The sequence below is a fragment of the Aythya marila genome (assembly GCF_965140915.1).
Source record: "Aythya marila genome assembly, chromosome: 3".
Classification (NCBI taxonomy): Eukaryota; Metazoa; Chordata; class Aves; order Anseriformes; family Anatidae; genus Aythya; species Aythya marila.
Window position 1 is genome coordinate 35,690,551 of NC_139044.1, and position 144,179 is coordinate 35,834,729.

Below are 144,179 nucleotides of genomic sequence, written 5' to 3' on the forward strand. Positions count from 1 at the left end.
GCAAACCTCAGAAGCACAAGGAGCAGCAGAACAAGTCACCTTTGAGTACAGGAGTGCTACAAAATTCAGGTTATGTGGCAGCTACCCCTGGAAGCCTATTCCACTAGCACCATGTTGGGAGAGCTTTTTGTGTGTCAACCTACTAAATTCTGAAGGTTTATTAGGATGGCGTAAGGTTAATCAGTGACTAAGTATCACTTAATTACAAAGCCTGGGTTTATTGAGTTTTAGGAGCTCGGTAACTTATAAGTCCTGGAATGCATCATTATTGAAGTTTGAGGTCTAAGTTGAAATCCTAACCAAGCAAGTTTATTGCATAAAATGAAAATATCAATCAATCAATCTCAGTTGGATAATTTGCAACAGATGCTTCACACTAATCCTCTGCTATGGGTAGCATCCTCAGCATATGCTCTAAGAAAATAGGAGGTGGGAGAGGTGGGAAGAAAACTACACAGATTTATATTGCGTTGCGATAAGTCAAAGGAAAAATGTATTCAGTTTATAACAACAGAAACAGAAACAAAAACATGTATATGCAAGGATCTGGTCTCTTTTGTCTTAGGTTCATCCGTTAGAAATAAGATTTTTTTCACTAAAAAAAAAAGAAAAAAGACCAAATATTTCCTTCTGCTCATTGTCTGTGGGAATAACAGTGATACCAACAACAGAAAAGCTTACCAAAGAAAAAAAAAAAAAAAAGTTAAGCAAAGGATTCTCTAAATTAGCATTTATAGAACTCAGGGAACACAATCAAATAAAGAAGGGTAGCATCATACCACAGATGGCTGCAATATCAAATACACTATGTCTTTGAGGGCGAGTCAGTCACTGTTCCATTTCTTTGTCCGTGTTACTGAAATTGTGCTAGGGACAAATTACACAGAATCACACACAGAATTTCTAGGTTGGAAGAGACCTCAAGATCATCGAGTCCAACCTCTGACCTAACACTAACAAGTCCTCCACTAAACCATATCCCTAAGCTCTACATCTAAACGTCTTTAGACTTCCAGGGATGGTGACTCCACCACTTCCCTGGGCAGCCTGTTCCAATGTCTAACAACCCTTTCGGTAAAGAAGTTCTTCCTAACGTCCAACCTAAAACTCCCCTGGCACAGCTTTAGCCCATTCCCCCTCGTCCTGTCACCAGGCACCTGGGAGAACAGACCAACCCCCCACCTCACTACAGTCTCCTTTAAGGTACCTGTAGAGAGCAATAAGTATTAGTAGATAGCGATAGTAGAGCGATAGTATTAGGTCACCAGGCACCTGGGAGAACAGACCAACCCCCCACCTCACTACAGTCTCCTTTAAGGTACCTGTAGAGAGCAATAAGTATTAGTAGATAGCGATAGTAGAGCGATAGTATTAGTATTCCTGTTGACAGATTGTTGTAACTTGCTTGGAACTACACATGCCTGGTCCATCTAGAGTAAACAAGAAAAGAGACCCATGCTGAGACACAACTTTGGTTTTCTGTAATCTCAGATGAAGGTTATTCCTAAAGATATACATATGAACAAGCACTAAGAATAGCAAGTATGACCAAACATGCAAATTGTCTCACATGCGTAACAGATAATATTGACTTAAGTTAGAAATATTTTCATTGATTTCAGCGGGAACACAATTTGGCGAACAGTGAGAATGCCAGGAAAAATCCCATAACCAAGGTGCTCTTTCTAAAATAACTTAAAAAGTTCTTAAGAGCCAGCTATCACAGACCGGAGGCATTTACATAGAAGATGAATTTTCAAAGTTCTTCTGTACTCAGAAGACTTATTGTAGGACAGACAGACAGACAGAAATGAAAGAGCTTAGCACCCCATCTGCATTCAGTATGCTGAACACATTTGAAGAAAATGACCTTAAATGATTACCTCTGACAGGCTCAAAATTTTATTTTATTTTATTTTATTTTATTTTTTGAAGGAAATTTGCTAGCTGTCATGTTGGTGAGAAAAGGAAGGGGGAAGAAAAACATAATCACAGTCATTTGAAACTGGCTGTCTAGTGCACCAAAATGTGCCTGAATATTCTTCCCTGTTATTACTGTATTTCAGACTGTTGGTTATACTTATACCAGATAGAGGCATCAAAGAGTGATTTTTGTCTTTGTAGAATCTGTTAGAGGGAGACCAGAATTTTTAATATACATATATATATATATATTTAATATGTATGACTCATCATCTCTCGTTCTGGGTTATGAAAGACCTCACAGCTTGATTAAAATTTGGGAGGAAGATGGGAAGAAAAAAGTTTACTTTGTGGCCATAGAAATGTCTCATTTCCAAATTCTTCATGAGGTATCAGCAGTTTATGAGGATATATATGATAAGACTTAAACAACTAAGCATTTTAACAGGGACTCTCGGGAGCTTTTACATGCTTTGAACCTTCACAAAAATTCAAGAACTGGTATTCATAAGAATTCTAAAACAGAAGTAATGTATTAGTTAAAAGGAGCAGATGTAAGTATCTGTGTTTTAATTTTGAATGACTTTTCTGGTTGATAATTTGTTTAGTTAAGTCTTTTAAAAGAACAGACCAAATTAATTAAGCCTGTCTAGAATATTCTCACATTTCTTAGAGCAATCCTGTCTCACAGGGAGAAGAATGAAAGCATTAATAATAATAATAATAATAATAAATAATAATAATATTAAATAATAATAATAATAACAATAACAATAACAATAACAATAATAATAATAATAATAATAATAATAATAATAATAAATCTTTCTCCACCTTCTGTGTTGCTGGCTTTTATTTTGCCTTTCTTGCTTTGGTCAGCAGGGTTAGACAAGTCAGTTTCTAAAATAGCCATAGTACAGCTGAACAGGGAGCATTAACAGAAAACATTGATTCAGGTTGCTAACTTCTGCTTTTGCTGTGAGATTCAAAATAGGATTTATTCATTTATTTATTAAGTTGCCAGCTCCCGAAGCCATAATTTTTTCTCTTCTTTTTTTTCTTCTCTTCTCCACTCCTCCTTAGTTAAGATTTCCATCATATCTCAGCAAAAAAGGAAAAATATTTTTAAACATGACCCACAATAATTCATAAATTGGAACAGAAAGGAACCTAAAAATACACATCTCTGCAAAGGGAAGATTACTCTATATAAACTTAACTCATTTGATGTTCAGAGGTTTGACTGAAGATTTTTGATTGCTTGGGGTTAACAAGACTTAGTATTTCCTATTGTTCCCTCACAAGCATCTTATAAGCATCTACAAAGTAGAGGGGAATTTGTTTGAAACTTTTTCCCTATATGAGACTGTGCAAGGAGGAACAGAGAAAACAGACAACTGTCATTTTCCTCACAGATACAGGGGGAGCAGGCTACATACATCACTGAGCTGTATAGATGCTCCTTGCCTTAGCACCACAGACAGGCTGCACCCCAGAGCTCACAGCAATTTGTAGCCATGCCAGAAGAAAGTGTTTGAGACCTCTGCCTTAAGGACAAGGTGATGTTCTTTTCTTTGTATACTAGTAATCAAGTTTTTCTTCCACATATATATGCATATACTTATAGGTTTGTAAATATGCAAATTTATCTGGGAAGTATCAATACAAAAGTTGGTGGCTTTTCTTTCAAGTCATGAATACTGTACAGACATGGTATGTAACAGACAATAAGTAGAATTAGGATTAATTAAACTACCTGGATCCAGGTGTTAAAAAACAAGGCCAATAACAGCACCCCCCAGAAGGAAGCTGTCTTTTCAAGGAAAACTCTCCTTGGCCACAGATGGCATCATCCTAACAAATGGGATGGGATGATTTTGCTTAAACAGAAAGGGAGGGAAGATACTTTTAAAATTACAGCAGTAATTCTAAAGCTGAATGGCAGTTTAAGTCTTCATCTTCCCTTGCAGCACATAATTGAGGCAATATCATTACCTCATTACCAGAGGATACTGCTGTAAGCTTTGGAAATGGCCTCTAAAGAGCCACTGACACTGCTTGAAGAGTTTTGAGAAAACACTGTATTTCAGGAAAAAATTAATTATTCATCACATATTTTCTGACTAAAATTAAAGAGCCTTTGCATTTAAGTCATAGGCAGCACACAGCAAGAACTGCCAGAATGATAAAGCAGCAAAATGAGAGCTAAGAAAGCAACATGGACAAGTGAGCCTGATTATTTTATAATGCAGATGTGGCCCCAGGACTGGGACCCAGAAATACCCAAAACATAGTATCATATACATATGCTGTAGTGCCACTAATTCCTGTATCAACTGATACTTTGGGCCTCATTTGATAATATGGACACAGATTCTCTCTTCCTCCTCTCTAACCTCCTTCATACCATTTGTTTTCTTTCAGTTAGCTGTTGCAGTTTCCAAATCTCTTTGCTTGTTTCTAGTGACAATCTTGATACAAATCTATAGGAAAAAACAAAACAAAAGAAAACAAAACAAAAACTTAGTTGAATGCAAATTGCACAGCTCTTGTACTGACAGAGAAACAATACATATGAAGTTCATGTCCTTCCACTAGCTCAATGCCAGAACAAATTTTTGGATTCTTACATGAATGCATTTACAACAACTTGCAATTATTGAAAAGACAGTCTCCCCCTTTTCTCTTCTAGGTGTCTCCTGCTTCCCGTGCTGTCCATCTGGAATACCTCTTCATGGCCAGGTGCAGTCATAAAATGATGCTTCTCAGCCCACTTAATTGTCCTCAAGTGACAGATGGGATTTGACTATAGCTGGTAAGCCATAAGCACATGAAACAGATGAGCAGTTAATTAGCAATGGTCGTGTTTCTGTGCAAATATCTATAGAAACTAGATATAAAAAGATAGCCTTACCAGGCCAGTTCCACTCTCTCTCTCTACAAAGGAAAAAATGTGTTACATGGTACATTTTAAAAGCCTTTTTTTTTTTTTTTCCTAGCTACTTTTACAATCCCAAGTGACAGTTTCCATCAGCTCCCTTGGGAGACCTACTCTACAGCCTAATGAATTTTGCTGTCAGGAAATCTTTTCTGTATGTTCAGCCTAAAACTAGCTCTTGAAAAATTGAGCAGACAAACACAAGAGGGAAAGAAAAAAATAATTAAAGAAAAAAAATCATATCTGATAATTCTATAGAGCAATGTCTGAATACAGATCTGAGTCTTCATGTTTCTTAGGACATGTTGACAGTTCTGTAAATAGCCACATTAGAAAAAGAATCGGTGAAATTTTCTCTTTTGGAACTTGTTTGGATTTATCCTGCCACATTGTGTAACTCTAAAGTTTCTGGTCAAAAAGAAAATCACAATAATAAAAAGGAGAGGAGAGGAGAGGAGAGGAGAGGAGAGGAGAGGAGAGGAGAGGAGAGAGGAGAGAGGAGAGGGGAGAGGGGAGGAGAGGGGAGAGGGGAGAGGGGAGAGGGGAGAGGGGAGAGGGGAGAGGGGAGAGGAGAGGAGAGGAGAGGAGAGGAGAGGAGAGGAGAGGAGAGGAGAGGAGAGGAGAGGAGAGGAGAGGAGAGGAGAGGAGAGGAGAGGAGAGGAGAGGAGAGGAGAGGAGAGGAGAGGAGAGGAGAGGAGAGGAGAGGAGAGGAGAGGAGAGGAGAGGAGAGGAGAGGAGAGGAGAGGAGAGGAGAGGAGAGGAGAGGAGAGGAGAGGAGAGGAGAGGAGAGGAGAGGAGAGGAGAGGAGAGGAGAGGAGAGGAGAGGAGAGGAGAGGAGAGGAGAGGAGAGGAGAGGAGAGGAGAGGAGAGGAGAGGAGAGGAGAGGAGAGGAGAGGAGAGGAGAGGAGAGGAGAGGAGAGGAGAGGAGAGGAGAGGAGAGGAGAGGAGAGGAGAGGAGAGGAGAGGAGAGGAGAGGAGAGGAGAGGAGAGGAGAGGAGAGGAGAGGAGAGGAGAGGAGAGGAGAGGAGAGGAGAGGAGAGGAGAGGAGAGGAGAGGAGAGGAGAGGAGAGGAGAGGAGAGGAGAGGAGAGGAGAGGAGAGGAGAGGAGAGGAGAGGAGAGGAGAGGAGAGGAGAGGAGAGGAGAGGAGAGGAGAGGAGAGGAGAGGAGAGGAGAGGAGAGGAGAGGAGAGGAGAGGAGAGGAGAGGAGAGGAGAGGAGAGGAGAGGAGAGGAGAGGAGAGGAGAGGAGAGGAGAGGAGAGGAGAGGAGAGGAGAGGAGAGGAGAGGAGAGGAGAGGAGAGGAGAGGAGAGGAGAGGAGAGGAGAGGAGAGGAGAGGAGAGGAGAGGAGAGGAGAGGAGAGGAGAGGAGAGGAGAGGAGAGGAGAGGAGAGGAGAGGAGAGGAGAGGAGAGGAGAGGAGAGGAGAGGAGAGGAGAGGAGAGGAGAGGAGAGGAGAGGAGAGGAGAGGAGAGGAGAGGAGAGGAGAGGAGAGGAGAGGAGAGGAGAGGAGAGGAGAGGAGAGGAGAGGAGAGGAGAGGAGAGGAGAGGAGAGGAGAGGAGAGGAGAGGAGAGGAGAGGAGAGGAGAGGAGAGGAGAGGAGAGGAGAGGAGAGGAGAGGAGAGGAGAGGAGAGGAGAGGAGAGGAGAGGAGAGGAGAGGAGAGGAGAGGAGAGGAGAGGAGAGGAGAGGAGAGGAGAGGAGAGGAGAGGAGAGGAGAGGAGAGGAGAGGAGAGGAGAGGAGAGGAGAGGAGAGGAGAGGAGAGGAGAGGAGAGGAGAGGAGAGGAGAGGAGAGGAGAGGAGAGGAGAGGAGAGGAGAGGAGAGGAGAGGAGAGGAGAGGAGAGGAGAGGAGAGGAGAGGAGAGGAGAGGAGAGGAGAGGAGAGGAGAGGAGAGGAGAGGAGAGGAGAGGAGAGGAGAGGAGAGGAGAGGAGAGGAGAGGAGAGGAGAGGAGAGGAGAGGAGAGGAGAGGAGAGGAGAGGAGAGGAGAGGAGAGGAGAGGAGAGGAGAGGAGAGGAGAATATGTTAGAAATTAATGTGGTGATCCCAAGAAAAGGAGCAGTATAATCAGTCACTCTCATATTCCAGGTGAAAATCCACTGGTCAATGTCTGTACAAGCACACAGCCTTTTGACTCATCTTCCTTTATTTCACTAGTATTCAAAGCACACAGAAGAGGCTGGAGAACTTTGATGAAATAAACCCCTTCTGGGGACCAGCTACTTCATAAAATAACTCAGAATTTCCTTAGGCTTTCAGAGTAGCTCAACAATACCCAAAAACTGTTTAAATCTTAGCCTAAGGACATAAGCATTCAATGGAATTATTTGAAATAAAGACATTTCAGTATATTACTTCTACCATGTTTAATACAGTGCTTCCATTACTTTTTATATACACTTGCCAGTCTTCTGATATTCTTATGTACTGAATCTTGAGAAGTCTGTTTATAGCTCATAACTAAAGGAATTTAACAAAACAATATGTGTCAGCCTCAAGAAATGAGCAAACTCCAGCTCCTGAAAACAGTTGCCTTTTTACCAGTCGTTTTTTAGCTTGGCTTGTATTCTTCCCTCTATTTCTTACTGTCTAAGAAGTCTATACCAAGAAGGATCAACCACAAGCATCTTACATGAAACACTATACCAAGATTTTAGGAAGATCTGGGGGGTTCAGAGAAAACTCCTCTGGATATGAAAGGCAGGTGCCAGTGAATTAATCAGTCCATATAAAATTTAGGTCTGTCAGAGAACAAATTCACAATTCATATCACATATTGAAACAGCACAGGCTATTGCTAAAATATCTGTCAATCGTTCAGTTGTCTACCTGGAGGAGTTTGCCCTGTCATACCATTTCCTCCTAATTTGTTACAGGGATAGAGCCCTGTACGTAGAAGCTCAGCTATTAGGAATTGTAGCCTTCCAGGAGACCTCCCTTCTGGCCACACTAAGGCCCCCCTTCACCTATATTTTCATCTTATCACTTCTAGCCTCTCAGGTCAACAGTTCTTCAAGGGAAAATGCAAAATGTTTTTTCTCCTCTCTTCACCTTAAAGAGATCTGTAACACAACTCATCCTTTTATTTCCAAGAAGTAGGTAAAAGCCTACCTACTCCAGCTACCAGCACTCCACAAACAACCTCCTGGCACTCCTACCTATCCAACCAACCACTGAAACAGTCAAGAAGCCCAAAATGGAGATGGAACAATTTTCACTTAACAAGATGTGAAGCACTATAAAGGGTGTCTCAATTACTCCAGCCAGAGACTGCGATTATATCAGCATTGCTACCAAATCAGTGGTGCTAATAATTCAGTGAATTCTGCATTGAAGCTGTCTCAGTGTCCAGACAGAAGATCACTGTTTCTGCCCACACTTGCAAGTTAATTACTTGAGTAATTAACACCTCTTTGCACCCTGCTGAAACACAGACAGGGTACATACAGCTGTGGGCTCACACTGCATGAGGCTGTGACATGGGGACCATAGAAATCAGAGTATCGAAGTCAAATCAGATGTCTGAAATATGTCATTCCAGAGCTGTATCCAGCCTAGGATCTTGTCTGAACTAGGAGTCTATAAGGAAAAACAAAAAAACTTAAAAGCACAGCAAGAGTACAATGACAAATTCCCAGAATACTCTCTTTCTCTGCTTCTTAGCTGCTTGTGGTCTAGCTAACATTGTTAGCTGAAGATACTGTCTTTGCACATGAAAAAAAAAAAAAAAAAAGTAAAGAGGAAAAAAAAAAGCCTTTATTTCATTTACTTCTCCAGTTGATCAATCAATGAAAATATTTAGCATCTCTGCATCCTAGAGGAAAAGGTTTTAAGATTTTCACAATTCCAACTTGAGATGTTTATTTGTTCTGGACCTGTCACTTGCTAGTTTCACCTGTTGTCCTCTAAGACTTGTATTAGAAGAGACAAGGAACAAAAGTATAATTCAATGTCTTTAGATATCTTTATCTTTCCAAGTTAGAGTAAATCCCTTCCTGGCTGTGGAGTAAAAAGACTATTCAATCATTCCGTCATTTCTTGTGCAAAAACTGTTCCATACACACACCCTGGCTGCACCTCTCTGCAGTTTTTCTAGTTTCTTTTCCAGAACCAGAACAATGTAACATCATTGATAAGGGCTGCTGTGGACAAACAAGGTATTGCACTGGGTGACAACCTTTACTGCATGTTTAGCTCTAAACGCAATAGCTGATTTACCATCACTGGACCACCATCTGCTGCACCAACAAAACAGCCAGCCAGAAAAGCTCTCACAGCACTTTTCAGGGATGTCCAGTAGTTCTGTACTGGCTGCACACCATTGAGGTTTATTTCCTGAGCTGGGGGAGTACAGGAAGCAAATCAGATGTTCATGACATTAGTCAAAACCTCTTCCTTTTACAATTCTAGTTCACGTATACAGAAAAGTAAATGAAATCATGAATGAATCATCACCTGAAAGATCTCAGACATTCATAAATCACCCGCTTATTGACAGCATAGGGAGTAAACTATCTATATTTAATGACTACTGTTTTCTTACTTCTCTTGTGGACTACATGTGCTAATCATGATGATTGTCTTTGATTTATTGTCACATTTCACTGCTGCTGTAACTACACATTAACAGCCTTCCAACAAGAAAAAACACCTTAACATGCTGCTGCTGACTGCATGATGAGGGGAGTGAGACCTTAACTGTAACAGCTTTTAACGGGCAGTGCATCTTAATGCATTCCCAACTGAATGTTAAGGGAGACAGAATGTGCTTGAGTAATTAAAGGAATAATCAGTTCAACTAACAGACATGGAGGTCTATGAGCATCTTTTGGGTAACTGAGGTTAAGACATGTTAAGACCAGACAGCAGTCTACAGAATGAGTGAAAAGTTTTGATTCAGCCAGATGATGCCAAATGTGAAACGACCAAATGACAGTTGCACTGCAGAACTTCCTTGTGTTTGTTGGCATTTTTCTATTTGTTTGTCAGTGTAGACTTAAAGGCAGTCCCATACAAAAAAAAAAAAAAAAAAACCTGTGATCAATGGATTTTTTTTTTTCCCCCCTCCTATATAAGCCATCTATGAGCAGTTTGTATTTTTCCCAATCAATAACTGTGCTAGGGATTTTGGGCCAGCTGAGATTTCTGATTTTGCTAGGTTGACCATTTCTACTACCAGAACCTGAGGTTATGTTTACTTGCACAATAAGTACAGAGAGATGTGAAATCCTTTGGTTCTTCATCTAAAATCTGAAGGAATAAGTCAGCTATGAGCTGATATAAATTTCACCCTCTAGAACTTCAGCTGAAATAAGAAGCCCCAAAAATTAAGAGGCCAGATAAATCTTAGGTGAGGCATAATAAATACACAAATGTTGTTCTATGTTATATGATTTTAATCCAACATTGGAGTAAAATACTGATATCAGTAGAATTTCTTGTATGATGAATTTCCTCAGTCTGACAAAAATTCTGTCTGACAATTGTCAGTAATAAGCAGAAATATATGAAGAATATTGGGTTTCACTGGATATATACTTGGAAGATTTTTAGTATCCCTAGATAGGTAGCTAAATATAACTACGTCTGCATTCTTTGGATAATTCCAGATTCCAGTATATCCATTTCCTTCTCAAATAACTATTAAACAAATCTGGCAACAATAAACAGGAAGATATGGAATGTAGTGACTATCTTTTTCAACTATGCTAAAGAATATAAGCAATTGAAAAAATTGCCTTCTACTTCAGCTGATGTTTGCTATTTGAATATTGTTTTTGTAATAGTCTTGCTGAAACAAAAAGCCTAAATGAAACTCTCTAGTGGGCTTACCAGTAGCTGACCCTGCACATTCTGGGTTTGGACCTAGTTTCCATTCCAACACTTTGGTACTACCTCACCGTTGTATAAGCCTCACTGCACAGAAAACCTGTAATGGGCAACCTGATCAACAGCTCTGCTGTGGACACTGCATGTGACTGTAGACTAGTTTAATACAAAATCTGTGCCTTTTTTTTCTCTTAAAAAAAATAGTAACAGTAACCCAATGCACATGGAAAGTGCCAACTATCAATTTATTCATATTTCTCAGAGTCCTTAATGGGAGATGCAGTAAAAGCATATTGAGATTTTATTGCAGTGGCAGCATACAGTCCCCCAAAGCTCTGCACTTTTGGAAGATTTTGACTTAAATCATCAGGAGCTCTTCATTCCCCTTTCCCATGTCTGAGAGATGAGCTTCCTGTAATAATAACTAACCCTGTAATAATCACTAACACATTTAAAAGTGAAATAGTTATAAATTTCATCTTAAAGCATAAAATAACATGAACCACACACCAGTCAAAGGCCTTTCTAGCACAAACAGCACTGAACTGCTGCATGAGGCTGCTCTACCACTGGAAACTTTCTCTATCGCTTGTTTAGCTGTTTACCTTTCAGCTTACAGAAGCATTGGCAGTGAAGTCTTGTGCCTATCCTTTTCAGTTCCTTGCTGAAAGGAACTGAAAAGTTCTCAAAAAAAAAGTTCATCCCACCCAGCACCCTGCTGCATAGCTAAAATACAGCAGTTAATTGTCTCCAGAGATGAGGAAATGTAATGGCCTGCTTTGCCACAGCCCAAATCTTCCACTATGGTACCATGTGTTCATTGCCATTTTACCTTCATACTAACAGCGCTGTGAACCTTAAAGCAAATTCAGTATTTTATAGCCTATTTTATTTGGTGAAATAGTTGCTCCCTTTATGTGTAATCAGCCACAACAAAGAGACCTACCAGGGCAAGAAAACACAAAATGAGAAAGGAAGAAAGAGAAATTCTACAAAGAGAAATGGTACCATTCATATGCCTACCAGTGGTCCTAAAAACGTTAAATGAGTCAAACTTTGTTAGAAACTGAGAGGCAAGTTTCACTTATTTAAATTAGACAAACTTGATTACAATTTAGAAAGGAGAGTTTATGTTCTCTAAAAAATGCAAAAGCTTATTTTCTGTAAAAGTAGGTCATAATGGCATATTAAAGATTTTCACAGGATTAAAAAGTTCAGTTTTATTTTAAAGCAAAATTCACAAACATTCAAGATGAAAATAAATAATAAAATTAAAATAAAATAAAATAAATAAAATAATAAAATAAAATAATAAATAAAATAAAATAAAATAAAATAAAATAAAATAAAATAAAATAAAATAAAATAAAATAAAATAAAATAGTGTAGACATTTTTTGTTTGTTTGTTTGTTCTCAGGTACAAAGCTATCTACTAATGAAAAAGCTGATCGGAAATTCCTCACCAGTTTTCATTAAGCTGTGTCTCTCTTTTAACAAAATAGACTTGGGGAATCCCAGGCATATACTTTATCAGCCAATCCTTTATAAGAATATAATAAACATCAATACGCTTTGTCTTAAGACAGGTTTATGACATACATTATCTTCCATTGCAAAAGCAAAAGTGAAAAGCAAAGCTTGCTTATGACCAAGAATGGATCTAGCCATAGTCAATGGCTAGTATATGAACATACATACACACTGTGTGTTTATAGACTTATACATAATGATTTTGAAAAAAAAAAAAAAAAAAAAGATTTAAAACATATAGCAAGGATTTTTTTCTTTCTTTCTGGCATCATTTGCAATATTTTATTCAAACAGGAAGAAAATACTTTGTTTCAGTTGGACTCATTTAACCTTTCCAAAAATATTTATTGATTCTGAAGTGAAAACATAATTGTGAATTATCAGAGCTTTTCATTTGATATTACCATTTCAATTTCAGAATTTACTTAACTTTTAATATATAAAAAGGGAAAATGTTCCTAAAATTAAACAAATTGTAATCTTGAAGGTTTTCCTCTTGTATTCTTTGCAATGAAACGTGTGTTTTGGTACGTTTTACTAAGTCCTGCATAAACTCTTTCTTGCAAATGTACTTTGACACTAAAGACAAAACCTTCATTATGTTTCCTTCCCAAGTATTTTGTCTGGTTTTGTCCCAAAATAAATGAAAATATATTTATAAATATATATGCCCCAGGGACTAGTACTGACATTCCTTTTCCTTGTGAGATTCCAGGATTTACTGGATATCAGCATTTAAATGCACTTACAGTCTACGTTCTAGTTTAATTAATTTTTAATGACTGTTAGAATTTTTGCTTTCAAGAAAATTCATTCCAATTTAATCCTTACTTTATTTTTTATTTTACACCAATTGTTTCATGCATATTTGGCAAACAATTGCCTCATATTCTAGCCATGTTATTTTCCAGCTTACTAATATTCATGGCTTGATTAATCACTGCTCATATTGTTTTCAGATTATTGGTCATCCAAATCATATATGGTACAGTTGCTGCTGTTTCTCTGAATGATTAAAACACGCAAAAAGATGAACATTTGAGTATCTCATTCGTCATAAAAATCTCAATAAAATTAACAGGAATCACTATAATTCAAGTGACCAATATCACTTAATATCAGCCAAAGCCTAGCATGTCAACAGAAGTACAGAAAGCTATCTTCCTCCTAAGTATCAATTTTCAAATGCTTAGAGACAAGCTCAAATGTCCTTCCTTTATCTGAGATTAGCATGATTGTATCACTTGATGCCCCATAAGGATTCAGTAATATCTGTTACTCTATTGCAAAATTATCATAAAGGAACCATGTATTGGCAAGGTAAATGCTTTTATCTTGTTCCCGATAAGATTATAGAAATAAACAAAACAACAGCAAATCAAAAGGAAAAAGAAAAGGGGGGAGAGGGGATAAAAGAATGAACAATAGAAGGACCCTAATATATGGTATTAAATAAATTTATAGCTACAGGAAATATTTTTTTGAAGCAAAATGGATGACAATCTGAGATCCCATATTAATTCTTCCCAAATAGCTCTCAGATGATGTTTTGTATAAATATCAGAAAAGCTTCAAGAATTCAGTCAGGAATGGATGGAAGAGAAACAGAAGTCCCAAACTGTTTTTTATTCTTAAATGCTTTTGCCACCTGTAACTAAAGATGCTTCAAACATGGAATAATCAGCTTTCAGAATGAACAGAGCCTGGCTTACCATCTTTAAAAACCTTGACTGAAGAAACAGGCCTGTGAAGGCAGACCTGATTTGCTGCAGGACTGAGGTCTTAAGCTGCCATTTGCCTTTTACCAAAGCCAACAAGACAAGACACATTTAAAAACGGCTGGCTGCAGTGTTCATTTTTGTATTCTATATGCTTGTCAGTAGGAGAGGAAAAGAGAATGATTGTGAGAACATGTGAGTGCATCTACATCACACACTAAACTTGGGAGGATTTTCATTTATTTTTTCCCAAAAGATGATTGAGTTCCATAGTCAGAAGGACATTTGAGGAAGAACCGCACTTTATGTATATGCAGTAAGGTCATGACACGTATGTAACTGCATGACATTCATGACATACAATCATGACATTGTATGTAATGATCATACATTCCATGACTGATCATGGAATTTATCAGTTCCATGATAAAACAACATATACTATCAAAAGAAAAAATAATAAAAAAAAAAAAAAAAAAAAAAAAAAAAGAGTTGTAAGCAATTCCTTAAAACACATTTAGACTAACATAAGCTGAGTATAAAGCTCTGGAGGTAGTAGAGACAGCACAGCCTAACAAAAATCTAACTCTCAATTCTTTCTCCAGTGTCTGTCAAGATGATGGTGTGAGGAGCCTATATGATGTCCTGTCCCTGTAACATCTATCCCTACTAGGTCTCAGTTTCAGTTAGGTCACTGCTTGATCTGCCTGTGATTTAACACTAACTACAGCAACACAGAAGTAGCAGGATGTGTCAAATAAGAGACCAGATCAATGAGCCATGCTGGAAAGAACTGCAGTAGCTGTTCCTTGGCCTGAGGGCATTATTTATTTTTTAAATGTAAATCCTATAGTTGAGATAAGATGTCTGTCGTGTAGCTTTGATGTTTCCATTCTGTGGTAGGACACTAATGTAAAGTAGAAGTGACCAGTGCACAGAAATTCACCACATCCTACTTCAGCCTTCTTGCAGGAGAATGAATTTCTTCCTTTTCATGGCATAATTTTAAACACAGGAAAGTTTCCTGACCCACAAATCCACAAGGTTAACATAGACCTTTGTTATGCGATTCACAGAATAATTAAGCAGGTGAAAACTGTGAAAGAGGAAAACAAAACATTAAGGTGGGCATGAACTGCAGCCATTTGATGTCCAGCAGAGAAGAGACAGGTCTCAGTCCATCAGTTGCACTCTGGAAAAGATACCCTATGAAGATAGGCCTGTTACATTTTAGAGGGTCTTGCACTTTAATCTGAAAGCTTGTTGCTATGTTTTATGAAGCGTTGAGGGGAGGGGTTATAACTATTAATGAGTGATTCATCTGCTCAGTGAGAAGAAACTCTTTGTATTTAATGCAAGGGAAAAATAAATAGCATTCTCATCCCAATCACTGATTCAGGGAGATGAAAGGAAGATGGAGAAAATGGAAATGAATGCACAAAGGCTAGAGTAAATTTTCCATGTTCATCAAAAGACTAAAGCAAGTTAGATGTGACAAATAAAGCACCCCACAGTGGCTCAAGAAGGGATCATCTATGCACGGTGTGACTAAAGAGACATGTCATAAGCCCTTCTTTACCTTAATCAGGCACTCTGAGTCTGCAGCAAGAAGGGTCATACAAATATCTAAAGTGACAGAGACATCTCCTTGGCTGTATCACTTCTGATTCTTCTTTCTCTCTTTCCCTTCACCCTACCAAAATTTCTCCAGTCTTTCTTCAGACATGACCCTCTTTGCCCACAATGCATTCCCTTTCAGGAATATCCATTGGGCTGCTCCTTACCTCCTCTGCTTTGACCCTCTGACAGTAAAGCCAGTTCTGTCTAGTTCACATAAAACTACTGACACTCACCCCTAGATCTGCAGGGGAATGTGTTTTAATGAGACACCTGAAACTTCCTTTCCTCCCACTGTCTGGAGAAGCAATAGGGTATGGTGCCAGGAGACCATGGACAAGTGAAAATTCACCTTCTGTGAGACTCCTGGGTCACTATTGTAATTGTGAAGCTCTTCAATAACCTTCTCCCTCACCCCGAGACAATATTCAAAATGCATTTGGGTAGCTGAAAACAAACGATGTAACTGTGGCGACACGGAGAGGTCACACTGTCATTGCAAAGTGTATATGAACTGAAGTGCTCATGGCTTGGTCTGCTACATATTTGTGTAAAATGGGATTAGAAAATACTTCTGTATCTCAGTGGTGTTTCTCAAGCAAACTTAGATTTTTCAGAGTTATCTGCAAGATACTTTAGCCTGTGAAAACCCATGGTCCTCTCCCTTTCATAAAAGTTTCTGGGACTTAAACACATTTTTCTACCAAACATTTCCAGAGGAGATAAGTTATCTGACCTCATAACAGAGAGAAAGTGCAGTCAATAGTATGGAGAGCAAGCAATCGATGTTGTACCCTTATTTAAAAACCAATATACAGTAAATATCTGCCAGTAACAGTAATAACGTTCACTTATACTGGAGATAACTGATACAAAATGCCAATTAGCCATCAGTTTAGGAAACCAACAAAATGGTGTCAGTCCAAATAACTTATGTTCTAACAATACTCTTTGGCTTCTTTTCATTTTTTAGCTCAGTACATTTATTTCACATACAAACCATGCAGTTCTTTCTAAGTATCACGTGTATTTACCTAGGCACAGGAATATTCATAAAAGGAAAGAGATAAAATGATTACAGAAATGACTGGGAAGGTTTTGATTCTTATTTCTGAGGAGACAGACTCTTGTTATTGGCTGCTTTCAAACCAGACAGAGACTGCTGAGCAAGCCATGACAGGCTTTATTATTTTTTTTTCTCTTGACTTTTCCTTTTGCCATTTGACTGCTCATTGTTTTCATTCTGTACTGAAAGGGCAGATACATTTTTTAAGGCTGTTAACAGAAGGATCCAATATACATTCTGGTACAGTCAGTTTTTCCCTTCTAGCGCATGTACAGGTGCTGCCCTTTCACTGATATCACAACCCACTCGTCCTGCCAGTGCAGCTGAGGATGAGACAAGTTTAAGACATTCTCTTTTCCTTTCCCATTTTAATTTTTATCTTTAGGCAGCAACAAAAGAAGGATTACTCATTCTGAATGGCATGTAGACTGAAGCTTTTCTGATGAGCTTAGACATGACTAGAGAATGGCTAGGGACAGTTTGCACCTGGTGTCATTCTGAGTGCCCTCGCTCTTGAGCCTGTCAAAGCAAAATACAACTCTAAAGGCAGAAATATATATAATACTTTTTTTTTTTTTTTAACTTTCTTTCCAGTATATGTATTACTTCCAACATAATACGTGTCTGATCCCCGCAGTCCAGTGGGCTCGACCATATTGAGGTCTCTCAAAATCTGTTTTTCTCCAAGTAAAGTAATCTTGAACTCTACAGTCTTAACTGGACTGTTATGGCAATTTTTCTCAGACCTGCACAGAGACTTTTGCTCAACCCTGACCTGCCTTGTCTGGCTTCAGGGAAAAAGAGTCATACTGATAACTTTCTGCACTAGTGCCATACATGTGTTTTCCAGGGATTTTCAGTGCAACTTTAGTGCTATTAAATTAGACAAGGTGTTTTCTACCATCATGTGCTTTCTATTGATTTCATCCTTAATCCAGCTTTCTGTGCAGCTCAGCACCTACGTTGGTATGCACTGGGATGCACCAGCTTTGCCTCTCACCTTCTGACCAACCAAGGTCCAGGGCCCTGGATTTACTGCTATTCCAGGGCCCTCTCCTTATCTCACCTCTTTTCATAACACCATGTTGATAGCAGAACATCTGCCAGAGAATTAGAGACCAGATCCATCCTGAGGAGCAATTAGCAAAAACATCCTAAATGATCCCTTGTACTGCACATACTATCACTGCAGCCATACTTTCATGGCTACTCTTATTTAGCTAGCATAATCTCTCAGCACATAAATTTTCTGTATCTGGAGGACTGGTTTCAAGAGCAGACACTCAGAGGCCTTGGTACCCCAGAGCAAATGTTGACAAGACATTCCTGGCACAATACCGCTTGAGTAAGTAAATTGACTTCCAGGTAGGGCTTGGCAGGCAAATGTTGTCTGGACCCATGAATGGGAATGAAAGTACTAACAATTGCCTTAGCCCAAACTGAGAAAACAAACAAACAAACAAACAAAACAAAAAACAAAACAAAACAAAAAAAAAACTATGCAAGCCTTTTAATAAACTAGGAATATTTAGTTCCTTTTTGACTGACAGATTTACTTGTAATTTAGCAAAATAGGATTTGAGCACAGCCTCTTTTAAGATCAGGTTTTGTACAAATTGCTTTCAGTTTTGATACAAAATGCACAAACTAGAAAGAAATTATTCAATTTTTCTACCATAAAAAAAAATAAGATGGGGTATACTGTCAATTTTCTCCCTACATTTTTTTTTTCAGCCAAGGAATTCATAAACCTGACCATTTTCCAAATATGTTTCATTCTGATAAATCTATATTGTAATGAGAAAAACAAGAGCATTTTTTTCACTTAAAAATCCCACTCAGCTCTCTTCTAACTGGGTCAACAGGGATTCTGCATAGGACCAGAGCCTAACAGCATATCTCTTCCTTTTCCCCCAAGTTTTCAAATCAGCATTTTTTAATTAAAATATTTTCTGACTTCTGAGAATTTCACTTGCTGCTGCTACTGCTCATTTCATATTCTGAAGTTGGCATCCTGGATTTGTCACGAATGTTATTGCATGAAGATGAGGATATCATCAGAGTCCCAGATCAGGGCAGGACAGAGAAAATGACAGGAAGGAAGAAAAATTTGAAACACTGTCCTGCAAATATTCCAAAGTGTGGAGACAATTGCTGCTCCTAGGGAGGCAGAAAAACTTATAAATTACATGGTTTTTTTTTCCCAGTTTTCCAAGAAGCATCACTGTGCGCCTTTTAATGACATGTTTACATCTGTTAATTTCTTGTGAAATTTTGGTGGCCTACCACAGAGAAGGCAATTTGAGTTCCTAGAAGCAGAAGTACCACTTACCAGCTCCCTTCCCTCCTGTGCACCCTGGGTGGAGGTGGGCTGGGAAGTAAAGTGACAGCAGGCCCTTTGCTGAGGTGCTGCATCATGCTGGGCACATCACACCTGGACACTTCCCTATCTGTTGTCACAAGTTCTACTTGATGGCTGGAAGCTATTTAGCATGTGCACAGCTGGACACTGCTACAGTAAATCCCAGCATTTTTTGTGAGACCCTTAGTCACAACGTTTGGAGACATGGATAACCAAGTGGATAATTGGTTAAGGTAAATAGAGGAAATAATGGAAACAGGAATGGCCCATTTGGTGTTGGGTAATGGATTCCATGGAAATCAGGACTATCTAGAAGGAACCATGGATGGTTTCTTTACACCTTTCACAACAGCATTACTGTTTTTCAGTCCAGCACCTAGAGGACAGTCACTCTCTTCATAAAAATAACATGAGACAGTATACAACCATGAACCCAAAGCAAGCACAGCTGAATGCTCAGGCCAAAAGGAAGACTGAGTGCAAACTTGGAACAAACTACCCTTTTGCTCCTACAGATGATCAAGTCTGTAACGATCGATGATCAAGGCTGCAATGATTTAGCAATTCAAAAAGGGGTGTTTCCTTGGGTGTGGTGGTAAGCAGACACTGATATTATCTCCTCACTTCCCTCCATGCAGGTGGAAAGCAAACACAGCTTTGAGGGTTTTCAGGTTGGAACCCCTCCCCAGGGAGTTAAATTAAATCTAAGCTATCTGAAGTATATTCCCACCTTTGACTACTACCAGTTAAACTTTGATAATTTTGAAACCGCCTCCTGTTTTTTGATTTTGTTTTATCCCCCCACAGGGAGAAAAATTATAATTAAAACAAAATACAATGAAACAAACAATCAGATGAACCTAACAGCACTGCATGGCAAGGTTCAATCAGTGGCCGAAGAGTCCCCTGCAAAGAGAGGGATTGGTGGCACATTGACGGGGACTGGCAGGGAGCTGGCAGCTGTGGTCCAGCTGCGCAGCAGGCAGGCAGAGGCTGCAGGGCAAGGCTACATGTGCCATTTGGCGTTCCCACTGGGAAGAATCAGCAATCATGTGCCAAATATAAATTTAAACAAGGAGTACTAATGCTGTAAGAAGTGGCATGGGGCAGAGGGGGCAGCAGCAAATGGTGCCTCTGGGGACAGGTCACATTTCTCTCTCTGCACAGTGTGCCCAAGGCTGCCTGCTTGTCTCTGTGCCAGTGCCCAGCACAACAAGACATCGAGACATCGGGGGATGCCAGGCACAGATTAGCCCAAAAGGAAGAGCTGTGCTGGGGAGAGGAGGGGACAGACACTGCCTCTGAGACTTAGAGAGAGAGACGGTAGAGGTTTTTGCTGCGATTCATTGGTAAAAGGAAAAAAAAAAAAAAAAAAAAAAAAAGGACTTGGTTGAACATAATGAGTTCTCTCTGTCTCCTAGCATTGTTGTTTATTTTTGATTCCATCCCCTCCCTCCCTGAAAATTAACAGCAGTTTAAGGGAAGGTCTGGTGCTTTGCATTGCTGAGACAAGACAGCAATGAACAGTGCACTCTGAAAGCACTCTGTTGTGCTCAAGTGGCTATCTGTAGGCAATGCAAACTAACCCAGGGCAAGCTGTGAACAATGAAACCCTAACCAGCCTGAAATACAGCAAGAGTAAAAGTAATTAGCTGTCTCTCTTCCCTCTCACTGCAGGCTTGAATTTACTTAAGCACATCCTCTGTGTACAAGGTTCAATAGAAAATTGATGCCCTGCAAGACAGTATTTCCTCCTTCCCAAGGAACAGAAAATACCAGTGACAATTACGTGGCATCTGCTGGATTTACAAAGTGAACATTCTATAACAAAGTTAAGAAGTGTCAATGTAATCAATTGTGACTTTATTAAACTTACGTAATATTTACTCTTTGCCTTTCAAAGACTCACTTCTCATCAGAAGAGTTATTCTGTCCTAGTATTCCCAAAGACGGAATAGGGAAAATAACCCCCACTCTAAATATTGCCATGATACTGCCTTAAAAATAAATTTAAAAACAAACTAACAAACAAACAACAAAACACTAGATAAGCCCTGGCAAAAAAAATATAATAATAATAATAATAACAACAACATATATATGTATTTTTATATATATATATATATATATGCAGCAAAATAATCTTGCTTTAAATCAATGCTATTTGTCTCCTTTGAGTAGGAAAGAGTTACTGTATAAGATCCTTTCTTTGCACACATTACCATAACTGACCACTACGTATTTCCAGTTAATTAATCCATCATACTGGGACTTGTTGACTTAATCACTTATTTCTACTCTTTTATTCAGTCATGCACTTGTTCTGTAATGCAAAGGTGTGCATGTGTCCATGGAAGTCAGGGAGAGACTCAGTTTCAATTTTGCTACTTCTTGTCCTGTGGTGCCATTTAAATGCTTCCCCCCACCCAAATTCTCAGTGCAGAGAGCCTATATGTCTGATGACGTCAGACAGACATGACATGGCATATACCTGTTTGTGTACTCCATCAGCCGCATGTCCACCTTGCCAATTTTGGATGTCCATCATCAGTGTCATCACCTTACCAAAAACACCAACCTCTGTGACGGTGAACACAGAAGTAGCTGCCTGCTGCCCCTCCATCCCCTTCACTCCCTTTCCTTCTCTAGCTTTCTCTGTGCCTTCCATTTCTTCAGATGACATTTGACAAGGTCCCCACTCTTCTCCTGTATGTTTTTATATACAGCAGAGTTGACCTGTCCAGCAAAGTTGTTGCTTAGCTTTACCAGCTGTACAAATTCCAACAGAAAGCTAAAATAACTTTTACAGCTTTCTTCTATCTCCCAGGCTTAGAAAACAAACTATTATCTTTTTCTTTTTCAAATGTCTTTCCATCATTGTTTCAACACTGTCATGAAAAAAAATCCTATTGGCACTTTAAAAATATTCTTTCTGAACTGCCTTTTCATGTCAAGACAGAAGCAGAAGCTGAACTGAGATTCATGTCTCTACGGGAACATTCTTATCAAGGCTAACATTAACAGCAAGTTAAAGTTATACATTTCTCCAATGCTTTTAAAATGTATAGCATATTTTTGCATATTTTCTTGCAATCAGGGAGTTAACTATATAAAAATGTTCCGTGTATGTATTTATGTACAGTTTGTATTATAGCTATATAGTTTATATACACACAAAAGAAGAAAATAACACTTACCTTTGAGAAGTAACATTTATCCCAGGTTTGGTAAAATAGTCTCAGACAGGCACTTAGACCTTCTTTCTATGTCATGCATCCTTTTTTCAGAAGAAGATATAATCAGAAAAATCCTGGTTGGTCTTCAGCTAACCAAAATGCAGACTAGATTGTTTGGCAGATGCAGCCAAGTAAAGTCCAAATGTGTGAATCCCTGAGACTCCTTATTCAGTAATATCCAAAGCACAAAAAAGGGAAATAAAAAAGAAAGAAAGAGGAAAAAAAAAAGTGAATAACTTGTTCTTTTCCTGTTTGGTTTAAAAAAAAAAAAAAAATAGTCCTGTAGGACTAAGCAGCCTGCAGGCTTTTCAAGCAGCCTGATCTTAGTGCATCCCAAGGTAACACATGCATTTTGGTACTGCAAGTCTTCAAGTTCATACTAGCAAGCCCAGCTTCTGCGTATGTGTGTGTGTGTTGGGGAGGGGGGTCGAGTTGTACGGTGAGGGGGAGAGGAAAGACAGGGAGAAACACAGACACACACAGAGATGGAAAAAAGGAAAAACAGCAAACTGGAGTGATCTCACAAAGTGCTCTAGATGGCAGAGCCTGCACAGCTTGTAAGACAAGCAATGTGCACACACACACACACAAAAAAAAAAAAAAAAAAAAAAAAAAAAAAAGAGAGAGAGAGAGAGAAAACAGGAAAGAACTAGCAGGCAGCTTCAGGAATTTCTTCTTACCTCTTCTGACGATGCAACATACAGCAAGTGCTTAGTGCTGTATACGAATCCACGGGCAGGCACAACTCCGTCAGACCCCTCACTTCTGAGATAAACAAATATGAGGTGTAGGAAAGGGAAGAAAATCAGAAACCAGAAGAAAGAAGGGTACAAAAAAAAAAGAAGCTATTAAACAAGTAAGAGTATCAGGGAGGAGGCTTGAGTGGGTGGGAGACAAATAGTTGGTTGGGAAAGAGGCATCCAAACTCCTGGTCCTAATACAGATCGGCTCTGTAATTATGTGGCAAAGCACTGCCTCCTAAGCCATTGCGTAATAATAGAAACCTAAGCTGTGTAGACACAGCCTGACATGCTAAATCCTCAGGAGCTACACTCAACGTTTGTCAGTGGAAAGCGTGTCAGTTCTCTGGGGGCGGGGGAAGCTGGGGAAAAAGAGAAGAGGAGAGAATTTTACTGCAAAATTCATAGGCTGCAGCTGCAAAGAGCTCTCAGGTAGTGCTGATGCCAAAAGTGTTATATAGGGAATTGTATAGAGCTGTATCTGTATAGGGAGAGGTAGACAAATAAAGTAACCCTATCAGTTCCATTCATGCTATTCAGTATTAGAAGAATTCTCCCTTGCTATATTTTAGCAACTTAAATGACAGAAAAGAGCATGTACAAAGGTTTTCTGTGTTAAATACTATTATTCCTTATGCTTGTGGTGAGAAGTAGATTTTGTTTTGTACTGAATGATACTGGAAGGTCTAAATAAAACCAGAATTGAGATAAAAGAACTTGGGAGGTTTGATCAGCCTTTTCCATTTACTGATAATTCCTCTCTCCAACCCTCCAGACACAGAGACACGTACATATTCCTCCACCTCCCTTGGCTGAAGAGGATCCTAGACAGAACCAGGGAAAAGATGAGCATTGACTAAATAAGAGTAGGCAAAAAAAAAGACTCATCAAATTACCACACACCAGTATCAGTACACCAATAAACAGACCAATTCATAACGCCTTTGGAAGGAATCAAAAACCAAGAAAGAAGTACAACTTCGTAGAAAATTTACCTGGAAATTGTGAACCTGGCTCACACATATGGTCCATCTAGTTCAGTGTCCTGCTTCTGGACAGTGATTGGTAGCATACACCTCCGAGAAACCTGGACAAACTCATGCAGCCAGAGCTAGACAGCCAGAGCTAACCTGTTAATGGGCAAAGCTTCTCCTTAATCCCTCTTCTTTAAAGATTAGTTAATGCACTGAAGCATGAGCAGGGGACAGTCTACCTCTGCACATCCAGAATGAATACGTAAGGCATGATTCTGAGGTCCTTTGTGGTTCGCATAAAGTACACCCCATATTGGATACCCTAGATCTAAAGATAAATATCTCAGTGTGAAGAAGAAAAAAAAAAAGAAAAAAAAAAGGATATTAATTCAGAAAGAGATTTCAGTCTGAAGAGTGAGAAGTTTGTCTTTATAGACTAGTATATCCTGGTTACTGTCCTCACTTACTCCTTACTCCAGCTGGAAATACCACATATATTTCAAGATGATATCCAGTGCAGCTAGGAGAACCACATCACTTGTATAGGTATCAAAATTGGCTTCTAGAAAGTCAAAGCAGACTCTATTGAACACTTTGAAGATATTCTTAAGAAAGACTGCATAGAACAACACATACTTATTTTTAGGGGATGATGAAATAGATTTTGCTGCCAACTTCATATCCCTTACTGTAACCAGTCCTGCTTCCTTGCTCTCTGCCTTCTGCGTTCCTGGGTGACTCCCTGTACAATGAGGTGAAGACTGCAGATGTCACACGTAAGGTATCCACACCATGGTAAAACAGAGGAGGAAGGACTACAGACAGAGCAATTACCTTTCTATTTTGCAGCATATCCTGTTTTTCTTGACTTTATAGGGAACAGGGCTGAATGGCTCTTCCTGGGAGGAAGGCTAAGGGTTACAACAATAGGTAACATTATTGGGCACTAAAATACTTGACCTGTTCAAAAGAGTTGAGAAGCAGGTAACTTCTGCACCCGACAGTAAGAATGCTAATAAATAAATAATTAAATAAATAAAATCATTTTTTGAATGACTAAAATGTGAATTTGGGAAGCTAATTTTAATCCTAGCTCCTGGGAATCCTGGGCCAGGCATTTTGGCTAGAAAATCTAATCAAAGTTCCAATCATGTCAGTGTCTATTAAAATAGATGTCAGTACATCACAGACAAAGAAGACATTTCTTAATGACATCAGGAATTAATAATAGACTCTGGGACTAGTGTTTCAGAGTCTGATTTGAAAGAAAATTATTGCTTGCAATGTCAGAAATCAATGAATTCCATCAATACTCTCCAAAAAGTCTTCCAAAAATCTTTCACCAACTACAACTTTGACAGTATTCATTCCCAAAGGAAAAATCAAACAACCTTAGCAAAAAGTATCCCAAAAGAGTCTTTCACGAGGCTGTGGTGTGATGGGTTCTCAGTGTGCGTTCTTTAACTTCCCTTGGTGCCCTTTAGGCTAAAGTCAGAGTCCTCTGGGGTTCACCCTCTGGCTTCTATTCTCCACTAACCATCCCAGATAAATATTTCTTCTCTCCCAAGTAAGGATCTTCTCAGTGAATTCAACCTCTTTCTTTCTTGTTCATTCTCTAAGGAAAGAAGAAATTACTTCCACTGTGCTCCTTTGTTAAGGCCTCTCCTCTCTCTAATCCCTCCTTAGTTCACAGTCAGCCAACACAGTTGCTTTGGCTACATCTGCTCTCATTTCCACCTCCAGGGCTGTCCTACCACCGCCCGAAGAGCTACAAAAGAAATCTTGCTCTGTCTAGGTGCTGATCATCTTACTGTCCCACAACACTCACCTCTAGAAAGAACTGTCAAGGTTCAATGCCCTGTTCCTGACTTAGATCTAGAAAATACACAAGAGACAATGATTACAGATGACTAACTCCATGCTTACTGAACCTTTAAAACTGCTGCATTGCTGAGCTGCAGAATCTTTCAGAGATGCACCAATTCCAGTGCCCCAACAGGGTGCATAATTCCAATATGAAGACATCTCATAAAATCTTACAACCACATTCATACAAGTTCCCACTTACACTGGAAGCTACCCAAAAGAAACAGTTTTACACAGAACCTCTGAGGTCATGCTCTCCTTTAACATACAGTGTTAGGCACAGTACCTGAAACGAAGAAAAATTTAAATTAGCAGTAAGACCAAATGAAATTGAGATGCTTTGACACCCTCGAGGAGAACTTTAACTGCTACGAACATCATTCGCCTGTCCATGTCTGACAGACAGTATGTTAAAGCCTTTGGCCATCTGGTTGACAGTACAATGCAGCATGTACATATAGTCTCCAGAAATTTCTGCTTCCTGCCCACCCCCTTCCAAACTGAAGTAGTCAGCACTGGTCCACATGACTGTTTAATCAATGGTTGCCAATCAATTACACTGATTGAAAGACAGATTTAAAAAAAAAAAAAAAAAAATTGTCTGTGGCTCTACTGATGAAAACTGTTATTGGGAGCTGAACCTACCAGCTTTCAAACATTAGAGATTTGGGGAGAAACTGTATATTTCTTGGGTGTTGTTCAGTTCAGCTCTTTACAAATCACTGAATGGCTGTTTACACACATATATGCCAGTACAAAATATCCTTTTCACATCCTCCACCCACACATCCCTCTGCTTTTAAAAGCAGCTCCAGCCAACAGACAAACTGAATATGTTTTCTTTCTGTTTCCTGTATCTTATCATGGGGAAATCCTATTCTCAAATTTCTAAACTCAGAGATCCAACAGAGAGCAGACATTGATTCACTTTGCAGTGGAATAAAATGTATTCTTGAGATTATTGTGGAGACAAAGGCAACACAGAAGCACCTTCTTGTAATGCACTGTTATAAAAAGCGTAGACCAATATCATATATGAAGTATGAAGATGAACTTCTTTAAAATATGCCAGTTACTCCACAGTAACTTTAACTTGTCCATCCTGAGGCTTAACCAAAAAAAAAAAAAAAAAAAAAAAAAAAAAAAAAAAAACATAAATAAATAAACAAATAAATAAATGAAATATTTGTTTCAGGTCAAAGAATCAATTACACATTCATTTATCTACTCCATTTTAAACATTCACCTCAGCTGGAATAACCAGGATACTTATGTTAACCTTAAGGGGATTCAAAGTAACTTTAAAGATGCTTTGAAAGAAGGATAGTATATTTTTGCCCCAGGTTTACTATTCTTTCCAGGTTCTCCCTTCACAAGCAGGGAAAGACTTGTACTTCTATTTCACATTATCAGAAGTCTAGCTCAGTGAGTAAAATTTTGTGCCCTTTGACTGACAGGTTAAGACCAGAAAGCATCATGGCCATCTCATTTGCCCTTCCATATATTGCCCATTATAGAATTATTTTCTGTGGTTCTTGCATCAATCTTCATACTATTGGCTGATACAGAAAATATATCTTATAAAGACAGTCTCTTGATTCAAAGATTTCAAGTGATGGAGCATTCATTCCCTTCTCCCTTTGTAACTCAGTCCAATCTTTAACTGCTGTCATTGTGAAAAAAGTCCACACCTCATTTTGTTAGTCAGAAGATTCTGGTATTTTATCAAAAGTGTAGAGTGATAATTATGAATTATAGCTGGTATCTCTTGATCAGAAAACACAAAATGAGGAATAGCAGAAGTTTCTTCCAGATAAGTGGATTTATTCCACTGGGTGCTAAAAAATGCTATTTGAGACCAGTGCAATCTATTTACTCAACAAATAAACAAACAAACTTCTTGTTTAGTGGCCATCTGCTTCAGCACAGCATTCATCAGAATAAAGAGACTGTGCTGGCAACACTTCCCCTGTGTTTGTAATTTGACAGAAGGGAAGGTACAACTTCCGGAGTACATCTGGAGGTAGTGATACTCTGCTGCCTGCCCATCAGGAAGCAGCACCTCATCCTGGTGGGTTTGCAACCTTTGGCTTCCATCCTTTTTGTGTACAGAATGCTCTCAGTTGCCACCACAATCCAGGCTGGGAGCAGATGCTCCCCACGCAGTCAGTGCAATAAAGGCATGACACAAGAGGAGTGTGGATAAGAGCCTCGATTTTATATTTTGACTCTTGACACACACAACAAGGGATATTAATCTTTTTCACTACTGAAAGAGGATATATGGGCTTGGTATGCAGCAGGGGGTTCCTGTTTGGAGAGAATGCTGTGATCCTTTTGTTGCGATTCCACGGGCATCAGCAACAGCATAAAGGAGGTCTGGCTCTCTGTCCGGGTGGGGGCTTGCTGCAGCTACTCCCTGTCCAATCCCACGTTTGAATCAGCTGAACCTTTACTTTGGATGCACTGAAATGAGTCTGTGAAATGATAGAGGTCTCGGTTTGCTTAGTAATTGCGACTTAAATAAATAAATACAGTTGTGAGGGATAGAAGTCTGTCTGAGTTTTTTAACCTCCAGGGAGGTGAGAATCATGAGAGATTGTGGACAGGTAAACCTTAGGAAGGATTTGTCATCCAGGGATAATGTTGTGAAACCAGTCTTACATTAATCAGGTGAGAAGACAGGAACTCTAACACAGAGTGGACAAGAGTGCATATCTAGGACAAGGTCACCTGTTTAAGCTGTTTACAAACCATTTCCCTTTCTAGCTGTAAGACACTCACCTGATGCTTTCAAGATTGTATGTTTCAGCCTTTGAAAGGAATGGTAACAGTTTTGTAGAAAAGTACTCTGGAGAGGCTCTTGGCCAGACCCTGATTTTGTAGCAAAACTAGAGCTACCACCATAAATAAAGTCAGTATTTGCTAAGAGTTGCCACATTATAGTGTGAAGGTGGCAAACTGGAATGAATCCATGAATAACCTCAATAATCTGCACTTCAAATTGCTGAAAGAAAGGACCATTCACCCCAGTCACAAAGCACTTAGAAAGCTTCCGTGGTCGCAATTATCTGCAAACTATTATGCTTGCCAAGGATGGGGGCAAGCACTTAATGGGAAACATCTCAGACTTCTGAAAGAAGTTAAGATTGTATCACAGGGTTATCAATGTGCAAGGCAAAGAAACAATACAAGGTGGTATTTTTCTTAGTGAAGAATAAATATGATGGGAAAAGTGTTTTGGTTTTGTTTTCTGTCTTTCTAAACAAACTTTACAGGACTTAACAAATCATTCTGGGTGAAAGAGAAGAAACAATAATCTATGTAGAAAACAGAAACTTTCAGGGCTGTGAAATGTTCAGATACAATTTCAACACTTAGAAGGTGGTGTTTGACCTCTGCCTGCTATGCTGGACCCTAGATCAGGGTGAAGATGGTCTTCATCCCACACACATCAGACTGAGGGCTCAACAGTTCCTTCCTGGCTCTCACTTGAGGCCTTGATAGCCTTTACAAGGTGTGCAACAGTAAAGATCCTGCTCCCATTCATAACCCAGGTGGACACACCCAAAGAAAGAAGGAGAAAATGTTGATGTGCATGATGCATGATTAGCATCATCAGGATAATAAGTGCTTGCAATTGTCCTCTCAGCCTCTGATGATATTTGGTTCCAAAGCAGGAAAAGAAGGAAGGAATGAGTCCTTAACTTCTTACAAGAGGAGTCAAATAGAAAATGGCATCTGTCTTAAAAAACACCAGTGAATGTAAGGCCTAAGACAAATAACCTAAATTTAAGTTGTAATTAGAAAGAGAAACAGCAAGAACCACTTAGCTGTGAGGAGCAACAGGAAACAAAGCAATTTCTGAAGTTTTTATGTTTATCTCAAGCATGGTATGAACAGATTATTATTTTAAGAATGGCCATAATTTGGAATATTTTGTAATGCATTGTTCTGTCATTTGTTTTCTCAATTTCCAAAAGGAAGTGGGACTTGTGCTTCTTCCATGGGACCCTGGGTGTCCAAGACATCTCAGCATGCCACAGCTCTACTGCTGTTCTGCTCAGAAACTCTGGAGAAGAATTTTAGAGCAAGAGCTTCTAAGTAATAAAGATATACAGAAGAAAACTTTTCCCATGTATTAAAAACTTGAGCAACTATTATCAGTTATGTCTGATACAGCTCAGTACTGTAGCACATGAAGTTTTACTTTGGGAATTCAATTTTTACAGTAAGTTTGTTCTATAGATATTAGGAAATCTTTGCATGAGTTTTTCTCTTCCCCACCTTCTTCAATCTCTTATGTTCACAGTAAGAACACATGGAAGACAGTCTGTACTTCCTAGAGCACCAGCGTGAAAAAGGTTGATTACATTTCTGTATTTCCTTATAAAATGTTAAATATTCTTATGTCAAATATGTCAAATTAAATGAGTTTCTTGTGCTGCCATTCTTTTCAGCTCACTGGGTCATCCTCAAATGATACCTTCCCTGCTACTATGTGATCCACCTCTGGAGACTTCACCTTTATCTGACATTGTTCATAGCAAACTCAGCTTTAGATCAGGAGAGAAGTAAAAAATACAGTTTTTAAAAGGACTTCATTACTGACCAACTGCTGTGTCTTTATCTAAGTTCTGTTATGGGAGAGATTAAAAAAGTCTGTGGTTATACAGAGGCATAGGAAAAAACACATAATAGGGCTCAGAGGTTGTTGCAATACAGTACAAATAAATACTCCTGGAATTTAAACATAAAATGATTCTGAAAGACATACAGAAATCTCAAAGAAGCCAAACATATAAGTGTACAAACTAGAATGAGCAATTCTTGTTTTCTTTTTGCCAGCTGCCCCATTTTCTGTCTATAGAATTGAACATGAGGCCACCAGAACTGAAGCTTGAAATATTTCCATGTATTTCTCTTGTACCTGCAAATCATTGCCTATGTGATTGGGGACAGAATAGGGTATTTATAATGTATTGACAATTACTGCAGTGCTGAATGAAAAACTGTGGAAAGAGTAATTTTTTTCACAACATTTAGGGAGTTGAATATAACAAAAGTAGTGGACTCTGGGATGGAAGGTATCACTGGGTATTGTAGGATGAAGTATACTCAAGCAAAACAAAGCCCCAGTAAGTGTAAGAAAAGGTGAAATTATATGATATGTACATACACACAGAGAGATACATGTAAAGCCTGGAATAACTCGACAGCTGCCTCAGAGACTTAGGGGTCCTTCAGAGGCTATGGTACTCCAAAGGTGACCAACAATACTCAGAACAGATCCTTCCACTTCTAAAGAGTTTTAAAGCTAGATGGGATTTCAGACAGACAAATTAATGGATCCTGATGAAGACAATTGGACCCTTTGGACATCATTTTTTCTGAATGTTCTCCTTTGCAGTAGAGTGCCTGCAGAGCTGCAGGATGTGTGATGACCTCAGGTCCCAAAGGGGGCCAAATTCCAGCTATCCTAAGACTGCCCATTAAATGAATGGATGCTGGATTTGGCTTCAAGTTAAGAAAACTTCACACAGAGCATTGCTTTAGACTACATCTCTATCACTAAAGTTTGTAGTGTTTTAACCTAGATGCCTGCCTAGGATCTGGCTAGAGATGCACATATATCTGCTGCAAAAAAATATGCCATTAAGCTAACACCAACCTGCTTTAAAAGGAAGGAAGACGAGGGCTTGAATGCACCCTCATCTCTAAGTCTCACATCTGTCTCATGCTGCATCAGTGTAGATGTAAATCTAAAGAGGGGGAACAGCTTTAACTTGCTCTCCACTACCCCTTCTCAAAATTCAGCAATGAGAGAGGGTACTACAGGATGCAAGAGCCCCAATGTGTTTACTCTTTCCATGCTGCAGACCTCTTGCAATAGAGGAAAATGAGGAAAAAAAAGGTACCATTAGGTCTTCCAGAGATCATGGGTAAGGAAGCAGAATCTGTGTTGGAAAAATGAACACTTGAACATAAAAGGAAATTAAAATAAAATAAAAGGGGAAGTGGTAAATCCAAACTGAACATAGGGAAGGAGGAAAAACAAACAAACAAACAAAACACACACACACACACACAAAAAAAAAAAAAAAAAAAAAAAAAAAAAAAAAAGGACCAAAAGATACATGGATGAAATGGGGAAGAAAAACATCTTAACATGTGTGGAAGAACAGAGAATTTGGGTGCATAAAGTGGAGCCCAGAGCAAGAGGACAAAATAAAAGTAAGAAAAGAAGATGAAGATGTGGGAAATCAAAGAGGAAACTAGGAAGGGAGACAAAAGGGGCTGAAGGCATTTATGGCTATCTTCTACCTCTTTGTTCTGAACAGCAACTTAAATGTACAGAAATGTCTTTCACATCACCAGGCAAAACAAACAATTTTGTGGGATATTTTGTATCAGTGCAATGAAATGAACAAATATTTTTGGATACTTTTCCACCATCTTGTACTAATCTATTAGCATGAGTGCCTCAAAACTGAAGCAGGTGCTTCTGAACAAATAAACACAAAAAAATTCCATGCTTCACAGGAGTTAACTAGAGATAATCTGTGCAATGGGAAAAGCCATGAAACTGAACTGTTAATTTCATTTATGCCAAAGGTTTCAAAACAGTCTCTTTAGTTCAAAGATCTTATTTTATAGAATCCAAAACAACTTCTCCCACAAAAATAATAAAAGCAAAAGCCTTCCCCTGGCAGTAAAACCACATTTTTTTCTGAATGCCCAATGAGATCACATGTTGAGAATCTTGATGTGCAAACACGAAATTATTTCTGATTTCTCATGATATGTGTAAATGTTTTTCTCTTATGTATGCAGGCACAAGAGAGGAGCATTTATATACTTATATGTGTGTGTTTCCATTTTGGCAGTGCATTCCTTCTGATAAAAAATATCATTGCTCAGGGAGAGCACAAAGGAATGAGAATAGAGGCAAGTAACCACTCCAGATGGGGACAAGGTCTGCTAATTTACACAAGGACTGCGGCTCAGCCACAGACGGCATCCAAAAAGACACCGGCCAGAGAACAAACCGTAAGAGCTATTCCATGACCTGGTGCAGAACACAGTCACAGAATTTGAAACTGCGATTAACTAAGACTTTCACACACTTCTTGGGCTATTCAGTTACTCATCATTGGAAATTTGGCTGTTGAGGCAGGTGTTTACCTTTACGCATCAAGGTTGTACTTGGCATCTTGCTGAGGAAAACCAAGGGTGACATTATTCAACAGAAAACCAAACAGCTTTATTCCTGGGAAAAGGGGACATCCACGCAAGGATGATGAATTAGGCCTCTCACTGCCACTGCTGCCGGTAACAGCTAGAAGCCAAACCTGCTAAGGCCAGTCAAAAAAAGTGCACTAAGCACTTGTCTGTATTGTCAGGCATGCAAATAACCACAGAAATTTGATCCAAGTTGTCAAGCCACTGACATTTCATGGACTGAAGCCCTTCAAATCATACAGAAATGTAGTGTATCTTCCTCAGTGGATTTTGGACCAGACCTTACTGAACACGTCTGTAAAGATGGCCATCTACTTTGTTCTTTGGTAAGTTTCCTTCTCTCAGAAGTGTGTATTTTAATAATTTAGCCAAATAGGTTCATGTACTGCTAAGTATGTTCTTTTCATGCAGCAGGACAGTCTCTGAGGATGCAGTTCAGGGAACCAACCCATTTACTATGAATCTCATTTATCTACCCTCATGCAGAGTACAGATTTCCTCAGATGCAGTATGGACACTGAGACAGTTAACTACAAAGGTAACCCAGGTAGAGATATAAGAAGCTTTCCAGAAAAAGAAACAGCTGCTCTCTCTACCTCCCCAACTTATTTAAAATGAATTGATACTTTTTTCCTTCTGGCTTCCAACCTGAAAGAGAGGTGATTCAAATATAAAATTCAAACCTGAGACTGAAATCATTCACCTCTTTTTAACCTTGACATGAAATTAAAGGTTCATCTGATCAGGTTTTTAAAACTATGCAAGATCAAACTCTGAAGCAGAAGCAGAAATGAACTGAATACACAGTTGTCCCCTGGGGAGTTGTTTTTTTTCTTTTACATATCCACCCAGACAGAATAAATTGATCAGGGGTGAAAACATTTCAGAGGCTTGGGCTTTTCTCAAGGATGCTCAGGCTGCCTGAATATGAAATTTTACTGAAAATTCAAAATAGAATTATTTTTCTCCTAGAGAGAGTTTCTTATCAAAAACTGATCTCCTTTAAAAAATATTGCTTTTACTGATTTTCATATGAAAGTTATCAGCTTAGTATACATTTCCAACTATATTGTTTTCTCAAGATGAATTAAGTCACAAGATGTATAAAAGCAAAACTATAGATATTAACTTAACCAAATTAAATTTCACTGAATTGCACAATTGCCTGTTCTAATTCAGTGCTATGTGCCTCAAAGTAACACTGAAAACAGTCAAGACACCAAGCATCCCGAAGTTCACCTCAGAGTCCCAGCAACTCTGCCATGTTTTTTATTGAGTACTTCCCATTGTTGACACAAACTGCTATCACTAATAGCAACAGAAACCTAATTGTGCAAATTATTTAAGAAAACCAGAACCATGTGTATTTAACCAGCTTCAGAGCATAAACAAGTGAATTTTCTTTGGTAGTAAGTAATTAAAATGAAATTGTCAAAAACAAGCTTTTGTGTGGCATTGTCAAGCAAATGGGGTAAAAAAACAAAAACAAAACAAAACAAAAAAAAAACTTTGTTGAGCCCTCCCCTGTGCTATTCTTGACCAGTTTGGTGCACACCACATGACTTTTGCACTAATGGCACTGTTTCATAAAGTTGTTGCCAAAGATATATTAAAGAAGAGGAGGAAATCCAGTAGCAAATAAGACTGAATCTGAATGTACTGTCTATATTAGAGGAGATGGTCCCAAAGGGAAGATACATTCAGCTGAAGTCTAGATGTCCAGATTGCAGAGTCAAGTTGTCAGATTCAGGAGGCTATTGCAAGCCCAAATTTCCTAAAGAACTTAACACAAGGTCTTTATCAAATGCGGGAAAGACAACATCGTTCATCCCATGTTCCCCCTCTGGAAGCTGCTGTTGCTTATCACTTTAATTGTCTGATAGCTGTGCTATGGTGCAGCAGATGTCTAAAAACTGACAGGGTAAATAGGCACGGAATAGTCATTTGGAGATCTCCTGTAAGATACTCTGATAAATATCCCATAGAGAACCCACACACATCAGATATGATGAGTGCGCAGGCTCTCTCTACTTCCAGTTTCTAAGCACAGTCAAATAAAAAAAAATAAATAGCTAACATTCAGATCCTTAAACTGTGGTAAAACATCAAACACAGCAGAACAGACACAATTCTGCAATGTAAGCCCTGTGCAGAGAATAGTTTAGGGAGTATGAACCAATCTGACAACATCTACAAAAACCTTATTAACAGCCCTGTAAAAGATGCAAGAAGTGGTAGTAAAGGCTTCATGATCTCCACTATGTGGTTTCTTGCCTTTGTAAAGAACCGAGATAAAGACCTTAATAAAGTCACTGTGTTAGTGAAGGGTCCTGTGAAATAACTTTGCAGCTAGTCACCATGTGGTGACTTCTAGATGCTGTTCATTTTGTCAAGAAAACTGCACACATACTGGGGTAGGGAAGGATGGGCAGGCTAGATCAAATGTACATCCTCTGCCTGTGGAGATGATTATAAGGAGGCTAATAAATCTGGATTTTGTTCACAAGCCTGCCCACCTATATCTGTAGAGAGCTGTAGCTGTATCTTAGGTCAGGGCTGTATAAGGAATAATCATTGATTCCCTAAGGATCTAATTCACCTCCCTGTAGAGAATCAGTGCACTAACTCTGATTTACTTATGCCTATCCTTGATGGCTTAGTGACTCAGTGACTCTGTGCCAGCTGCTTGCAAAGGGATGCACTTCACACTTGAAAGGTACATCTCATGCGGAATTCACCAACATGCAATTGTGTCTTGATCTAACCAATTTTATAAAGTGAATTAAAATTATTTTACATATTCTGTCTGTGGAGGATCTAGAATTTATTTGAAACATATTTTCCCTCAGGAAAAAGACAACAACAACAACAAAACCTATGTATTACTCCTCCTGTTCTCAAATTGTTTAAAAAGTAAAGGATGCTATAATTAAAGCCTGTTTTTCATGATGTTTTCTGAGTCTGTGAAGTTTAGTAGGACCTAGGGAATGCATTTTGTTACACCTTATATTCTTTTGTTGTTGTTGTTCCCAGTATATCTCTATTACACTGATAGAAAAATATGTCCACTCTTTCTCCATTGCCAAACATTGTGCAGCAGGTAAAGTGCCCGTTCTATATGTTGAAGTAACTGAGAGTGCCAAAAAGAAACATTTTTGTTACCATCAGACTAGATCCAGGTCAGAGCTAGGAGGGAAAAAATCATCCCGTCTTTTCCCTTCCTCAAAGAAGGTATGTGCTGCAGTAAATCACAGCTTAAGCCTTAGTTACCTGAATTCTACCTGCACCCCACAGAAAGGGAACAGACCCATGTTATGCCTTACACCAAGGTGTGTTCCGGGGTGCTCGCGTTGCCTTCATGGATCAGAGGGAGGTCCCTCTGGTGGCCAGCGCAGCGCTGCACGGTGCTGCACATCCAGAAACACAGTGGCTGGGCTGCAGGGACGTCGGCACTGCCCACTCCATGTGGAAAACACGCTAACAACCATTACCACTCCCACCACCTATTTAATGGGAAAGAATATATCTAAACCTCCAGGCCAGGTGTACTGCATCCCAGCCACGCGTAAGGGAGTTCCTGAGGGAGAGGTTCTGGCAGGGCTCTGTGGCCCTCATCACACTGTCTATACCAATGTTAGCAGTATGGGACTTCACAGCACCAGGACCAAGCTGAGAACTCGTTGGTGGATGTCCTTGCCTGTGGCACAGGGTATCAGTATGTCCCCAACAGCCTACACCTCCATCAGCTAGCCAAAGCTGCAAAGAGCAGTCTCCAGGGCAAAAGTGGAATCCACACCTGTCCCACCAGTGTCCAAGTCCCATTCAACCCAGAGCTGGGAAGATTTGTACTGGATTAACCACCCTCCTATGCAAGAGAGCTAATTCTGGACTTGGCTTGGGAGGGGAAAATGGGCAGACATCAACCTCCACCAAAATGTGCCAGTAGTATGCAAGCTATATAGTGCACCATAGTCCATCCAAAATGTCAGGCAAAGTGCCTGACAATTTCATTTTAATTAATTTTAGCACTGACAAGGCTGCCCAGGATGAGAGATCAAAAGCTTTGTAAAATTCAGTTGTGAGCGTTTGGCTCAAGGCATTGGGGTAGCTTTAAATACTCTTTTAGGACTGAGACTGCAAGTGAAAAAAATCCTGAGCTGAATAAAGATCAAGCTCAAGCTTCCATCCAAAAGCAGCCCAACCCCTGCCTCCAAGAAATTGGCTTTCCACTATAAAGGGACAAGTGGTGCTGGGGATGCTCTGCCCTGCATTGTATTCCTTATGGCTTCAAAAGGCTGAAGTTTGCAGTATGCAGCTTGATGCTTCAAAAAGTAGAGGAAAATAAAAACTAATAACTGAATCCCTTACACAGAAAACTGGCAATACAACAGTGACCTCATATGCCTTTGCTGAAGCTCTGTATTGGTAGCAAAGAAAATCAAAACAGGAGAAAAACATGCAATCTGAATTACAAAAATGAAACAACAAAAACCTTAAGGATAAGGAAAGATATCTTAAATGTGGGGGAAAAGATATATCTTAGGGAAAGAGAGCTTAGCAGATAATACTCTTTCATCTTTCCATCCTACTGTTTCCCTCCTCCTGTTCTCCCCTGAACAACTTGGGTGATTGGTCAATTAAATCCAACAGGCAGATGGAGGCCTTAGAAACATAAAGAAGCTAGAAATGTTAAAATAATCAAATAAACAAACTTAACAAAAAACAACAGAAGGAAGGAAGAACTACTTGAGGAGAGCAAGTTCTGCAGTCCATGTGGGGAGAAATAAATGTCCCATCAAAGGGGGAGACAAGATATTAACTGGAAGCTGGTCCTCTGCAGACTCTTGATTCAGCCAATCCCCATAGATAGCACTGTCAAATACAAGGATCTTCCGTGCACAGTGCTCAAGGAGCAAGCTATTATTTTGCTTTATGGAGTATGTTCGTGTAGTATGAAAAGCTCCTCAGTAGGAAAAATAAATCTCTGTATTGCAAAGACAAATGGATGAGTGATGAAAAACATCTGTTCAAGATGCAGAAAGCTAACCAGTATTAGATATTTGACCTCAATCACCAAAACTCTGCTTCTGTTTATGTCATGGCAAATAAGGTGTTCTAAAACTCCTTGTACATGAGCCACGGGACTGCTGAGAGATTAAAGTGAATAGTGTATGAAATATGATCTGATAAAAGTAGCAAAAAAGTGCTGCAGAAATTACGCAATCATGAATTTGTAATGCATTTTCAACTAAAGGAGTTATGCTTTCTTTTAACTAGAATGAGCACTATGTGAAAGTTCTGAGAAAAAGTGTGAGTAATATGGTGAAAATGAGTGCTTTTCTGTTTTTCCTAGAAAGTCACAACGTTTGCCTAAACACTAGCCTTCACTTTTGTCATCCAAGCAGCCATTCTTACCTCAAAAGTGTGTTGGTACTGAGAGACACAGATTAAGCAAGGTGGCTGTGCCCAGCCTGCAGGAGGAGTGGGATTTTCTTTGGAGGAGTGGTCCTAAACCAAATGATTGCCTTTAAAGCAGCCTGCAGCTGACATAGCACAGAAGAAACCAACCCATCAGCAACAGACCCTACACTTTAAGCTCTGTAAAGGACAAACAAATAGGCAAAGCTATTCCTTTCATCAAAGAAAATTATACATATGTCCCATGATACGATATACTGCATGTTGACATAAATCTTTGTGAATTAGGACAATATTGTGAGCTGTTTGCTGGTCTTGGAGGTGGCTGAGGAAAAAGTAGCAATGCTCTTCTACCCCCAACCCATGATTAACTAAAGCACTTCAGCCACAAGGAGATATGATGATGCTTCACGGGACGACAGTCTCACAGGGAATCTGGTCCCACAGGCAGAGAACAAAACTATGGAGGGCTCTGGTATTACCACATCTGTGGGGCATTCTGGCAGCATGGCATTTCTCACTTCAGCGGTGAACTGTCACAATCAATAAATTAAACAAACCATGAGTCTTGAACAATGAGATAATTAAGATGGTGCAGACAGGAAAAGAGCAACAACACCTTTTTTTGATGACTAGTCTTCACACATACGTGTATTGAAGGGTCATCTGTGGGTAGGGGAGTTATCTACAGAGACCCTATTTCCAGTCCCTTCTTGCTGCTGTATGCAAAGGAACTTTACACTTTATACTTCTCATTTTGTGTTGTAGAGGCTGATAGATAAATCTCACCTTTATTTTCAGCAACTAACTTGCACTCTCGTTAAGCAAATTTGATTGTTTTTCCTACAATCAAGAAGATTTATGAATAAAAATTATATTCCTTTTAGCATCTATGCAGTGACCTCAGTCCCAGTTTATGTATTTCTGCCAACAAACAATCATTAATTTATTGTATTTACAGTCAATATCTGATGCCATTCTGCCCCCTCTATGTTAGTATCTGACCTTGCCTTATTCCATTCAAAACAAAGTTGGCTTTTATGCTGCCTGTGTAGCAGCCTAATTTAAAGGAACACTAAATCAAGGAAAACATTAAAACAAAACAACTAGACTATAAGACATATATATATAAACAAAAGTCAGAAAGAGTTCTCTCATAAACTCCAAAGAAGAGTAGAAATGAGCAGGTGTCTAAAACCCAGGAGGTCTCTAGAAGTGTCTTGCAGCTACCCAGCTGGTAGGTAGCAGATCAGGTGTTAACATGAACAAATATATTTCCTGTGAAGTCACTGGAGGTTCACTGTCTTAAGGTAACAGAAAATGTGGTTGTTTGTATATGTTGAACCACTTTGTTTTAGTGCATTTCTACCATCCTGTGGTGGTTTTACCGTGCTGGGCAGCTAAACCCCACAACCGCTCTCTCACTCCCCCTCCTTTAGATAAGGAGGGGGAGAAGTAAAGCAAAGAACAACTCACGGGTTGAGATAAGGATAATTTAATTAAAGGGAAATAATTATAATAACTAAATAAAGACTACCATGAACTAAACAATTTAACTAAGGGGAAATAAAAGGGAAAGGGGAAAAAGGGAGGAAAACAAACAAACAAAATAAATGAAAGCTATATGGAAGTGCAGAGGAAAGAAATTACTCTCTACTTCCCACAAATGAGCGATGATTGACCATGTCCTTGAAGCAAGGCCTCAACGCACACAGCCGGTGTTCGAGAGGAGGACTGACGTCTTCTCAATGAGAGCCCACCCCTCCCCTCTTCTTCCTGTTTCCACCTTTTATTGCTGAGTGTGACACCACATGGTATGGAATATCCCTTTGATTGGTTTAGGTCAGCTGCCCTAGTGATGTTTCTCTCCTCATTTTTTTGCCCACCCCCTAGGAGGGTTAGAGAAAGGCCCAATGCTGTGCCACTGCTGCTCAGCAGTAGACACAACACTGGTGTGATAACACTGCTGTTCCAGCTACAAGTACAGAGTACGGCACTGAATGGGCTGCTGCCGGGAAAGTTAACATTCCAGCCAGACCCAGTACACATCCCCACAAGTATTTTCCTATGGGGATCTTCACATGGAAGCATTATCTGTTCAAGGGGATGTGAAAGTTTTCTGAGCAATAAATTTAGGGGGAGGGAAGAGTTTTTTTTCTCACTGCAATGATGCAGTGGAAGAAGTACTGAAGGAAACTCCCTATTCTTCAGGTGAATGGTTAGTCCAATAAATTCACCAAATAGCAAGAAATCTTTGAAAGGTTTTGTTTGCCGAGGATGGTCAAGACAATTTACATGCACAAAATGATAAATCACACACACACACAAAATCTGTTACCATTCGTTTCCAGCCATTCTAAATATGTTACTTACAAATACAAAATCTCATAATGGATATTCAAAACCTTTTAAGGGGTCTTTAATAACTAAAGTGAGTTTTAAAAAAAGTTTCAAAATCATCTTCCTCATGGAGGAAATGGTTCAGAGTAAGGAAACAGTTCAAAGACGCCAGAGTATGAGAGAGACGTCCTATAGGACAGTAGGAGCTTGAACAAGCATATATGGATGTTACACTTCTGATCTTCCTTATTCTATCCACGTTGATTTTTGCTGAGAAGTTAGAAATAAGAATTATTTCTATTTTGTGGGAAGCTCAGATGAAAGTAAGGCAAACCCAGAAAAACACAGCATGATAAAATTCACGATGAGCAAAAATTTTACCACCTGTGATGGGTATGAAAAAGGGCTCAAGGAGTTTGGGTTGGGAAAATGGGATATAAATGTCTACCTAAAAAGGAAAATGATATGCCAAAAGATGACATTGTAAAGCAGATCAGTCCACTAGAATAGCACTTTGCATTTTGAAGTGAACTCACTATTACAGGATTTACAGTGGAAAAGAAGATTTTTGAATGCAGGACATACAGTGAAGTATGCAGCTGCTGCTCAAAACTTAAACACTTTCAAGACTGTAACTTTAATATATACAGCTTTTAAACAAAGCTGGGCAGCCCTGACTTACATTCTGTGGCATATCTCATTGCTTGGCTAAGGCACACATTAAGCAAATATGGGATTGTCACAAGTAATAAATGAGTGTTTTCACTTCAAACAAGCACATTTGAAAATGACTTTTAAACATTAATTATGCAGAGAATAGCTATGAAGTTTCTTAAATAGCAATCACTTGTTGCTGTTGTTTCTGTGCAAAACATTTCTAAGTAAAATAAAATGAATATTTGTTTATAACTCCCTTGATTTTGGAGAGTTTCACTTCTTTGAAGTTCTTCCTAGAACATGATTCATAATAGAATTACTGGGAAGGTTAAACCAAAAAGCGTTGCATGACATCCAGAACAATCTCTGTAATGTTTCTCCTCTTTCACTAGAACAACCTTTTGCATTTCAATACTACTGTCAGACAGCCACCTCTACATTGATGGATGAAAAATTTCAACATGTACAGGCTTGCTTCAATAAACAAAATGCACAACAAGGACACAGATGGATTTGTTTGAGACATATTTACTTCTTACAGTTCTTTGCTACACCTGCGTCTATGCAGACCCGATATTCCTTTGGCCATTGTGTTATTTGCACCATATAAGACCAGGACAAAAATTTGATGTGTTGATTACATTTATAGGTGACTCAACAAAGCTGTTTACACTTTTGCAGATTGCTCTTCACAGAATTAATTTAAAAAAAAAAAAAAAAAAAAAAAGAATAAATAAAATTTGCCTCTTTGCCCCCAGTCAAGGAGAAAACAAATGTTAATACTAGAATTTCTCCAGGGATAAGAAGTGCAGCCCTCGCAGTATTTCTGCTCCAGAGACCTCACTACGTGCTATTTGTTCCCATCATATAGGGTCATGGTAATATCTTCCGCAACAGAAAAGGTCCCTAGCTGCACTGTGCCAGGAGTGCTTGTAAGTGACATTCAGGAAAGCAGGAAGGACAGTTGGTAGAGTCACTAGAGAGAGTACTCAGGGAAAGAGCAGGGGGTGCTTCTCTCTGCGTGGCACTCACCTCCTTCATGATGGATTAAGCCACACAAAGCAGATGATCAGAAGGATGGTAAATGACAATGAAAGATTCACAAAAGATGAAGGGTAAGGAGATTAATAAGCAATGCAATTTTAGAGGAGTCACAAGGTCAACTGGTAGTACTTCATGTGCACAATAATTAGCAGGGGGAAGAATAAATATCTTTTTTTTTTTTTTTTCTTTTTTTTTTTCCCTCTCCTCCCTCCCTCCGTGTTACTTTGGCCTTGGTACCATTTTGGATTTCACCCAACATCCACAGTAACAGCTCAAATTTACTGCATATATTGTAAAAGGAAGTGATAAAGCAGGAATAAATTATACAAATGAAGATACAAATCTATTTTTCTATGGCAACAAAGCTCCTGAAACTGGGACTGGTTAATGCAGGTGTAAGATGGTGTTTGCTGTCTGTAACTCGCTCCAACTATACAACAGAGGATATAACCACAGGGACAATTCGGTGTTACAGTGCTTGGTATTATAATGAGTAACTTCCACATGTCTTTCATTCCTTCTATATGCCTGCCAAATAGTAGTCTGAAATCCTGAATTAGGCTCCACAGAAAGGCATATACAAGAGCCGTTACATCTATGAAAACCTTGGTCTAAGCAAGGCCCTGGAGAAACATGGAAGGTAGTTGCCTAATTGCTAAGAGAAGAGAGGTTTCTAATTTAGGTGAGAATCTGCAGCCTTGAAACCTTATATGGGTAACTAGATTCCTAAATCATCTCTTTCAGAAACAGAGCAGAGGTGCTATCAATATTTTAAATCATATTTTAAAGCATATTCTCAAGGGAAGGAAGCAGTGTTCTTTATTGAATACCCTGTTAGACTATGTTGTATGTATTAGAAATTTCTCCAGAACAACAAGGGTGGAAACATTTATTTCACAAAGTCAGAACAATGTCCCAACCACTCACTTCCAGGCTAATCTGGTACGGGCACTAAACCCTTCCTATTAAAATATTTTACTCTGTTTGAGGAAATTGGATGCACTGAAATGAAGAGTGACAGATTGGAAATACAAGTTAAACCAGTTCCCTTAGGAGACCTGGGATCCCATCCATACTCAAAAGACAGTATGTGTATCTTATCTAATAAATGTCTTGCACAAAACACAGAAGACCTCAGGATTTGGGGCAGTATTGAAACCATCTTTCCTACTGTGTGAATTATGTACAGAAAGGAGAAAAACTCTCCCTGATATAAGGTGTAGTCCTGCAGACAAGGTAAACTGTACATATTCATGGTCAGCTGGAGAAGACAAACTACAGCAGGATTTGCTATGTGTGACTTCTATGAATTTATTCAGTGCAGGCAAGAATGAAGATTCCTGATCTTACAGGGGAACATTAGAGGAATATGGAAAACACATTCGTTTATAAACATTAGATACCTGTGAAATTATATTACTGGCAAACAATCAACTTAAAATTATTTAGGGTTGAATTATCAAGAATACTACATAGTAAGGAGGAACTCTGCTGTTGTAGCTGTGAATGTGGCAGAATGAACCACCACTGCTTTATCTCTTAGGACAAGATGAACAGAGGAACAGCAGAAGTTGGCAAGGTGGAAGACGCAGGGCAGGTCCTGGTTCACCACTGGTGGGTAATTCCCTGAAGAATTTGCCTCAAAGGCACAGTTTGGATTAGTCTAAGAGCTGCTTCAGGTATATCAGGGCTAAAACATGTTAAGAGTTGAGGCTGAGGCTTGCTCCCCAATTAGTATTTTACCCCTTCCCCAGCCTTGCAATGAGCAGAACCATGACACCCCAGTAAGCCTGGTACTAACTCTGACAGGAGTAGAACACAGAAATTGAAGAGAATTATATCAAGACATCATATCAAACAAGGTGTATGCCTCTCCAGAATGATCAATTTAAAACTTGGAAAGCGGTCAATGGGGACGTCCCCAAAAAGGAAAAAATAAGGGCACTGATTTTACAAAGTAGTAAAGCAGTTTTAACAAAAGGTGCACATAGCAGCACTGAAGCAATTGATGACAGCTCTATGTTGGACATACAGCAGAAAAACAGAACTACACTGTGAGAGTCTGAGTAGATGGATATAGTCAAATTTCTAGGTAAAACTTATGTGATTCCTCAATGACAGGAGCAAAACAGGAAATTGAAGGCAAAAGAAACTTGGTCCAGCTTTATTTTGTCTGGAGGGTAAGAGCAGGTATGAACATTATCTGTTGTGTGTGGAATAGTTTTAGTTGTCTAGAAAGAAACAACAAGGTGAAGAAAAAATGAGGTGATAAATGTTCACTATGTAGATAGCTAAGATATGACCCATCATATTCCCCATTTTGATTCCCAGGTAAAAACTGCTCGATATTTATTTGAGCTCCTCTGTTCTATAATGAAGGTAAAACAACAAGCAGTTGTGAGGACTAAATGAGAGAAAACAAGCAATTTAGTCTTGTAAGAACCCTAGCAATAAAATAAAATATAATAAATAAAATAAAAACACATGGGACACTGAAAGTTAAAAGACTATACTGGTTCAAAAACAAAGGTATATAAGGGGGCCTTTGGTTTATTTTAAAAGAAACAATTTATTTATTTATTTATTTTTAAACCAATGGAGATGTGATTGATGATCTGGGACAATCTTCTGATAAAAATAGTGGAAGTAAGAACCTACCTCACTTCAAGAAGGCACCCAGAATGTTTCTGAAAGGGTTGAAATGTTGTGATTGCTGCAGCAAAATTGTTTCAATTGCCCAGGAAATCAGACGTTTTCACTCCAACATTTTTACTATCAAACCTGCATCTAGCATTAAACTAACAGGTCCTTCAAGAGCTATGGCAGGAAGACAGGGACATATGCAAGCTGGGGAGTGACTCCTCTCCTGAATTTCATATCTGGTGACTCTGATATCTTAAGTCACCTCCCTGTTTAAGAAGAACGATGGTGCTGAGTTGCTCAGTGCACTTAACCATTCTCTTCTGAAACAGGGAGGGAGTAGGCACATGTGAACTTTCCTTCAAACTCAATACATTCTGAGTTTGAGGGAAGACAGAAATATAGAATGAGAAAAGGAGGGGGGAAAGGAGTCCTCCATCTCCCTCATTTTTTTCCTTTTTTTTGTGTGTGTGTGTGTGTGTGTGTGTGTGTGTGTGTGTCTGACTGTAAAGCAACATCAGAAAGAGGGTCTGTTTTCCCAGTGAAGGGTTTCATTTCCAGTGATGCTTTTCATGTTTAAAATTAGGAAACAGTATTTTATATTGTGGGAATTAAAGAAAGCAGAATGACTGGGATTTATGGGCCAGTCTTTTGCACTCTTGCAGCGCAGTGGTAATTGTAAAGAAGCCGCACATACTGTGACAAACAGAAATATCTCTAGGGTGTTCACCTGTCAAACAATTTCATTCACATCTCATCTGCCTTCTGAATGAGATATGAAAATGAGTCTGCTAAATTACTTCTGCTGTCAAAGGAGAGGATGGATTCAGTCCCCTTTACATTGACAGTGAACTTTTTACAGTCTTTGTCTGAAGAGTGAGCACACAGAGTTTGACTTTATCTGCAGGGAATTAACCTTATCCCATGTGTAGAGAACAAGGAGATATGTCCAAAAGACTTTCAGATGTGGTTCACTGGACCTAAAGTAATAAGTACATAAATATATAAATAAAAGTAAACATTTAACTTTCAGCTCTTGTCTGCCTTCCTGGCTCAACTCATTGTGCAAGCCATCTGAATGACAGCTCTGTCTGGGAAGAGGAAAGGTCCCAGCACTCCCTGAGCAATTGTTTTAAACAGGAAATTAGGATTCAGCAGTTTACAGAGGGAAGGAAGGTAGAGACATCAATGTGTTTGAGGGTGAGGAAGAGTTAGGAAGCAGCTGTGAGAAAGATTTGCCCATTTCACTTACAAAAGTAACTACAAAGCCATCACTCTCCAGCCAGACTGAATTGGTGACCTGGAAATGAGAAACAAACATTTCCTTGCCCTCTGCCAAAAATTCACTCAGTCTTTACATTTACTTATTTATTTTCTTTAATAATTTATCTTTCAAATCATTATTTAGCCATCAAAGCTCCTGTGAGCTCATCATCTCCAAGATAATCTTTAGTGACAAGCAGAATTAATGAAGCAGACAGGTCTGTTTATAACAACCACATGTATACCACAGTCTCCCATTTCCATTGCCACAACTCTGACATGTCAATTTCTACCACTTCACTCTTTCCACCTCTTATATTTTGTGTATTCAGCCCCTTGTTCTGCAAACCAGGACCTGCTCAGAGCAAGGATCTTCCTAATGTGCTATATTCATACGTATCATGAACAAGTATACAGAAAACGGTACCTCCCGCAGTGAATTCACAGTGACAGCTTTGTGACAGTGCCTGTTGTAGAGACATCTAAACTCTGAAGGTGTCAAAGGTAAGGACAATTCTGCTCTGTCTGAGCATTCATAGACATGTGAATTGGGGCAGCAGCCAGAGACAAGAGACTGGAGAGCAGCACAGAAGTTCCTGAGCTAAAAAAGCCAGAAAATGGTAAGTGTACAGACCAGCATTGATCGAGCAGACTGAGTCAGAATCTGCTCATGAAATCCATTTGCTTGCTAATAAAGCCTACAATGACATTTTTTCCATCCCTCCTGTAGTAGCTGGCTGTGCTATTGCTTATCAAAGAATGAGATAAAGAAAACAACAAAGAGCATGAGCATGGCACTCAGTGAAGACAGTATTCATTTGAGAGACAGTTGTCTGGGTAACAGCCTTGTTCCCTGAATTATTTGTGCATTTTTAGCCATTTTTCATTACAATATAGGGGTGTGGGCCACAGTTCAGGACAACCCTCTCCCAGAAGATCCTCTTTTATTTTCACAGTCCTGGTTTATATTAATTTGTTGCCATAAATGCTGTATCAATCAAAATGTCATACTCTTGTTCAATTAAATCAGTGAAAGCCATTGTGACTACTATGATTTGTGCAGCATCCAGTGCAGTGAATGTGCTTTGGGTATGGCAGCCCTTCAACGACATGGCGAGAAGAACATCTTGCTTCCAGGATCTCAAATGGCTTCAGCAGGAGATGTGCTGAGAAATTCAGTTCTATCCAAACGGACGCAGATCTGAGCACCCAGAGGAAAGCACCTGGCATCTTAGAAGCCTTAGTCCTACAGAGAGATTGGGTTCTGAACAGGAGTTTTCTGGGTCATACAGCTGATTTTCACAGAATCATAGAATGGCTAAGATGACTTAAGATGCCTTTTACATGCTTAAGTCTTTCTGCTAATCTGAAATGATTCTGCTTTCATGGGTATTTAGGCACTTGTGCTGTGGGCTCATTAAGATTTGATTAGCACATTCAGGAGTCATTAAATTGCTTTGAAAAAATATTATTTTGAAAACACTCATGGCCTTGTACACTCCTCCCCTTTCTCCAGCCTTTCAAATGCTTATGGAAACACAATTTTCACAATGCACCTGAAGGACAGCTTCTCTTTTCAAGTTTGCTACAGCAATATAATATTAATGCAACACCATAGGGACTGCAAAAAACAAGTTGACATCCATGGTGGTATTCACATAAAAAGGGAAGAGTTTCCTAAGACATGCTGCTGCATGATTTGTTGGTGAGTAAGCATAGGAGCAGAGGCACAGATTCATTTACCAGGGTTCTCCAACACACTCAGAAACCTTTGGATTGAGGTTGTTGTTCCTCCTAATATAGACTTTAAGTAACTTTTTATCATGTGTTTACATAGCACATTATGGACCAATGACAAGCCTTTGCCCAAGGGAACCTGTAGTTTCAGAGATGCAGCCAAATGCTAATTAAACTGAAATGTAGCATTTATTTGCCAGTACAAGTCTCTTCTGCAGTAGATCTTTGCATGTGCCCATTATTGCTGCACAAAAGACACAAAGTCCCTGGTGTTCAGAGCACTCATCAATTAAAAAACAGATTAAAACTTCAACATTATTACAGAAAATGAAGGAATCACAGACCTTTAGGTCCTTGGGCTCCAAAATGTTTAATTTAAAAAACCAAGAGAACTATCTCTGCAATAATGTTATATTACTATATTTATTACCTTTTCTGTCTCTACAGTAACAACTTTTTCTATAACCATAGATCTCAAACTACTCACATTACTATGATGATACAATTTGTAATGTTTAGCCATAGGGTAAGTATAATTTCCTTTATGAATTGAATACTTATGTTCATTACAGTAAATTCTTTCTTTGAAAGACTTATTTAGATTTTAGCAGTACACCTGCAGTTCATTGACATTCCAAAAAGATAAGCCAAATTGTCTGTCTCAAATTATTAAACCTCTTACTTAAAATTTCTTCTGTAAGTGGAAATAATGATATCTAATGATTATGTAATAACTATGCTGGTTTTAAGCATAAAATACATATTTTGAACTGTGAGCATATATCTTAGAAGAGCTCTATTCTCTGAGGAATCCTTACCCTGCTTATTATGCTTAGATAATTTAAGATTTTATGAAAAACACTTAATATTTAATTAACATTTGTTTGTTTGAAGACAGGAATCCTAAAACCATGAACTAACTGTAATTAGCCTGGTACCATCAGCCTGTCCAAACACGTGGCTGAGAATAACAGAATAGCTCACTCCCTTAGGAGCTATTTGTTACAATGGGCTGTTAGCAGTGAAACCTATAGAAAAACATTTAACTATCACCGCTGCTCCTAATCTTCAGAAACATTTAAACATCAAGAGAGAGAACTTTATCCTATAGTCTCAAAATGCTAATCAAATAAGGACTGCAGCAAATGAATCTGAAATACAGGTTGCCATAAGGACTTCTCTGTGCTGTTGAAAGTGCTTCACAGCCCGGGGTCAAGTGGAGCTGTGAAGAGCAGGATATTTTTTTCTCCAAAGTATGAGCTCTAGGACAGAGCCTGGAGCCACACTTTGGACAAAACCTGAACTTCCTGAGGATGCCTAAATTCCCAGGTACTGACACTGGGGCTGATGGATAGTGCACACATCAGAGGTGATGACAGAAGTGCTCTTCTTCCACTTAGTCTTCACCTGACAGTACTGCACCTAAGGAATACCACAGACGCTTTCCTAAGGTAACAAACTGCCATACAGGTCAATTCCAAGCTAAACGAAACTAAAAGGCAGAGACATTTTTCTATTTAAAGTAAAACCTAAGTAATTTATTGACTGCTTTTTATGTAATCACATGTCTAGAACACCATTGTACTGTACTGGATGAACACATCTCTAATTCAGGCCATTAGCAGCAAAATAGTTCACGGGTTCTACCAAAAATAACATTTGGCAAGGCATGCCAGAAGACTCAGAAAGCAAATACTGTCACCAGAGCTGTGACTTGATTTTTTCATGTGTGATTAATATTCATGAGGAACAATGGTCTGAAGCTTTTGTTAAAAGAACAGCTCAAAGACTAAAAAGTTTTTCTTTCAAAGGAATGACAGATTCAGGTTCTTACACATGTCAACATGAAGAAGGCTTAGCTCTTACAGTTAAGGTCAAATGAATGTGCAGCTTCACTCCTGCTGTGTGATTTCTAAAGATAAATACATGCATTCAGAAGGGAAAAAAAGCCTACAAGCAGTTAGCTTTATTTTGGTTGGAACCAGAACTTGCCAAAGATGGTTCCTACCCTTTGTATCATTTGATCATGGGTTTGTGAAGGGTAGGTCCTGCCTAACTAACCTGATTTCCTTTTATGATAAGATCACCCATATGGTGGACCAAGGGAAACCAGCTGATGTGATTTTTTTGGACTTCAGCAAGGCTTTTGACACGGTTTCCCATAGGATCCTACTGGACAAAATGTCCACCATACAGCTAAATAAAAACATCATACGATGGGTGAGCAATTGGCTAACGGGCAGGGCCCAAAGGGTTATGGTAAATGGGGCTGTGTCAGGCTGGTGGGCGGTCACCAGTGGGGTCCCTCAAGGCTCCATTTTAGGGCCGGTACTTTTCAATATTTTTATAAACGATCTGGATGTAGGAATAGAAGGTATTTTGAGCAAGTTTGCTGATGACACCAAACTTGGAGGAGTTGTGGACTCGAATGAGGGTGTAAAGGCCTTGCAGAGGGATCTGGATAGGTTGGAGAGCTGGGCAATCACCAACCGCATGAAGTTCAATAAGAGCAAGTGCCGGGTCCTGCACCTGGGACGGGGAAACCCTGGCTGCACGTACAGACTGGGCGATGAGACGCTGGAGAGCAGCCTAGAAGAGAGGGATCTGGGGGTCGTGGTAGACAGCAAGTTGAATATGAGCCAGCAGTGTGCCCTGGCAGCCAGGAGGGCCAATCGTGTACTGGGGTGCATCAAGCACGGCATCGCTAGTAGGTCAAGGGAGGTGATTGTCCCACTCTACTCTGCGCTGGTGCGGCCTCACCTCGAGTACTGTGTGCAGTTCTGGGCACCACAGTATAAAAAGGACATGAAACTGTTGGAGAGTGTCCAGAGGAGGGCTACGAAGATGGTGAAAGGCCCGGAGGGGAAGACGTACGAAGAACGGCTGAGGTCACTGGGCCTGTTCAGCCTGGAGAAGAGGAGGCTGAGGGGAGACCTCATCACAGTCTACAACTTCCTCGTAAGGGGGTGTCGAGAGGCAGGAGACCTTTTCTCCATTAACACCAGTGACAGGACCCGCGGGAACGGGGTTAAGCTGAGGCAGGGGAAATTTAGGCTTGACATCAGGAGGGGGTTCTTCACAGAGAGGGTGGTTGCACACTGGAACAGGCTCCCCAGGGAAGTGGTCACTGCACCGAGCCTGTCTGAATTTAAGAAGAGATTGGACTGTGCACTTAGGCACATGGTCTGAACTTTTGGGTAGACCTGTGCGGTGTCAAGAGTTGGACTTGATGATCCTTAAGGGTCCCTTCCAACTCAGGATATTCTATGATTCTATGATTTTAATATAAAATAAATAAATAAATAAATAATACATATAACTATGAATGTACCAATATTTAATTCCGTAATTCATGGCTCTGGTTATGCCGATACATTGTTCCAAGTGCTGAAAATAATATGATGACAGTGTTGCTGTTTCAAGAGGGTGCAATCTAAATAGCTACACCAAAAAGGAAAAGTAAGACCTACAAACACAAGACTGAGAATGGAGGCAGAGAAAGATTTCGGCAGAGTACAAAGCCTGCAATATAAACCAGGAAAAAACCTGCTACTTTTGAACTCTCACCTGCAAGGAGGGAGAGGAACAAAATTATAGGCTCTTAACCAGAAAGAAAAACTGATAATCATCATATAGGCATAAAATAATGCAGGGCCTGGTAGTGTAACAAATTGCTTATCACTGGTTGCAAGAACTGTGAAGTTGGATTCTTTACTTTTTTTTTTTTTTTTTTGCCTGAAGGTGAACTTATTTTCATACTGATATATCTAATTCTGTATATTCGAAACTACGTATATATAACATAAAGTCCTCCTTCAGCTCAGATTTTGGAAAGGATTCTGAAAGAATCTGTGGGGAGGAAATCAGGTTCTGAAGAGGTTAACATAATTTAACAACATTTGAGCAGATAAACTCATCACCCCAATCAATGACAAGCACTTCTACTGCAAATGTAATTGAAATATCCCTCAGTTTGACCACCAGTACATTTCCACCTCCAAATCAAACTGCATCTACCATGGGACAGGAGCACAGTTTCCAGACAAATAGTGTACAGATGATAAATTGTAATTCATTGCCTATTCGTTCCATCATGTCACCACTTGCAAACTTGAAATTCAATATTGTAGTGGTTCAGTATTTTGAATATAGCTATCTAAGATTACATACCACAAAGTAAATCTGATTATTTTCTATGTCTAGCACAACTGCTTCTGATTTTGAGTTTCATGAAGGAGGCTGCTTATATACTGGAATGTACAGTAACTTTCAGAGAGGTTTAATCCAACCCATAATATCTAAAAGTAATTTTACTTGGCTGTAAAAGTACCGTTTCAGAAACTGTTCTTCACTGAGATTCAGCTTCTTACCCTCTTGACCCCCCAAGAGCAGAAGAGGTTAATGATGCCAACTTTGCTAGATGAACACTTTCCTTTTCTTAAAGCCTTATCTGTAATAAAGATTCATCTACAATTACCGACTCCGTTCTAAGCCTTGCATAGAGAATAGTTTCTAGATTTCATCTAATGAAAAGTCAACATAAAATAACTAAGCAGTCTTGGGAGCAGGGACTGGACCAGAACCCAAACTTCCCCTACTGCCTGCTAATTTACAATTATTAGACTCTATACATGGTCATAGCCAATGGAGCACAGTGTGCAAGACAGAGTGATTTTCTACAGAAACAAGGTCCATGGTTAGCAGATGCAGGAAAGGTAAATGTATACTAGAACTATCTGAAGCTAAACAGAAAAGTGAGACATTCTCTCCTACCTCACAGGCAAACAACTTCACCAAGAAGCAATAATATATTAGAAAGGTATACAATTGCTCCTCATCTGACGGTTGTGATTTTAGTGAAAATAACTGAAAATAACTTTTCCAGGCTTTTCACTTGGAAAAGATTCAGGGCTGCAGATCTCAAATGGACAGAAGTAACTCACTTCCAGGGCAGCACAGGAGAACCTCTCTCATCAGCTGAGCTGACCAGGACATTCTTCCATACAGCAGCCATTCTGGACCTAACTCAGATTTGCTCCTTTCACAGTGATCAGGTCTCCTACAGGGCACATATTATTACTTGTTGCAGCATTCAAATTTTAGGCTCTGAAATCCATCACTGGTTCCACTTTTCACTCTTCTTGGGCAAAATCCAGCTCCTGGGATACAGGACTGGTTCACAGTGGGGATTCAATTGCCCAAACCAATGAAAACCTGCTCATGTTCACGTGGGAAGGCATGGATACCTTTCATTCCAGTGTTTCTGCAGACTAGTTGTTACAGAAGTACAAAAATAACTACATAAAGATATGAAACAGTTTATTAACATTGAGATACCTCGTGACAGAAGTTGAATTGAATCATCTTCTGACCTGCAATATGCTAGCAATGCTTTATGACCTGAAAGATTTTTCTATTTATACAAGTTTATACTGTGCCCTTACAGTGTATTTTGTGCTCATACTGGTCAGGGTGTTTTTATGCTTTGGACCTTCTGTGCATTTGCAGCAAAGAGGCAAGAAATGGGACAGGGAACAAAGGAAAAATAAAAACACAGTACTTCACAGTTATGGGGTCTATAAATGTATTTATGATGATGGAGGTGCCAAACAAGACTGTGTATGAGCTATGACATTCATCTGCTTTGTCCTACTGGTTGAAACCTTTATTCAGGCAAATCCAATGTAGCTAAAAGTTAACAAATTAAAGATGTAAAAGAAGTGAAGCCCCCTAATCTGTAGGGCCTTTTTTTTTTTTTTTTTTTTTTTTTGTCGGAACAGCTGTAGTGTGCATCTCTTCCATGCTGCCTTCTCTTTCCTTCCAACAAGTTCAGCATACAGAAGAGTATTTCTGAAGATAAGACACACAGGAGCAGAATCTCAGCAGGTGTAAATCTGTAATGATCCTTTCAAACCAAAGAAAGTTTTAAGCTCATTTTGATTAAAAGTACTAATGAAATACAGAATTATACTGAACTCTTCAGGGTTTGGAATATGCTCTTAAAAACTCAGTCATTGTTCTGCTGATGGCTGTTCTGCCTGAATAGGTTTTCCCTTTGGCCTTAGATACAGAGACAAGGAAGAAAGAGACCAAATTGCCTTTCCATCTAACAGCTCCTAAAGAGGTGCTGAAACAGGCAACTACATAAATAAGGAAATGAGCTGCTGCTTTTCTCTGACTGTTATGGGAAAAAAAAAAAAAAAAAAAAGACGAATTCAGACCTGACAGGGAATGTAAGTCTATTGCACCTCAGAAAGAGTCTGGTGTCTTTGTCTAAAAACTGGAATCACCAGATAGGGTCAGCTTCCTGACAGTAAAAAGTACTTCCCACATTGGAAAGTAAAGTTATAGAAGAGACAAAGAAGATTGCAGTGAGGTACCTTCCTCAAGGTATTGCTCTTTAAGCACATTATAATGAAAGAAAAATTAATAAATGATGGGCAGCGAAATAAATACCATGAGACTTCTGATACATTCTGAGTGCCTGCATATCAATTCAGTGTGCATTACCCATCAGCCATGTAACAATCTCCCACTATTTCTTTGTCCTATAGTACCCACCAAATGTTTCAAATGGAAATCCATAGTTATTATGGAGTATATTATCCACATGAACAGTTTTTGTCCTAATTAATATCCACATTCTGTACAAAAGTTCAGAACAGTCTTGAGTACAACTACTGTACCAAAAGATGCTTCCATTTCTTGAAATGTGATGTTCTAGGTCTGTGCTCACATAACATTGAAAACTTGTGTTAAACCTGCTACCTTGCATATTTCTCAGTCTTCTCCTGCTTTATCCACTGTGAATATGGAACACTTACTCTGTTTTTTCATATTTTCCCTTTCATTTATGATTCTGCGAATGTATATCCCAGTCATTTCTTTTGCAGTGTAGAGCATCTTTTTCCAAACTGAATAATGTTGTACGGTATTCAAAATGTAGGAATGTCACAGCACAGAATAATAGTACATTCTGTTTGGTTCTGTTTCCTTCACAGTCATTCCTATCTTCTTAAATCTGCAAAAATTGTTATATTTTTTCCTAATTTTGTATTGATGGACTTACCTACCTCAGTCTGCTCATCCACATTTTCATTTTCAGTTGTCACTGAACTTAGCTTGATGATTTCTCACCTACTTATCCAATATCAATCTATCCTTCTACAGCTCCTTTCATACATCTCGATTTTAAAAAATCTGAACAATATCTGTAACATCAGCAGACTGTATCACATTACTATCTACTTCTGTGGAGACAGTTTATGGATTTGTTGAGCAGCCCTGGTCCCAGCACAGATCCTAACGGACAACATTGGAAACCTCTCTTATTTGTAAAACCTGATCATTATTTAGCCTGCATAACCTGCATGGCTGACCAGATCACCCCTATGTTTGTTGACTCCTCTTGAGTATTCAAAAATACAACCATAAGACACGGCCTCCACACACAAATATATGGCATTTTTTCCCAATATATCATATTCATCCACATATGTACTGCTAGAATAGCCATTATGACCTGTAAAGAAGGCAAATAACCATCTATATAGATCAACCCCATAAAACCTTTTAAAAAATGATAACATTACCTACCCAGTTCTCAGATAATGGAACAATTTTAAATGATAAACTATATATGGCCACTAATAGTTCAGTTATCACATTCCTGAATAGGGCATTACTAAAAAGCAAACCCTGAACAGAAAAGAATCTTAAGCAGATATATCTGTAGGTCTTACTTTTTGTGTAATAGTCTTACATTAATCTTAGCCCCCATTTACTTCCATTAAATTACTCATGGAATAAAACACTCTTTATCCTGAATAAGAGAATCACAACCTTGTGCTTAATAGGGTTCATGTCTGTACAATACCAGGCATATTTATGTTTTCAACTCCTTAATAGCAGAAATGGCACTTTGTTATTTTTCTGAGCTCTGTCTTTGGCCCTCTTTATTATCTCAAGTTTCTTTTTAGAATAAGGTAGCAAGCAGGAGGTTTGTGTTTGATGCTCAAAGTCAGCAATACTTGCTTGCTCCTACTTGCAAGAAGGGAGAGTCAGAGAATCTAAAAAAAAAATTTAAAAAAAATGTAAAATTAGGAGGGGTGGACCTCTCAGCTTGTTTCTATCAGACTTCAACCTTATTGGGGGTCTAATCAGTCATGGCAGATTTATTAGGGTAGTAAGTTACATCTTTGCTATATGAGACAGGCTTAGTATTTCCCTAGCTACTCTTTTGTGCCTTTGCAAACCTCTTTCTGTGGAAAATAAAGCCACACTGCAGCAACTGCAGGGTGAAAACAGTGCACATGAGTTTGGGGGCTACTGCAGCAATGGCCAGCATGGACGTCTGATTACATGAACCACCAGGAGGTAAGTGAGCAAAAAAACTGTAAGATAGCTACATGGATTCTCCATTCCCATCCATACCTGTTTTGTCAAGGATGGTGAACAGCTGTGAAAGTGAAGGCACTAGTACCTAGTAGGGCCTCACATGGTGAGACTAGGATTTATTCAGCTACATGAACAGGCTGTGCCCGTTTACAACAAGAGCTGCTGGAGAAAAACATCTTGAAGTTCACAAAGGGTCCAGTACATTTACATATAAAAAGAAAATAATTTGAATGTGCTCTTTTCCATTTAAATTCTTCCTTGGTAGAGCACAATACATGCAAATTTATAGTACCCCCAAAATTGAGAGGAATTTACCCATGCGTCTACCTCAAATAATTTCTCACAGCACTTTTCTTCAGAGAAGTCACATCCCAGACACTGAGCTACAGCAAGTTATATTTAAGTTATATTTTAAGACATTTTAAAGGCATAAATGGTGATTAGGCAACTGTTTCCCATAGAAAGTGAATGAGATTTGGTACCCTATTTCCCTTTGCACTTTTAAATATCATGTCAAATTTCTGTCCATAAAAAGAGGTGAATTAACTAAGACCTTGGTGTGGTGGTTTCATCCTTATGGGCAGTTATACTCTACCACACCATTCCCCCTCCTCAAGGAAAAATTGTGATGAAAAAGGGCTCAAAGGCTAAGATAAAGATGGGGAGATCACTCTTCAATTATTGTCATGGGCAAAACAGACTCAGCGCATGGAAATAAATATTTATTGCCTATCGCTAAGAGACCAGAGCAGTGAGAAACCAAAAGGAAACTAAAACCTCCTTCCCCCCATCTCTCCTGTCCTACATCTTCCCCCACATGGTGCAGGGGAACATGGGCTGCCATCAGTCCCTGACACTTTGACCCTGCTGCTCCTTCACAGTCCCTCTGTGCCCCTGCTCCACATGGGGTCCCTCCCACGGGATGCCATCCTTCCCAAACTGAGCCTGCAGGGGCTGCCCCAGGCAGCAGCTCTTCAAGAACTGCTCCCACACAGCTCCGTACCATGGGGTCCATCCCCCAGGAGCAAACTGCTGCAGCACAGGTTCCCCACAGGTGGGCGGCAGCTCCCCCCAGACCCCCTGCTCCTGTGTGGGCTCCTCTCCACGGGCTGCAGCTCCGGGCCGGGGCCTGCTCCTGTGGGGGCTCTCCATGGGCCGTAGCCTCCTCCAGGCCGCATCCACCTGCTCCACCAGGGACTCCTCTACAGGCTGCAGCATGGAGCATGCTCCATGTGGGACCCATGGGCTGCAGGGGGACAGCCTGCTCCATCAGGGGCCTCTCCACAGGCCACAGGGGAACTGCTGCTGCCTGCCTGGAGCACCTCCTGCACTAACCCTGGAGTCTGTAGGGCTGCTTCTCACTCCTTGCACTCCCAGCTGCTGCTGTGCAGCAGTCTTTTTTTCCCTTTCTTAAATCTGCTCTCCCAGAGGCACAACCACTGTCATTTACTGGCTCAGCTCTGGGCAGCAGCAGGTCCTTTATGGAGCTGGCTCTTACCTAAGATGGGGCAGCTTTTGAGCTCTTCTCAGAGACCACTCCTGCAACCCCCCTCCTACAAAAGCCTTGCCACATAAGCCCAATATACTCAATTTCTGTCTTATAAGGCTGATTTAAATGCAAGTGTCTTTAGGCAGGAGATGTAGATCAAAACTCAGAAGTCTCTTCAGTTTTATGAAAATCAATAATTTACCAACACATTATTTTATACTTGTTTCTATTATATGATTCAGTCACAGTTCTTGCCAACTTTCTTAATAGAGAAACAGTAGCTTTGTTGCATTAAAGTCAGGAAACAAATCTCTATATGCAATCAAAACCCCCTCATAAGGTGAGTCCCCAAATGCTTTTCCATGAACTGACCAGCTTCCCCATCTAACCGTATTTGTATTCATTGATCACTTTAGTGTTTTCAAACTATAAGCACTAGATTCCCAGGCATTGCTTTGACAGAGCTAATTTCTTAAAAGTCATAAAAACCCATTTGACACAAGGGAGTATTTGTCTTTTTATACTGAACCACACAAATAGCCTGCAGAACAAAACAAGCACCATTTCCAAGCTCTAGTTTGCAAAGCAAGTAGTAGAGCCTGAAATGATGATTAGATCTTTACTGTAGCATTAACTTATACAGAAATGTGTACTTTAAAAACAAAATAAAATACTGTTCTCTATATAGCTTCTCAGTAACTATAAAAATAAAATAAATTAAAAACAGACAAGAAAAGCTATGCTGTTTTATGGTCTCCCATATAAGGTGAGTTACTTGGATGACTTCAGTAATAACTTAATGTCTAGTATTATCTTTATGTGCTAAACAATAGCTCCTTTTCATTCCATTGTATGTCCCTCCCTTTTTGCACTTCTTAATATTTTTCTCAATTCCCTATAGTTTTACCTGTCCAGAGTCAAACAATTTATACCACAAACTGCACAGAAGCAAAATCAAACAAGTTTCCCTATGCCATCTCACAAAATGGTTTTAGCCGGTGGGATTTTCTAGTAACATATAGTACAGACTAATGTTGAGCACTTCTGCATCTTCACAGTATTTACAATTAGGAGGTTTTAATTACCTGCTTGACAAGAACATTTCCTTCTATGATTTATCAGGTGAATAAAGGGCACTTATAATTAACTTTTAAAATACACATTATAGGTGCAATTGACTGCAGCAGCCTTTTGTGATGTATTTTAGAACGGTCTCCAACAAATACAAGTATGGGCCACATTGCAGAAAATCACTAAGCAATCATTTGGTGTAATAAGCTGTGTTCTGAGATGCAAAATAACTGTTTTAAGGGAATAAGAAAAGGAAGAAAACAGCAAAATATTCATCTTGGTTATGACTCTGTTCATCTTGTTGTTATAAGTTCTCTCATTTTCTTATTATGAAACTTTAAAGGCCATTCAGAACCCCTTCAATGGTATTGTATTTCCTAAACAATTGCAATCTTTGATATGGTGAAATCTGACCCCATCAAATCTGATCAAAATTCTCATGCATTGTAATATGTTAGCAATTTACCCACAACACAGAGGGGATTTACACAAGCAGGAGAATGACTGGGATATTCGTCAGTTAATTTTTTAAATATTTTTCTCCCTTTTCATCATACATTGCTGCTCAGCTACTATTGACCCTCCAGAGACAGTAACAGTTATACTTAGTGTTGATCTGTTTGGCACGTTCTGCATCTGTGCACGTTTATCTGCAACTTATCCATCAAGTTAAGTAAGAGGGGTGTACTGACAGATGTGCAGTGAAGGGTAGATAAGAGTAAAGGATGAGAAGCTCACAAAAGTAATCAATAGCTGTTATCCTAATATCAATGCCCTTCTACAGTACCCTTCTAAAGTTGTTTGCCTGCTATGATGCATGCATATGCAGTATGCAAAAAAGCATGGGAACAGTCTAGGAGTATGTCTTCAGTAATCTGCCACATGTCCATACATTAATGTGATTTGCTCACACTGCTCAGACCTGCCTCATGCAAAAGACATTGAGACTTAAATACATGAAGCTACACTTGACAAAAATCTACAGGGAAACTAGGAGAGGAAACTTATTTCTTCCAGATTTTATTACAAGGAGAACAAAAGCATTTATCTTATTCTTTTATTTATCAGCTTTTTGACATTCAACCCCCATCAAATACTACACTTTAGGTTAACAGTACAGATTTGTGTGTAATCAAAGCATTTATTTCCAGAAGAACCTCTCAGGCCTTTTGAATTTTTTGTCACTGACAACTTTAACACCTTGAGCAGAAATACCATATGCTCCCATGACATAGTCATTAATTTTGGTCTGATCCCTAATTCCTTAAATACAGACCTTTAAAATTAACATCCCGATTCTATTGTCATTTGTATTAACTTCATGATTCGTTTTTTGCTTTTTTTATTTTCCCTTCTCCCCTCCCCCCAAAAAAGAGACAATACTCCTGAGAGGGTTGGATTTTTTCTAAAAGTTTCCATTCTATAAAATCAAAAGTTATTCAAAAATATGTAGAGTCATCCTAAGGTTACTAAAATTCAAACTTGGCTGACCTGTATTTTTGTAGCATTCAAAATCATTGCTTTTCCTTATTTTACACAAACATATGCACAGAAACATCTTGTGAAACTGTAATCTTGTGAAAATGTAACAGTAGAATCAAAATAATGAACTGCTGGTGTTGGGGCTGTTGGGCCAAGCATCTATTGTGTTGTGAGCTTCACATTAGCATACAAAAGCTTGTTTCAGCAATATCTTAATTTTCTCTATTCACTCCTTATTGCAATATCTGACCTGGGATAATTTGTCAGGCTTGTATCGAATTGCATCTGCTATCAGAAAGAATGCAATCAGAGATTTTTTTTTTTCCCCCCAAGAAGATTGGGTAATACTTGGGTTTGGTCAAATATGTCTACACTAAATGTTGTAAATCTGCAAGTTTCTGATGGATAAACAACCCTGCTGCACATAACATCTTTACTGTAAGGCTGTTTTCTTATTTTACTGCCGTTTCTACAAGGATACAGTTAAAAGGAAAGAAAAATATGATCCCTAGAGTCTTGTAGGCCACTCAGGACAGTCAAAGAAGCAACACCTTGATTTCTTTTTCCAGAAAAATGCTCCAATGCCCACAAAAGCTGCACGCTCCAGAATTTGAATATGGGATTCTATAAGAAAACTAGTCCTAGGTATGGCAAAAACAACAGCTAGCTACTACAAAGATCCTTTGGGAATTGTGAACTCAGCAGCTCAAGCTGAAAAGCCAGTGTTCAATAAAAACAAACCAAACAGTATTTTTGTTTTTGGAAAGGAGAGCTTTGCAATGACAGGAGAGCCATCATAGTGGGGCTGATCTATCAGAGCTGTGTAACAGGGGCAACAGCAGTAGCAGAGGAGATTTTACAGGTTGCATTGGCAAAGTGGTTGGGAACAGGGACTGACGTTGCAAGGGTTGTTTTCATGGCAACAGCTTGCAGTAAATCCAAAGAAGACTGCTGCTCAGATCTGAAGAGCTCTGACAACAGCAGATACTAATGGATTATTAACCTTAATTCTAATTCATAGGTATTTAAAAAGCCTTCATGACACCTGTCCACATGATACCTTACTCTTAGAAATGCCACTGAGAAACCAGTGATACATTTCCTAAACATGAGACACAAATCCATTATAAAGTGATAACTTTTTCCTTTAGCAACTGTTCTGGGGTTGCAACTGTTTTCAAAGTCTAGAAGAGACCTTAAATACCCCCCTACCCTTCCCCCTCTCCACCCCAAGAAGCATCACTACAGCAAAAACAACTTTCTTTGGCCTCAATGCAGATGTCTCTCAGCTTAATCCCAGTTCCGTAGCACTTGTGCAGATATAAGTGGCAAGCTATTTTCTATAGCAAAGCATATAATAATGTAAAGATGAAACAGGAAAAAATAGTTGATAATGAGAAGTATTCAAGATGATCCACATGTCCTGAATATATGTGCCATTTAGAAGAGACACTTCAAGCCTGCCCTGCTGATGCTTATTACTAAGCACAATGATGCTATGTACTTAAATGTCACACTGAAAGTCACATCAGGTTTATACTCAGATCTCAATTTTCCACTGTAGTTTTATCTGGAGAAATTTTTACTTACTCATCTTAAAAAAAAATAAATAAAACTTTTGCTTTTAAGGTACAATACAGAGCTTGGAATGGCAGAAGGCCCAGCTGATAGACAACTGTTGAGAGACTAATTGAAATAACATCTATAGGATTTCATTAAAATACAGATCAGAGAGAGGAAAAGAGAATCAGACTAGGAATAAGTGGATCATAACTGTAAATGACCAGCTCACTCCCAATCACATTTTCAGACATAACACCTTTGTGAATTTATGGCTGTGTTAAGGCAAAATATAGACTTGTGAGCAGTTGAAGAGGTATGGGTAACCAAAGGGCAACTTGAACTATAATGATACTTTAACCATCTCCAAGGTGGATGTTAGTTTTAAAACTTGATTTGGAGGAGCTTATGCCATAAGACTGGAGAGAAATTTGTTAGCACAATTTCTTGACTGGCCCCAAGTTCAAGGTTCCTAAGCAATATAGTCTGTACACTTCAAGAACAGCTGAACCTATGGCCTGAGTCCAGTTTGCCTTAGTCAGAGGAAGGAAAGGAATAGCTTGTGGAGTGTGGTAAAACAGGTGATCCCCAAGGTTTGAACTATCAAACCATGCCGCCATTAGTTTTTTTGTGTTAAGGGTAGCTATTAATCTCAAACATGCTTATGAAGGCAACTAATTAGTACTGGAGAAGCAAAAGTAAGCATCCAGGGCCATGTTTCCCTGATTGCATTAGAGGCTCCCAGTGCAAATGGTGAAGGAATTAGCAAGCACAGAAATAAGCATGCACCTAAACAAAGGAATTTACAAAACATTTTTCTATGTTAATTTTTCCTCTTTCACTTTGTTCCATTGCGCGCTCTAGTCTTCTCCAGAATGGGAATTATCAAAACACTACAAAAAAAGCACCCTGTACAATTTATTACCGTGGTGCTACATGAAGGATTACAGAATGCCAACTGTCATGACTCATTACACAGCATCTAACTCAGCTTTCTGCAATGTTCCTGAAAACTAAGGGAGATAACAGTAACTTCATAAAGCACAGCTCAGATATCATTGTTGACTTAATGTGCAGATGTCAGTCATGTGTCACTCAAAGCATCCAGTCTCCAAGGAACTAATGCTGCAGTAGTTCTTCAGCAAGATGAAAGAAGGTCCCATTTTCCTTGCGGGCTCAGGATTCACCATCAACTAGCAGTAAGGGTATTTAGTGTCTTTGATCAGCACAAGAGATTCCAGATTCATTCAGCTGCTTAAGGCTTCTAAAGATAAAGAATGACCAGAACAGACTCGGGGGACCTTTCAAATTTCCTGCCTTAGGTCCTAAAATGATTAGAAAGATCCAATGTAAAGCCCTTAGAAAACCGATTTGATCAGGTAATGCACCTACTGGAGCACCAGTAGTATGTTGAGTGGAAGATGAATTGCTGGAGAAAGCATTAAAGCATTCTGGTGACATAGCTTGAAATAAAGCAAGCAAGGCAAGCAAATGCCTATGTAAGTGGTGAGCATGAATGCAGTGCTTCTATTTGGCACTGGGTAAGAACTTGTCTGAAACAGCCTACTTTGCTCTTCTACAGAAAACACCAGTCAGAATAGGCACACCTTGAAAATGTAGTAGTTACGATTTCAGACAAAAGAAATTTAGAAGTGCATCTATGGCAGGTACTTTCATCAATCTGGCATTAAAATAATCCAGCAAAGCCATGCATTGAAGGCCACAGCCACTTATCTCTAGAGGCTGAGAACTTGTTTGCTACAATAAAGGTAGTCATAGACCCTGAAAATATGGGTATAACTTATACCAAAATAATTTTATATAGCTCCTTAGGATACCTGTTTACAACAGCAGCAGTAAACAGATTGATTACTGACCAAAATTCTACTGAGGTAGTCACAGCACCATCACAGAAAAAGCAGAACCTTGCTTTAAACATGTAATGCATTGATGGTTGGGGACCAAATCCTACCTATTTAGATTAGTTTGCACCCATGCTTTCTGCATTTCCTTGAGTGGTGTAACTGAGATTAATGCAAACGTTGCTGGAAACAGAAGTGATTTCAGAGCTACTAAAATGTACATTTGTTTCCTCTTGAAGAGAATTTTCTTAAGCTACCATGGCCTTTGTCTGACAGCATGAACCAGGACCATTCAAGCAGTTATTGCTGAAAGAAGTGTAAATATACAACAGATGTACCCGCCAACGGTCACTGCACTGCTCATGTAGCAGTGTTTTCCAGGGTTTGTCTGTTGACAGAAAGGAATGGGCACTTAACAGTAGCGTTTTTGCAGCTCTGATGGTATAAAAGGTTTGTAGTCAGTTTTTGTTTTGATTTTCTCTAGCTAGAGCTCCGGTTTAATAAAAATAAACAGCCTTTCAGAGACAAGCTATTCCTTAGGCAGAGCACCTTTTAACCAAGCCATCCATTTATGCCCATTTACACCCAGACTTTTGGAAGAGTGGGTCAGATATGCACCATTGTTTTTCAGATGTTACCCTGGACTGTTTCTTACCTTTTGTTTTGTTTTCCTATATTTGTCTTCCTCTTAAGGTAGATCCTGATCTTGTCAGATTACTTCCCATTGCTTTCTTCAGCACTATACAATCTCTACAGTTATCCTGTGTGACCTTAAAGATCATCTAATTCCAACCCCCCTGCCATAAGGCAGGGATGCCACCCACTAGATCAGGTTTGTCAAGACCCCATCCAGACTGGTCTTGAACACCTTCCAGGGATGAGGCATCCATAACCTCTCTGGGCAATCTAATCCAGTGCCTAACCATCCTCTGCAAGAAAAATTTCTTCCTAACATCCAATCTAAGTCTCCTCTCTTTCAGAAACCATTCCCTTGTCCTATCATTATCTGCACGAGTAAAGTCCATCCTTTTTATTTTTATAAGAACACTTTAAGTATTGAAAGGCCACAATGAGGTCTCCATGAAGCCTTCTCTTCTCCAGGCTGAACATCCCCAGCTCTCTCAGCCTTCTTCATAGAACAGGTGTTCCAGCCCTCTGATCCTCTTCGTGGTCCTTCTCTGGGCCCATTCTAACAGGTCCACATCTTTCTTGCACTGGGGGCCCCCAACCTGGATGCAGCACTCCAAGTGGAGCGTCATGAGGGCAAAGTAGAGGGAGACAATTCACCTCCCTCAACCTGCTGACCACACCTCTGTTGATGCAGCCCAGGATGCAGTTGGCCCACTCATGTCAAGCTTCTCATCCATCAGAACCCCCAAATCCTTCTCCACAGGGATGCTCTCAATGAGTTCTTCTCCCAGCCTGTACTCATGCTTCAGACTGCAGCATCTTGCTCTTGGACTTGTTGAACCTCATTAGGTTCACATGAGCCCACTTCTCAAGCTTATCTCAAGCTTATCCAGATCCCTTTGGATGGCATCCCTTCCATCTGTTGTATCAACTACACCACTCAGCTTGGTGTCATCTGCAAACTTGCTGAGGGTGTGCTCAATCCCATCATCTATGTCACTGATGAAGACATTGAAAAGCACTGGTCCCAAGACAGACCCCTGAAGGACACCACTCACCACCAGCCTCCACCTGGACATAGAGCCACTGACCACTACTCTCTGTGTGAATCCATCAAGCCAATTCCTTATCCACTAAATGGTCCACCCTTCAAATATTTCCAATTTAGAAATCAGGATGTCATGTGGGGATATGTCAAAAAGACTTGCAGAAGTCCATGTAGATTACATCAGTCCGTCTTCTCTTGTCAACTGATGCAGTCATTCCGTCACAGAAGGCCACCAGATGTGTCAGGCATGATTTGCCCTTGGTGAAGCCATACTGGCTGTCTCAAATCACCTCCTGGTATTGCATGTGCCTTAACGTTGCTTCCAGGATGATCTGTTCCATGATCTTGCCAGGCACAGAGGTGAGGCACTCTGGTCTGTAGTTCTCTGGGTCTTCCTTTCTACCCTTTCTAAAAACAGGAGTGATGTTTCCCTTTTTTCAGTCACCAGGGACTTCAGCTGACTGCCATAACTTTTCAAATATGATGGAGAGAGGCGTGGCAGCTACATCAGCCATTTCCCTCAGGACCCTGGGATGGATGTCATCAGGCCCCATAGATCTGTAGCTGTTCAGTTGCAACAGGAGGTCTCGAACCTGCTCTTCACTTACAGTGGGAGGGATTCTGCTCCCCCAGTTCCCCACCTAGAGGTTCAGAGACTCAAGAGATGTGAGAAGCTTGACTGCCAGCGAAGACTGAGGCAAAAAAGTTGTTAAATACCTCAGCCTTCTCCATGTCTGTTGTTAGCAGTACTCCATCTACACTTTTCAGAGGTGGTACACTCACCTTAGTCTTTCTTTTTTGGCCAATGTACCTGTAGAATCCCTTCTTGTTATTTTTTGCATCCCTCACCAAGTTCAGCTCTGTCTGTGCCTTGGCTTCCCTGATCCTATCCCTGCATGTCCAGACAGCATTTCTGTACTCTTCCCAGGGCACATGACCCTGTTTCCACTGCCTATGCAGTTCCTTCTTTTGCCTAAGTTTGATCAGGAGGTCATTGCTCAGCCATACTGGTTTTCTGCCTTCCCTGCTTCATTTATTGCACATGGGGATGGAGAGCTCTTGCTCTCTAAGAAAAATATCTTTAAAGAGTTGCCAGCTCTGATCAGATCCTTTGTCCCTAAGGACAGTGTTCCATGGGATCTCATCCACTAATTCTCTGAACAACTGGAAGTTTGCTCTTCTGAAGTTGAAGGTCCTGACTTTGCTCTTTGCCAGGCTCACATCCCTTGAGATCACAATCTCAACCAGGGTGTGGTCACTGCAACTCAGACTGCCTCCAATCTTATTTTCTTTAATGAGGTCGTCATCCACACTGGTGAGCACCAGGTCCAGAAACGCTTCTCCTCTTGTTGGTTTGTCTAATATCTGGATGAGGAATTTGTCCTCAGTGTACTGTGAGTCTCCTGAATTGCTCACTGCCTGCCATGTAGCTTTCCTAGCAGACATCCACTTGGTTGAAATCCCCCAGAAGGATGAGAACCCATGAGGACGATGATGCTTGTAGTTGTAGCCAGAAGACTTCATCAAAGGGCTCCCTTTGTTCAGGCAGCCTGTAGTAGACCTCAACCACAAGGTGCCCTTTGTAGGTCTCATGCTTAATTTTTACCCAAAGGCTTGTAGCTGTTTCTCAGCAGCAACTCTTTACAATCTGCTCCTTAACATAGAGGGCAACACCTCCACCCTTCCTTCCCTGCCTCTCTCTCCTGTAAAGCTTGTAGCCCTCCATTCCAGTGATCCAGTTGTGTGATTCATCCCACCACATCTCTGTGACAGCAATGAGATGATAGTTTTCTAATTGCACCATGGCTTCCAACTCCTCCTGCTTATTTCCCATGCTGCATGCATTGATGTAGAGGCACTTCAGCTGGGCTATGGGCCGCATCACCTTTATAGAGGAATCATTCCCAATTCCCATGAGATGTTTAACAGGTGTTTCTCCATTGTTTTCTAGAGTATTGTCATCCACTGGTTCTTTTGTGCCTCTTACAGGTACATCCACTTCCCCCACAGAGTCTAGTTTAAAGCTGTACTAATGAGTCCTGCCAACTTGCTGCCAAGGACACTCTTGCCCCACTTCATCAGGTGTGTCCCATCTGGCATCAGCATTCCTGGTATCTCAGAAAAACACCAGAGATCATATAACCCAAAACCCTGAGCATGGCCCCAGCTATGCAGGCAATAATTCACTTGATTTGTACGTTGCCTCCTCCTTGGGTCCCAGTATCCAACTGGAAGGATTGAAGAGAACACTACTTGCACTCCTGATCCTTTCAACATCTTTTCAATGGAAATAAAATCCCTTTCTTTTGATGTTTAGTAGTTTCCTTGTTGCAACCTTTGTCCCTACATGAAAGAGTAGGAATGGGTGGTAGTTGTGTGCTTTAATCAAGATCGGTAGCCTCTTTGTAAGATCATGAATACAGGCCCCAGGCAAGCAGCAAACCTCTCACAGAAAGATCATCTAGGCAGCAAATGGGCACTTCAGTGCCTTGCCTCTCAGAAAGGAATCTCCAATTACCAACACCCTTCATGCTTTTTTTTTTTTGTGGCACTGTTTCTTATATGTGTGGTTTGCTGGTCCACCTTTGTCCTGCAGCCCTTTTTTGGGGCTTGACCATTACCACTGTTATTATTCTCTCCCTTTTTGAGCCCCAGAGTATCATAGAGTATCATACCTATTGCGTAGGGGCCCTTCCAGGGGCAATGGGGAGATTCCTCGAGATTCCTCCTCCTGGTCTGAGCAGAGACGAGTGTTCGGCTTTTTGCTTCTGTCTTGCAAGTCCATCAATTGTGTGAATTCAGGGTTGGAGGCTGCCTTACTAGTCCCTTCAGAAGACTGAAAGCAGGGCTGTTGCTCAGCCTGTGCCAGCGCTTGATACCACTCACTGACCTTTCGCTCAGATTCCTGAATGTTTCACAGCCTGTTGAGCTCCCCCTCACAAGACAGCAACTTGCTCAAAAAAGCTCACCCAGCTGGGCACACTTGCACCCACAACACCAAATTCTGCCTTTGGACCCTGGGGGGCCATCCAGATTCTGGAGTTCCCCACAACTAGGGGCCTGGGAAGCTCTTTCAGTCCTCAGGGGCTCTGCCTGCTTGTAGGCATCTGCCAAAGGAAGGACGTGAGGGACATGGCCTCTCCATCTGCCTTTTGGTCTCAGCCCAGCACATGGGCACCATCTTTGCTTCAGTACCAGCCTGCTCCTTGTCACTACTGGTACGGAGGGGCCACCTCCCGCCCATCTACGTGCCCTGCCCGCCTAGCTGCGGGCCGCTGGCGCTCCGTGGGGGCTGCCTCAGTACGTGAACTGCCGCAGCTCCCCGCTCCACCCCAGCCTCACCAACTGCGCTCCCATGAGGGCTGCTGGCTGCCTCCATGCAGGAAGCCCTTCGGGCGTCGCCATCAGCTCCCCCTGCTGCAGCACACATCTGCCCGGGAGCCCATTGCTTCAGGGAGTCTGTAGTGGCTTCCTGGACACTACAGCCTTCGTCCGAAGAGTTTAACATTGCTGCATAGATTTAAACGGAGTTCGGCCAAGCAGCAGGTGATTTACAGCACTGTAGATCACCGTGACAAGTGCTGTGCAGCTGGGGCAGTGGCAGAGTGTCACAATCCCACATGGCAGGGGGGACTCACCTCCAGTCAGATGAGGTTCACTCATGGCACACTCAGTCCCTGGTTCCCTCCAGAGGCTGTCATCACAGGGCCATTAGGAGTCCTAGACCAGCTGTGGCAAGCCCCAGCCAGCCATCATTCAAAGACAGTTCACTTGCCTCTGACTGTCAGCATTTCTCCATGCTCCACTGCCCAGCAGTAATGCACAGAGAAGAGCACTATTTGGGTAATGGAGTCAGAATTCCCCTGATGTTTCCACCCATCTAATTTCTATTAAAATTACTTATCTTAAGTCATTGATCTTTTATAATTGCTATTTTCAGCAGGCAGCATTTTTATGTACTTTTTTCCTTTAAAGAAAAATTTATATTAAAATTATCAATATTGGATGTTTTTATACAAATTGACATTGGAAACTTTAATAAATATTTCTGTGAAATAGCCCTATCATTGTGATTTAGTTTTGAGCAACAAATACACATCAAAATAAAGATAACTTTTCTAGCAGTTTTAATTATTCTGCATTTTTTCCTCCGTGACAAATGAGTTGTGAAAGATCTAAGGAAATACCTTTAAAATCTGTAACAAAGCCACCATATGCAACTACTCACTGTTTTCAAACCCTTTTGCTTATCAGTGCACATAATGCACTATTTTTAATCTCAATCTTCCTATTGATCAAGCATAAAAAAATGCAGAATGCCAATATACACCCACGCATACCAAGATGTTGAAAATGGACAATAGTTTCCTTCAGCCCAATTGAAAGTAATTGTGTAAAGAAACAAATACAGGGACATGAGTTTTAACTATTGTCACACAGTAACTATTTAACTATTTAACTAGTTTATTTAACTATTTAGCACACAGTATATGTATCTCTATGCATCTCTGAAAACTACCATAACCTCTGGTGAGTTTCTGCTAGTATTGATCACTTTATTCCTCATGTCTTCCAGGCTTTATACTGTTTATCTTTTGTATTTGCTTTTGCTAAATGGTATGGCCTAGCCATTTATGTTTGGCTAGTGGTCTACAACAGAGACCAGATTCCTTCCCAAATGCTGCTCCCTGATGACCAGTGAAGCCTTTTCACTCCATCTGTTTTTAAGGAAAAATCTTCTGAAATTTAACAATTTGTGCTCAAAGGTCATTCATCCTACCAGCACACACACAATGACATTATGTATCCTTGGAAAAGTGGATTTTACAGGACTTTAGCCCCACTTTTTCCAAACTTTCTCAGAAGTTCTCTGTTTCTAGCCATTTTGACAGGAACACACAGTTCTTGCTGAACTACTTAGCAGGTAATACAGTCACTCATTTTGTAGCAAACACATACCACACCCGTGCCCTGTAGTATTAAAGTTAAGGTATTTCTGAAAGTGAACACCATAGGAGAGCTTTGGAGCTCTCCACAGACTGAATTCCCTGCTCCTACACAAAAAGGCTTTTCAGCTAGTGAACTTTATGCTTTTCTCTTTCCAACTGGTTCCAAACAGCTTTTTCATACCTGCAATAGGTGTGACTCTGGAGTGCCTTCTGTGGTAAGGCAGCTAATTGGTGAAGCCCCAAGCCACTGAGGAACAGTTTTGTGAATTGTCTTATGGATATCTGATGTGCGGAATAAAAAGTGCTCAATGCATAAGACTGGAAAGTCAAGCTGGAAGAGATAATATACTCAATTCTTTGATTGCTCCTAGTAGATAATTCTGCTGTCCAGAGACAGGGATGTTATTGTGCCCCTGGGACCGAGTCAACTAATGCATTTTACCTAGATGAATATGCAATAATGTCAATGCAACTGCTTGAAATGCACAGCAACAGGCAGAAGAGAATCTAGTGGCAAGGATAATTGTACTAGCTGAGCAAATGGCACTTGGTTAAGATACTGCAAGGAAAGTGAAAGAAAGGCTACAGTAAGGCTTTATCTACAGCAACAGGAAAACAGAACAATCTGAAGTTTTTTTTTTTTTTTTTGAGGGAGAAAGGCAGGAAAAGAGGTAGCAAAAATGAATCTGATGTTCAAAAACAATTATATTGTCAAAAATCTATATTCACCTAAAGAGAAAAACAACATATTTGGATGACTTGTATAAAATCAACATAGAAGAAAAACTGGAGTCCCACCCTGTTACAGTACGGGAGGAGCCACCATGAAGTAGAATATTCAGACAAAGAAGTGATTTTATTTTTGCCACAACATATATATAGAAGCTGAGAATTTCTGCCCCAGGCTATCATGAAGACCTTGAGCTTGAGATGTTTCTGAGAAGGACTAGAGTTCCAATTACAGGGAACTTCCCACCTATATAGTTCGTCATATCTATATAGAGCTACTATATTAAGGTATATAGATCCATAGCATGGAACAGTCTTCAGATATACATTTAAATTTGTTAACTTGAGTTCTGAAATAATATAAGGCTTCATCCCTCAGAATATCAGGCTTAGAAAACACTCATTTAGAGGAAATGATATTTAACTGCCTATATTGGTCTTCCCATTATAATGCACTATGTAATTTGAATGTGTTGAGTTTTCACTAAACCAAAGAACTCCAAAAGGTGTGTGGAACAGGAAACTGGAGGTCTGCTTTTTTTTTTTTTTAAAGACATTCTGTACAAGTTTTTAGTTGAAAAGTTGCTTTCCACTGAGTAAAAAATGCAAGTCTTTGGTCAAGTTTATTTAGAAGTCCTCAAGGTTTAAACTTTGAAATTAAAAGAATGTGAAATTCCACCATTAGAATTACTTAATATTTAAATAAAATAACAATATGAAACACATTAACTGTAATAATGAAGAACCACCTTCATCTTTCCTCATCATACTGATAATACAAATCACATGGACAGTGAAGACAAACTCTAGTCCAAGGGAGGCTATTCCATACTAACAAAGAAACAGTGTTGACCATACCCTACTGAAAGCCCATATTGAATATAAACTAATAAGGTTTCTACAATATTTCATCCAATTTTCAATAATTAGTAAAATGAGTTTTGCTTTAGATTGCCACTGGACAGAGGAAGAAAAATAGAAAAAGGATACCTACTTGTAGACACTTTTTTTTTTTTTTAAAAAAAGTGTTTCTCTAAAATATTGCAACTTACCACAGACATTTTAACTGAGTTCATTTTAATCATCTTCGGTCAATCTGTGTCAAGAGATATTACCAAACTGCTTCCTACAGGTACTAAATAAGTACAGAGTGATTTCCAGACCTAGAAAAAATTTCTTGACAGGCAGAGGAGATTACTTAGTACCAACTGCCAAGCTTCAGAAAGTTCATCTTTGCAAGGAATGTGTACACATCTGCTGTTGAATATTCCACGAGGGATAGCATTACATTTCCTTGGCATACCATCTCCTCCACTGGCACACTCAAGCAACATCAGATGTTATTGTCTGTACCATATCAGCTCTGTATAAAAATGGACATCTTTTGCCCTGTCACATCAGCAACTTCCCTTTCCGCTGAGATCTCAGAGTGCTTGCCAGTATTCCAGGTTTGCAGTTTCTTCCCTCTTCTTCCTCCCCAAAGTAACAAGCAGAATGCTTTACAAATCTCTTTTTGGATGAATTTTGTTCCATTTCAAATAAACAATCTTTTAATGGAATAATCAGAGGCTGTATTTGCATAACAATAGTCTCTCAATTTGCCAAACAGATGCACAAAAGATTAGATACTGGAAGCACCATTACCTACTGTACCACTGCGTACACACAACTACATTCCTCCTCAAGTTGCCAATGCTACCCTTGTCCTGACACTTAGCCAAACCCTAAAACATTAAATTGCATAGTACTCATAATACCTGGTAGTGATTGATGTGTCACTAGCAACTGGCAAATTCACAAGACAACGGTAATGTGTAATTTGTCATTAATGGACCCAGCTTGATAGCATTCATGGCCAGTTTAAGAAACTTAACTCAGAACAAATTCATTCACACAAATGTGACAATCAAGAAAATCACTCTCTCCAGCACTAAGGAAAGAATAAAAAAGATGAATATGAATTCCTATGGGAATATAGGGTTGGCATAAAGTACTCAGCTCTGGAGAATAAAAACCTGTTTATTCGCTGAAAAGCTATCACAGAGGGGAGGCAATTTCTCCAAAACTGCAGTTATTTGACATGCCTCAACAATAAACTGGAGAAAGTGTTTTCAGAACAGAGCAGCTCTTCTCTCCTATACTGGGTCTGGCTGGAACGTTAACTTTCCCTGCAGCAGCCCATAGGCCCACCACCTCACCCCAGCAACACTATTAAATTTCATTATCAATTCTCGTCTTAATAGTGTCTTAGGTCCTCCCTTCATCCTTAAGAAAAATTGCATAATACATACCATGCAGAATTATAAGCAGAAATCTCAAGACTGAGATGTGTTTAGTTAATACCACAATGAGGTACCTGAAGGAGAATACTTATTTCTGCATTTCACACTTGGGACACGTTCATAACCCTGACAAGGGATAGTCTGTCAGAACTGTTCCTACAGAGAAAAGGTATTAGTCAGAGGTACTTTAGATTAAGGCCATGTGGTACAAACAAGCCACCCAGCACTGCTAAATTCCTCCCCTTAGAAGTATGCATGTGCATTTACTAGCATACACTTATTTCCCTCCAGACACCACTACTTATGTTTGGGATAGCTAATTCAGAGAAAGAAGTTATAATTTTGTGACTTATAAACATTAAATACAAAAGGGTCATCTATGACCAGTGAAAACAACCACTGAGTAACATACATCCTATTCCTAGCTGGTCTTTCCAGTAGCAAGCCATATCCTGTAGTATGAGCGTAATAGTGTTAATATTGCAAATGTCCTCAAACACATTTGAGGAGTACAAGCTGCATGCAGTCATTCATTTTAGTTAATATAGGATAAAAGCAAAGGAGATATTTTAGGAAGTTTGACTAGAAGTGATGAAATACAACTATATCTGAAATACTGACTAAATCCATGCATCTGTTTTGGAGACACCAAGTCCCTATCTGCTTTAGGTCAGGACAGTAAAACTATAAAACGTGATTCACAAATAGATCCTAATTACTAAGTTCCAAGTTGCAGGCAAATGCTAAGTGAGGTTAAGAAAAAATACCACTTTAAATGTTTGTTAAACACAGAAGTACTGGTTGGCAACGTGGATGCTGCTGTACACAATCCTAAATCTGGAAAGCAATGTTGAATTAATTCAAAGAACCTGCTGCTGCAATGTTTCTTTAAGAAGCACAGAAGGCAGAAGGAATGAGATAGGAAAACATTCTTCAGTTTAAACAATATGCAATACCAGGCTTCAGGCATGAGAGTTGAGAGATCATTCTTTAAACAGCAAATACACAACTTTGTGTATCATCAGATCTTATAAGGTACCAATTTATAAGTATTCCAGTATCCATAAAAATGTTTCTTCCTTCCTTTGCTTCATGAATTCTCAAACTCATCTCTTGATTCATCTGCAAGTTCTTACCTGCAATTCACAGTTTACTTTTCACTTCAATCTCTTGTTAATCACTCAGGCAGAGCTAACAAGCAACAGCAAAGTAAAATATCTAACAACCAAAGTAGTCCAAAAATATTCAAAGTCTTCAATATATAAACATCTACATGCAGGTTATCTGTCAATGTATTGACACAGAACCAGTAGTAAATTGGGAACTAACCAAAAACAGAAATCCACCTGCAGTGAATATGGTTTAAAACTAGTAGTTCAACTTGTGCTCCATAGGGCAATGATGAAGTGCACTAAATGTCTAATCCTGTCTGTTAATTTAATCCTCTGTCGTTTATCTCAATTTTTATGGTCACCAGTTCCAAAGATGAACATGCTTTCCCATACTGAAAATTGAACATTAATTTATCCATATCTGTGACCTAGAAAATTTATATTTATCATGTATAAAATGTTTTTAAGGATTACATTCTAATCATGCTCAGGCATGCTATTAAGTAGAAGTTTCAAACTTCTCTTGACTGCAAGTTACCCTCAGGATTACATTTCAAGGTCTTGAAGTGAATGCTGTAAGGGACTGGGAAGCAGGATTTCCAGGTTCTGCTCCTGACTTTACTCCATAACTTTGTGCAATTCCACTAAGACAAAGAAAAAGCAAAGTTCTACTAAAAGACAAATGAAACAACCCCATAACCAGTGGTGTGGTGTTAGTGTGACTAATGGAAAAACTGTATATGTAGCGGGCTTCAACAGAAGCTAATAAGGAGTAAGTGTTTTTCAGTAACCTGCTCAAGCTTCTATCTTCAATATCCTGCATTTCTCACCCATCCAGCCTTGTCATTTCCTTTGGCATATCTTGCTTTGGAGGTGTAGCAATCCAGCTGAGAGATGGTTCTTTCAAATGCTTTTAGATTTTTTTTTTTTGGTTAAAAAAAAAAAATGTCCAGATCTGAATATTTCCTTCTCTTCATCACTTCACTTCCACTTGATGATAAAGCCTAGGAAATAGGATGTTTCTTCACAGGAGTCTTGGTGCAGATACTGAGGGATTTTTTTTTTTTTTTTTTTTTTACAGACCTCTATCTCCAGCACTTAGAAATCAAGAGAACTGGCAAGACACAGTAAATATAGACAGTGCAAGGAGGTAAGCACACAAGAAAAACAAATGGATTCTCCTTCTACTGCATAAAGAATAATTCTGTGTAAGGGCTAAGGAGCTAGAGGTGGCTTTAGGTTACCTTTTCAATTCTTCAGCCTTTGGCTAGTATAGGAACAGACATTTTTCCAAAGCAGATTAAAGTAGCCATACATAACCCCATGCTAAATTTTTGCTTGAGTTCAGCAGTCATAGAAGTAACTGCTGACTACACTCCAAACGTGAGCCAAAAGACTTCTAATCTGGATCCAAGTCTCCCTGGAAGCTTAGAGGTACTTAGATCCAGCTTTCTGGGTCACATCCAATTTTGAACTTTTGTTTATCTTGTACAAGCTATCAAGTCTCCATTAGATAAGGAATATAAAAACAAGTAACAACATGGTCTTCCCTAGCAAACTGTGATGGCCATGTCATCCAAATAAGATCTCTCAACTGAGAGAGACTCAATAGTGCTAACAGTGAGCAATTGCTTAGAAAAAAAAAAAAAAAGCTATAATCCAATAAAAAGTAGAAGAGACCTGGACTGGGAAATGAAGCAGTGAAGAGAGGAATGAGTTTACAGAATTGTGTACAACCTGAACAAAAAAAATGTGAGCATCTGGTCCCCCTGTTTCACAGAACAAAGGAAGATAAAAGGTGGGAAAGGAGAAAGAACCATTCAGGGAGTGTGAGATCAGCTTGAGGAACTCATTGCTAACATGCCAAGATTCTAACTTCAAAGGAGAAAGTTATGCATAGCAAAAATACCCCAAATTATAACAGCTGCCTTTTACAGAGGTATGTTTAAGAAAGCAGGGAAATAATTGTAAAGGACAAGGTGTGTGGCTTTCAGCCTTAAGTTGGTCTCTAGAAGGTGACAAAAGCATAGGAGGTGCAGGATGCCACCATGATTTTTCACAACTCTAATAAAACTCCCAGTGATGCCCAGTGTTGAAGAAAATCCACTGGGACACCTGGACTTACACAACACATACTCTTTTCCTATGAAATGTTTAGTGTTGCAGTATAAGCAATATTTTATTTAACCAGGGTCTGTTTTCACTTGCTTGTACCTCAACATTATTTTCCTTTACTCTGATAGCTGCTTGTGAGGAACAGTTTATACAGCCACAGAAGCCATTTGGCAGCTTAGCATGTCCTGGAAGCCCTGCACACAGCTGCCCATGACTGAGCAGTCAGTTCACTGCCAGTAATTAGACATTATGAGTGAATGGCAGCAAAGCCTTTCTAGCCAGTACTCTCTGGCTGAAGGCACAAATGCTGCCAAATTCCATTGGAAGGGAAAGCCCTCTAAAACCACAGACATCCTCTGAGGAGCATGCAGGGCCAGACCCCAGCCTACAACTACAGCCTTCAACAAACTGCACTGCAATAAAGATAAATTTAAGTTTCAAAGCAATCCTCAAAAGCAACAGGTTCCTGAGATTTACAGGTACCACATGCATCGCATCTAGGACCGTTTGCTGTACAATTACTAAGACACTATAGAACACCAGCCTCTCTCTGAAGTATAAAAGCAGAATTTTACTTTTCTTTATGCTATGTTTTCCAGTTAGCAGCTCTTCTTCCTCTGCACTGTAGGTAATTGTTCACCTGTACCCCTCATCCTTCATGTCTGTCTACACAAAGGAAAGGCAGTGCCAGGTGAGAGAACAAGCAGGAGCCTATGTGCAAAGGGAAAAAATATAGCTGTCAGGTCTTGCATGCTGGAAAGAGCAGCTCAGCAAGAGTCAGCTCCAGACCAAAGGACAAAACTGACAGTTGGAGTCTCGGCCAGGCTCAGCTATTGGATAAGGTCTGCTGAATTCACCAGTGCTCCCCTATCACCTCCACTTGATCCTAATTCTGAAGAGTATATTGGAATAGGATTGTTAGTGGCAACAGATGCTCATGAAAACTTCACATCTTTAAAGCAGCAGCTCCTTTAGCCTAAGCATAATGCAGAAAAAATATCAGGAAAAGCCCAGTCCTTCAGTGTACCCTCTTCACTAGCATCTTTTACACATGTACAACATCTGTTACTACACGACTCCTCAGTGCATGGATGCTTCTCAGTCCCAATGCAAAATACTCCCAACAGCAGTCCAAAAGCTCTGCAGAAGTACTTCAAATACAGAGGGCACTTCTAACTCCAGCTCTGAGACTCCCACTTTGTTCAGCCAACAAGATCAACGACAACACAAGCTAACTATCACTGTCACAAATCTAGCTATCTTTAAACTGAAAGTTGCAGCTACGGTATGATGTTCCTATTACTTGTCATGCCCTGGTGAGTGGAAGAATGCCTCGAAACTTCATATTTACCTGACCTATTCAGGCACAAACTTACAGAAGCATGAAAGACTCTGGCCCCACAGCCATCTGTGAACTATTCAAGCAGAATTTACCCTGTCAACCTCAAGTCACTTCAACTCGTCTTTACGTTCTACAAGTCCACTATCAGCTATAGGATTTTTCTGTGTTTAACTACATCAGGGATCCCAAGCTGATCAAAATGAGCATTTAAGACCTGTTAGCAGAGCAAGTCTTATATAATTTGTTTCCCAATAGAACATTGTTTGAGGTATTTGAGTGATGTTGAATATTTACATTTAAGTTTTACTAAAGTAATTACCAAAGTTTTTTATTTTTAATTTAAACATGCTTGCACAAAAAGCTACTTCTAAAAAAAAAAAAAAAAAAAAAAAGCCATGTAGCTGTTTCTCTTCTCTCAAAATGCCTCTCAGGTTTTAATTTTCTTTAGAAGTTAATGTTTTAAATATTTCAGATAAGATATGGTAACATATTGAAGATACTAGAAAAAGATTTGCATAGCAACAGTAACACAATTTTCTCCCACACAATGACCCTGATTTTTCCTAAAAGTAACCTGAACAAATGAGATAAGATTCATTTTTGGAGTGGCCTCACAAGGTTTACTGTGACTACCCTTAAGATGAGCCTGTTTGAATTGCCTCTGGAAACTTGTCCACTCGTTGCTTCATCAAAACTGTGCCTGTGTTAAAACTTCCCAAGGAATGAATGCATGGCAAGGTCTACAGGCACCCAACATTCATTTGACATATTTCAGTTAAATACCACTCAATATAATACCTTTTGGTCACACTAACACAATTTAGTTCTTTTCTCCTTCAATAATTCTCTAGATTATTCTGATTCTTCACCTAGACCATTGAATCTGCAGTCACCGTACAGACAAGATACCAAGGAGCTTTTGATCAAGATCTCTTCACTTCGCCTTAACAAGTAGCACTGATTTTTAAAGAAAAACACCAGAAAACTACACAATAAAGCACTGTAAAAACAGGTGCCAGATATAAAATGGACTTCAAGATGGCTCTTGGGTTCCCCTAACATAGTTGACTGACTGCTCAGCATTCAGAGATCATAGTTATGAGTCTCCCCAGAAATTAAGGTATATGCTATGTTCCCCAAGATATATGGAAAGCATTAACCAAGACAATTGCAAGAATGGTAGGAATAATGGTTGGAAACTGTCAGGATATAGCATTTTTCCAGCCACATCTGCCAAATGCTTTGGTTTCTAAGCAGTGACATCAGATGAACAGAGATGTACAGAAGACTTATTTCTTCTTCATCTTGTCTCTAATATGAAAGGAACTGTCAAACACTGCCAGCTAGCAGCACATACTACAGACTCACTGGCAAAATGGGCAGATGCAAGAAATGAAGGCAAGAAAACACTTAGGGAGTGGTAGGTGCTTAATATCTGTTGGCAGATGGTCCATATTTATTCAGCCAGAGATGAAGTCAAAAAGAACCACAAAGCTTTAATAAATATTTGTTCTGTCTTTAAGACAGTTTCTCTGCAGAAGGTAGAAAGGTTCCTGGTCTTTCTATGTTCTTTGAGAACTGTTTCTCCTCTTTTCCTTCTGCAGCAATACATTTTGCTCCAGCTAAACATTTCCCCCTCCTGCACATGATACCTGCTCCAGCACTATACCTTTCAGATAAATGAGCTCTTCCTTCATCCCTAATGAGGCAGACATTCTTTCCATAAATTCAGTTTCTCTTCAGCTCTTTTTAGATCCTGATATGGAAGCCTTCTGTTGCAATCCCCTAGATGCAGGGAAGCAGGTAGGTCAGATCATGATTTTTTCTTCACACCTTGGTTTAATGCAACTCAAACAGCAAGAGGGCAGAAAAGTGGTAGTAGCCAAGGGAAGTAAGCCTGGGTTGCTTTTGACTCAGCAATTAAAACACCTAGTCACATCTATCCTTGCTTTAGGACAGATGCAATGAACTGTGTGGAGTGACATTACCTATCTTTTATAGAAGAAAAAAAAAAAAAAAAAAAAGGTTCTTCCCATCTCCTTCAAATAGTTTGCATAGTTCGAAAGAGAAACTTTTGGTACAAGGTTTACCTTCCACAAATGTAGAAGTACATCTTCCTGGGTTAATACTTGAGAAACCCAATACAGTAATCAAAGTATAGTGGCACCTCTTGAGGGCAGTGTTCAAGATATCTCCCAGAACCCTGCACTTTCTCATGCAGGGCAGGAAGGAAACAGGGAATGCAAGACCTGTCATATATGCATTTATGAAAGGCCACTTCTATTGACACACATCACACTGTCATGTCAACCATATTCATAAAGAGTTTTATCCTTGACCATCCTGCATTGCTGACTGTCCCCAGCCTCAAAGAAGCCTACTGAGACAGCATCCTATCCAGGAGCATTTAGCGTTGAATAATACTAGATTAATAATTGCTTCAAATTGTAAACTGGTTATTTACTAATAGTAGTTGTTCACACTGTTTACTTTTTTCTTTCAAAGACCTTTTGGATATAACTATTACTTTTAGACAAGTACAGAAGAAAGTTCAGTTACCTAAGCAATAATGTTAACAGCATACTGTGAATATGGTTAGGGAAATCTAGCAGATATTTTAAAAATAAAACCACCACAGAAGACCTGCAACACCCTACATGCAGGGTTAAAGATCTGCTAGAAACTTTTATCACCTAAAGATCTTAGAGGCAAAAAATGGATTTTTCAATCAAGCTGACCATATGGTGGTGTTTTTTTTCTCCTAATACTCAGTGTTATGTTCATGCAGAAAAGACAGATCACAGAAAAGGTCATTACATGCTTAATCTGATCTTCTATGGAAAAGAAGCTAAATCTGTAATATTTTTGCAATTTCAATGCAACAAGAACATTCTTACTGTAAGGTGGGGGAAGAACACCACGCTGTTAATACCCAAGTCTGACACCCTTAATCTTTAAGTATACAGACCACTATAATATTTTGAGTAACCTGTGATTTTCTTCATAGATCTTCATTAAATGAGTTATTTTTTTTCTTTCCAACTAACTGAAAAAATACAGCAAGTGTTTCTTTTTATTATCTCTTTCTGACACTGGACATTTCAAGATGTTTTACTGGAAAGAATGAGCTATTTAAAATAGATGACAGATTTTTGAAGGATTGAGTGTTTTTCTAAAGAAAAATAGTAATATATACTTAAGCCCATCTTGATGTTTTTGATAAATGCCTCTTCATACAGGTGTACTGCTTTAAGACTGACCCTGGTTTTGTAGTGTTTTAGGGAAACTGAGCTTTATTAAATATAGTTTTTCTAATACAAGTGTTTTCTATGCTCAAACTGTGAGTCTTAGATCCACCTGAGGACTACTCCACTAGCTTCAGTTATAAATCTGTCCCAAGTCTTCAGACAATTGTCTTCTCTTTATTTTACAGATGTTCTTGTAAGGGGTGGCTGAAGGTATGTACACATTCTGTTTATTTTTCCCAGTCAATCCAATAATCAATCTCAGTGTTTAACCATTTTGCTTCCACTTTCCCTAAATAACATCTCTGAGCCAAGGCAACAAAATCCAGAAAAGACACCTAACACTTTTGAAAGGTATCAATATCTGAGAAAGTAGCCCTTGGAGCTATTAACCTTAAGGGAAACAAAAGCCTAACACTTTGGCTAACTTTTCGCAGAACTTGATATGTCAACACATACAGATTTTCTCTGTGGGAAGGAGAAATTAAGTCTTCATCTATAGTACCATGAAGATTTCAGGCATTTTTATGCCTTGGGCTTTGTTAATTTCACTGACTTCAGTGTCAAGGAAGTACACAGAACAGCAGAGATTTTATGTTAAAAAAACCATGTGTTGAAGGAACTCAACCCAACAAAATCCAATTGACAAATGGCAGGCAGCCAACTGCATGCATGCAACCAACTTTTTAAATGCTGTTCACACAAACTTGTAGTACAAACAGCTCATCTCTTACAATCTGCCTTTAACAAAATACTTGAACATGTACTCAGCCAGTGTAGGGTGATAATGTTATCTGATATTTAGGTACTCTTTAATAGGTGTGCAAGAGTTCAGGATTTAGTGTGTGAATTTCATGGATGATAACAGCCTGAGAACCTATACTATGATCTGTAAATTTCCATGCAAGCTATACCAAAATTGTTATATAAAACTTTATAGTTTTCCAACATATAAGTGTCCTATAATAAATCCTTACTCTGAGATATAAACTCATTTGTGATAAAACAGGGCTTCTGCAACAGCAGGCAGGGTACAAGACAAGGGAACTCCTCCTCCTGATCTCTGGATCTGCACATACCAGAGACTATAAAATAATAATAATAATAATCATCATCATCATCTTTGTGCAGTGAAAGTAATTCTTAAGCAGAGCAGACCTAGCACTTTTCCTTCCTTGCACAGTTCTCCCTATGGCATGCAATTCTGATTTCGACTGATTTAGGTGGGTGTATGTGAGAAGATAACTGGACCTCTATTGTCTCTAAAGATGTCATTGCTACATTAATTTAACTGTGCTTCCTGGCAAATGGCTCACACTTCTGCAAGGGCATTTAGGAATGGTTTTGCTCTAAAAAAAATATTAGGTTAATTAGACATCTGCTCTTTCCTCTGTTTACACTGCTTTCTTGATCCTCTCTCATTTTTCCTCAGTGTTGGCACATACAAATAATTCAAGTTTCTTCAATGCTATGCGGTAACTTCCCTCTAGGTTCAGCCCAGATTTGCTCTTAGCCTGGTGCTCTTCCTGCTCCTCCACATCTCCTTAATCTGTTTCAATTCTCTCCTTTTTCGTCAGTAATGGCTCATCATCCATGTATTTATCTTATCTCCACTCACCAAGGTAAGAAGCATTTCAACAATGTAGAGCACTGTAAGTGCTACAATGCTATATAAATGTTTTGAAATAATTCCTTTGGGGTAAAAAAGGATTTTTTTCCTCCAGCTGAAATTAATAAGATGATCTTACAAATAAAGATGAGATGGATTTGCTCAAAATTATATCCTAATATAATATTCTAAATTTAGTCCCTCTCTCATTCTTAGAGAAGTATAATAACAGTGCATTACCACAATTTCACTGGATTTTCTGACAAGTGTTTTGCATCCAACAGAACAGAACTGAGCACAACTATGGGCTTATACTTCATCATGGTAAGACATAAGCATCAGAACACAGTTGTGCAAGTTCATTTTGTTTCAAAACCAAAGATGAGATGATGTCCTATCCTCACACTGAGTATACAAATCAGTGTTGACTTAAAGAGACATCCTAGAATAGCAATGTTTGAATAATTAGCATTAAATATTATATCTAGTTTATTTTATTACATTAATATATTAAGTATGTTCTAAAGGAAGTCTCTTGAAGCGTCACTAAGGGAAGCAAGCAAAGCGCTTTGCACTGACAAGTCCATTTTCCTCCCCACAAACTAACCCACCTCACACATAGTCTTGATCACATGCTGTTTTGAGGATCAGCTAGCTACTTTAGGAATAACAGCTAGAAGAATGGAGAACAAGTCCAATCATACACCCAGCATCCCCTAGTATCTCACCAGTGCCCAGAACCTGAAGCAACGGTGCTTGGTGCAGCAAACATGCTAGCAGTGATAGGAAGAACTGAGGACTCAGGTTCCCAGATCCTTGCTGAACAGAGCATGAGATGTAGACAGACCATTTGCCTGAATTAGAAGACACCACCCTCACACATAATCCAGGCTATTGTGGGGAAAACCTGACAGTTTTACAAGAAGATTGGGTTCAACTTTTTTGGAAGCACAAATCTTCTACCTGACAACTTACACACCAGCCTGTGCAGGCTGAAGGAAAAACACTGATTATTCTAAATAACCTTTGGAGTTTGTATCAGCTCTGTGATAAACAGATTGGTAATACTGTCTTGAATAGAACCAGTTAACAGGTCTCAGCTGAGCATGATGTCAGGTATATTAAAAGCAATCTCAAATCTCAATAGATAAATACTACTTCGGGACAAAATTACAAGTCTGAAAACTGTCAGCTGTTCTAGGCCCATTTCTGTTTCCAGACTGGGTAGAAGTGAGATTTAGGGGTGTATTATTCACTGCTAGTGCAGAAAATACCAAACAGTGCCAGGATGCCTTTGGCATTCTCGTTCAGAGTTCACTGTCTGGGATGTTATTCCTTGTGGGACTATGTGATGACAGATGTTAGTCACTTTAGCAGATAATAACATGGCAAGCCTACCCAGAACTACATGCACCAATTCCTCCTTAGCTTTCAGTGCAAAGCTCTGTCAATAAGCTTAAAGGCCAGAAGCACAGCATTTCCTTTGGGATGGGATGGGATTGCATTTGTTCTCAGGTTCTGTCCTGAAACAACAATGGTGTTTTCACCTCAAGGTGAAGTTTCACATTCTGCCAAACTATTATGACAAAGTAAAATGCAAGTGCATGTGGCGCTTTTGCTTCTGGAAAAGACCGACCACCTCTTACCTAGTATAACACCCAAGTCAGCACCTCCAGGATTTGCTGCTTGTCAGGTATCATTCAGCTCTTGTTTTACTGGCTTTAGTGACTACCCGCAGGTCTCAGTAGGACACTAGTGATGAAGATACATGGTTGCAGAGCTCTTAATTTGTTAGGAGGATCCCTCCTGAAGTACAACCCACTGACAATTTAAGATTTTTTACAAAGGATGAATTTGGACAAAATGCCAGAAATTCTGCAAGTTTTCAAATAAATTGCATCTTCAGAGGATAACTCAGTGATTTTTGCAGACTTGGAGAGAAGCAGAGCAGTATAGGGAATGCTACCTAATAGCTTTTAAGAATGGTGAAAAATGATTTGAAAAGCAGTGTACAGAACTGAATATCAATCCTTCCCCTAAACCTGAAGGATTAGGGCAAAGAAAGAAGATTAATAGGCCCAAATTATGCCTTTTGATGTGATAGTACAAAGTCAGTAGTATAAAATCTTTTTCACAAGACTGGAAAGAAAAGGTAAAGTAAAACCTAGTCACAAAATTCACTCTGTGGTGCATTCCCACAATACTTTTGTATGTGGCCTAGCTGTCCATCTGTTTTCTCCCTTCAATTGTGATTAAAGGTAATCTTTTAGGTTGTCCAGATATTTACTTTTCCTGATTGATTAAAGGCATAGATATTTTGTTTAAATATACATATTCAAAAACAAAGGGAAAATCTCCTCATAAATTCTCATGGTGATGGTGCACCTGAAGATCCTAGTAAGTCTAGAAACAATTCATAAGAACATGTACAGTGAGGCCAGGACAATTTGTGCTTAAGTCAGTTGCATAACAGTAAAAGAATCTGAGAATCACAATTGCTCGTCCGTCCCTGTCCTATTCCTTCACACACATACACTTTAATAAAAAGTAAAAGACATAAGAGTTAAGAACTTATCAGTTGTTAGTGTTTCAAAAATAAAGAATGTGATAGAACTATATGCAAGTACATGAAGCTGAAAAATACTGAAGCAACAGGGTAACTAGAACTGTTGGTTTCCCTACACGGGAAGGCAATATAGTTTAGCAAGTAAGCATTAGTTGGGATAGTGTCAAATATCAAGGCTTTTTTAAATGCAAGTTTCTGGAACATTCAGAGCTTCTCCATACACCACTAAATAGATGTTTGACTTGGATTTTTCTATGTACAGGCATAGGCTCACAAGCAGCTCATAAATATTATGATCTATTAAGCTATAACAATTCCTTTCAGACCAGAAATCTGCAGTCAAATTCAACCCATTAAGTTCTCAACTCACTGAAGATGTTCTCGTGAATTGGATTTCACCTAGACATTCCCATGAGACTGCAAGGGAATGCTGTACTAGTACAGTTCTTAATAAACCTTAAAATAAGACATGAGGTTATGCTGTGAAGCACCTTAATGTGAGAAAACAAGTGTTCCGAAAGCTACCAATTTACACATGACCTACTGTTTTGTTTTCAGTGAAATGAACTAACTGTTGAGCTGAGTTAAACTATTTATCACTCACAGGGAAGTCTGAAATTGTACCTGAAAAAACATTCCAGTGTTTGGATTGTGAAATCAAAAAGCTCCTTTCAAGCTCATTACTGAACTGGGCATACAAAACCTACATTCTTAATGCCATGGCCTTTTTACTACCATGAGTATCTCCCTCCCCCCTCCCCCCCCATGGAAATGCATATGAAAGAATTGAAAGAAGAAAGAATGGCCCAACTACTACGATCTAGCTCAGATAACTGAATAAGCCAGAAGGGATACATTTTTCCTGCTCTATTTCATGTACTTTCTATATTGCCTTGAGAATTTGAGTGCTTGCAAGAGGCTATAGAAGTACTTCATGTAGAAAACTATGCCATCAGAGCTATGCAGTAATCTGTCACAACATTCACTGGTACTGCTCTGATCACATGCTGGTACCACCAATACCACTCTGAACAAGTGCAACCAACAGAAAAAGAGAGTATTTAATTCCATCATGAAGGGAATGTGGACTGCTTTTAACCTCATAGCCCACCATGTGAAGAGAGGAATGATCTTAGAATCACTCATGTTGGAAAAGACCTCTAAGATCATTGAGTCCAACCTTTAACCTAATACTAACAAGTCCCCCACTAAACCATGCTACTAAGTTCTACATCTACATGACTTCAGCAAGGCTTTTGACACCGTCTCCCACAGCATTCTCCTCAAGAAACTGGCTGCTCTTGGCTTGGACTGGCGCACACTTCGTTGGGTTAGAAACTGGCTGGATAGCTGGGCCCAAAGAGTCGTGGTGAATGGAGCCAAGTCCAGTTGGAGGCCAGTCACTAGTGGTGTTCCCCAGGGCTTGGTGCTGGGGCCGGTCCTCTTTAATATCTTCATTGATGATCTGGACGAGGGCATCGAGTGCACCCTCAGTAAGTTTGCAGATGACACCAAGTTAGGTGCGTGTGTCGATCTGCTCGAGGGTAGGAAAGCTCTGCAGGAGGATCTGGATAGGCTGCACCGATGGGCTGAGGTCAACTGCTTGAAGTTCAACAAGGCCAAGTGCCAGGTCCTGCACCAGGGGCGCAATAACCCCAAGCAGAGCTACAGGCTGGGATAGGAATGGTTAGAGAGCTGCCAGGCAGAGAAGGACCTGGGAGTGATGGTGGATAGTCGGCTGAATATGAGCCAGCAGTGTGCTCAGGTGGCCAAGAAGGCCAACAGCATCCTGGCTTGTATCAGGAACAGTGTGACCAGCAGGGCTAGGGAGGTGATCGTCCCCCTGTACTCAGCTCTGGTGAGGCCGCACCTCGAGTACTGTGTTCAGTTTTGGGCCCCTCGCTACAAGAAGGACATCGAGGTGCTTGAGTGGGTGCAGAGAAGGGCAACGAAGCTGGTGAGGGGTCTGGAGAACAAGTCCTACAAGGAGCGGCTGAGGGAGCTGGGCTTGTTCAGCCTGGAGAAAAGGAGGCTCAGGGGCGACCTTATCGCTCTCTATAGGTACCTCAAGGGAGGCTGTAGCGAGGTGGGGGTTGGTCTGTTCTCCCACGTGCCTGGTGACAGGACAAGGGGGAATGGGCTTAAGTTGAGCCAGGGGAGTTTTAGGTTAGATGTTAGGAAGAACTTCTTTACTGAAAGGGTTGTGAGGCATTGGAACAGGCTGCTCAGGGAAGTGGTGGAGTCACCATCCCTGGAAGTCTTCAAAAGACGTTTAGATGTAGAGCTTAGGGATATGGTTTAGTGGGGACTGCTAGCATTAGGTCAGAGGTTGGACTCGATCTTGAGGTCTCTTCCAACCTAGAAATTCTGTGATTCTGTGATATGTTTCTTGAAGACCTCCAGGGATGGTGATGCAACCACATCCCAAGGCAGCCTGTTCCAATACTCACAACCCTTTTAGTAAAGGAAGTTCTAATATCCAACCAAACATCCCCTGGCACAACTAGAGGCTTGATGTTGAGGCTTTGCAAGGTTAAAACTGAGGATTATCATAAAAGCTTTCCCCCATTTACAAATCCTAGTGTCAAGAAGCCTTGAAGAAAAGTGTACAAAAAAGATTTGGATGGCTAGGCACTAGGTAAGTGTTTCATTGGTTACAATTTATTTTGTAAGAGGTCTGGCCTGCCATCTAAACTATCACAAAAATAAAAGAAGGATCTTCCCAGACTGCTTAATGAAAAAATATCACCTTCACTTAAAGAAATGAGTGACTCCCAGAAAGAGGCTTGGAGTAGGGTTAGATTTCTTCTCCTTGCTAAATAACCATGAGCCATACAAAACATGAGAAATATTCACAAGAAAAAGAAGTTTTCATGCCCCTCCCAATATTTTGGGATCTTCTAGTTTGCTGTTTTTGATCAAAACAGTTGTTTGCCATGCCTAGAGTCATGCACACTAATGATCAGATTGTCCTTCTGCAAGATTATCAGAGCACATTTTATTTACTGTTATATGTATGCACATCAACTAAGTCTGAGTGTCCACTATCAGCCTGACTGGGATGCTTACACGGCTGCCAGAAAGATACATTAACAGTGTCCTCCATCACCCAGTAGGCTGCCATGTCTAAAGAATGATTTAGTGAGAGATAGCTACTTACTATTAAACAAGCCGGCAGCATTGTAGAAGTCAGCTACAAGAGCTGGAGCATTCAAGATTGTGCATGAATTATGGTTTTGGCCACCTTTAACTCCATACCCTAGACATTGCCTTTAGGATGGGTAGTTTGCACTTGGCAGTCAGCTGCCTCTCAAGCTATGGCCAAGCCCAATTTATCAAGTGCAAGCTGAGAAGTGGAAGATTTGTGAGTAGAGTATAACCCCTTCATTGGTTCAATAGGGTTTTCTCAAAAGAGGGATAACATGATAGATGAAATATATGGAAAGAGGAGGGATTAAGTTTTGGCATTCCACTATGGGTAATGGCACACAATGAATTGGACAGGATACAGATTTTACCTGAAGGAAACACCAAGCAGAGGCCAGTGATGACAGATTCCAGCTCCAAAACACGCAGGATAAGAAGTAGGCAGAATTGAGGCTGGATAACACAGCAGAAGCAAAAGCCATGCAGGACAGTCCCAAGCCACCTATTGCAAAACAACAGGCACTTCAAACTTCAAGGTGCATATTAAGAATCCAAAACAAGCTCACTGTGAGAACTGGGAAAAGCCTTTTCAAAAAAACATCGTCATCCAGCAATTGCTAAGGATAAGCAGCACTGTGTAGGTTTAGATTGTTTATTGAACTTTTTACTTTGCTCACAGGATATCACAATGACACAACTTCCTGCTAGACTCAGCTTATTGATGACCTGGTCTTAAGAACTCTATTAAGATGATGCCCATCTCAGCTTGGACTACCATTAGTATTGTCTAGTAACAAGACTTAGACTTGAAATGAGAGCACAGAAGCTACTATATGGTTGTTTCCTATCTACTCTTCCACCCCTTTCTTCTTGTGGCAGTGCAAGTTTCAAAGCGAGGATTTAGTTATGTAACATTGATATTTGGTTCCATTTGCAACTTCTTCTCTAAGATTATATCTGGACTTTGGTGGTAAAATAAGTCTAAGCTACACTGGATAGTTATAAAGCTTGGAGGCATATGGATAAATTTTCATGCAACTTGGTCAAGGAAAGGTTCAGAATCAACCTGCACTTAAGTACCATGTGTAGAGGGCAGACTGAATACAACTATCCCACTTTTAATACAATATGCCTTTCTGACCACCAAGGCAGAAGTAAACCTGAACATGCAGCAAAGAAGAGGTTGGAAGCTGAATAAATTGAAGGCTAAACTTAGCGATGGCAGTGCAGTGACAACATTAACAAAAGATCTGCTTTCCTGATGAATGAAAAATGGAAGGTCGTTAGGAGGCATGTCTTCAGAAATCCAGACAACAATTAATTTCTTAATGGTGGTATTTTAAAGAGATTGCAAGCCCTCATCCCTTAATACTAGTAAAAGTGAAGAATACTGAAGTAGCATAGTGAAGCCTTCCCTTTGGACTCCCTCCTACATGGAGAAATTGTCTTGGACAAGGGATTTTCAGGTAAATCTTATTGAGCTTATTGATAGTTTCGTCTCATAGTTTACTTTCTTGGGTATCTTGCTCAATTTTTGCTATTGAAGTCAGCAGAGCATTATAAACACTAACAAGAGACTAAATGTTGGGAGAAAACACGTTGGTTTCACCTACATATTTTAAAGCAGATTCATACATTAGCTCTTTGCTTTAGCACCTCCTTCGCTGCATAAATACTGGCCTTGGTATGAGCTCCTTCTTGTGATAGTATATACAGTTACTCACACATCAAGCAACTCCAAGTTTCTTTTTTTCTAAAAGAAGATTTCTTTAATTATCTGTTGTGCCATAGACTGGAGTTTCTCCTGATAAATGTCACCTGAAAGAGAGAATATTCTCACCAATTGTTCTGGCTTGCTTCGAGAATAATTCATGTTTACTTTCTAGGCTGGAACCAGAAACAACCTAATTTCAAGTATTCAGCATAGTTTGCCACCTTTCGTCTTTCAGTTGCTGCTGTGCTTCAATAGCAGGACATAGTGAGGGGGAAGTACTGATGACCAGAAACTCTGAAGCAAGACTGGGCAAGGGAAGAAAGTGAACAGCTTGTTCCTGTGAAGCAGGAACAGGATGCAGTTGAAATTACAATTATGTTCTACGAGGTCTTTTGAGTATGGAGGAATGAAGAAGGACTGAGTTGTCATCCAACACTTCATTGTGAAATGACACTTTCTAATATCAAGCCATCAAAAAACACAAGCTATCCATTAAAGATTTTTGAAATGGCTTGAGATGAGGTCTTCCAACTGTCCTGGTTTTGGCTAGAATAGAGTTAATTTTCCTCCTAGTAGCTAGTACGGTGCTGTGTTTGGAATTTAGGATGAGAAGAATGTTGATACCACACTGATTTAATTTTTGATACCACACTGTTTTAGTTGTTGCAGAGCAATGCTTACACTAAGCCAAGGACTTTTCAGCTCCTTGTGTTGCCCTGCCAGCAGGCAGGCTACAGGTGCAGCAGGAGATGGGAGGGGGCAGAACCAGGACAGCTGACACAAACTGTCCAAAGGGATACCCCACATCATCTGACATCATGCTGAACAATTAATATAGGGTGGCTGGTCAGGTGCCAACCCCCCCAGGGTGGGGGAACAAGCTGGGCATCAGTCAGCAGATGGTGAACAATTACATTTTGCATCACTTGGTTTGTACACATTATTATTAGTAGTACTATTATCATTGTCATTAGTTTTCCTTTCTTTTCTGTCCTAAAGAAAGATCTCAACCCACAAACTTTAATTTTATTCTCTCCCCTATCCCACAGGGGCAAGAGCAAACAGCTGAGTGGTGCTTAGCTGCCAGCTGGGTTAAACCACAACACCCACACAACACAATTTGAGTATAAGGCTTCCTCAGGACCTCCCAGCTGCAAACCTTTAACTGACTGGTGAGAAAGGCATAAGAATCTGCACCTGGACATAGCAAAATGAGGGGTAGAGATACTGATTAATGAATAATTTAAATGACCTGGATGATAACAGGTTTTCCTACTCCTCTACTTCTTCAAAAAATAACACTTCCATTCCCTCGCAACTTAGAGAAGGGGTAAAGACGGAAAGGAGGAGGTATTATAGGAATAAGGTGGTCTCTGTCTAGCCTACCTTGGGAAGAGGACCAGAGAAAACTTTATTCAGCTGGTAAATTGGATCAGTAAGTGAGCAGCTAACAGCTGCCTTCCACTTTGCACTCAATTTTATTAGGTAAATCTAAAGCTGCAGAAAAAGTGTCAAAATAGAAAGTTTCAGTGTGAACTAAGCTGAAAAATAAATGCCTTCTCTATCCTGCCTGTCCAGAACACCCAAAAATATTTCAGTTCCATTTCCAGCAATTTTGTTAACTGAAGGGGTGCATAAATCATCCCAGGTGCCCCAGGGGTAACAAAGCCCAGACACTTTCAGACTGCTGTCCTGAACATGATGTTGGTATTTCAGGTACCAGCTGTGTTTGAAACTCATTGCCCATGCTCTGGGTCCTTCTAAGTGTGTTCATGCGTTCAGTAGTATCAATGAGGTCTCTCTCATTTGGTGGTTGGGCCTGAGAAAAATTATAAGTTTTAAGTTTAAAGTCTTGAGCCTACTCCCCAACATACTCCACTCCCCAGGGAGTTAAAGTCACATAAGGGAACTGAGCTCATTTTTAGTAGAAATACAATGAGCATTACTTCCTTAAAAACTTACGACTTATGAGTTAGCATCATATATTCACCTGTAAAGACAGATACTCTTCCTATAAATTGATTCATCTTATAATTTTTATACATCTTCCTAGAGAGTACAGTAGCCTTTCTCCCACTTTTACTTGGGGGATTGTAGCAATTAGGGTGATGATTGGACCAGATGATCTTGAAGGTCTTTTCCAACCTTAACAATTCTAATTCTTCTTCCAAATACAGTTCCTTAGCATGGACATACAATAACAACTGCTTCATCACCTCCTTCCATATGTCCTCAACCACATCTACTAAGTGTACAAGTCAAGACAAATGCAGAAACATCACTGCTTCACTTCTGACTGCCCGGAGGGAAAAAAAAAAAAAAAAAAAATGTAACTGTTAGTTAAAGCACTACTCACTGACATCCTGCTGAACCGTGACACCAGCTATTCACTACATGCTGAGACCCCATGGTTAGAGAGGTAGTTGAGCTGAAGGTTCACTATATTTCCTGGCCTCAATTTTCATTGGCTTCCACTGATACAACTCAGCAGACTTCAGTAAAGCTGATGAATGCACTCACATGTGGAACTTAGCCTAATAAATTCCTAGAAAAGTGACATTGCCTAAAACTTTATCCAGGCCTGAACGTAACTCCTATCTACTACTCCCAACAGCTACAATTGATCTTTCTTTGTTTATTATCTGACTGACCCACTACATATTGCAATAAGACAGGCTGTTAAGTGCAGTGGGTTGTTTTATAACTATTCTGTAGAACGTCTTAATTAGTATGCCCAATATTCTTCTAACACAAGTAAAGTGGTAAAAAATATTGCCTCTTTTGCACTGTGATTATTCATATTCTCCTGTGGTCCTGAGAAGTGTTTTATGACTAAGAGGAGAAGACGAGGAAGTGACTGTGCTAAACAGTTCCCTGATCCTGTATAATGTAACTGATGAAAGGTCACAAAGTTTTCTTCCTGTTCTGAATTCCTTTGCATGTCCTAGTAATATCATCTTCTGTGTCCAACAAAAGCAGCAATAAATGTCTCAGCAGGACAATTAATTTTCACTCTTCTGTTTTAAGACTGCTACTGTTGTCATGGAGTTCCTGACACACAGGTGATTTGGCATTCATATTTTTCCCTGCTTTATTACTCCTGACTCACTTTTCCTGCTGTATACAATTAGAGACTGTTTGTCCACCAGTTCCTGTGATAGGCAAGTCATTTCTTTTTCTGCTTAGGAGCAAAGCTTCCCAGCAAATGATAACAGTGCTTCCCTCCATCACTTTCATCTCTGTAATTCCTTCCATGGTGGCTTGACAGAACTGGTAGTATTGACAATTTTCTGTTCTGCCAGATGGTGGAAATTCAATATAGACTCGTTTCACTTTTCAAAGGAATATGGAAATATCCACACATTCTCTGTCATACTTTAATTAATGGCCCTATCTAACATTACACATCAGAAAAAATAATCTCTCCACCTAATGCAGCATTGTTTTAGGTTTCTCGTACTGGATTTGTGCAGACAGCAATAGTCTCTAATAAACTATGCATAGTATCATTCCCATTTTTCCTCAGAAATGCACAGTAACTTAAAATGCAATGTAATAAACCTACTGAGCAGCTTCTTAATGAATTTCCTCTGTCTTTGTCACTATGATATGACAGTTTTTTCCTCTGTGATCAGTATGTACATCGTCAGCCACCAGGTAAACCAGAGTCTTCATGTCCTGTGACCATGTTCCACCACTGGGAAGTGAGGTCTGCAAAAGCATGTGTAGACAGCAAGGACAGTGCTGTGGAGATAACTGGTTAGTGGCTGTGCATGTGTAACCTTGGAAAAAGTCAACTTTGTAGCTGGTAAAAATAAGGGAAATCAGATTATCAGGGATTACAGAGGAAAGACAAAATTTGTGTATATTTATGGTGGACTGTGCAAAACTTAGCCTGGGATATTTAAGGGAAGAACAAAGGCTGAAAAGGGAGACCTCAAGGTGGGCTAGGAATAAATTAGTGTGGGAAAAAGGAGAAGAAGGGGAACAAAGTGATTGGTTGTGTGTAACTGAGATATAGGTAGGTGCGTTTGTCTTTGAGACTTGTGCCTGATCACTGCAGTCTGTCCTGTTGGCTCCTTAAATCCTCTTTCTATTCTTTGTGTGATTTTGCTCTCTGTTCTGGAAGTGCATAGGTCAGATCTGCAAAGGGGAACAGCAGCAAACAGGCCAGGGACAAAAAATCCCTCAGGTCTTAAGTCTACCATATTCTATTTCACTGAGGTCCTGCCATACTTGCCTCTGTCTTGCCAGGTCAATAAATACTATAGGACCCACTACAGTGAGATGTGAAAATACTTGTGTGAAGTTACCTGACCTTCTGTGGGGATTTCTAGTTCTCTCTTCATGAAGTTTGTTCCAGATGTAAGCAGCTCTCTGGTACCTGACTTATGTCTGTGCCTCAGCTCCCAATGCTCCCAGTTCCAGATGGGCTTGTGTTGAGCGCAGTGGTGCACCCTGCACTCCTGGGCATTTATGCAGCACTGCAGATGGGTGTTACACCCTTACAGTCAGAGGAGCTCTGAGGAGTAGAGGGTATAGTCATTCATGCTGCACCTGTTCTAGGAAATAAAATATCCCTGAGATTGTCTTTGGGAACTGAGGCCAAACAACACAGTAAGGCTGGTCTCTATAGAGCACACATTATCCAAAACACAGGGAGATCAACTCCAAAATATCTATTTATAGTCCATAATAACCCCTACATTGTAATATGTGGTAAATGCTCATTGGCCTCAAAGAGGTATGTCATAACTTGTACAGCACAGATGATCATGAGACCATACACATGCCTGTGACCTTCCCCATCTAGCTTACTAGCATAGATACTTGGTGAGTTTGTGTGATATCAAGCCAAAGCAAGAGTTCAGCTGATGTTAGTAGGCCATTCTGTAGATGCTGTAGATGCTGGCTCTGCATGAGACTAATTTATGACCAGCAGGGGACCCTGCACAATGCAAAGAAAGAGCATTTGAGCTTAAGCTGACCCCAAAACAATACAGCTTTATTTCTGTAGTGCTCTGCTGAACTTGAAACCTAGTCATCCTGAGTTGGCTGTATACATAGCCAGAACAGGTGCCATCGTATCTGTAGTACTTGTGTTGGGTCTGTCAGTACTCTACAACCTAAAAATCAACCCATCAGGGTAAAGTTATCCAGACCCCATTGCCAGTGGATACATAATGATTTCCTCTCAACTCAGACAGTGCTGGTCATTGCTTTGCCAGGAGGACAGTCCAAGCCTTGCTTTTTCCCTTGTGATTGACTCCTAGAGGCTGTTGTTGAGTAGCTTATCACAACCATGAAACTTGTAGAGTTTACACTTTCCTCAGAGTATATAAGCTCTCTGAAACCATTAATTAATTGAAGACATCAGTTTCAAAATTACATGTATAAATCCTTTCTTGAGTTCACACCCTCAATCATTAAACCTGAAATAGGATTTTAAAAGTCTACTTTATTATTTGCTGTTTCTCCTGTCATGTCTTTTTCTCTAGCCATCTACTCAATGAAAAGAGGGCAGGAGGCTTGACTATCTGCTTTTCTGGCTCTATCATCATTTTATATTTTGGGATTGAGACATTTAAATCCTAACAAGCCATCTTCAAAATTGAGCATGGAAACTTTTGCATTTAATATTGGCACAACATCATTATGCAAGTACTTTAGGTAGAGGCTGGCTTGTTGCTTCTTTATTATTATTATTAATTTTTTAGTTATATTATGTATTTATTATTCATTATAATTAATAAAATAGAGTACTTTCTTTAGGCAAATGATCTAAAGTTTTCTTTAAACTTGTCAACTTCTTTCTATCTTTGACATGGGTGAATTAAAAGAACTGCAAAGATTGGCAATTTTTCCTATGTTTGTTATTTTGCATTACTTCCCAGCATAGGGCTTCTGTGCTGAGTTGTTGCTTCTGATGCCTTGCTTGTTACAGTGTGTATTAATTACATATCTTGCCTTGTTTTTTTTTATTGTGTCATTTTTCTGTTAAAGTGTATTATTTTGGGGGATTTGTACTTCAATGGAAAAGAGAAAGTGGTCAATAAACACTGCAGATGTAAACCATTCGAATATTTAAAACAATGTTGAAAATATCTATGTATGTAAGTTCTCAGAGTGATCTTATGTTTAGTATACCAGTTGTAGTATTATGTTGATATCAGTGGAACTGCTCATGAGTGTTAAGCATGTGCCAGTCTTACAAATAGTGCTTTTCATTGCAAGTGTTTCAACAATGGTATCCCTGCTTTACAATTGGGAAATCCTGCATCCAACAACAACCTGGTGACAGAGCTGGAAAAAAAAAATAAAAATAAAAAAAATAAAAAAACAACAGCAGGAGACCTGGGTTTAACTCCAAGACACCCTAATTGCATGCAATTCTTTTCATTCTATCTCTTTTTCTTTCCCATTAACTCTTCTAGTGTTCTAGTATATTGCCTCAGTAAAGTACATGAGCATGCATTTTTGGGAAACAAGTGCTGGCATGCTGATAATAAGCTTTCTTTTACATGAAACTTCTGATTTGACAAAAGTGTTATTAAGTGACTTCACTTCAACATTGAAAAATGAGTAATTATTAGGACAAGACTGATTCAAAGTACTGCAAACTATAAACAGCTATAAATGCTTATACTATTAGAGACTTTAATTTATTCCTACTGAAAAAATAAGTTGCACAGCCAGTTAATCATAGAAATATATGCAATGTATCCATTATTTTAATTCTTTACTTACATTAGATTTTTTTTTTTTAATTTATTAAAAGTTAGGTCTCCATTCTCTTATCAACAAAATTGCAGCATTGGACTGGACTCCTGCTAGGCTGCTTTTCCTGTTTCTTTCATGCTTGAAATAATTTCCTGGTGTATTATATTCATATAAATGAGGAATGTAATGAGACAGTGATACTTCCCTTTGATACTTTTAATTACCTGCTTTGAAAGTGAAGAGGAGGGGGGAGGCAAATGGAAATCTTCCTCCTATAAAGCTGCAGATGAGGTTGAGTTTCTATGCTGCTTTCTGGAGTAAACTGCCTGCATACTGAATTATGATGAACCCTGCATGCAATGCCCAAAAATGCAAAGCCATCCATTTGCTTCCAGTGAAATCTCTGATATAAAAACAGATCTCCATTGGCAGTGAACAACTGTGATTTTCTGTGAAGGTGAAATGTTGCTTTTTTCTCAGCACTATTACATTGCATGCCAGGAGGGGTGCAGAGCTAAAGCTCACCAAGATCACTGGGAATTGTCTCCATTTCAGGCATTTGGCCTGTGGGTCAGGTGACTGAAAGGTGTTAAGTCCATTCTCACACCATGGGGAGGGCTGAGTTCAGTTTGCACGTAAGAGACTATTCCTTGTACCCACCTTCTTTGGGTGCTCAGCGCTCCAGGAGGAAACGTACCTTGTGAGTACTGAGCCTCTCAAGGCTTCACCCTTGATCTGTTCTTGACAGGACTATGAGAGAGGAGCAATAGGAGGGAATTTGACAGGACTATGGAAAAAATTGTCACCGGCCATCACATGGCACAATATGAAGTGCCAACACCCTCCTCACCCTACATGGAAGAGTCAGATTTCCTCTGTGACTGAGTGAAGAAAATGAGCCTAGAGAAAGATGGGAAGAAAATTTCCTCATCTCTCCCATCCAGTTACTGAGATCAGTAGCATTCAGGTATTTTGAAATTAAGAATCTTATAGGGTTTAGAAGATGAAGGAATGTAATATTTTACATCTATTGCACATGGGTTTCAGCACTATATCAAGGAAAGACCGAGACCAAAACACATAAAACTATGCCACTATGTCTCAGTAAGGTTGTTTCTCAAAACAGATATCTGAGCACACTGAGAAATATCATGATAACCACTATAGGTTGCCTAATTTATATTTTTAGCTCCATGGCTTCATTGAAAATGAAGGAAAAGAAAAATTTGAATGAATATTTGTTTTTTTTTTGTTTTTTTTTGTTTTTTTCCTAGAAATGAAAGATCTAGGAAATCCTGAAACCATGGGTCCAGAAAAAATGACATTCTGGATATAAAAAACAAAAACCAACCAACCAAACAAACAGCAACAACAACAAACGCATAAAATACAAGGAAAATATTAGGGAGCAAAACAGAGAACAATGCTCTGTCACTATATGAATCCATGAAGCCACATGTAGAATATGGTTTTTAATTCAAGTTTGTCTAAAAAAAGTATTGGAGCAATATCATCAAAGGCATTGGACAGCTTTCTCATGAGGAATACCTGAGCATGCTGGAACTTTCTAATCTCAAAAAAAAAAAAAAAAAAAAAAAAAAGTGTGGAAGGGGGATACCTAGCAATATATCATGAGTGGTAAAGGGAGGAAAAAATGGATTATCTGTTTTCTGCCTCCACCAAAGCAAGAGGTAGAAGCATCCAATGGTTTTTGTAGTCAGATTCAAAACAAACAAAAAGTTGATTGATTTCAACACACAGTAGAACTCCGGCACTGCTTGCCAAAAGGTGGTTGTATGGTCTCAAGGGGAAACTGGCAAATGTTTGGAAAATAAATCTACTGAGGCTAAATAAACATGAAGAAGTCACATTTTTTTTCATGTAAGGAAGTCCCTGACCTGAAAAAATTGAGTGGGACAGTAGGGGGATGAGATTTTTATATACTTTCTTATTTCAGTTCTTATTCTTCCCCAGGCTTCTGCTTTTGGCCAGCGTTGGGGCATGGATGCTGTGCTAGGCTGATTTTTGCCCTGACCCAGTTATGTCTGTTCTTATATTCTTAACATTTCTTGCAGATGCCAAATTACTAAAATCTCCATATTGCTTCTACCAGCACATTCTGCAATTACAAGTGAAGAGCTGCTGCTTCTCTGGGTTTGGGACTCTGCATACCAAGCACAGCTGCTCCTGGTGCACTGGAGTCCAAGGAGATGACAAAAGCCAGGATGTGAGATGCCAGAAGAGCAGGTCCCATGGCTGGTATGCCTACCTGACCATTAGGCCTGGATATAGACTGGCTTTGAGTCTCCTAATGGAGGGGAAAACACTTAACTCAAGCACTTGAGCTATCTGTAGTCTTCTCTACAGCCAGTTTAGCTCCATTTCAAACACGTGGTAAGTTCTGAGCTGTGACTTGATCTACACAGCCTGGGATTGCAGATAATGAGGTAAAATGGGAAACAAATCTCTGTGAAAAGAGACCCCAGAGAGAAATTTGTCTTCATTTAGCCTCCAGGATGAGAGGTGAGAAGCTGCTGCACCCAAGGAACCTCTTATGTCTGAATATGAGTGGCTTCCTCAAGAGTTATTTTCAGTTGCTCTTTGGTAGCTCCTAAAGATGTATATGTACATACATGCTATGTAAGCTACCTCTGCTGGTGCTTCAGTTCATGTGCAAGTAAAGAGGAAGAGATCCACCTCTTTCGAAGTGGCTTGATTCGTTCTCTGAAGATTTTGGGATTCATCAAAGCCAGCTCAAGTGGTCTGTGGAAAAGTGCTGTGCTGCTGGCACTCTTTGCCAGTTTAGTTGCCAAAAGAGATTAATCATTGGACATGTCCAGTAATTTTCACACTGTGAATTTTGAGTCAAAGCATTGGTATGCAAGACTCTAAGGACTCTCAGATTTCATCTTTCCTCTTGGCATTAATTCTCTACACGCTTTCTAAAGCCTTTTCTATCAGGCAGTGGAATCTGACCCTGGTCATGACTAAATGCCTCCTCATGATGAGCAGAGATAGAAGCAAAGAAGAAAGAACATTTTTCACAGGTCTGTTGCTTCTGCATCCAACGCGCAGTCCACGGCTATTATTATTTCTAAGTGATCCAATTTTTTCTCTTGCTTTCCATAGCTTTTAACTGCAAATATATTTGAAAACTCCATTTTGATTACTTTAAATCAGCCTTGCAAATTGACTTCTGGTATTTCATTTTACTCTTCAAATGATGTTTTTAATTCATATCTGTTTATTTCTATAGCTCTTCACAACACTGCTTCTTACAGGATCATTTACATTTATTTATCCATTTATTCATTTATTTGGGACATAACCAGAAAGATGACTTAGCTATAGCAAAATACAGCTGTTTTCTTGTAGTTCCCCCACACCTGTGACACCTGTGATTTTTATTTTTTTTTTTAATATATATTTTTTTTGGTCAGCACTATTAAATTGAGCTAGATGAATGCTCATTTGAGAGAAATTGGAAAACATGGGAAGAGGGTGCTGGTAGTTATGGGGATTCAGTGGATCCCAATCCTCCCTTTGAATTAGCACTGAAGCACTGTTATAAGCACTATGCTAATAAAGGTGCTGTCTTTTGGAAGAAAAATAAGGATGAGGTTGTAACCTGTTAAGATGTCATTTAAGTCATGCAAAGCTCTTTGTCAGGCTGTGGACAATAGTCTTTCTTTAATGTTGAAAAGTCCCCATAATACAAAAGCCAGTTTCTTTCCCCTCTGCCTCCTCCACTCTTTTTTTTTTTTTTTTTTTTTTTTTCAATGTGAGCCTTCTTTATTTGTACAATGACTAGGAAAAGACATATTCACAGATGTTGAGCAAAAAGCTTTTATTGGGATAATGTCTATTAGTACAAACACAATAATACGTTAATAAAATGTTTATAGAATTTGATAGCATTCTTAAGAGATAAAAAGACAACTTAGCGTATCACTTCAAAACCATGAAAGATCAGAATTATCTAGCATCCTTTGTCTTCACTCTGTTTATATGTGCATCCAATGTGGTATCATCCTGCCCCAGCTTGGGTGGAATTGCCACAGGAAGATCTGCCTGGGCAGCCCATCTTTGCCTAGCCTGGAAAAAGTTCAGAGGTTGTTCTTAAGAGCTTCAGTCCAGTTATACATACTTGGAAATCTGGCAGGAAAAGAAATGATGGGCACAATCTCCTTTCCTGCCCTCGTTATTGTTATAGTGATAAAGTATGTCCACCAATACTGCATGGTTTCCCAGCAGCCAGTGTTCAAGAGGTCCTCCTTGTGTCTTGATATATTTGTTATTTTCAAGATCTCAGTACTACACCAACTAGGTCCTATCTAGGGCTGCTGCTAGGACCTTAACAAAGTCTGCTGGATGGTCTTCATCTAGGGAAATGGATGACTACTCTCTAGCCCTGTGCTCTGATTGATTTGCCCCTCAGTGTGACAAATACCCAGCATGTGAGCAGCCAGAGTCTGCCAGGAGTAGCAAACAGAAACCTACTTGGCTAACAGAGAGCAAACAGCCCATAGGAGCCTGACTTAATCTCCGTGTGGAAGCTAAACTGCTTTAGGTCTCTCGGCACTTTGGATGAGTGACCAATTGTGAATAACTTCTAGTCTATGTTTTGCTGTTTCTCTGTGCTTGCTCCTAACAATTTCACCCAAAGAACTACTTTTGCACAATAGGTAGTTCTACTGCTTTGGGATGGAAAGGTCCCTGGGTCAATTCCTTGCTGGACTTACAAACCTCATTTAATGCTTTCCCCTTTGGTTCCTTTCCCATATTCAGTACCATTCTTATTTTTTTTATTGTCTTGATGTACTCTTATCAGACAGTATGCTCCTTTGAGGAAACTGTCCAGTTTGTGTTGAGGACAAGAACAGGGAATAAAAAGACACAGATACTAATCTATCTCAAAAAACATCTTTTTATATGATCTTGTGTGAGTCATTAAATGCCCTTTTGCCACTGTCTTAATTTCTAATACTTAAAGAGAATAACACCACATTCCTAACACACCTATAAGAGATATTGTGAGGCTTGTTACTCCAAAGATTTTTTAAAAGCCTTGAGATTGGGAAAAGGAAAATAACAAACACACACGTAGGAACTAATTAATAGCACTGATTTTGCAGTTGATTAATAGTTTTAGTTAATAATTAGCACATGCATAAATTCATTGAGAGAGAAATTCATTGAGAGATATCAATTCCATTTACTGGCATTAAAGAACTTAAGCCACATAATGCAGGAAGGGTTTTACATACATTTCCCACAATAAAAAATCCCCTACTACCTAAGCAATATGCTATTCAAAAAGGCAAGCTACTATCCACCACAAAAAGTGTTGGGGTGTTATGCTGTGTCTTTCTGCATGAGAGCCTCATAGGGAATAACCAGGTTGGACCAAGGCTGGACTAAGAACCCTTCAAGTGTAACCCTGTAAGTGAATTAAATTACTCGCATAGCTTTAACATCAATAAAGCATGCAGCTTTATTTATGTGAATCACAGTTAGCAACTTTCAGTAAGAACCTGGTCCATTTTTTACATAAAATTTATGTAACAACAAAACTGGCCAAACTTCTTCAACATAAATGCTTTTGGGGAAAGATCCGAGGATATTGAACTTTGATTCATCATGTTACTCCAAATTGCCTATTTATAGAATAGGGAGAGTAAGGAAATCATGCAGGGAGGGAAATGCTATAAATCTGACACTTTGTAAATAATTTAAATATAAGTTTCCTCATTAAAAGTAACTTTTTTGGTTTATATATGTTTTATTATTTAAATATGTTTGCAAATGCTTGAGATTTAAAAAGATGTTTAATTTGACTCCAGTAAAACATTTTAAATTCTCTTTTGGGGATTAACAGTAAAACTCGTTGCACAGTTTTAATAAAGAAAATATTATAGTTAGATGACAAGGCTTTCCCATTATAACTGCAGAAAGGTACATGCTCATAACTTTCTGAAGAATTGTACACATGAGCTTCTTTGAGTTTCCAATGAGATTTATTCTGTCATTTCAAAGGCCTCCACAGGAGTCTTCACAAAACAAGTGAGAGACAATTTTAAAACATACTCTACCTATATTTTTTCACACAGTGTTGATACTTAATGCTTGAAAAAATGTGTTAATGAATAGTACTTAGTGAGGAGTGGTTTCTTCCTCCTTATTGAGAAGAGAGCTGATAAGAGAGACTCCTGCTACAGTGAGCCAGAAGTGAACATCCATAGATAGGCAAACTAGTCCTTGAGAGGAAACTTGCTGATGTGCACAGCATAAGATTTGCAAATAATTCAAATACTCAGTTAAGCCCTATCTCTGATATTACAAGTAATCCAAAAGTTTTGAGATGATAGTCTAAAAAGGGGTGAATTTCACTCAGAGAGAATGAAGAGATCAGGATCAGCAGATGTCAGGTGTATCTCACTAGCAATACCAAATTAAGTTTGTCTGTTCCCAATGCAGTCCTGAGTCCATCTATCCATTATCTAATTTCTGGCTTTACACAATATTAAATTTTTCATAGTAAGAGGGCAGAGTGAGTTATTGGTTTCTCTTATTGCTAGGCAAGTGTCCTCAGGGTTTCAGATCAGCATGATGAATGTATCGATTATCATTGTTAACCTGATGTGATTGCAAATTACATTTCCCTTGCTTGTAAGATGAGACCTACACATGCACCCCTTGAATCATGATTTCCTTGAACAGATTTGTGTAGTAAGTATTTGCCCTATTTCAGCTGGGATAAAGTTAATTTTCTTCACAGTGGCTAGTATGGTGCTGTGTTTTGGATGTAGTAGGAAAATAATGTTGATAACACATCAACATTTTAGTGGATGAGCAGTGTTTACACTAAATCAAGGACATTTTGGCTTCTCATATCACCCTGCCAATGAGGAGACTGGAGTGCAAAGGAAGCTGAGAGGGGATGCATCCAGGGCAGTTGACCCAAACTGACCTAAAAGATATCCCATTCCATATGGCATCAAGCTGCACAATAAAGTGGGGGGAGTTTGCCAGGGAATGGCTGCTGCTGCTTGGTGACTGGCTAGGCATTGGTCAGCTGGTGATGAGCAATTGCATTGTGCATCACTTACTTTGTCCATTCTATTGTTTTAGTTATTGTTATTATTATCCTTTTATTTTCTGTCCCCTTAAACTGTCTTTATCTCAACCCACAAGTTTTACCTTTTTCTGATTCTCTCCCCCATCCCATTGCAGGGGAGCGAGCAAAAAGCTATGTTGTTGTGTGTTAACAACATGATTAAACCACAACAGCATTTCATAGTCCAGTAAATTTTCCACACTGAAATAGATATCCTTTAAAGAGGGAGTCTTCTGTCAGCTGTGCAAAGGAAAGCAGTAGGCATCTTCCTCCCAAGCTGGCACAACAGAGAGAAGTTGATTTTATTAACCTTAGCTTGCCATAGCCAGCAACATCTAGCATTGTCATCTAAGTGCTGTGCACAAGTGGGAGCCGTTTTTACTGGAGGTATTTACTTTTTGCTGAAGTTATTAAGCATGATGGTGATTTTGTTTTATAACAGCAGGAAGCAACAGGTTTATACTTCTAGAAGAAAATGTGTCTGGGCAAGAAAATAAGACGACAGAGCCTCGTCTGGTGAAAACTAGCCTCTCCATCTTGCCTCCAGGGAAGATCCACAAGGGATTTAATCCCTGGTCTTCTGCCCAGCATATAGAGGCTCCAACCAATTCTGGCAGTATGTTTTCTAGTAAAATTCAGTTTCTGGAAAGCGCATATCACAGGCACAATCTGATCCAAGGTCTCAGTTTAACCTGTGGCTATTTCAAACCGTAGATCGCATGTCATGTCTCAATAGACGTTTTTGATGATTACTGATTCCAACAGCAAACATCTGTCTTGAACTTTTGGCTTTATTTAGACTCTCTTTCTAAAATAGTTGTCTCAGTGGACAGAGTGAGGACAGGCATAATATTAGAATATTAGACAAGATAAACACACACACACAATAGTTGTTTTACGGCTTTCATATCTTGAATTATAGTTTGTAACCATTTGAACTGCTGTTATGGGGATCTGCTCCACTCATTTCATAGGAAAGCCAAAATCAATGAATACAACTTTGTAAGCAGCCACAGATAGACTGGAGCTCCAAGGGACAGCAGAGATACACAAGAGAGACTGCCAGGGAACTTGACACAGGTATCTGGACCAGACACAGCTCTGAACAAATTATACACATTGGGAGAAGCTAGTGTGAACTACCCAGATTCATAGCAATGCAAAAACAGGAGGAAATACAGCTTACATCCCATACTACAAAATAGAATGGGAATTCCTAAGAGATGACTGGTTTAAGTATTGCCCTTAAATCTCCCTGCACCATCCCTTGCTCTGTAATAGATTAGCTTTTTAGGTGTTTTTTTTTTTTTTCTTCTTCTTCTTTGGGAAGTCATTTTTTCTCTTTATTTTTTCTCTTTTCAATGATAGCAGTGGAAAAGGAAAAAATAACAACTGAAAAAAAAAAAAGAAATTCCTGGGTCAAACCCAGTTATGGAAAGAGCAGAGCTATTTGAATTACATATCTCTGTGTACTCCACAAACTTCAGCACTCTTCCAGAAGCAGAACCCCCAGCAGGAAATGTTTGGGGTTTGACTCTGATGTAAATGTGTGTGGCAGAGAAAGGAAAGAGGAAAAATAATTCACTAAAACATTTCTTTTATAGGAATGCATGGTTTTCTCTTCTGCAAAGAAGAGTTCCTGATCTTCTTGAGATCTGCTAGAGAGAAGGTGTTGGCAGAACTTGCATAAGGTGTAGGGATTCATCTCACACCCTTCCAGCCACCACAGGCATCCCGTGCAACCACCTGCAGGCTGCTCAGCACCCCTTTGGCCCACAGCAGCCCAACCTTTCTCATCCTTCTTCAGAGGTCACAGGAGGCAGGCACAGGCTTGCCTCTGGGCTTTATCATGTGATGAAGAGACACACACTACCTCCTGGATGGAAACCTACAGAAGAACCATATTTGTAGTGAAATAAATTAAGTCACTTCCTCAGTCCTACTTGTTCTCTTGGCCTGACTGCCAAACCATTGTATTATCCATTTTTTGATTTTACCCCCAAAATATCTCTGATGCACTGCCAGCAAATGTCAGCTAGTTCTTATCTTGACTTAAGGATCCTGCCATTTTTAGGAAGTCTTACAATGGAGACAGACTCATTACAAATCCCACAACTTTCATTGTTGTCTTTTGGCTAAAGGAATTCGGAAGCAGTGGAGTGGCAGCATGAAAAGTAAAGCATCTTCTGCAACCAGACCACCACCAGCTGGACTTTACTCCCAGAGCCTCCACACTGCTCTGCACCGAGTTATGAAATCTGGAAAGTCATGAGCTTAAAAAGAACCAAAAGCTGAATAATTGTTATCACTGACCAACCTTCTGCTCTCCAGAAGCATCCCTTTACCATTAAAAAGTATAGCTACTGTAACCACATAGTGAAAAAGTGAGAAAGAAAGCAAGAAGAAAACAAAGAGGGAAGGGAAGGGAAGGGAAGGGAAGGGAAGGGAAGGGAAGGGAAGGGAAGGGAAGGGAAGGGAAGGGAAGGGAAGGGAAGGGAAGGGAAGGGAAGGGAAGGGAAGGGAAGGGAAGGGAAGGGAAGGGAAGGGAAGGGAAGGGAAGGGAAGGGAAGGGAAGGGAAGGGAAGGGAAGGGAAGGGAAGGGAAGGGAAGGGAAGGGAATTATTTCACTCATTATACTTATCTTTGTTTATTTATTTATTGGACTCATATACTCTTTTTTGATGTTATTCTCTGTTTCATTTTTAAAATAAAGAAAATAGTCATTTTGATAGGAAATTTTGTCTATATCCAACCTCCAGTGCAGTGGTACACTGCATCAGCCAGGGCTTCAGCAGGCTACAGGGATACTGGAAACATATTAACATATCCTTGCATTAACATATCCATTAACATATCCTTGCATAGTGACAGACCTCTCAGGGACTGACAATTTCTGCTTTGTGGATGAGTGATCTATTTGTTGACTTTTAGGTGATAAGAGACAGAGGATTATAACTACAATCTGTGGGTCACCCATGGAGTAGACTACAGGACATAGGTGGAAACTTAAAATGAAGTGACAAAGCTTTGGAGTTGTTATAGTTTTCTCCAGCCAGTCAGAAGTTTTGCATCTGAACAACAAGGCAAGACTCATGATTAGATTTCACATGGATGCCTGAGGCTGTATTCAGTAGTCAGATATAAAAACATCAACCTATCAACCTGTAGGGTGTCAACATTTGAAATGGCTGTGAAAAACAAAAATCCTGTCCCCCACATGGACCAAAAGTGGCACAGAGTGGGAGACAGGAGTGAATAAAAGCAATCATCTGTTTTTAAAATGAATAACATTTTATTATCACAAATCACACCTCTTCCAACTATAGTATTTGGTGGTCTGTGACTTTTTTCCTAAATAAGATTGAGGTCTTTCAACTAAAAATAAATAAACAGAAAAGACAGCAATGTTGTTTCAGAAGCTGGCACAGAATACAGTACTCAGTGTCAGCATCTCTGCTCTTGGATCTGGATGCTTGATGCTTCCAGATGCCAATTTCCAAAAAGACAGAGACTTTCACCAAGAAGTGCAGTCACTTCTGTGGTACTACAGTGCCCATGCTTTGTGATTTCCACACACATCTTCTCCTTTTCTCAGCAAAGCCCTGGTCCCTCCCAGGGCTTCCCAGCACAGCCAGTGACAGGCCACCATAGGGGAGGTGGCTCCTTGCTTGGCTATCTGAACCTAGTGTTTTGGTTCAAACAGTTCCTGGCAGTGTGAGACATGATCAAAATGATGAAGTGCCTAGGAAACATTGCTGTACTGCTGACACTCCACATGCTGCCCACTGCCACACAAAGGCATCCTGTCGTTAAAGACGTGAACTTGGGAGCAAGAGTAGGGGCAAAGCATTTGAATCTTCTGACTTTTGTCAGTTTACATCAAATCATTTGCTCCACTGGCACTGTTTAAATGAAATGTAGTTTTATTTATTTTTGCACTGAATTTCTTTCTCGTTCTTAAAGCAAAATCAAACCATCCATGAAAGGTTATGAAACACGTAATGTTTTCCCATGAGGTAGCTCATTCTCTTGAGGAATATCCTGTTTTTGTTCCCACAAATGCAGATTTCAGAGGTATTTATACATGTATTTAAACGATTTTTAAAAGCTTTCCTTTTGGTCTATTACACATATTTTCTGGGTCAGTCTTTGCCTACATAGCCCCACTCTGCACCAATCAGGTAAGATCTCATGTAGCATTTTATTCCTATATCTGTGTCTCCTAGCAAACTGTGATATCAAACATTCAGCATTAAGATGTCACAGCAGGACTCAGTCAACATTTGTTTAAAGCCATTGGAAATAGTTCTGACAATTAGTAGAAATGGCAAAAGAAATTCACACATGCACACACACAGAGCCAGCAAGCAGGAAGCATACAGTAAATTTGTCATGCAAGCATGGTGAACTTTAAAGCACTTCCCACTGTGAAAGCTCTATCTTCTCTGGTTAGATTACAGAGAATCAGCTCAGCACTTAGATTAATATTAACAAGAAGAAGCTTTAAAATAATTAGCAACTCTGCACTTCGGTCCACCTCTGGCACCTGAGGCTCTCAGAGAGCTTCAGAAACAGCTACGTATGTCTGGTAGTGATGCTGCTAACAGTTCATCCTTGTTTCAGAGGTTGGAGAGTTGAGACACAGCTGATATGATTTGACAAAAGCTGTGGAAGCCTAGAATGCTGCTAAGGGAGCCAGGGATATGCTGTTGATTGGTTATTGTTCTCCAGACCACCTGCAACTGAATGTGTATATATATATATATATATGTATATATATATATATATATGTAGATTTCAATATAGTTTGGGACTAGGACACTTCATTATAAGGTTCAGAATAATCCCCCTTTCATTATTTGTCCAGATGATGCTCAGGAATTGTATTTCTTTGCCCATTTCCCTCCATCTATTTAGTGAGAATAGAGTTACTTGCCTTTCCTTGAAAATTGCCTGTTGCTATCTTTGAAAAATCAGAATTCATCATACCAGCAGGATTACATTTTTGTTTTTCCCTATCATAAAGACATGTTAGGATTTATTTTAAGTGTGTGTTATGTCATTCCTCTGTAGTGGCAAAGGGCTCACAAAGAATTGCTCTCACAAACAGGGCTGAGGAGGGGGAGCGATGATATTACACTGCTAAAATGTCTCCCTCTCTTCAGTACTTCACGAGGCCACAGAGCCTTTTGTACTTTCTTTCATGGTCTTTTCACAGCATGGGGCACAGCTGCTGTGTTTACGTAATGCCTGAGCAAGAGCTCTAGCTGTCCTTCAGGAATGAAGAGGCAGAGAAAGAGGTAGGAGAGGGGGATATGAAGAGCCACAGCTCTTGCTATGAGGAAAGTGAACCTAGTGTCCCCCCCTCTGTGCCGCCCCTCTGTGCAGGGGTATAGCTGGCATATCCCCTTCTAGCTTCCAGGCTGGCACACAGCACAGACACCCTTTTAATTAGTTTTTCATCAGTACCATTTACAGCCAGACCTGGGAAACGGTGGTATCTGCAACAGAGGCGACAGTACCTCAGCACAGATGGCCACTGACCTTGACAATTGAGAGGACTTGTGCAGTAGCCACTGGACAGCCAGTCCCCCAGGGTACACATGGAAGGCGTGAAGGCACAAACGACAGCCTTTACTGCTGTGAAGGCTCGTTCATGGTGTTTTTTAATATTATTTTTATTTTACCCTGAGATCACTGAAGTGTCTGCTGACAGCCATTTCCTCCTCTGTACCCCACAGAGAAGGCACGCTGCTCTTTTGTGATGATTTGGCTTTTGTTTTTTCTTGTCTTCTGTACTTTCCAAATCAAAAGTAAAAGCCTGTCTTATTCTTAAATAACTACCTTATTCTTTCCTTATTGAAGATCCTATTACAGGCAGAGAAAATTCTCCAGGAATTGGTTAAAAGCATCCTGGCAGTGAAATAAAACTTTGTTTTGCTTAGCTATCTGCAGACAAAGTGTTTCCAGTTTTATGTATTACACTTGCAGATATAAATAAAGATACAGACCATCCTGTAAAATTAAGACAAGGATTTGAAGTTTCATACTACTCATGGGTATTTGAATCCCTCGTCATGACATCTGAAGAAGGGAAAATAAGAAAACAGAGACAGGAAACATGGTTACACTATGGAGTAGCATACTACATCTACAATTAATCCCACTGAAATTGCAGCAAAGTAATACTTAATAGGAGTAAGGACAGGCAAAAATTGAGTTGATCAACCGGAAGTAGCTGTGGAAAGGACCCCCAGAAAGAACAGGTGCTGTTGGACATCTTCACAGAATCACAGAATTTCTAGGTTGGAAGAGAGCTCAAGATCATCGAGTCCAACCTCTGACCTAACACTAACAGTCCCCACTAAACCATATCCCTAAGCTCTACATCTAAACATCTTTTAAAGACTTCCAGGGATGGTGACTCCACCACTTCCCTGGGCAGCCCGTTCCAATGTCTAACAACCCTTTCAGTAAAGAAGTTCTTCCTAACATCCAACCTAAAACTCCCCTGGCGCAACTTAAGTCCATTCCCCCTCATCCTGTCACCAGGCACATGGGAAAACAGACCAACCCCACCTCACTACAGCCTCCCTTGAGGTACCTGTAGAGAGCAATAAGGTCACCCCTGAGCCTCCTCTTCTCCAGGCTGAACAAGCCCAGCTCCCTCAGCCGCTCCTCGTAGGACTTGTTCTCCAGACCCCTCACCAGCTTCGTCACCCTTCTCTGGACTCGCTCAAGCACCTCAATGTCCTTCTTGTAGCAAGGGGCCCAAAACTGAACACAGTACTCGAGGTGCGGCCTCACCAGAGCTGAGTACAGGGGGACAATCACTTCCCTAGACGTGCTGGCCACACTGCTTTTTATGCAAGCCAGGATGCTGTTGGCCTTCTTGGCCACCTGAGCACACTGCTGGCTCATATGCAGCCGACTATCCACCAATACTCCCAGGTCCTTCTCTGCCTGGCAGCTCTCTAACCATTCCTATCCCAGCCTGTAGCTCTGCTTGGGGTTATTGCGCCCCTGGTGCAGGACCCGGCACTTGGCCTTGTTGAACTTCATGTAGTTGACCTCAGCCCATCGGTGCAGCCTATCCAAATCCTCCTGCAGAGCCTTTCTACCCTCAAGCAGATCGACACATGCGCATAGCTTGGTGTCATCTGCAAACTTACTGAGGGTGCACTCAATGCCCTCGTCCAGATCATCGATGAAGATATTAAAGAGGACCGGCCCCAGCACCAAGCCCTGGGGAACGCCACTAGTGACTGGCCTCCAACTGGATTTGACTCCATTCACCACGACTCTTTGGACCCGGCTATCCAGCCAGTTTCTAACCCAACGAAGCATGTGCCAGTCCAAGCCAAGAGCAGCCAGTTTCTTGAGGAGAATGCTGTGGGAAATGGTGTCAAAAGCCTTGCTGAAGTCAAGGTAGACCACATCCACAGCCTTTCCCTCATCCACCCAGCACGTCACTTTGTCATAGAAGGAGATCAGGTTCGTCAAGCAGGATCTGCCTTTCATAAACCCATGCTGACTGGGCCTGATCACCTGCTTGGCCTGCAAGTGCCGCGTGATGACTCTCAAGATAATCTGCTCCATGAGCTTCCCTGGCACTGAGGTCAAACTGACAGGCCTGTAGTTTCCTGGGTCAGTCCTCTGGCCCTTCTTGTAGATGGGCATCACGTTTGCTAGCCGCCAGTCAACTGGGACCTCCCCCGATCGCCAGGACTGTTGATGAATGATGGAAAGTGGCTTGGCCAGCTCCTCTGCCAGTTCTCTCAGTACCCTCGGGTGGATCCCCTCGTCGATAGTGAGGGCCACATTCTGCTCCCCATCCCCTTCCACCAGCTCAGGGTACTGGGTGTCCATAGAACAACCGGTATTGCCGCTAAAGACTGAGGCGAAGAAGGCATTAAGCACCTCCACCTTTTCCTCATCTCTTGTAACTAAGTTTCCCCCCGCATCCAGTAAAGGATGGAGATTCTCCTTAGTCCTCCTTTTTGTGTTGATGTATTTGTAAAAAGATTTTTTGTTGTCTTTAACGGCAGTAGCCAGATTGACCTCCAGATGAGCTTTGGCCTTTCTAATTTTGTCCCTGCACAGCTTCGTAACATCCTTATAGTCCTCCTCAGTGGCCCGCCCTTTTTTCCAAAGATTATAAACCCTCTTTTTTCTCCTAAGCTCAAGCCACAATTCTCTGTTCAGCCAGGCTGGTCTTCTTCCCCGCCAGCTCGTCTTGTCACATTAAATCTTGTCACATTATATAGTTTTAGTTTGAGACTGTCTTGCTGTCCTTGTAACTGGGTGATCAGTCTTACTGACCAAGGCTTTCTTTTCCAGATATAGCTCCTGTCTGTTGTGTCAAGAAAAAGAACACATGGTGACCCAGAAACTGCCTTGTTATTATTTTTTTCCCATATTAACTTTAGCTTGTGGCACTGTTCTGGAGGCCTTGGGATCATGTACTCTCTGCATCAGGAACAGACATGATGACAGATAACACAAGCATGTAGTATAGAGCTAACCAACCTGTACTTGTGACTTCCAGATCAGAAGGCAACAGGTATCTCAGGAGAATACCAATCAAATCTGAAGCCTTTATTTCCGGAGACCCCCCACTCATTCTCTCTTTCAGGGAAGAGCTGAAAGCCATACGCTGACGTGGAGATGCAAGGACAATGCTGTTTACGCTTATTGCTCCACTGCTCCACTTTATCAGACTGATTTGGAAATGACCCTCCCCACTGCAGTCCCACCTTCCCAAATCTGCGCCTTCTCCTTTCTCTTTCTCCTTCAGTAGTGGACTCAAAAAATATATTTAATGAGGCCTCTTCCTCCTTGGTGTTTATAGATGTGTCTTCACATGAACATTGAGCTCATCAGAGGTATTCATTGGGTTGTTCAGGAGACTGCTAAGAAGTGCTGTTCTGCACTTCTGCGGGACCATTTTATTGTTTCACTTTAGGATAAAGAAATGTATCCTCCCAGATTTTCTTTCTTCTCTCTTTCCATCCATTTAACTCATCAGCATTTGCATTAGAATTACATCTAGAAATTCCCTGTTCATGTCAGCTTGTATCACACTACTCATATTTGTCCAGCCATCCCCCAGAGATGGATTTGTAATCTATGAGTCTTAGTTGCTATAATTGTCCATGCTACAATGTTTATATATTCGATGAGAGAATATCTCTTGGTGCTAAACCAGCTGGCCCACACCACCACCTGAGATGTCCCAGAATTAGAGGCAGGTTCCAGAGTCCTGTGATTTTCCACAGGACAACTCTGCTGAGGCCGGGGCTGTTTGCTTTAATATCGTTGTGCTTTCCAGCTCCTAAAATCCTGATCAGTGAGTGGGCAGCATCGCCGAGACTTGCAGCTTCATTTACTTTTTTCAATAAAACACTTTTAATTCTAGTGAAACAGAGCTTTTCTGAATTTAATTAATTTCTTTTAAGGCAAATAGCCTCAGTACTCATCTCTTATTGTTGCTGAAGTGTCCAGAGCTGTTATAAGTGCCTCAAAGCCATTTTCCCATGCCAATAATTCAACACAGATCTCGTGCATGTATTGTCTAGATGGCTTACAGAGGGAGTCCTACATTTGTCTTCTGTAGGACTTTTCATGCCTGTTCAGAAAGTATGTCAATATATTTGTTCTGAAATCACTGACATGGTTTCTAATCTTTTCAGGTGAGAGGAGTAAAATGACAAGTCGGTATTAGTTTGCTCAGGGAACCAGAGAACTGTGGATCTGTTGTTTATATCACATGCTACCCAAGATTCAAGCAGCCTGTGTTCTGTACCTTGGCTATCCAGAAACCTGTATGAAATGAAGTGGGAGATTGCAGGCGTTCCTACTGGGGTCAAGTGTCATGCTGACAAATTGCCCTCAGTACTGAACTTCCAGCTGAAAACTTCAAACCCTGTCTATGAACTAAGGAGACCATGTGCTTTCTCACTCTTGCTGTTTTCCTAGCATCATGTTCAAGTTCAACAGAGAAAGACAGTCCAAGATTAGATTATCTACATCCACCCTTTCAAGTGAGGATAGAAGGTGTCCATCTCCAAAGACTTTCAATACTCTATTCATATATTAAGCTCAAGTACTAGTTCATGTGTAGTTTGCTGACTTGTTTTCAGAGCAGTACATATTGTCCAGATTATCTGCCTTGTAATGCTTTCTTTTCTTTTCTTTTCTTTTCTTTTTTCTTTTCTTTTCTTTTCTTTTCTTTTCTTTTCTTTTCTTTTCTTTTCTTTTCTTTTCTTTTCTTTTCTTTTCTTTTCTTTTCTTTTCTTTTCTCTTCTCTTCTCTTCTCTTCTCTTCTCTTCTCTTCTCTTCTTTTCTCTTCTCTCTTCTCTTCTCTTCTCTTCTCTTCTCTTCTCTTCTCTTCTCTTCTCTTCTCTTCTCTTCTCTTCTCTTCTCTTCTCTTCTCTTCTCTTCTCTTCTCTTCTCTTCTCTTCTCTTCTCTTCTCTCTTCCTTTCCTTTCCTTTCCTTTCCTTTCCTTTCCTTTCCTTTCCTTTCCTTTCCTTTCCTTTCCTTTCCTTTCCTTTCCTTTCCTTTCCTTTTCCATTTCATTTCATTTCATTTCATTTCATTTCATTTCATTTCATTTCATTTCATTTCATCCTGTTATTTGTCCCTTTTTTAAAAAAATATTTATATATATATTTCTTTTGCTTAAATAATCTTAATCCTGTGATTTTGCAATTCCTTAAGAAGATGTTTCCCATTCTATTGGTTCCTTTAACAGATTTTATCTGTGAAATACATACTTTTTTTTTTTTACATCCTTGAGTTACCTCCTCTCATTGAAACATTAGCAACCTTCTAGTGGAAAGTCAAATACCATGGCAATGTTCAGTGGTACAAAAAGAAATAAATAAAGGAAAGGAAAAAAGAAAGCAAAAGCAAAACTATGCATATGAGATTCAGGTTTCTTAAAACACCCTGTAGCATTACTTTACACTTACTGTGACAGCAAAGGAGAGGCAACCTTAGTCCTTGCTTCAAAAGGGAATCATTTCTTTCTCCTTACAAAATTTCATTTTCTCTGAGTTGTATGGGTTTGTTTTAAGCAGAAGTGGAAGCAACAGTAAACATCCATCAAAAAGAGCTTAATTAAAATGTTAAATACACTGCCATAGAGAAATTTTCTTTCTTAGCAATAAAACTCACTACAGAGTTAATTACTTAAAGTAATGTATTTGCTTCTCTATGTCTGTATATAAGAGATTAACATATTAATGGGAATGTAATTATGTTATAAAATTCCTTTTTATTTGCACTTTGTTTTAAGATGCAATATTTCAATTAAATCTGGTATTTTTCCTCTTTCGGAACCTCAAGCGTACAGGACATTTTTATTTAAATTATTATTATTATCATGGTAAAATAAGAGTTTGGAGTTACACAAAAAGAAAATTTTCCTATTCCTTCATTTTCTACAAAGGTCTTGAGTTATCTTGTTGAATGCTTACAGTATGTTTTCTTATGGGCCTTGCTGCACAAACACATGTTTACTGACAGACTGACTGACTAAGGTGATGCAGCTTTTTCCTATACCATTGTAAGTATAAAGCATATTCCTCTCTTTAGGCATAAGAAGCTGCCAAGAAGGTAAGATATGAGTTTTGCGGTCTCAGTTCACATCACCCATATGTGCCCACACCATGAAAACCAACCCACACAGCACATGCCTTTGAACTCATGTTGTAACTGCAGAACTGGTTCCTGGTGATTTAATGTTCTGGTGCTAAACAATGATAGTAACCCTGATGCATACTAAAAAGACTATAACACATCTTTCTCTGCTGCACTCTTTTCACGGTCAGACAAGACAAGTCAATGAGCTTCACCTCTGATCAGCTCAGCTACACACAGGAAATGGCTCACATTACTGACTGAGACTGGCTATGTGGCTCCAGACTCCAGTCTCATGAAGAAACCAGGGACCACTGATTCATCAAACAATGGTATACTGCCTTTTTGGAGGATGTGCTTCTGGTTGCTGGTTTCCTGATGGTATGAGAGGCTGGCCTACACAGGTGCAAGAGAGTGATAATTAGAGGTACCTTTTCTGTGTGCAGAAACACATGAATATGTTTTTTGCTGAATTCTGGATGTAATTGTATAGTGGAGCCGGGATGCCTCTAGCTGAGGTTAATAATTTTGTCTCAGACAGACAGTGGTTCCTGTTCCTGCATGTTGTGTAGGATCTAAGGGAATCCAGGGGAGGCTCTTGACTGATTGCTATGTCAGGTCTCTGAAGTTGACATGTGGACTTCTGTTCAAGTAGTAGTCCACAGCTGCAGCTATGTCATACAGCAAGTTCACCTATGTAAGAAGTTTTCTATGTCTATGAGTGGTCTTTGGTAGGAAGCTTCTTGTGTTCATGCTTCCCAAAACATCTTCATGACATTTTGTAGAATAACTGGATGTAGAAAGGAGAATATTATTAACAAGAACATTATCTAATAATTTTAATTAGAGTAGATTTGTCTATTAAATATATATATATTTGCACCCATCAGCTGTTTCTTTCTTTATTTTATTATTATTTTATTTTGTTTTCCTGAGCTAATAGCATCTACACTCAGAAAAAAAAAAAAAAAAAAAAGCAGAAATAGGAGTTCAAAAGGAATTATTAAGCTTCAGTGATAAGATAATGGGACCACAAAGTACAGGTAACATTTCAATATATGTCTGAATAATTTGGAGGACAAATTCCTCTTCATTTTTAATGAAACTTTGGGTGAAGTATTTTCTAACAAAGTCCTAATCTTTTCCTCCTTCCCTTCCTGTTCTTTTCCCTCTGAAGTTTCCACTCTTCTCTAAATCTGCAGCAATGTATCATCTTGCAAAACCCTTGTCTCTACTTGTATATCCTTCTTTTCATGCCTGGCAAATGATTTAGGTTGTGATAGTCTTGCAAAGACAGAAGAATTGAGCAAGAATACTGTATTCTTCAATGCAAGTATATAAGCAACTTTGCTTCTCTTCTCTGTGAAGGAGGATTATCTTTTTTCTTACTTTTAGAAAAATTTCAGAGCCTAAGTGCTTCAGGTGGGGAGGGTCAAATCCGTTGGAACAAAATACAAGAACCCATCACTGATGTGTAACATTTTTCTCTTGTACCCACCCCACTGCTCCTTCCAGTCCAGCTTTGATCTGCTCACCCCATTCATTCAGAAATGATTCCACTGTAATCATTCAACACTTTCTGGTGATTTCAGTAGTTATTTTCCTCAGCAATCTTACATTACTTCTGCATGCTTTCTTTTTACCATTTCAGAAGGAGCACTCTCACATTTTTGAAATCTGTTCTTATGAAAACTATTTTTTTTCATTGCTTCAGAGCCCCAGAGCTGATCCCTCCAGATGAATTGACCTTCAATTCAAGGAAGAGCATGATAGATGGATTCAGCTGCATGAGGAGCAGAGCAGATCTTTGCATGACACACAAACAGGCCTGCACACCTAGTGGAGTGCAATACTGTGTCAGAAGGACTGAGTGGCTAGTGTAAGGCTACAGACTTCAGCAGAGTAAACCTAAGCTTTCTTGGCAGACATATATTTTAAACACAAATCCTTGTAAGTTGTAGGAAATCCTGTCAAAGTGTCAAAAATTGGTTTTACATAGAATGTGGGCAGCTGTTTAAATACCTAGAAGAAAGGGATCAGGGGGATGAAGAACACATCGTACACATCCGTAACACATCGGTATATCACATGGAGCAAGCTGTGGATTCAGGCAAAAGGCAAGCAGGAGGGAAATGCAAGAGGCAAACGCACTCTCTCAGTCAAAATTTCATCTCAGTCAGTAGGAAAAACGGTTTCTCTGATGCGAGACAGTTTTGGAGCTGGTCCAAAACCCTCAAAAGTGATTTTAGCAGGGAAAAAAAAAAAAAAAAAAAAAAAAAAAAACAGATGGAAAACAGAAGATAGACAAGTGTGAAGGGACTGAGATGAAACAGGGCATACCATGTAAATGATTCCTTCCATCCTGCCGAAGGGCCCCCTCTACATCCATGGCAGGGCAGAGCCTCCAAGGCAAATGTGAAGTTTTACTGTCCCATAATTTAAAGCTCTTCACATAGCTTTGTCCTCGAGGAAAACAGTTGTCCTATGCTTCCTGCTGGGGGCCTTAATATCTCTTTTCTACCCCTCAGAAACAGGGGCACTTAACTGTCTTACCAGAACACCGATGGATGAGGGCTGCAGCATTCAGCCCTCCACAGCTGGTGATTTGTTCTGTCCATATCCTGCTCATATTTGGCCCATATATTCTCACAGAGCATGTGAACATCTAGGCACACCTCCCATTCTGCTGGAAGCCTGAATCTGGCCCTCTGCTTCAGCCCTTTTGGTCCTTGCTTGAGCCACCTGAGAAATTCTCTAGCAGTGCTGCCAAAAGAGAGACTCTAAAAAGGAGGAGTCTCTGTTGTTCATCTCATTTTCAGCACTGTGTTGCCCAAGCTCACCAACAATGCTATTGGTGCCCAAAATAATTTTGGCTGACTAAGGTCAGTTTTTGACTTGGGGGGAATTCATCACGAGTGGAGACAGTACATCTAGAAGGTCCTATGGAGGATGGAATCAGTCATGTAACTCTGAAATAAATTCAAATATCAAGTGTCTTTGGTGTTATGCAAAAGCAGTCCATTAAGTCCATCAGTCAGCGATATGCCTGAATGTGCAGGAGCCATTGGCAGCTCAGGAGAAGCCTTGCATTTCAAAGTGAATTCTCTTCAGGAAAAATGGCTGCTCTAAGCTCCCTGTTGGATGCAATAACTTCTCATTTCTCTCTCCTAGAAAGAGTGATATTAATGTAACTTGTTATGGAATTGAGCATTCAATCTTACCCGCTTAATCCTTCTTTAAGCTGCTTTGTTAATTTAGGTGTTTTGTTTTGTTTCGTTTTGTTTCCCATTATACGTACTCACAGCATTCACCTGGTTAAGCAAATTTTTACTGTGCATGTTTAAAAAAAAACAAACAACAACAACAACAACAAAAAAAACTGGTTCAGGGGAAGATGTTCTATTTATTTATATTTCTTTGCCTATATTTCAGTGTGGTACAAACACATTTTTCCTCTCATGTCATCTCCTTTGAACTACCAGACTCTTTGGAGCTTTCCTTCAGGCACCAAAGAGTAGCTAGTCCTTGAAGATATGTCAAATGATAGATGTTTCTTAGATCTTCAGGGTGAACTATCCACAGGGAGACAATTGAACTCTTCCGAGATGTGTGGCTCTTTGGCCATGGTTCTTCTGTCTTTCACAAGGAAGTCAAAGAATGCGTGTCAGACAGTGTCTTGAGGGCCAATTAATGTCCCTATCAAGGCTCACTTTCCCTCTACTTCAGACCTCAATGGACAATTCACCCACCTTTCAAAAGCCTTTCTGTATGAACTGTCCCGGGGAGCAAACAGGGTAGCACACAGGAAGCTCTCCCTCCTGCTCTGAGAAGTTGTTCCCGTCTCTTTAATGCTACAGCCAAAAGCACGTCATTTTCTGTGTGTAAAAGTTCTTCTGGCAACAAATGAAGCAATGACAATAAATAGTTGCAGGCTCTACAGTGAACAATTAGTATTCCAAACATGAAATTAATTTGTCCTGTGAATATAGGAACCTTGCAATTTGGTTCACTTTTATTTTATTGTAAGATACAGATCATTTTCTACACGATTTTATGGTTGGATAGGATTCATTAGAAATTTTCCCCAAACTACCACTGTAAAAAAAAAAAAAAAAAAAAAAGAGTGGGGTAAGATCCTTTCTATTCTTCTCATTGCAAATATTATGCTGGCTTTTTTCCTGCAAATGAGCCTTTACTCTAATCTATCCACACACAATGCTCAGCTCTGTAGCCTTAGATTATTTTCTCTTAAATTTCATTTTAATTTTCACTGCCAAGGAAGATATCTCTAAAGATATTCAAATAAAGATGAGAGAGAAAGAGAGAGAGACCACCAATGTCTGCTCGGCTATAGGGTAAATAGATGTTCTCTCTTCTTTTTTTATGTCAGATTTTCAAAACTGTCCTTGAAGTTAGTTTTATTCAATTCTGTGCTTTTTCCTTGTCTAAATATGTCCTCAAAGAGGAAGTGTTTGTATGAAGACTTCTCTTTTTGGAGTAGCTACATAAACAAGAAGGTACCAACAGTCAGGCACTCCCTTAAATGCTCAGTTGTGACTTAACTGGGACAACCTCTCTCCATGTTGAGACTGACAGTTACAGCATATTACTTTTCTCAGCAGGAAGGATGAGATGTGTTGTGGAAGATACTTCTCCAGCCCCCTGTGCAGAGAAGTGCAGGCATCTCAGGACCTGTTTTTCTTGCCATCACTGCTGCCCTGTTTCTCACTCTCACAGAGCTGGTATCTTGCCTCCAACTTAACAGTGACTGAGACCTAAACCCCTTCAAACCAAAAGCACCAGGATAAATCCCAATACCAGCTCTCTGTCCATCCTCCTGCTTAGTTATCATATTATGCCAGGACTAAGACCAGCCATATATTCAAATATTCAATCTGAATATTTTCTAGTACACTTTCATGCATTATTTTGATTTTTTTATTGTTTTGCTTTGTTTTGTTTAACTAGCAAAGTCTCTGACTAATAAAATATTATTAATTTACTATGCAATCTGTTACCAGAAAGTGGAAAATAAATAAATAAATATATATATATACTCACAAGATGCTATGCCCACCAAATAAATAAATAAATGAAAAATGCTTGCATCTACCAGTTGTGAAAGTCAATGTGCCTTAAAAGCATTCACAGTTCTTTATTGCTCCTCTGCCTGAACTAGACAGCCTAAAGAGCAGCCCCAGCAGGGGCACAGTGCTCAGTTTGCATTTGCAAAGCCATGGTTGGAGGGGCAGGAGCAGGTGGGTGCTGGTTCAGTGGTGGGAACAGGGACCCTCACAGCAGGGCAGAGCTGGCTGCAGAGGGGCTGCTGCAGAGATACACCTGGGGGACTGCACTTCTGGGCATCCCAGATGACCCCTTGGCTGGAGTAAAATGAGCTTTCTGCTCTGTGAGATGTGTCCTCTGTGACTTTGAGAAAGTTGTGTTAGCCTGAAACAATAAATATTTATAGATGTCTCGGTTGTCTCAGGAGACTTAACGATTTGCAGTTGGGGTGGGAGTGACAATGAAGGAGGCTACAAGCCCCAAACCCCTGGGTCGTGTAGGATTTCCTGATGACATGGTATGTCAGGGGTGGTATGGCCACCTCTGCTCCCAGTGCAACTGTCCTGCACTCTTCAAAGTCAGTGGCAGGGAGATGTCAAAATACACGGAGGGATCTGGATTTAGTCTGCTTTCCATTTGAGTCCCATGCTATGGCAACTGGATCCATGTAAGTGTTGTAGAATACCTGACCTCTCACAGTCATCCTATGACACAGATGGTGCCACAGAAACTGCCAGCATCACCTGAGACATGCTAGAAAGAGCTGTGATCAGATTACAATCCCCAGATCTAGGATTTATTTTGGGATGAATTTTTAGCATAGAAGCAGGGAAAAAAAATAAATTTGCAGATATCATTAGGTGGAGGTGTGTGCTTTTGGCCATGAACTCTTTAGTTCACATTTTCCATGTGCATCCCTGGTGAGAAACAAAAACATTGGATAATGTGTGATAAACTTCGTTCCTTCATTCACTGACTTAATGGACTTTAATCTCTTTCTCTGAAGTAAATACTTGCTTATTTACTATCAAAAATACAAAAGAGACCGTAGCTAGCAAGTGAAATATTATTCTTAGCTTATGTAGACACTTCCTATTCCAGACAAAATGAATGACTTCAGTTACAGGTTGCATGATGAGTAGCAAAATAAGACTCCTGTTTTCTACAGAGAAGGCAAGCAGGATGACATCAGTGCAGAGAATCCTGAGGAAACTTTTTCTTAGCCACTGCCAAATGCTGGCACATTCTGTTTCTTTGCCTATTCTTGAAATTTGTTACAGTTTTTGCACTATCTAAATTAGTGACTACCAACCCCACAGTCGAGCAACTGCTTTTGCATTGAAGAGCCTAAGGGCTGAAATAGAAATCATGAGAATTAAATGGCATAAATGTATCCTAGAAGATGGTGAATTTTCTTGCTGTGTGCTCTGAGCCATTAACCTCAAAACAGAGAAATACAATGACAAAAATAAACAAAAATAAACAAATAAATAATAAGATATGAATAAAGTTTTTGCCAAGGTTTCTTTTGTTCTATCACATTTGATGCTTTTTGCAAATCTGTATAATTCCCATAGAATTTTCTGACAAACAGAAAACCCTGTAGTCTTCGTAGGCATATGACCAGACTGCAATCTGGTTGCAGTAATGTATTGCCATGTCCTGACTTTGATTCTGGAATAAAGTTTCTATTTGAAGAGGATGAGGAGCATAAAAGCTCACAGATGTTCTCATTTTTTGTTTGATTTTCAGACAATGTTCATTCAGTCTGCCTTGCTTTTGGAAAACTCAGCCAACTATCACTGACCAGTGGACCAAATCTGTGGTACATATCCAGCACAACTAGAAATGACAGCAGTGTATTGAGATGTCAGCTGATCCTTTCCCAAATGTAAGGGAAGGCCTCACCTGGAGTCACACTGGTGACAGTTTTATGTAATAATCCTCTTCACCTTATAATGACACATCTACAGCTACTGCAGTCTGAAAGCTCTTCTGCTCATTGCTATCAATAGCTGACCAGCCTTGTGGTGCTAATTCAGTTGCTGACAGCCAACCTGCAAAAAAGATGTGCTGCCTACAGAAATGTGCAGTCTTCTTAAGCTAGAAGACTAGAAAACCTATAAAATTTTATTCAAGGGTAGGTAGAGTTACAGTTCCCAAGTATATTGGGATGGGCCTGTAAGTATGACTGGAATGCCTGTAATTTGTCCTTTACACTAAACCCTGAAGGTGATGAAATGAGCAGGATTTCTGACCATTACAATAATGCCAGGGTTTTGCAAGCCCTGCCATTCTTTTTCACCTATGGTAATCTAATTTCCTGGTCTTTATAAATGAAAATGGTATTGCTGTTTCTTCAGTCCATCTGCAATACTTAGTTACCAATTTTTTCCCTCTTTTAGCAGACTAGTTTGACACCAGCCTGTAGGAAAACAATGTGATATTAGTATTCCTGAGTGTTTGCATAGTGAGAATAGAATGGCTCAAAAACTGTGTGGAAGGAAAGGAAAAAAAAAATAAAAATCTGCTGAAGTTGGAAACACATGTCCCTGGTACAGATCACTAATTGTTATACACTGTTTCAGCACAGGTATAAGAGAAAGATGAAAAGAGAGAGTATTTTGCTAATCAGCTGGAGAAAATATTCAAGAAATACACTCGATGCACTGAGGCCCAAGTTCAATGATGTTCCAAGGTCTTATTTAGAAGCTCTGGGGCATTTTTGTTGGTGGTGATTCTAAGCAGAACTAGAGAATTTTCTGTGCTTACATTCAGGCACATACACGAGATTCCATTTTATTTTATGGTTAGATTTAATGTACCTGCATGTAGGGATTTTGATTTTATTACTATACATGAGAAAATGGAATAACAGAGGCCATTTCCATGAGACGTAATGAATCAGAGCATTGATGACCTGTTCAAGATGCTAAACCAGGAATGTAAACACATTAGCTGTGTTTCAGTGTACATAAAACAAACACACAAAGTTAAACTTAGTGAGCAGTAAATATATACATTCATATATTATTAACCATGGATGTGCAAATTCAAAGCTCTTTGAGAAGCTTAGGAAAAGGAATGATGCAGAGCATTCAGGAGAGCATTGTGCTGGGAAGGTGAAGGGCATGCAGGGCTTGTAGAGGGTTGAGTGGTGGTTGCAGGAGACAAGGCTGCCTCATAGGAAAGCAGTGCTCTGCACCAAAGGCATTTCCCCATGAAGGGGCAGACAGCGATCAGAAGCTGTAAGGTCAGCAAAGACTGCAGGGCAGCAGGCATAAGGGGAAGATATCTTTGTCCACAAATCTTTCAAGTTGCCCAGCAGGGTCATCTGCCTCACCAGCAACCAGCCTGTTGGTAGTCTGGTCACTTCTCTCTCCCCCTTCCTATCCCCATTTATTTTAGGAACTTTCCCCTCTTATCTTCTGCCCTTTTCATCCCCTTCTCCAGGCATATACAAGACTCCTCAAAATATGTGTTGCTGTTTTTCTCTGTGAGAAATCTGACAGACATTGTCAGGAGTAGATCTCTGGTATTTATGCAAAGAAACACAAAGGACAAAACAGTCAGAGTCCATAATGTGGTCTCTAAACGAGGAGTCTATGTCTGTTTTTCCCTGGGTTTTAATATTCTACTAGAGTGGTCAAGCTCCTGCGTTTGTGCCTCCTACCCTCCCACGGAGCAGGGAGCATTCAGGAGTGTGTGACAGAAATGTATAATTATCCCCAGCTGCGTTACCTAAAGAAGGAAATCAAATTAGATTTTCCATTACAAACAAAAGCATGTATTGTCATCCATAACGCTTCTTCCATGTTGGGACTGACATAAAACAGCATCAGATCAGAGCTGGCTTCCAAAGCTCAGAAAACACTGCAAGATGAGTTATATTTTAATACATATTAGCATACAAAATATTTGATAGCTTTCTTCACTATTTCGGTGAAATAAATATCTACATGTCTAACTAAGTAGGCAAGTCTTTATTTATTCTCCTGCTATGTGTTTTTGTGGTTTTGTGTTATTTGGCATTGTGGTTCCCTTTTATTTTACTCCTTACTTACATGACAATACTGTCAATCATAGGAATTTTATTTTTTTTCATAACATATAAGAAAAATAGACCATTCCTGTTTACAACTATACTTTTCTTTGCAGGTCAATAAATAGAGCAGAATTGGTTAGGATATAGATATTCAACTTCTTATAAAATATTGTGCTATGCATTTTTTTTCCATTATGAAAATGATTTAAAATGTTTGAAATACATTTAATTTTAGGTTTTCAGGAATGTTCCTTTCTGATAAAATCTCAAAACAAAACAGAACAGAAGGTTTCAGTTTATGAATTTTATTTCAAATGCTCATTTTTAAGGGGAAAAAAAAAAAAAAAAGTCTCAAAAGACTTCATTACAGTCATTACCTACACTACCATTACCCACCTCTGAAACAGTTCATATCACAGGTGGGGAGATTTTCCAAAACAGATTTTCATACCAGTTGTCATTTTCTCAAGATGTTCCAACAAGGAAATTTTCCTTTTTAGCACAAAACCGGAAAGTCATCTTGAATGATTTCAGCAAAATTCAAGATAAATCCCATGAATTAAAAATAAAATTCTGAGGTGGGTGAAGTTAGCGGTGTCCACTTGTTTGAATGATTATTTGACTTTATTTTTATTTTCCTTTTTCATGACAACTCTGAGAGAAAGATGTTGAGGTCTTCCAGCAATGAATAAATCTGTAAGAGCCTACAGAAAAGATTCTCACGTCAAAATCTGGTCATTACTCTTTTTTATTATGAGTGATAGGCAGCTATATTGTATGCACTTGTAGTGTGAAGGGTCTGAGGGTGCTGCAGGTTGATCAGTTAGCTAGTTGTTTTTACAAGCACAAATCTGTTTTACAGGTGAGGTTGAAGTTTCATGGTTTAAAGATGCTAAAACTTGGGTGAAATATTTTTGAAAGGTTCACTAAAAAATCTTTTTTAGACGTCATTTAGTTAAAGAAGTAACTTTTACACATGTATTTGCCTGAGCAACCATGTTGCATCCAGTATAAAAAACGTCATTCTTGCTTGAGAGTTGCATGCAAATATAGGTGGCAAAGACTATGCTTTTAATATTTGGTATCGGGCTCTGAAATATATAAGATAACAAGGCAGGGCACAGCTAAGGTGTCTTGTCAGGACTGAAAAATAAGGGTTGCTGAAAGCATGTGGGAGGTGAGAATTTTTGGTAGAGGAAGAGAAGTGGGGATTTCCACCACAGCTTTTTTGTCTGTTACCCCAGACAAGATGAAGCTGTGAGACACATTTCTGTGAGCAGTGATGGTTTTTCACATGCTCAGACCAATGAGCAAATGAGCCAACTATCATACCTCTCCATCAGCTCTGGATCTGCTAGGTATCTTTTGGGTTTCTCCTAACCCCCAGCAGCCTGAACAGTACTCTCAGCTCTCCCCCTTCACTCCCCACCCCTGAGGACAGTGACTGTGGGTCAGTGACAGTGCCTGCCAGCACTCCTCTGACTTCCTACCCTTTTTTTCAAGGGTCTGCAGTAGCATCCCTGTAAAATATGGAAGCAGTGCAATGATTTCATAATGGCTGTTGATAAAAATTAATGAACCATTGCGAGTACTCAGCCACTATAAGTATAGGATATCAATGAGCTGTTTAATGCAATTGAATTGCTCGCTACTTAAAATGCATCTTTTTGCATTCTGGCCCACACCCAGCCTGCCTAAACTAATTTCACTACCTACAGTTGTTACGCAGCTAGACATCATGTGAATGTTTTTGTTTATTAGCCCTGTGCTTATTTTTGATCAGCTTACATGGAAAAGAAAACTGAGACAGGATGTTTTGAGTCTGTTTACCCAGGCTTCAACTACTGATGGCACTACACTGAACTGATTGAAATTTGAGTAAAGAGATTATTCAAGAAAGCAGGGGGGAGGTGCCATTCATTTGTGCTATTTTTTTTACCATTTCAGAGTGTCTGAGCTGATTCTTACCTCCTCCTGCAGATGGCACCACGGAGAGCGGTCTTGGGCCACACAGCACCTGGGCTGCCTGTGGAAGAGAGGTGGTTTTGTGGGAAACTAGGGCAAATTGTGCATGACAAGGATAAAACAGGCAGTAGCATCTCAAGGGACCTGCATGAACACCTGGGATGTTTACTATTTGTTGTCAAATGCAGGGGGCTCTTTTTGGCATCCATCACTGTGGTACTGGAATAGCTTCCATGGAAAATGAGCAGTGATGGAAATGTCATAGAAAGACTGAGTGGAGCCTCTGGGCCTCTCTTTCCAGGACCAAAGCTTATGGTTGGCTTTGTAAAGCTTCTATAAAATTGAAAGAGAAACAATTGGATAAAGAGCCTGGAATGCTATTTCTCTTAGGGACAAAAAAGAAATTTTATACAGAATTTCTTTTTTAATTAAAAATATTATTTTCAGTAAAGAGACTTTTCTAAATAAAATATTTATTTTCCTTCAAAATATTAAATATGAAAATAAAAGAGTTTAGAAAATATCTCTTGCTTTTCATCCTTCCTGTTCTTTTCTTCATGAAAAACAGGAAAAGAAATTTCAGTTGAAACCCTTCATTACGTTTTTTTTTCGTTTGTTTTTTTGGTTGTTTTTTTGATTTTTTTTTTCTCCTGTGGACAAAATGAAAAATGAGATAATCTGAGGAAAAAGTTTGCAAATTAGATTTGTTTCCAGAGGCCATTGCAGTCTGCAAAGCACAGCTTGAACAGTCACTGCACCCCTATCTGTATCTGCTTCTGGACATGCAAACTGGAGCTAGCACAGCTTTCTTCAGTGAGGTGGATGGAAGATAAAGTGGGGCTGAAGTCGTGCCTCCAAAATGCAAAACATTAGACTGTCATTTTTAATGTATGTCTCTCAAACCGTCTCCATTTTTTAACTGGCTCTAGTGACAATCAGTCCAGTGAGAAGGCAGTGTGTGGGTGAGACTGAACAGGACTACTGTTCTCCACCAGGAGAAACCTTGTTTCCTTCAGAACATGTCATTCTGTCTCACAGACACCAACCCTTAGCAAGAATTTTCCTCCTGCTGAGGAGCCTAGGCCTGGGCAGGGTCAGCCAGGGAGATATAGGCCTCTTCTTCACTGCCCGCAGCCCTGCATGGCAAGAGATAACTGCCTAGCTCCAGAACACATTTCTGTTCAAACCCTATTTCAGTCTCCTTCCCTCACAACTTACTCTGTCACCCTCTTAGAGCCTGGCCCTTACTCTTTTAAATTGTTGTTTCCCGTTATGGGGTTAGGTCTTTGGACTCCCACCACCAGCAATGCGTTTCCATCAGCTCCTTTCTTACCCATTCCTGCTATTCCTGTAAGCTTTGCTCAGGCCTTCTCGACCCCAAGAAGAGTCAGCCCCTGAATGGCAGAGAGCTTTGGGGGGATATTTTTGATGGATTTGGAATAATATTGAAAGCAGCATGATCATGGTGGCCTTTGAGGAGCCATCAGTATCACACCTTCCACACAACATAATCATTTCCCTGAGTGGAATGCTTACCTTACAGTTTGCCAGGCTTAGATCAATTGAAGATGAAGTATTCAAACCAGATTAAAATAAAATAAAATAAAATAAAATAAAATAAAATAAAATAAAATAAAATAAAATAAAATAAAATAAAATAAAATAAAATAAAATAAAATAAAATAAAATAAAATAAAATGAGTGGGACCAAATGCCAAAAGTCTGTATTCCTCCATGGAGGCTTAAGTGTAATGGCCAGTGCATGATGCTGGGTGAGTCCTGGCCTTCGTCCCACTCATTGCTCTCCCTCACTGCTTTGTCTTATCCCATTTGTTTGAAAAGAAAATGCAAAACCAGGTAAGTCTCACAAAAGGACTTTCCAAGTGACATAATCACTCTACATAGACAATATCTTGATGCTCATGAGAAACTTCTCAGTCTTTTGGAAAAAAACATTAGCAAAGCCAGTGACTGTATAGGCATAAAGATAGCTCTGAAACAGGATCAAATTTCCTAGCAACAAATTAGTTAAAAACTGGAGGAGTAAATGAAAGAAGATGACAGCTCATTGTCACTTGTCTTCAGGAGGATAGTAGGTATATTCTTCAGGCAAATGTTCTCAAATTCAACATTCTGGGGAAAAAAAAAAAATAATCAGACAAAATAGTCTGGTTTGTGTAGACCTGGAAAAATAATCCCTATAGTCCCTCTGTTTAAAGATACTTTAGTTCTAATTCCCAAACTGGACTGGCTTATATTGGACTGGTTGAGAAAGGCGTTCACCTCTGCACATGCCCACAGCCACTGCACGTCTTCCTGTGCTTCCCAGAGAATGAAAGGAAAGCCCAGAATTCAACTCTAAGCTGTTATAAATTTTGTCTTTTCTCAGTAAAATGGACTGCTCTCTGCACTTTCCTGTCCTCCCTCCTGAGTTGCAGTCCTAAAACTGCATTCGGAGAAGACGTAAGTAGTATCTGCATGGCAGCCAGCTCTAAATGTCTGCTGTCAGGGTATGTGTGCTGCCAGGGAGAGGGAGTTGAATAGAGTTGGGTAGATTTGTCTTCTTTTCATGCAGAGTAAAATAGCAAGTGAAACAGAAATCAAAATAAAATAATAAAGAACATTGAAATATTCAGTTTGGATGCTTCCATATTTTGAATAATGCGTAAATGTTTCTTTTTAGAATTTGTGAAATTTACCACCTTTTATTTCAAAGAGCAATTAAAAAAAAAAATTGAGAAGAAAAAATCAAATAAAAAGACTGAATGCCTCCAGAAGGAAACAGTATAATAAAAATGGGGATAAAATATATTGAGATAGAAAAACAATTCTGACCATGCTTTTATTTTACTTGGATTGCATCTTCCTCCCTTAACTTTTTTTTTTCTGTTCAAACACAAAAGATAAAATCAAAACAAAACAAAACAAACAAGCAAACAAACAAACAAACAAAAAACAACAATGAACAAACCCACAAATAATGTACTTTCCATCTTGGTCGAAGCAGGGCCTCTCTTCCTGTTTACTATTTGTCCTTGGATCTGTTCTTCCCACCATCAGGATTCTCTGCATCGTTTACCCAAGTCTCTCATACCACTTTCTTTATCTAATCCATTTTAAATGTGTTGAAGAACCTTTCGTGGTAGCATCTCAGCACTGAAATCTAATCTAATCCATCAGCCAAGTGTCTAGTTACTTTATAAACACTAATGGCCAGATGTTGCTACCCTTTTCTCAAACTGAAATTGATCGTACTACTCAGTTCTGAATAAAAGTGTCAGAATCTGTCCTTAAACTGATAATATATAATTCTTATCATCATTTCACAGCTGGGGAAACTGAGATACTGTGAAGTAAAGCTGCTCAGGGTCACACAGTGGTTTGTCCTAAAATAAGAAACCAGAAGTCCAAGCTCCCAGCCCCCTGTTCTCACCAACAACAGTTAGCAGTCAAATCATTGCTCAAGGAATTGGCTTGTGTTTAATGCATGCAATGCATTCAGACTTGTGCCCTTGATAATAAAGGCCTAACTGCGAAATAAATGTCCACAACCAGCATGTTTACTTGTACCTGACTGTCTTTTGCTAGCTGAATAAAAATTGCTTACTTCAGATTGCCAAAAATAATAAAAAAATTTCAGGTGATCAGGTTTGTCCTCGCCCTGCAGTTACAAGGAAAGCAAGGTTATAAACCAGATTTCAGGCTGTGCTGGGCTCTCAGGATATTCTGTGTTATTTTTCCTGTCCTAAATGGCCACAGGACAAAATACTAGGCTAGGAAAATAATTGAAGTTTGGTTAAAGAGAAAAAGAAATAGCAATGATGAAAGTAACTGATCCTCTATGGAGTCATTGAATAACTTTGATTTGAAGATATTTTGCTGGAATTCATCACATTTTCTGTGTTTTTCTCCTCAGTTCAAATATAATATATGTATATTAAACTTTAATATTCCTATGGACATTTGCATGCAATTCAAATTCTTCTTCTTAAATTGCCTGCTTCTCCTCTTATTCCTGAGCTGCTGTTGCAACCTTGTGTGTGTGAGTTGTAAAAGGAAACAGAGGCAATACACAGCTGTTTTGAAGTTTATATATTGCAGCTACATGACACCACACATTTAAGAAATTCAAAAAACATTACGAAACCAAAACCTTATTATCTCTATTTTTAGAGATTGGGGAAAATGGGTTTGAAATAGCCAGAGAAAATTGAATTTGTACACTGGTCACAAAATATTCCCCTGATACTGTATGACTGTATGTATACCTTTCTTTATGACAAAAAATAAAAATAAAAACAAAAATAAAATAAAATAAAATAAAATAAAATAAAATAAAATAAAATAAAATAAAATAAAATAAAATAAAAATAAAATAAAATAAAATAATAAATAAAAAAAATAAATCTGTTGAAGATGCTCTCTGGACAGAAAGTACACCCTGGAGAATAGAATGGGTGAATGGGACAATCAAATCACAGCTCTCAAAACTCTCATGAGGCATAACTGGGTTAGCATTTTAGCATGGAAATACCAGAGAGTAGAAAACCAAACACACCTTCAGAACACCTTCAGAACAGCAATACTTGTTAAATTTAAGGCTGAATAAAATGTAGATGGCAAACATAAACAGTGTAGTAAAAAAATAACCTAATGATCCAAAGATATAAAAGATTACCATAATCACATTAATGAGTATAATGTCTGCAGTGTTACCAAGAGCATGTCTGCACAATCGATCGCAAGTAGAGAAATCTTCTTTTACCCATGTTTTGAACATGATGTGTGTGAGCCAGTTTCAGTCAGAGGCCATAAAGCTACATTATGGTGTTTCCTGAACTTCACCTATTATGCGCTGCAGAACAATTGGTCTTGAAAGCTGAAGGACAAGCATCACCATTTTTTCACTGAGCCTGCCTTCTGCCTAACCTGCTGAGAGCACAAGCAGAGCTCATTTACCCTCCTTCCACACAGCATACCTCTAAGCAAAAATTGGTGGGGATTCTCAGTCTCGTATACTTTTGCATACAAATCTAAGAACTAGCTTGGGACGAGGTAGAGAAGCTATTTAGGTAGAGAAGCTATTTTCTGTTGTTCTGCATCACTGAAACGTTTTAAAAATGCATCCTAGTAAGAATTTGTTGGTGTCAGAATCTGCTATTTTTTTCTTTTTTTTCTTTTTTTTTTCTTTTTTTTTTTTCCTTTTTTTTTTTTCTTTTTCTTTTTATCTTTTTCTGTTTTCCTTTTTATTCCCCCCCCCCCCCCCATAGGAGGCTGTGTCAAGCCTAAGCATGAGATTCCTAAATGGGATTCACAAAAAGAGAGAAAAAGTGGGGATGCTGGAACACTGAAGAATACATAATGGTGAGCCCACTATGAGAGAGGTTTTCTGGCCGACTGTTTGGAGAAAGTCTTTACTCACATGAGCAGATCTTGTGAAGTCTGTTCTTACCTGTAATCTCAGTTAGCACCCAAATGAATCTGGGCAAAATAATCTGTTGTGAACAGTTATCACCATCAATAACTCAGGTTGTTATGGGAGACAGAACTATATAAAGAGGTATATTTAAAATGCATTTAATACATGGAATGCTATCTTCTAATACAAAATGTTCTGTTGTTCATAAATTCACAGACTCAATAATGCTGTAATTGCTATGCACCAAAAGTAAGCTTCTCAAATTCTGTTCATAGCATAGCTGAACTTGTGCTGGTGACAATTTTTTCTGTAAGAATAGACAGCACCATTAGGAATCACAGTTAAAATCTGTTTGGTGTAATACAGACAAACTAGAAGGAAAAAGAGGAGAGAGAAATAAGATATGGATCTGCAATTACATCTGGCAGAAGAATGTGGTTTAATTCATTGGACAGCAATAACACCAGAGATCTGCAGAGTGCCCTGTCTGTAAACATTGTCTGAATTAATCACGAAGAGAGACACTGTAATAATTGTATTTTATTAAGGCTGAACAAAAGACCAAGATATCATTCTGAATAAATGAGCTAATTGTAAGATGACCAACTTCCCTGATACCTCTGCTACAGCCAAAGTGTCTGAGAAACTGTGCTGAAGAAAGAGGCAGAGGAAAGGGGAAAGCATGCAGAAACACCACATAACCTACTTAAGGAAATATACATTGAATAGAAGCAATTCTTAAACCAGAGGCCTGGTCTATTTTTTTTGATTTTAATATTCTTTTTAAAGAAGTCATTGAACGGAGATTATTTATTTGCTTAGGAAGGCAACACCTTTTTTTTTTTTTTTTTCAGATTGTCTTTAAGAAATAAAACCTCCTGTAATGTCAATAACTTGTTACAAAGAGAAGTAAAATGCTGTAAGGAATTGAGCAAACATTTTAATAAATTACCTGAATAGAAAAACTGTTTCTATCTTTTGGATCTCTGAGTGTAAAGCCTGTAAAAAAGTGAACAAAAAAAAAAAAGGTTTAATTAGGAGGATGATGACATGGTGTTAATGACAGAGGTAACTGTGTATATATAAGAATAGAGGTGTAAATATTCTCAGTGTGTTCATGTATCTGTATATGTATAGTATAAGGAATTTACTGAGTTTTTGTCTGAAACAAATTCAAAAGCTGGTGTGTCTTGCTGAAGCAAGTGTTGCTCTATCCTGTTGCTCTGTATTACCCAGGTTTTGCAAGCTTTGCATCTCCACACATCTCTGCTAGAAAAAGCCCTTAGGAACAGCAGCATATGACATTACAGCCTTAGTTTTCAGGCATATTTTTTCTTAATGTCTGTACATCCCTCCTTATACATCACTTGCTTTTTTAACCCTTCCAAGGATATTGAATGTGATTTAACATCTTTATTCAGCAACACTTTATCTTGTGAAACTGTTAGCAGGCCACAGCTGTCAAAGTGCACCTCTCTCCCACTCTTATAAAAGGTTGCAACATGCATACACATTAGGAAGAAAACACATTTGCTGTCATGTACACGAGTATTTTGGGTTATAATATCTTATGTGGAGCTCTGATCCAAGACCTTTTATATTTTCAATTAGACCTCGAAAAGAAGCAGCAATCCACTCTCAAGCTACAGACAAAACACTGGTACCTTTCAACCACAAGCACTTTGGGAGTCTGATGCTGTTTTGGCATGTGGTTTCTGCTGTGTAAATTTGATATACTGTCCAAATAATGCATTTGATTGATAATAAATAATAAGTGCTCTGATTTCATTCAGATGTCTGGCTTCATTTTTCTTTTTCTCTGTTTAAAGTGGTTTGTATGAATGGACCACTCAGCTTACATACTTTAATTAACATGATATGCTGACTTACCATACAGTACTTTATAGAGACACATGAGGTTTACAGATGCCATGGGAACCATCTCAAGAAACAGACTACATGAATACCAGGTCATTCGAGTAACATCTCCTCCCGACTCAGCCTTCCTTGTGTTTACCTCCAGCAGTAAGAAACATCCTTTCTTTTTGTGAAAGTGAGACTGATAAGTCTAGTGGTCAGCATAAATAAATATAAGGAATGATATTAAGGGTTTGATTCACTTTCATTGACATTGGGTTAAATGAGAAATAAATAGGCTGATGTTTATAGAATTGCCTGAGGGAGAAAGAGTTATGTGGTGGGAATAGGCTATGTGTTTTCACTGACTGTTGTCTGAAGTTTTGTCTGAAATACTCTGCCATTAAATTTGATTTGCATGTGTTTTTGTCAAATTTGGTAAAAAGAGAGAAAATACTTCAAGGTAATCAATATAATTTATAGGGATACAAACTGTATATGAATTAAGCTATAATAAGAGTATAAAGAAGAACAAATTTGTCCAACTATGCTCATAGCAATTGCAGCAGATCTGACCTGTCAAAGTAGTTAGAGCTCCATGTTATAGGTTCTTTTTGTTCTTTTGTTTTTCTCTACTTCAATGTCCATTTGACAATGATTCAATGATCTTGTGCAGAGTCATGCTCACCTTGCTATGTATGGAATGAATGCAGGCCAACAATGGCTTCTGCCATCTTTAGCCTTCAACACAGTAAATTAAGGACTCCAGCCACGCTATTGAAATAAATTTGTTCTGCTTCTTGTTGCAGAAAGTTTGCACAAGAACATGTTGGGAACAGAAAGATATGCTGTACATGCTGGATCTCAGAAACTTTCCAGAGGTTCTTGCCAGTATCACTCTATATGCTAAATTTGTACAAACACAGCAGTTAAGAAGTTGTACTCCATTTAAAGTGTCATTTGACAAGATGAACGTGTTCTGCTGTCTCCTCTTATCTTGTGAATGCTTTATCTCTAGAAGAAAGGAAGAACAGATATTCTCTGTCTTTCAGATCCAGCCCTTGTGCTAGAGTTAACATTCAGAGTACGTCAGAACTGAGGAGAAAATGTGAGAGACCCTTCCCTCTAATGACTTCAGAGTAGTAGGAAGACAAGGACCATTCAATCTTAAAGGAGCTTAAAGGAGTTAATAATCATGGGTTTAATGTGTGACAAGACTTTTTTGGTCTTAGATATGTATTCCTAGTATCACCTAAGAGAAATGGAAACATGACCCAGGACTTACCAATCCAAACTGTTTTCCCATTCACACGTGGCTTTTTCACAATCTTTCTTTTATTCATTTCTTTCATTCATTTTTTTCATTCATTATCTTTCTTTTATTCATTTCTTCCATATGAAGCAGAGTAAAACAGCAGCTTTGAGAACTCAGCCCTAGCCTTTTACCAAAACCAGCAAAGGAGCTTTTTAGAATCTGGGAGACCAGTGAAGGAAATGAAAAGTGTTTAGCACAGTTTGCAACCTGCAAAGTTAATATCACTGGAAGCGTGTCATCTCAATATAAATATCTGATGGCTATGTGGTTTGAAATGCTTTATCTTGTGAAAATCAGACTATTTTACTTGTCTAATATTTTGATTACATCCACCTTTCTATGTCTCCCCTTCCTTTCATGTCTCTGTAAGAATACCCAGTACAGATCTATATCTTTTGACTTTTTGGGGTCAGATATAAAACCAAATGAGACATTAAACTAATCACAACAGAACTCCATCACTGTGTCAGTGACAGAAGCTACTTCATTAATAACTTTTCTGCAACACCCCCAATAACAGCTGCAGTTACTATTTGCTTCTTCCTGCAGCTATTCTGCCTGAATTCACGATGTCTCAGAACATTGATCACTGCTGTCAAGTGCTTACTTTCTAAAGCCTGAATTTTAAAAAATCCAAACTCATTTTAATACAAGTCACTGTTAAATCCTTCTGAGAATCTGTACCTAAATGCCTAGGAAGAGTCAGTGGTTGTTCACCGATCCCGAACAAATATTCCACTCCATTTGGTTTTCTTGCTTCCTGAATTGGTTTATCGGAAAATAGTCTGAGGCTTTTGTATTTCTATTGCTAAAAAGCACCTGAAAAACAATTGTTAAAATTTTGAGCACAAAAGCAAGGAGCATGGCACCTAAGGGGAAGTAGTACAGAAAGAGCAGCACTTGAATTCAGCATGCCCACATATGATGGAAAAATAAATTTTGTTAACAGGACACCTAATCACAATACTACGTATTACAAGATAATCTTTGGGTGACCTTTGCAACTCCCAAGAGCCTTAGTCTAAACTTTTGCAAAGGAAGCACATGTCACAGGTAGAATATGAGGCAGGTAGTTAAAGTAGTTCCAACTTTAACTTCACTTCGGAAAACCACTGCAATTTAAAGCACCTTCCAGATGCCAGCACTCCCTGGCACAGTCTAGATCTTATGAATTGCTGAACAAGCTACTGCTTTAGGGAATTTAATGTAAGGGTAATTTGTGATGGTGGAAAGCTAACAGACTGGCAACTTCCACTTATGAATCTTCGTCTGTGCCATCTCTTTGTTCATTTCTTCATTTGGTTGTCTAAATTCCTTTCTGTGGACCCTGCTCAAGATGCCAATCCATACATCTCACTTGTCACCCTCTCATCCCTTTTGGCAGATTATTGCAAAAGTTCATCAGAGAGATCTCGGCCCAGAGATGCATTCAGTTGAGCAGTCCCCCCAAACTGATAAAAGCTGCTCTCTGGGCCCTGCAGATGCAGTTGTCTTTTTGAAATGACCTTTCCTAACACAAATGGAACTATCAAGAAACACCATGGTCCCAAAAGATGGCAGTTAAGCATGTACTTTTTGTGGGATGGTTTCAGAGAGTGACCTCAGCATAGTTTTGCATTTGTTACTCTAGGGCACCTGACTGTAAGTCTTTTTTTTTTGGTTATATTATGATTTTTCAACCTCATATTTTTCCCATTAGGTTTCTTCAAGTGGATAATTGATTCTGCCATTGGCAATTTGATGTAGAGCTTCTGTTAATTTGGGGTAAGAAGTTCACTTTCTTTGTGCATGTGCAAGAGAAAGACAGAGAGAGATCGTGACTTATCTCCAAAAGATCAAATATTCTTCTATATGAATACAGGGACATTTTCAAGGATTTTAAATGCTGATTTTTTTTTTCTTTCTCTCTATCTCTTTTTATTTGTTTTTCCCCTACTGAGTTTCTAAATACTCGTTCTTCCTCTTTCATGCCATGATAGGTTTGTTTTGGAGGTTGTGACTTGTCTCATACACTCACATAGCAACACGAGTATGTCATTTTCAATGAAGGACAGATCAAAGGATAGGATCAAAAAATTACTTTGTCAGAAGAATGAGGGATAGAGTTTCCTGGAAGGAACTTTGAAGCACAGTATAGAAGCTGTCCACACATTTTCCTTGGCAAGGACATTTTACGAGTAACCCTCTCGTAAGCATCTCCTATGCTCCCTTCAAGTTGGCACAGAGAAAAGAGAACTAAAATTGCTGTGGTCTGTGCTAACTGTGGTCAACCACAGTGGTACCAACAGCACTCACCTGAGATTGAGCTTGTTCAAGCTGTGCTGAGATCACCTCAGGCAGCAGGGTCTCTTTGCATGCTTAGCAGTTCTGCTGTGGGGGAATAGAAAACATCTCTTTTCGCATCCACTGGTACTGCTGATTTGTTCAGGCTCATTTCTAGTCCTATTCTTCAATAGCAAAACTCCATGTCTGAGAGAAGAGGACACAGGTCAGATGACACAATAGTCACAATTTCACACAAGTGGCTGCAAGAAAAAATGTTGTTTGTTCACAAATTAATGCTTTATTTCAAGTTAATATTGTCAGAAGAAGGATATACATGTGGCCTTTGTATTTTATTTCTGTGTTCATTTGTTCCCTTGTAAGGTGCACAAAGCACCTGGGATTATCAAGAACAGGGATGAGGAGGAATGTTACAAGTCTTGGCTTATTTACACACTCTAGATCAAGGAAAATATCAATAATGTTACACTTGCATGGAACCCAAGAGCCATAAAATGTAGGCCCACTGTTTATAACTAGGGCTACATTTTCATGACAAACTACATCTTAATTCAGAAATGACTTCTTGATTTCAGGGGAATTAATGGCATAGTAAAGTATTGATTTTGGTTAAAATCAATGGAAGACCTCCTTCTCCCCTTAATGAAAAGGAAGGACAATTCCGTTAAAAATACAACTAGAAAATGTCGGACATAGTTCCTAAATGAAATGGCAGAGGTACACTTTCAGGGCAGGAGAGAGGATTAAATCACATCCTACTTTGAACATTAATACATTTTCAGCTGCAAAGCTGAAAGAAATTTAGGGTAAAGCATCCCTTCTGATTTCAGCCTCTCTTATACTGGCCCTAAATTACCATTTTTTTATATGAGTAAGACTACTATTAAAGCTGTTGTCTACAGTAAAACTACAGTAAAACATTCCAGAGCATCATTGTGCCTCCACTCACTGCTGAAAAATGATGTTTTATTTCCTCATATGCAATCTCCATACATGATATCACACAACATAAATGACTTCTTTCAGTTTTGCACAGAATAAGAAGAAAAAGTCTTAAATTACAGGCAGAGTTATTTCTCAATATAAGGAAAACTTCTAAAATGTAAAATCAAAGCAAGCTCTTAAACAAACTGCTCAGGGAGACAGCAGCATCCGTAACCCTAACATTTTAAGAATAGGCTAGAAAAAACACATGTCAAGAAAAATTTAAACAGATATTCATCCATCCTCAGGAAAGCAAGACATATTAGAGGACCTTTTGTTATCTTTTCCAGCTTTGTTTTTTATGGCTCTATAAATTTCCTTCAGAATTAACAGTTTTAGTTGATAGTTTTGTGGTTTAATGCATCTGCAAATCTCAGGGAAAGTTGCATTCACTAGTAGAGCTGATGGACTCTGCCTCCTTGAAGTAGATTATTATTTTCATCTTGTCTATGGGGAAACTGAAGAAGAGAGCACTTACAAGGTATGACATGCTAAATCAGTGTCATAGCCTAAAACAGAGCTGGGAACATGTGACTTTTACCATACCTTGCTTGCTGTTGCTAGTGTTCTTCCATGAACTTGTCTCTTACTCCTCGTCTCGCAGTGGGATTAAACAAACTGTTTAATTCAGATGGCACCAAATTGCTCAAGTGGACCAAGTCACTTGTAAGAGCTTTAGAATCAAAACATGTAATTTAATATGGAAACCTCAAGCCATCTCATCCTAGTCTAAAACTTGTAATAATCACACAGCAGGTAATTCCTCACTTGCTGCTATTTGTTTAGGAATAAGACAGAATCAAGGTATCATTGATAAAAAGATATAATTTCTTATTCTCATTTATCAAACTCTATTATCTTTTCCTTAAGCAACAATGTACTGGATTTTTTTATCAACTAATATCATAGCTCAATGCCACATTACCAAATGTCAGAAGGAACTGGTATGTGTATACAGTAGTAAGTTAAGTTCAATAGCAACAGCACCTTTTGCAGACAGTGTACACAAAATATACTGTTGGAAAGCATTCTATAACTCTTTTGGTAGGATGGATTTAGCTTGTCTGATACCAGACCATTGAGAAGGAGAAAGAATGTGTTTTGAGGACAGCTACGCACATTCTGATTATAAGTATCACAAACATTTTGATCCGTCTCAGAATGGTCCTAGTCATACACCTAAGGACTCTGAGTCAAAGACAGCTCTGAATTTACCATAGAGCAGTCCGGTACATATAGTTGCAAGTAAATGGAACAATATTCCAGTTTATCACTGAGAGATATGAGACCATTCACATATTTTCTTTCTTTAGTCCATGGTTGGGTTCCATACGGGGCTGTTTTTCAACAGACAGTATTAAGCCTGAAGTACTCAGCCCAAGCAGAAATCTCCTAAGAGTCTGAAAGTCTTTACACTGGGTACATTCATTTGACCATCCAATGCTACTGCTTTTCCCATCTTTCCTCAGCCAGGTAGAAAAAAATCATTTTGTGCTTTCACAAGACGTATTCCAAGTATGTATATATGTATACGTGTATTTGTATATACATACAAGTATATATATATATTTTAGACCAAGAGGAACTACTATTTGATTTATAGAAATAGCACACAGTAATTCCTGCAGTAAACAGAATTAGCCATGCTAACAGTAGAAATGAATGATGTTGAACTCATTTATTTGCATTGCAATGGTGTTTAGAGACTCCAGGAAAAAAAAAAAAAAAAAAAAAAAAAAAAAAAAAAAAAAGTCGTTGTTGTGCTAGGCACTGTACATTTATTTAATAAGAGACAGCCCTTACAGCAAAGAGCTCACAATCAAAAGAGACAAGACAGGTAAAATATGGGAGAAAATATGTTTTTTTTTTTAATCAAATTTCAGCTTTCAAATGCAATATCCGCTTGGAGTCACCACCTGAATGAAATTTAAGATCTGAAAGGCTACCTATATTACTTGTATCCATAAATATTTATGGCAATTTAACCTCAAAATTCCCATGTGCTTAGGGCCTGAAATATGCACTCAGTGCCAAAGGAATTCAGAATGCATATATGAGGGCTTAATGGTTTGAGTAATCAATTTGGTGTTCCCCTTGAAGCACTAGAGCACTACTGAACAGAATCCTCTGCTTTATTGCCAAATACTAGTAAAGTATACAGGGACACATAACTAGTACATCTTGCTAGTGGCTCATGACTCCTGTTTTAAACATATCTGTTGTAGCCCACCACCATCTTTCAGGCTCTGAAGTCCTTTCTGGACTCATGACAGCTGCAAGAATTCTGAAGAAATTTTTAAAAATAATATCGTGTTTTATTTTGAAATGCATGAACTTCCATATATCAGGATGTAAACTGAATATGTTTGATTCTTTCATCTCACCTTCTGCTACTTGACAATTTATAGTCTCCAATTCAAGGACTAGAAATTTTCTCTTTATCCATGAAGGCTGTGAAGCTTGTATAGTCCCATGACTCCAGGAACTGTGACTTTCAAGGGCAAATGGAAATTATCAAGAGACTTAAAAGAAAATCTTTGTAACTCTAACATCCAGCAAGTTGCATCTGGAGGGCTTCTTTACAGCTAGTAACACAGTTATCATTTCACAGTTTTGTTTTAATTTTTCAATACAGTTATTAATAACTGATCCCTCTTCTGAGTTTGTTCTATAATTCAGATATTTTCAAAGAAATACCAGCTTGGACTAGTGAACTCTTTTAAACCTTTAATGGATATGTAAAGTCCCACTCTCCAATCTCATTGTATGTGCTAAAGCTACTGTATGTAATTGCTGCATGTATTGGCTGGAGTAGGATAACTTATAAAACTCTTATTCCTTGTTAGTGTCCTGTTAAGAAAACTTTTTTTTTTCTTTTTCTTTTTAATGTAGCCCTGTTTAATTCAGTATAAGCGTTTTGTAAACTTACAGGAACACGGAATCTTGCCATATTTTCACTTCAGCTAAAAACGGAAAATGACTATTTTCTTTCTGTACAGTAGTCTAATGCTAGTGTAATAAAGAAAATATTTTTTTTCTAGTACTGATGCATCACCCTTTTGCTTTCTATACTGTTTTGTATACTTAGTAGACAAAGTAGACAAAAATCGAGTGAAATATCATAGATTTTTATACAAGGTGTTAGTAAGAATGGGGTTACTTGTGTATTATCTTGGAGCACTCTTGGATCTAGGAGAAATATTTCTCACTGATGTCAGCCAGGAACACAGGGTTAAAACCATATATACAAGAAACATAATAATGATAGATGATTTTAAAATAAAATTCATAACACTCAATAAATTTCTGGACTTAGGAATATTTATTTTATTGAGCAGACATTAAAAAGTTAAAATACTAACTTTCATACAGACTAGAATATTCCTTGATGTTTTTATTTGAACCATTTTCCCTTAATATTTTAATCAGTAACAGGATTATTCAAAATTTTCGGATGTTTTTTTCCAATACAAATGTACTGTTGAGAAACCCATGTTTTTCCATGAAAAAAAAAAGATAAAATTTTTATAAAAATTCCTGATGAGTAGTTGCAAACTGGTTTTACAGCACCAGGCTGTGTGGTCTTAAATTCTTTTTAACTGCAGAGTAAACAATTTATTATTTAGGATCACTGAAATTCAGGAGTACTTGGGGACACCATAATTGCTTGCTGTGCCTGTAGTGAGTTGGGGGAACATTTTTTAAAGAACCTAAATAAAACAGGCTAAGTTGCTTGGAAAATGAACCTTATTATAAATAATAATAATAATAATAATAATAATAATAATAATAATAATAATAAAATTCACTTAATTGTCTTTGGTGACATAGCCTTTGGGTTTTCTGTAAATTTTCAAGTCTCCCAAAGGTCCTCATCCCTCACAGACTGGGACTTCACTTGACCAGCATCAGCGGTAATATGTAAATGTCTAAACCTCCTTCAGATGACAGAGAAGAACCTTGTCTCATGACTATATCCACAAGCCCAACACTTCATTTCCACCACTCTTTCTGTGGTGGCTACCTCTCCCTGGAACAGTTCTTAGGGTCCATAAAAATTCACTGCTTCAACCTTCACTCCAAATTATAAACTCGGGTGTTCCCAGTGCCAAAACTCTTTCTCATACACCTTTCAGATGTTAAAGGAAATATCTGCAGAGAGCAATGTGTCACTGCTATAGAATGCCAAATAGCAAAAATTAAATATTTAGTCGCTACTGGAAGAAAGCACAGACATGGAACCACCAACTCATTATTCAGTAAATCTGATCTTGTTCTACATTATTATGTTTTTGCTGAGTTGTCTGGATTTTATTTTCAAATAACACATCAGCACTTATAATACAAAAACATACCTGTTCCTTCCACAAGGGAAAAATGAAGTAAAGGAGAAAGGGCAGGAAGAAAGGATGAATAGATTAACAGACAGATCTACCATCATCTCTTGTTCTCTTTTCTTCTAGTCTCAGATCCCCAGAGCTGAAGAGTTAATGTGACTGATATCAACTGTCTTATTAGTACTTGGGGTGTAAAAATAAAATTAAACTTCTGATTTACATACAAAAGGGGAGATCAGGGAATGAAAATTATTAATAATAACAATAATAATAACAATTAATAATAATTCGTCAGGTTATTATACCCACACTGTACAACTAGAGTAAGCTAGTGACCATCATAGTCAATTTCTACTCAAAGGCTTTATTCTCCTTTGGGAGACAGATGCACAGACTTGTTTAGAAGTAGGATCTGGGCTTTTTTGCAAAGCCCTAAAAAGATGTGTGTTACTAGGAAATCCACTTCTGCATAACCTCTTTTTCTCCCCTACCTCATGTTTGATTTAACTTTGCAGAAGTTGAACTGTTTGCAACAGGAACAGCCTATTTCTGTTTCTATTTCCGGTTTATGGCACAGTATATCCCTGATTTTGATTTGAACAATTCAGGCTATGAAGAGACACAAATACAAGAATTTAAATGAAAATTGCTTTGCTTCTGTAAGTGTTGTAGCACTGTTAGTTTATCCTCCCACACCCTTCATTGCCTCACATGCATTTAATGTGTCTTATTAGACCTCACAGCATAAATTCTTTGAGGCAGGAAAAACTTATTAGCTGTTTGCCCATACATTGAAGGCAATACAAATCTGGTCTTTGATTTGTGTGACTGCATGCATCTGGACAGATATAAAACAAGAACACAATGCAGTACGGCAAAGCACTGCACATTTGCTGCAATGGAAGACAAAGAGGAGAGACACAATGAGATGTCAAGTATCCAAAT